This window comes from Hakea prostrata, chromosome 10, assembly GCF_041222555.1.
Source record: "Hakea prostrata isolate BN-2017 chromosome 10, UWA_Hpros_2, whole genome shotgun sequence".
In the NCBI taxonomy this organism is placed as follows: domain Eukaryota; kingdom Viridiplantae; phylum Streptophyta; class Magnoliopsida; order Proteales; family Proteaceae; genus Hakea; species Hakea prostrata.
In genome coordinates, this window is record NC_142609.1 from 23,423,807 (window position 1) to 23,567,985 (window position 144,179).

General features: G+C 38.3%; 3 protein-coding genes across 7 annotated transcripts; 1 reads left to right on the plus strand and 2 right to left on the minus strand.

Moving 5' to 3' along the window:
- The first annotated feature begins 37,244 nt into the window (after window positions 1-37,244).
- On the plus strand, window positions 37,245-83,879 carry LOC149002316 (F-box/kelch-repeat protein At3g23880-like). 5 transcript variants are annotated; one of them, XR_016170212.1, is made up of 4 exons: window positions 37,245-38,811; window positions 77,563-77,719; window positions 77,824-77,955; window positions 82,251-83,879. XR_016170212.1 is itself a non-coding variant. In XM_089136918.1 (2 exons), exon 1 carries the CDS (start codon window positions 37,527-37,529, stop codon window positions 38,766-38,768), a length of 1,242 nt encoding a protein of 413 aa, XP_088993044.1. In that variant the 5' UTR covers window positions 37,245-37,526; the 3' UTR covers window positions 38,769-38,811; window positions 58,670-58,825. The 5 variants fall into 5 exon arrangements, 1 of the variants encoding a protein (XP_088993044.1); XR_016170211.1 differs by having other exon boundaries at window positions 77,570-77,719; window positions 77,806-77,955; XR_016170210.1 differs by having other exon boundaries at window positions 77,570-77,719.
- Window positions 83,880-94,630: 10,751 nt separating this feature from the next.
- On the minus strand, window positions 94,631-97,135 carry LOC149002317 (uncharacterized). The gene is made up of 2 exons (XM_089138686.1): window positions 96,341-97,135; window positions 94,631-96,052 (listed from the first exon to the last, which is right to left on the minus strand). Exons 1-2 carry the CDS (start codon window positions 97,133-97,135, stop codon window positions 94,631-94,633), a joined length of 2,217 nt encoding a protein of 738 aa, XP_088994812.1.
- A 32,909-nt stretch (window positions 97,136-130,044) lies between these two features.
- LOC149002318 (putative inactive purple acid phosphatase 27) lies at window positions 130,045-135,612 on the minus strand. Its single transcript, XM_089138451.1, has 13 exons — window positions 135,012-135,612; window positions 134,856-134,943; window positions 134,521-134,763; window positions 134,302-134,428; window positions 131,937-132,057; window positions 131,682-131,814; window positions 131,290-131,477; window positions 131,018-131,204; window positions 130,863-130,930; window positions 130,682-130,778; window positions 130,400-130,588; window positions 130,218-130,298; window positions 130,045-130,137 (listed from the first exon to the last, which is right to left on the minus strand). The coding sequence occupies exons 1-13, from the start codon at window positions 135,335-135,337 to the stop codon at window positions 130,060-130,062; spliced, it is 1,926 nt and encodes a 641-aa protein (XP_088994577.1). The 5' UTR covers window positions 135,338-135,612; the 3' UTR covers window positions 130,045-130,059.
- Window positions 135,613-144,179: the final 8,567 nt, after the last annotated feature.

Consider the following 144,179-nt stretch of genomic DNA (forward strand, 5'->3'; position numbering starts at 1 on the left):
TGAAAAGCAAATTTTGTGTTAATCGTTGTTTGATTATAACACACGTTCTTCTTCTTTCAGGAAATTGGTCAAACTAAATCATATCTGATTGGTCCTTACTGATAGGCTCGACGTTCGGTTTTATCAAATTTCTAGGCGTTCAAAAGTTATAGTCGGTGTACATCCGATATACCTTCGTCCCTAAAAAAGTCTTCAAATTTTCCATTGACTTTCAAAGGCCTCACTCGGTTTCACCCAATGCCTTAGACCTAGTAAATTCCTTGAATTTTCTAGGTGTTTGAAAGTCCCACTTGGTGCTACCCGATGCCTTTACCTTAGAAAGTAATTGAACTTCCTAGGCTTTTAAGGTTCTGTTCGGAATTTATCCGATGCCCTTGAACTTAGAAAATTCCTTAGAATTTTCATCGAGGCTTTCGAAGGTCCCACTTGGTGTTACCTGATGCCTTAGACCAGTAAAAATTCCTTAAATTTTTTTCCTAGGCTTTCGAAGGACCCACTCGGTGCTACTCGATGCCTTTGACCTGAAAACTCCTTGGAAATTTTCTAGGCATTCGAAGGTCCCACTCAGTTTTACCCGAAGCCTTTTGATAAGGTCTCACTCATTTTACCCAAAGCCTTTTGATAAGGTCTCACTCGGTTTTACTCGAAGCCTTTTGATTCAAGATATCGTTCCTTATACGTATATGTGCTCCCCAATCAAAAGATTTGGTGAAAAAAATTAAGAATTGCATTAAATATCCATAGATCTTCCTACATCAAAATTGATCAAATTAAGAAAAATATTTCTTCAAATGCTTCATGTTCCATGATCGGTCAAGCTCTCGGCCAGTTGCTTAGTCCTTTAGTTTGTATGCTCCTAAACCCGTTTGCTTAACGATCATACATGGTCCCTCCCATGTTGGATCCAGCTTTCGTTGATGATGTGGGTTTGACGCTAGGGTGTTCCTTAAAACCAAATCACCGGCTTGGAACTGACGATGCTTTACTCGAGCATTGTAGTGAGATGCTATATTTCTATGGTATTGTTGAATCCGGACGATTGCATTTTCCCGAACCTCGTCTAGTAACTCAAGGTTATCTAACAAACCTTGCTTATTCGCTTTTTCTTCAAATTCCCTTTCTCGAAGAGTTCCTACCATTATTTCTACTGGCGCTAATGCTTCTGAGCCGTAAGTTAATTTGAATGGCGTCTCTCCAGTTGGTGTTCGAATGGTAGTGCGGTACGCCCAAAGTACATTCGGCAATCCTTCTACCCATAAGGTCTTGTTGGTCTCGAGCCTTTTCTTTATTCCTTCGAGCAGCGTTCGGTTCGTGACTTCTACTTGGCCGTTACTCTGAGGATAAGCCACCGATGACATCCGATGCTCGATCATATAAGTATTGCAGAAAAGCTCAAACTGGGGGTTGTCAAACTGTGTTCCACGATTGGTTACGAGTATTTTTGGAATCCCGAACCGGTGGATGATTGACTCCAGTATGAATTTTTCCATCTTCTTTTAGGTAATTGAGGCCAAGGGAACTGCTTCTACCCATTTGGTAAAATAATCAATCGCTATGACTAGGTATTCCCTTGCCCCCGATGCTTTAGGAAATTTGCCCACTAAATCAATTCCCCACATTGCGAATGGAATTGGGCTAAGAATCGATGTTAAAATTGTGGCAAGTAGCTTGGGCACGTTCGAATGTACCTAACATTGACTACATGATCGAACGTATCTCATAGCATCTTCTTGTATTTTGGGCCAGTATAAACTGTATCTAAGTATCTTATGTGCCAATGCCCGACCTCCCATATGTGCTCCACAGATTCCTTTGTGTACCTTTTCCAGGACACTTCAGCTCCTTCCGGTCCGATACATCTTAGTAATGATCCTGCAAAGGACCTTCGGTAAAGCCTCCCATTCTGAATGGTATATCTGGCTGCCCGAATTCTTAGAGATCAAGCTTCTTTTGAATCATTGGGAAGCTTGTTATCTCTGATGTATTCCATAACCGGATCCATCCAACACCTTCTACTTTCTATGTAGTGTACCTCGTCCGCCTGAGCACTCGGGGAGTTCAACTCCTCAATATAAACCAATGGGCCTAAGGTCTTTTCTTTAGCATTGGTCAATCTTGAGAGTTCATCTACTACCGTGTTTTCCTCTCTAGGTATTTGACATACCTTAACCTCCCGGAACTCTTTTCGAAGAGTCCGAATTAGTTCCTGATATTTTTGTAACCAAGGCTCTTTTATCCCATACTCTCCCTTTACTTGATTGACAATGAGCTGGGAATCGCTATAAATAGTCATTTATGTTACTACTAATGCTTTAGCAAGCCGAAGTCCCGTAATGAAGGCCTTGTACTATGCTTCGTTATTGCTTGCCTTGATTCCAAATCTTAGAGCATACCGAATAAGAAATCCTCCTGGACTCTTTAATAGGACGCCCGCTCCCGAACCGTATTTGTTACTAGAACCATCAACGTATATGTGCCACATACTTGGGAGAGCTAACTCGTTTTCTTCTTCGATTGGGGTTGTTGACTCAACTATGAAATCTGCCAAGGCCTGTGCTTTTATAGCAGTCCGGGGCTTGAAATCGACTTGAAACTCCCCCAACTCTACTGACCATGCTACCATCCTTTTAGATAAATCAGGTTTAAATAAAACCTTTTTTTAGAGAAAAGTTGGTTAATACCACGATCGGATGTGCTTGGAAATAGGGTCTTAGCTTTCTGGCTGCCATTAGAAGTGCTAGAGCCTGCTTTTCGATCGCCGAATACCTTTTTTCTGCATCTAGAAGTACATGAATGATGTAATATATAGGCCGTTGCTGCTTTTCTTTTTCCCGAATAAGAACCGCACTTACGGCTGATTGTGAAGTAGCTAGATACAGTTGTAAAGTCTCTCCTTTCTCTGGTCTGGAAAGCAAAGGTGGTTGCTTGAGCTTGTTTTTTAATTCCTTGAACGCCTTTTGACATTCGTTCATCCATCGAGCCTCCTTGCTTCCTCTTAAGTCCTTTAGGGCTTTGAAGAAAGGCAAACATTTTTCTCCCGACTGAGAAATGAATCGGGTCAAAGCGGCTATGTGTCCCGTTAAACATTGTACATCTCAAACTGTCTTTGGAGGCTCCATGTTGATCAAGGCTTGTATCTTAGCAGGGTTGGCCTTGATTCCTCTTTGAGAGACCATAAACCCTAGGAATTTTCCCGAAGACACTCCAAAAGTGCACTTTTCTGGATTCAGCTTCATCTGGTACTTTCTTAAAACAGAAAATACTTCTCTGAGATCTGCAATGTGCCCTGCTTGCTGGAGACTTTTTACTAGCATATCATCTACATATACTTCCATGATTTTTCCGATTAGATCACTAAAGATCTTATTTACTGCCCTTTTATAGGTAGCTCCCGCATTTTTCAATCCGAATGGCATGACTTTGTAAAAATAGCTTTCCCGATTAGTCATGAAAGCTGTGAATTTTTCATCCTCCTTATTCATCAGGATTTGATTATACCCTGAGTAAGCATCCATGAAACTTAACGTTTCATAACCTGCAGTTGCATCGATCAGAAGATCTATTCGGGGAAGCAGGTAACACTCCTTCGGCCATGCCTTGTTAAGATCTATGTAATCTATGCACATTCTCCACTTTCCATTTGACTTCTTCACCATCACGACATTGGCCAACCATATCGGGCACTCGATTGCTTCGATAAATCATGAGCTTTTCAGTTTCTTGACTTCTCCTTTGATTGCTTTGTCTTTTTCTATTGAGAAGTTTCGTCTTCTTTGAATCACTGGTTTGACGCTCGGGTTGATACAGAGTTTGTGCTCAGCTACCACTCGATCAATACCTAGCATATCATCGGCTGACCAAGCAAACACATCCACGTTTTCCCGAAGGAAAGCTTTTAATTCCTCCTTGAAAGCTTCTGGTTGTTCAGACCCAATATGAGTCGCTTTTTCTTCATTCTCTGGTCGTAACAAAATTCGCTCCAGCTTTTCAATAGGTTCGGGCCTTTGCATGATCTCGTCATCCCGATCGTCCCTTACCTCAATTGGTAAAGCCGTGGCTTTTTCAGGTCCAATTTTATCTCTGAGGTAGGCTACATAACACTGTCGGGAGAGTCTTTGATCCGAAGCCACCTAACCAATTCCCTTTTCGGTAGGGAACTTCATCTTCATGTATCTTGGAGAAACTATTGTGCCTAACTTTGTTAGGGAAGGTCTGCCAAGAATAACATTATAAGCATGAAGATCCCTAATGACTAGGAAATTCACCCGATTGTTGCTTCCTTCGGGAAATTTCCCACCGAAAGGTCTAACTAGATTGATCCTTCGGCCAGGGCTGATGACCCAGCGAAGCCGTAAAGGTGTGTTGATGACGGCTTTATCAATTTTCAGCTTTTGATAAGCTTCGTAAGACAGAAGGTCGGCTGAGGATCCCATGTCTACTAGGACCCTATGTACTTCTCACCATCCGATATCCACCTTTATTACTATGGCATCAACGTGAAGTGTGCATACGTCTTGCTCATCCTCCTCATTGAATATGATAGGATTTTCCTCCACTTTCTTGCACTTCTGGGACTCTCTCGAACCCACAAATTGGGATCTTGCCTTCAACTTTCTTAACGCTCGGGTTCAATTCCCACGAATATCATAAGAATTGGGGATCGACTAGGTCTCGCTACTTCTTCACCCTTTTCTGACCTTGGAATTTCCGCCCGACGCTCTCTCCTTTCCGAACGGTCTCTCTTCTCGGCAACCGTTCTCTACTCATTTTCTCAACCCTTGACAAAGCTAGCTAGGTGACCCTGATTTATCAGTCTTTCGATATCAGCATTCAGGTGCCTGCATTTGTTTGTATAATGCTCGTAGTCCTTATGAAAGCGGCAGTACTTTTCCATGTTCTTTTCTCTCATCTTTGTTATTATTTTTTACGACCACTTCATAATATCTTGGTTCTTGATTTGCATCAAGATTTTTGATCGTGGAGTGTTCAAAGGTGTATATTCATCTTGATCAGGAGAGCGGTGTCTCCAATCTGATCGTGATTTTCTGGCTCAATTGGGAACGGGCTGCTTCTGTCTTTGGCTTCATTCGGGAGCCTTCTGCTCCTTGCTGAGTGTTTTTGGCTCTCCTTGATGTGCGTTGAGTATTTCGGTCACCTTTGCTTGCTTTTGGCACCGTTGCACCAAATCTGAATAGGTGCTAGGCATGTCTTGAAGCAATTATTTCCAATAACTTCCTATCCGTGAGTCTAGTAAACAGAGTAGTTTTAGCTACCTGTTTGTCCAAGTTTTTGATCTCCATGGTGACTTTGTTGAACCTCTTTAGATATTCCCGAATCGATTCACTCCTCCCTAGCTTGATCGTGAATAGAGTTTCCTCCATCTTTTTAATTTGAATATTGCTTTGGAATCGACCTATAAATTTTTTGGCCATGTCTTCAAAATCAATGATTCTTCCATAAGGGAGGTTCGAGAACCACTTCTGGGCTGCCCCTGTTAGAGAGGAACCGAATACTCTACAAAGAATTTCATCAGAATTTCCCGCCACCGCCATAGTCTTTTGATAGTAACTAATGTGGGTGATGGGATCTCCCGATCCATCGAACGACGTAAAAGATGGGAGACGGAAATTATGTGGAAACTCGAAACCGACAATAGCCTCTACGAACGGGGTTTTTCTGATGATCGAATAAATGTCATCGGTTCTTCGGCCTCAGGACAGTTGTCCCAATCTTTAATTGATATTAGCCAATTCTCGATCAATACGCAGTAGTCATCCGTCGTCTAGGCGAATGGTTCCATGATCCAAACTCTAGAAGTTGGGGAATGCATTCGAACCCCTCTTGGCAATCTCATTGATCCGGTTCGGCTACCTTGCGGTTTATCGTACCGGTTGTCCCTCCTAGGTAACCCCCTGGTTCTCTGTCCTTGGCCTCGCCTTTAAGCATCTCTCTGAGCATTCTGTCCAAAATTTTGGCCTATGGCTGGTTGTCTATCCCTTTTGACAGAAAGCGCTTGAATGAGAGGTATTCGCTCATCCACTTCTTTCACACATCTCCTGGCCTCCACGTGATCAGGAGCCTGAGGAGCCACTACCTATCTGACCAATGTGCGGATCATATCCTGCATCTCTAGGAATTGGGACTACATCTGGTCTACTTGTTGCTGAAGAGGATTTGGATGGTTTTGCTGTTTGTTACCATTAGCTCCTATGTCTCCATGTATTTCTGGGGGTTGGCTTCCTTCGGGAATATTCGATGGATTATTCCCCCCAGGAAGTGGCGGGATGTTTGCTATTTGTTGAGCCGCCGCAGTTGTTGTCGATCTAGTTACCATGACTTCTTGAAGCGTTTCCCACAAACGGCGCCAAATGATGCGTCTAGAAATTTTTTAAGCCTCCAAATCTCTTGATAATGGCCTACAAAACAAGGTTAGATGTGGCCCAACCGTTCGGGTCGGGAGGCCACCTCCGAAGCTTAAGTCATTTACTGAACTAATCACAAAAGGCTCTGGTTAAATGCAAAGCATAAACTAGAATGATAATAGTTGGGAAACAATTCAGATACCTCTTACGTTAACCAATCACCTGTTTATATAAGATTTGTCCTCGATTCTCAATCGTCGGATGAATTCATGATGTTTGCGGGTTACCGTCCGATTGTAGGGTTTCTTCTTGAATAATTCGGGGCAATAGTAGTTACCGAACTTCTCACGATTCCCTTTCCGTCCTGACGATAGTTGCTTCCTACTAGGAAGCTTCATCTACCGCCAGATTCATGAGGAAGTTCATGGCCGGTAACTTCCGAATCAACGCTCTCCTGACTGCTTAGATTAGGTTAAAATGGGCCCTGATTATGGTCTAGCCAGGGTGAAAGATGTAAACCTGGTTCAGACAGGTTCGGTGCAATTTTCCTCATATCAATAATTGATGGTGGTCTCAATACATTGGGCTGATACACTGCCATTAGGTTTGAGATGGGCCAAATCGGTCCATTGTGGTAGTGGACTAGGGTTTGGGATTACTATTATAAATAGCTATGATTGTGAAACCCAACCCTAACCTTGACCCGGAAACCCTGTTGTTTGTAGGTTCGACAACCCGAAGTAAGGCAAGAAGTCAGCTTTGGGCCATTTCAGTAGAAGACTTGGTGGCTGGATTGAATCCCATGAGTGTTGATGTCAGTGTTCCATTTATGGAAACTGCATCCTGTTGAAGATCGGATCAGTTGATGGACTTGGAGTGCTCTCTGTGTTGGTTCGAAGGCATTTCTACCTACTAGGTAAGTCACTTTAGGTGTGTGCAAAACCCCATTATGTTTGGACTTGATCTGAACCTTCAAATCCACTTTTTGAACTTGCTGTCCTGATTGGTTGACTCATTGGTCGACTAAATCAGTTGACCAATCAATCGACCAATTGGTTCTGTTTTTCTAATTAGGTCATGGCTACTCTATTTAAGTCTAAATCTCGGCATTACTCCACCTCCTCTGCCTCCTAAGCCTCTGGAACGAGTTAGAACTCCATTCTAATCAATTTCCTTGCATCCTTGATTGATATCTTGCAAGAACTCAAGTAATCTCCTTCCTCCTACATCAAAGGTATGTCTACGCTCTCTTTTTCTTCTCCATCTCTGAATTTCTTTTCTTTAGTATTGTTCTTGATTGAGATCAGGAAGGAGATGCTGCATTCTTACAACCATCTATTCCATGATCTCATTCTATTCTTTGAGATCAATGATCATCATCATGATCTTAACCCTAGCCGAAGATTTTCTTGAAACCCTAACCCTTGTATGATCTTTCTGGAAACCTTTGGTAACCTCCCATGCGAGGGAAACCTCATGGGTAATATTTATGTTAATCTAAACTTAATCATTGAATGATTTTCTTGTTGTTTTTGACCAAGCAAATTATTCCCTTTCATCCTGTGATCTCAACCTTTTCATGGGAGCCATAAAGGTTGAAACCCTAGTTTCTTGGGTCAAATCAAGAACCCATGTTTTGATCATGTTAATAGCCAATCAATGTGTTTTCTTTACAAGATTTGTAACCTATCAACCTCTAGTTCTTTATCCTTGATCATACCATGTTTTCTTCATAATCCATGATTAACCTAATTAGGGTAACTCTTTGGTTCCTAATTTGTAACTTGAAAACTTGATTCGATTAGTGTTTTGATGTCCTCTATATACTAGTATGCTGCCATTGTAGTTTCCCCCTGATTTTGTACCCTTTTGAACCACCAAATTCGGTTATATTTGCCCAAAATTCGGATTCTTGATGGCCACTGTCTCAGTTGGTCGACTCATTGGTCGACTAGGGCAGTAGATCAATCCAATCGACCAATGAGTACAATAACCTCATTGTTGGTCTGTTTTGATTGTTTTGATATCTTTCCTTCTAGGTATCTTTCCTAATATGTTGTATACACTTGTTTAGGACTTTCTTCTCAGGTTTAGTCAAGGTCTTACTTGATTCCCTAAGATTCCTTGCGAGTTATATAAGGTAAGGACAGTTATTTCCTTAGTTACATAGATCACATACTCTCTGGTTTCTACTTTATGAAACTATGAGTTTGTTTACTGTTGTTGTAAATTATACTTCTGATATACTACTGTAAGTACAGTAGCACTTGTTTATGTATTCTTTTTCATTATTCATGCTTATATGAATTATTTATTATTGTTTGATCGGATTATGCTTTTACATTCTCTTTTATATGATGAATTGTTGGTTGTGTATGTCATGACTGATTTGAGAATGTGTTTGATTAATTATAGTTTGGGATTGGGAAGTGTCCTTATGACGCTTTTGTCCTTGGACATCGGAGGGAATAGTATGGGATGTTCTCCGAAGATGCCCATCGATGCTTTCCCGAATCATTGGTTATCATACCTAGGGCTGTCTAGCAGTGTTTGGCTAGGATGTCCCCATTATGTCAGACCCGAATCGGAAGGGTATTGAGACCGAACAACCCTTGGTAGCAGTGTGATTCACGAGCGCTCAAGACCAGTAACCAACCCGTGAGAGGACGGGAATCATATTGTGGGGGCCATTTATTGGAGGGTTGCATATGGCTAGACTTGGGCTCATGGGTGCTCAAGACCGGTAACCAACCCGTGAGAGGACATAAGAGCTTCCCATTTACCATATGTGGATAACCAATAGGGTTGATGAGTCCGTAGTCCGGGACTATTAGGACTCTAGTGGAAAGGATACTGGAAAGGATCGCCCGGGGCGAGGAATGGAAGTATCTAAACCTGAGTTGATGTAATTGAGTAGATGACTTGCATTGGGCTAGGCTTTTACCCAGACATGCGCCAGTAGTTAGACCAATGGTGATGTGAGAGAGCGGTGACTTAACCCCCAGCCATGGATTGTCCCGAGGGATGAAGGACCCACTGCCAACCGGAGTCGAGTGACTGACCTACCCAAAGAAGTACGGTGCTATGACTTAAAGCATGTTTGCCAATAGAGACCAGCGTACATAGAGTTTAGATGCATACATACATTATCTGTTTCATATTGCATTGCATCTTGTTATGTTCTGCCACATGTTATTTATGTTGTTACGGATTAACTACCTTACTGAGTTTCTTCGAAACTCATTCCTTTTTGTACAATCTCTTGTTAGATTATTCTACAGGTACTGACTACTATGACGGACAGTACGATGAAGTGCAAGCCAATGAACCGTACTACACGCAAGGTGTTGGCGACAATCAAGATTACTCTGATGATCCCTCAAGCGATCAAGATGCGTACTACGGTTAAAGGCAACGTGGTGTTGGAGCATCTCCATTGGATTGACGAAGTCCACTATTTTGAAGATGTCATCTATAGGATAGAAGACTCTTAAGTTTAGTTTATCTTTCTTAGTTCCTTTGATTTAGTTGTAATTCCTTTTAGACTTACATACTACGTTCCGCTGTATTTGTGGAGTGAGTTTCCGCTTCTCTCTACTTCTTTTGATATCTTTGGATATCTGGTATCATTTTCTACACTCTGATTATATTGTTTATTCATTTCTTGATTTGAATCTTTGTTTATAATATTTAAACCTTGATTATTTCCTGTTTATGATTATGTTATTGTATATGTGGGAGGATGATTTCCTCGATACTTGATCTTCGGGGCTGTGGATCACACTCCCGGGTATGCCAGTTAGGGTACCGGCTGGGGGGATGTGACAATGATGGGGTCCCTCTAATCTCTCAAGTTCTTTTGTTCTCTTCTCTCTCCACAAGAACGAGGTACGGTAGAAAAGACGAGGAGATTGGAGAAGGCTTCGTCACTTTGTAGATTTGGCATTCAAGGTTTGGATTAATCTTCTTCAACATACGTCTGGTATAAGGTTTGCCCAATACATCATAAATATCATATTGTAATCTAGTTCTAGCATGATTTTTAGTTGATTATGGTTTTAAGAAAAACCCTAGATGTTCTAACAATTGGCATCAGAGCCTTCCTGCAAAACTAAAATCGATCGTTCGTATTTGGATTGGATCCAATGGGAGGATCAATGGTTTAATTGAAACCCTAAATCATTATAGAACTAGATTATGTTGTTTTGATTTTCTATTGGGATCCAAATGGGAGGATCGTCATAATTTACGTCCGTAAATTTTTTTCTTATTTTATTATTATGTTCCTTGGTTTTTTCGTGAAGTTTTTCATATGGGATGATAATATCAGGAATTCTGTCCTCTGTGGGTGTTTTTGGGCTCGTGTTTGAAGAAAACCATTTTTTTCCCTTTGTCTAGACGGAGCACCATCTCGTACAAGATGTACGTCCATTTGGTCATAGAATACCCAACTCCGTTTGGTCAAAGTAGACCAGACAGACGTTTGTCCGATCACAGAGGACCAGACGGATTTTCTATCAGGTAAGACGGACATCCGTATGGGCACAGAGGACCAGATAGTACGTTTTAGGTCAAAAAACACATTAAATAGGGATCTGAAACAAAAAATACCACAAATACCCTTTTCTCACTTACAGGCACCAAGAAGGGTGGCTCAAGTAGGGTCACTTGGAGAGACCCCCCCCCCCCAATAGACCCTACCCCTAGAACTTAATCTATGAGAAAGTTTTGAGGGTGGGAGCCCTGTGGCTCTACTTCAACACATAGCCCACACACATGGGGGTTTTACCTAATCTTTGGGACTGTTCAAATCCGTCAACGTTCGAGTTTGACCTTCTTCCAAATTTCAGCAAAACTCTAGATTCATCATCTTCACCATCCATTTCCATTGGTTCAAGTTCCAATCCAATTGTCTCTATTTGGATGGCCCATTAGCTACCTTCTCGCATTTCGGGTTCTCGGATGTACATTACAAGTTTTCGGGTTAGGATCATGAGGGATTTCACACTTGTTGTATGACCACCAATACTTTGTTCAAATTGCTGGTTGAATCAGGAACAAGGTGTTATTAATTTGGTGAACCTCCAGATCGTGGGGGTTGTTCCACACCAAAGATGGAGAGCCACCAAGGGCCTTGTGAATCTTTTATGGTGAAAATCATGCCCATAACTACGGCAGCCCAATTGATCTGTTTATTGGCAACAATAAACTATTCATGGGATGTTTTAGGATCGACGAGGATGATGTCCAAAATTTCAGGCTCAGTCTGTGCACGTGTAAGAGCATCCTCCTTGTTGGAGACCTATATATCATATGAAAAACAAGAAGAAAATAAAGTAATCTAAAGGAGTGAGAGAATAAGCTAAAAAAGCTTGAGAGAGAGAAGAAGACATTTCTTGGGAATGTTTACTCAACATTCCATCTCTGGTCTCTAGTGGTTGGGGAAATAACCAAATGTAATAACAAAGAGAAAACATCGGGGAATACACAAAAAACAAGGGAAGGGAAGGGGGGACCCAACCCCTCACGAGGAGGCACACCTCACAAGCAAGGGCAATGATCAAATGCTCGGAGGAAAAGATATGCCAGCCCATATGAGCTGCAAAGTAGAATCCAGATCTTCTCCCCGTCGGAGACCACAAAAATCAGTGGGTCCCACTGGTGAAAAAGTTTTTTTTTTTTCAAAAATGTTTTTCACCGTGGGCCCCACTGATCTTTGTGGTCAGGAAGCGTCGGGGAGCACAAACGTCGGGGTCGCTGATCCGAACTCTGCAAAGTACTTCCTAGAGCAGTGGAGATTGAGACCTAATGGCAACGACATGGCAGTTGAGAGAAAATCCCAAATATCCAAAGGAGATAGAAGAAACCCCACGCAAGAGGAGGGGAGCCCTCACTATCACCACCCATGTGTATATATAATTTGTGGATGTGCATTTAGCCTAGTGGCCTCTGTCCCAGCCACACCTTTCCCCCTTTCGGCTTGTTGGCCCCCAATCACTCTGTTTGATAATTACAAAAAAAACATGTATATATAATTTGCTAACACAAAATTGTGTTTCAAAAACCTAGTGGAGGGAATAAATCCCTTGAATTTCTCTTATCTTTTGTTAGCATGATACACTGAGCGAACTCCCATATCCCATAGAGATCACGTTCTTAGAATTTTCTCTATTATTGGAAATATCGAGAAAATATGATTCAATCCAAAAATGCTAGAAGCTTCTAATTCAGAACCCATGAGATCAACACGTTCTAATCAATATAGGTCAAATTAGGCAAGAAAGATACATGTCAACAAATTGAGGCAAAATAGAAAGCTAATCTGGAAGAATCTAAGATTCAAAATTGGTTTACCAAAAACAGAAAGATCTAAAACTAATAGCTATGCTGTTCATGACAAGCTTCAGGCTCGATGATCTACTAATCTTTTGAAATTGAGAATTCCTCATAGCCAATCAACCCATCGCTGATTTGCTTGGCTTTAAGGGTAACAGCAGAAACAAGAGGTTGTTGAGCTTTGGTGTCAACTTCTTGTACCCGAAGTGAAGCAGCTTTGAATTTCTTGGTTTCAGCTTCCTTTGAAAGTGCAGGATCAGATTGGTGAAGTGCAGGTTGGTGGTTTCCCATGTCTCCCTTCAAAGCATAACCCAAGCGAGAGGGAGTAAGCCAGTCGGTGGGGAAGAAGATGTACTGTAGGCCAGCCATTAATGGTTCTTCTTCAGTGTTGGAATGAAGAAACAGAGTTTCTGTGAGCGAGAACTTCCACTGCGGGTTTGTTCCTTAAACTCTTTCACGTAGGCTTGGTGTAGTTTATATTGGAAAGGAATCTGAAACGGAAACGGCAAAAATATCGGAGTAAGAGTTAGAATTGGAAAAGACATCTTCTACCCATACGATTCACGTGTTCGTTAAAATTAGATTTTTAACTAAAAACAAAATTAGATACTCAAAATTGCGTATGGACTGCTTGAGTTAATGCGTAACACTTTGCTGTCTAAGATCAAGATAGAAATTTCGGTTGATCGTCTGTTTTACACAAGTGAATTTTCAACCGTCTATTATTACGAAATTGGCCAAAATTTTGCTCTGGATCGTTTACTGCATGTGATAAACATTAACCACACGGGCGGGCGGAGCCAGCATTGAACATTGGGGGGGGGCCGAATGTATGTGGACCAATGTGGGACCCACTATAGGTCTCATCTCATAATATATTATTATATTTTAAAGTAGAGTCTACATAAAAAATTAGGTAAATTAATAGAAAATTCGTGAGTATGAGAGAGAAAGGAATAATTTGAGAAAGAGAGTGAATACCTGATGTGGAGAAGATTTAGGAAATTTTCAAAATTTGCTAACTACTTTAATATTTTGTGAGACGTGTGAGAAAAAAAAAGGAGAAAAAATAGGAATAAAAGAATAGATTCATGAGAGAATAAATAGAAATGAAAATAGAAGAGAATATATAAGGAGAAATTAATGGATCGTGAGTTAGTTTTTAAGTTAGTTTTTAAGTTAGTTTTTAATTAGAATTTAACATTTTATTCCTTAAAATTAGGGATTTAATGATAACCATTAAATAAATATTATGAATGACATTTGTATCCATCATCTTTATCTTAATTTTTAATTTTTAATTTTTAATTTTTGGAGGGGGGCCAAATAGTGGTATTTCACATTTAAAGATAGAGAAATAAGGAGAGAAACAAAGATACTTACAATTTCAAAAAATCCGGTGGGGCCATGGCCCCCTCCGGTCCCAACGTGGCTCCGCCACTACACCCAAACCAAATACCCTACCAAAGCTTCATGAGATTTCACAATTTGGAAGGTCCACGCGTGTGATAATTGCACGTGCCAACCATATGTTTTACAAAAAAAAAAAAAAAAAAAACCGCGAGTAACACGTGGGATTGTGAAGGAAGAGTGAGAATATTAGTTGAATATGGTTAGCAAGGAAAACGTGATCAAGGAAAACGTGATCATGAGTGCTCCCTCACTATTTTTTTTTTTTGGTTTGCCAACCCCGGTTTATAAACTAGTGGTTCGACCCGCGTTGCACACCTGGCTGTGGTGGGTGAGTCTCCCTGTACGGGGACTTTTTGCATCCACAAGGATTCGATATTGGAACCTTGTTTAAGCGAACCAAGCTGCTTACCACTTGGACCAACCCCCATTGGTTCCCTCACTATTATAATGTAATCATGAGTACTCCCTCAGTGTCTTTTTTTTCTTCTATACGATGTCCAACCTTGGAATTTTGCGTAAATTATTGATGCTCACTTGTCATTAAACTTTATTGTAACCGATGGTCGGGGATCTTTGTATTTATGAAAAATCTTAAAATTAATTAGGAGTGAGGTTTGTGATTACTTGTTCATCTTATTAGGATCTGGCTCTTTATAATGCAAAATAACAAGAATGTAAGGACAAAAAATTAGTATTTTATAAGATTTTTTTAAATAAGTGTAATATTGTTTTTTGAATTCTTAATTCTAACAAAGAGAAAAATAGACATTACATATCTAACTTTAACAAACCTCTTAACATAGTTGAAGAGCAAGATTTGATTAGTAACTAAACTATAATACAACTGGACAATAGTAATTATTCTTATTTTAATATTATTGCTAACACAAGTGCATGGCTCCTTTGAAAATAGAAGGTGTGTGAGAGTGTGTGGGGACTTGGGAGGGTGGGTTGCACTTTAATAGAACCTTCTCAAACTTGGACGGTAGCTTGTTTCGTAACCCAACACTTTTTGGGCCTCAACTCTCAAGGTTTATTGCTTCCCAATTCTTTATATTTGGAATTGGTGCTTTATATTAGGGAGTGTGGATTATTATATACATCACAGGAAGAGTTGCACCCCTGACCTCTTCACTAAGAGATGTCGTTCATTACTGACTGACAACCTTTTAATGGTATTGCTTCCCATATTTTTGGAGAAAATGAGACTTTATATTAATAGAAATAAATAAAATACAAACAATAATACAGGATTAGGTTCTAAAGAACCTACGACCCTGTCGCTCTTCTACAACATATTGAGAGAGCTGAGCAGGCAAAGAGAGAGGATCCAACAAAATTTCTTGGTCCGACGTTGCCAATCCGACTAAAAAATCCGCGCACCTATTAGTCTCCCTAACACCATGCACCTATTGCTTCCCATATTGTTCACCTTTTGGCCCTAAAGTTGTTTGTAAGAAGGACATGTGGACATTGAACAGTATTACTTCTGATGCACCATTTGTAAAATCAATGGTTACCTAATGGTATATTGTATGGTTCCCCACAATGTATGACATTCTGACAACCCAATTTCTAGTCATGCTAAAAAGTTAATGTCGACCAACGGGAGTTGGTCCAAGTGGTAAGCAGCTTGGTCCGCTTAAGCAAGGTTCCGGTATCGAAACCTTGTGGATGCAAAAAATTCCCGCTGGGAGACTCACCCACCACAGCCAGGTGTGGGACCCAGGTTGAACACCGGATTAGTCAAGGCAATGCCTTGGAAACCAGGGTTGGCAAACCAAAAAATAAAAAGTTAATATCGCACTGCTCATATTATGGAAAGTACAATGTGTCGGGGAGACCCAACTTGTGATTGCATGATCATAGACTCTATTACATTAGATGTTGCTTCTAAAGTCTTCATTGTGTCTTTATACTCTATGATTTGGTCATCTTCAAACCGGTTATAAGGACAGATTGGGAGACAAAAGGCCTCGGGATTGGGGGTTTGGGGGGGGGGGGGAGGAGGAAAGTTGTGGAGGGATGGACATAGAGGTTCAAACCCAAGACCTCGTTGACTTAGTGCTTTTGCATAGGAGGCTACCACCATTACCATAAGTACATTCACTCGATTATACGCACTACAAAGGAATGCTCAATGCCTTTTCTTTCTTTCTTTTTTCCAGTAAAATGAATTTAATCCCTTTTTGATAATGATAGTAATAGATTGATGAGTAAAAATAATTAACAATAGACCAGCTGAGTCGAACCATGATCGGTCGATTCGTTCCAATCAGTGCCGGAGCGAGTAGCTAACCCAAAGGTTACTTGAGCATGAAGAAACCTAACCATTATGGAAGACCCAACCACTATGGTAAAAGATATGATCCCATCAAAATAGGGATAGGCAATCGTGCCGAGGAAGGAATGTGGAATAATAAGGATTAGGGAAATAAAACCCTTAGATCATACGGTCACAGACAAGACTCAATGATTAATCTGACGGTCAAGGAAGGGAGGTAAATCCAATATAAACTAAAGCCTTATGCCCAACAGAGGTAATTAAATCGTTCTTCTTCCATTCTATCTCTCAATTAAGATCTACAACTCTCCAGAACTATGTGGTGTTCCAACTACAACTTAGCCTTCGGAGGTGGCCTTCAGACCCCAGGGTCGGGCCACGTCTAATATTGTTTTGCAGATCATTCCCCAGGGATTTCAAGGCTGAGCATATTTTTGGACATCATAGATATTACTAAAATGAGAGCAGGGCTTGGATTTTATAAAGAACATATTAAATTTTTTTTAGTGAATAAAATAAGAAAATTTTCTCTCTCTTCCCTATATTTACTCTACTTACTCTTACCTCTCAAAAGTGTCTCCTTTGATTCCCCCCCCCCCCCCCCCCCCCCCAAAAAAAATAAAAAAAGAATTTTTTACGCATGGGTCCCTTTAATGGACCATAAACTAATTTTGAGTCCTCTTAATGCAATATATTACGTGTGAGTCCCAAGCATACTAACACCGTTAAGTGTAGTCAAGTTATTTAATACATAGTGTTACTAGATGGTTTTAAAAATAGATAATTAATTGTTAATTATACGGTTATATATATATATATATCCTTCATGTAGTCACAAGAGGAATATTTGATTAGTTAACCATTTTTAGTGATTTCACTAGATAAGGCCACGTGTGTCCAATCTGGGAAAATCATGCTACCATAAGACTGCAAGATCTCTACAATAAATTGAGAAGATTTGTTCTTTGTTCCTCTTCTATGCCTCATGTCATTTCTTCATCCATTATAGTTCTTTTCTTACAATGCCAAGAAAAAAAGAACTTATCAATTTCATCCATTAATTCAAGGGAAATTCATGCATAAATGGCATAAAAGATCTTTACAATATTTAAAACACTAAGATTCACTAACACAAAATTTATTGAGAATTAACACTAAAACAAAGAGAAGATACTCTTGAATCAAGCTATCTCAAGTATAAAGTTACTAGAATTAACTCTATTTCATAGAGTTATCAACCTGCAATTTGGGTTTTGGGTTAGGAATATGAGAGTTATTACACCACTCAGTTATGAAGAAACCTCAGTAGAATGGAGTTGCAAAGCGTATGAACAAAACCTTATTAGAAAAGGCATGTGCATCTTATCAGATGTAGGACTTGGCAAGGAGTTTTGAGTGAAAGCAGTAAACACAACAGCATGGTTGGTGAATAAGTCTCCCTGCACGGCTATTGAGTGCAAAACTCCATAGGAGGTAGTCTGATAAACCTTCTGATTACAATAATTTAAAATTTTTTGGATGTCTTACTTATGCACATGTGAATGATGGGAAATTGGAACCTAGGGCTAAGAAGTGTATTTTCCTTAGGTATGGATCTGGAGTTAAAGGACTTAAGTTATGATGTCCTGATCCAAATAATCCTAAATTTATTATTAGCAAATATGTAACTTTTGATGAAAATGTCATGTTGAATCCTAGAAAAGAAACACGTATTCGCAGTGATCAAATTCAGAGAAGTTCCGGGGAGAAGGTGGATGATCCATCTTCAAGAAAACACAAACAACTTCAGTTTAGCCACCACTCTTACTTAAGAAGAAGGTGCTCCAGGGAATCAAAAAAAAGAGGTATAGCATTGCCAAAAATAGGCTAAAGAGGAACATTAGGCCACCACAAAAATAAGGGCATGCTAAAATTGTTGCTTATGCATTGTTTATTGTAGATAAAATTGATAACAGTGAACTTGCAACATATTTAAAAGCTATTTTTTCAATTGATTTTTCAAAATGGTTGTTGGCCATGAATGAAGAGATTGAGTCTCTTCATAAAATCAGATATGAGAGCTTGTCAAGCCACCTAAAGAGAAGAAAATTGTTAGTGCAAATGAGTCTAAGAAGAAAGAATCCACCACAAGTAATGGGGATACTAGATACAAGGCACAATTGGTTACAAAAGACTACAGTCAGGTATAAGGTATTAACTTTTAATGATGTATTTTCACTTGTTAAGCATAGTTCCATTAATGTTTTGCTTGCTTTAGTTGTTATGCATCATTTGGAGTTAGAGCAACCTGATATGAAAACTGCATTCTTGCATGGTGAACTAGAAGAACATATTTATATGCATCAACCTAAGGGTTTTGTTGTAGAAGGAAAGCAAGACCATATTTGCTTGTTGAAAAAATTCCTATATGGTGCAATAGTATAAGAGATTTGATTCCGTCATGGCTACTTTGGATTACAATAGGTGCAAGTATGACTATTATATATATACTTTAGAAGACTTTTTGATGGTTCATTCATATATTTGCTATTATATGTTGATGATATGTTGATTGCTACTAAAGATATGGATGAGATCATTAGGTTGAAGCAACAGTCAAGCACTGAATCTAAGATGAAAGACTTGGGAGTAGTTAGAAAGATTCTTAGCATGGAAATCAAGAGGGCTAGAAAGGTAGGAAAGCTATGGCTATCTCAACAAAAATATATGGAGAAGGTGTTGGAGCATTTTGGCATAAAAGATGAAAAACCTGTTAGTACTCCAATTGCATCTCATCTAGACTTTCAACTTCTTTATCACCTCAAATAGATGAAAATATGAGTTTTATATCACGTGTTCTGTACTCTAGTGCAATTGGTTCCATCATGTATGTTATGGTGTGCACTTGACCTAACATTTCACAGGCAGTTAGTGTGATAAGTAGATACTTATCATGTCCAGATAAAACTCATTGGGAAGTAGTGAAATGGATACTTAGGTATCTGAAGGGAACCTTTAGAGTGTGTTTGGAGTTTGGGAGGAATGCTAACAAGTTGATAGGTTATGTTGACTCAGATTATGTAGGTGATCTTGACAAAAGAAAGTCACTCATAGGATATGTGTTTACTTTGGGAGATTGTTCAGTCAATTGGAAGGCTACTCTATAGGCTACAATTGCATTATCTACCACAAAAGCAAAGTATGTGGCAGTGACTAAAGCAGATCAAAAAGCTATTTAGCTTAGATGCTTGATTGGAGAACTCAGGATGGTTCAAGAGGTGATTGTTGTCCATTATGATAGTCAGAGTGCTATTCACTTGACTGGAGATCAAATGTATCATGAGAGGACGAAACACATTGATGTTGGGTATCATTATGTGAGAGAGGTAGTTCAAGTATTGAAGATTGGTACTAAAGACAATCCAACTGATGTGTTGACAAAGCCTTTATGTACTAGCAAGTTCAATTTGCTTGGACTTGACTCGAGTTGGTCGCATTAGAGCTTAGCCCATGAAGGGGCTATTGGAGAAGATGAAGATTATTCATACTTGTGGGAGAATTCAGGTCAAGATGGAAATTACTTATATTCTGACCTGAATTCTCGTAGCCAATTTGGATGATGGACCCGAACTGACATATTTGGTAGGCTACCCGAATGACCCAATTGGAGTCCATATATATATATTTATGTATCTTATGTTTGCGTACCACATTATTGAGAGATTTGGGATTTTTCAATTAGGGTTTGGGGTGAGGGTGCGAATCCCCCAAGGTCCTATCCTAACCTAGAAGTCTTTAGTGCAAGTCCAAAAACCCAGAGTGTGGGAAGAAAGCAAATGTGGCCCATCTAGGCAGATGTCATCTAGTAGAGACCATTGGATTGGAATCCGAACCAATGGAAGTAGATGGAGATGATGCTGAGTTGGGAGTTCTAACAGAGTTTGGAAGGAGATCTAACTCCAACGTTGACGGATTTTGTAGATGGATCATGAATTATGTGATGACACATGTGGAAGGCCTCCAAATCAGGTAAGACCCTTTTGTAGTACATAATAGGAACTAGGGCAGAGCATGGGCTTTTAAGGCCTTGATTCTGCTCCAAGAACAAAAGTTCTAGGGGCTATTCGATTGGCCTGGTCGCCCCAGGCGACCAGCTTGGTTCTTAGTGAAAGAGGGCAAATTTAGAAAAATGATTTTTGACGCCCTATTTAAGGTATTTTCGTCCTAAAATGTCTCATTATGATCCAAAGTAGTCAAAGTTTGTCAAAGAACTCTTCGAGAAGGTGAAGAATAGTGTGGAAGTGATCCAAAATAGTTTTCCATCGATGGTTTACTTTATTGAAGGTTAGTATTCATCTTCTTCTTTCTAATTCTCTTCTATGATTAATTTCTCTGACTTATCCGTGAATTTTTTTGGGATCAATTCGGAGAAGACCTAATATAGGGTTCGTTAGATTTTCATTCTTTTTGCTTTGTTTGATGTCAAAACTATGATAGCTCATGTTCTAATATTATTTCAAAAATTTTTAGGTAATTTTGGAGTGGTTTAGAACCCAATTGGGAAGCCTTCTAATGATTCGAGTCAATTATGTCCGTACTTGTAGGGTGGTTGAATGGCCTGATTGCCCCTGGCAACCAACCCAAGCTACCAGCCCTGCCCTAGTTGCCCTAGGCAACCATCTCAATCAACCACCCTCTGCAAAGTTGGTCTTTTGTTCTCTTATTGATATAGGACCTCTAGGGTTATTTCTAACTTTGATGGGAAATATGTCAGATGGAGGAACAGTTCCCAAAGAAATACGTCAAATGGGAAATATTTATTTACCTTTGTCTCTGATCAAACCACACCAAGAGAATAGATCATATATCTATTTTAATGGCAGATACCTTCGGAAAGAGTTACTAAATTCTAGATTCAAGTTTTAGTTTGTTTTCCTTGTTTACGATGTTTAGACTATTGTTTTGGTGATTTATGGTCGTAATCTAGGCTATCGTCCTAAAGTCTGTTTTAAGTGGGAGATCAAAAGGTTGATTTTTGGACTTGTTTGTGCTGCAAGCGGGCGGTTGCTATAGGTGGTCACTTGAAGCAACTAGCCAAGCGACCGGCTTAAGCCCTCAGCCCAAGCAACAGTTGATTTCCAGAACCTATTCGATGTCTGATTTGATTCATTTGACTCCTAAGCCTAATTTTAATTATATGAACTTAATCATAGGGCTTACTAGAATCTGCTAGTGTGTTGGATTGTGAGGAATTAAATGGTTTATTAATATTTATCCGTTAAGATAGATAAGGAAAAAATTACGTATTATGCTAGATTTTTTTATTTAATGACTTCCTTAATATTCTATGCATGTCTATAATACTTTGATATGTTGTATTTACTGTTCATACATGATCATTTATTTTATGTGAATTTTGATCAATAATCATTGTTCTTTACCTTTATACATGATATGACATAATGATTGTGTGGTTTTGAGTTAGGGAATGCTTGGATTGGTATGCCTTGTTTTTAAGATCAGAGATTGTGGTTTAGACCATTGTCTTTGATGCTTTTATTACATTCCTTAGTTGTTGTTTATGCATATTTAAGATGTCTAGATGCATGGTTAGGTTACCCATTACATACTACTATCCTTTTGACAAGGAAATTGAAGCCAAGTGACCCGTGATGACAGTAGTTGGGTCTTGTGAGTGTCCAAAAGAGGTAACCAGTCTATAAGGAGACACATTCCCAATGTTATCATGCAGTGGGAGGGTTGCATATGTTAAGGATTGGGCGTTAAACGATAGCTTGGGTGTCATAAGGAGACATGAGAGGCATCCACCCTAGCATATGTGGATGACCTTATGATTATAGAATGCTATTCAAAAAAGGTAACCAATTTGTGAGGATTAACATTCTTAGGTGAAGAACAATACTTGATCAAAAGGGCACTAGGCATGAGGGAAGGTATCTGGACCGCATATAGTGTGTTACTTTATGACTTTGCATTGGGTTTTAAAATTCCTGACATGCGTTAGTATGCATACCAACGGTTGTGGTGAGAGAGTATCCTATAACCCAACTAAGGTGATGATGTGGACCGTACCCTTTACTGGGGATTCCAAAAGAGGTAACTAGTTTTTGAGGAATTAGAGTGATGAGACCTACCCAGAGGAGGGCTAGTGTTTATCTTAATGCAAGTCTACCTAGATAGAAACCAACATGATTAGATCATCAGCTACATTCTTGGCATACCATTTCATATTCATTTTCTTATATTCATGCGATCGTGGCATATATGTGGTTGTTGTCTTACAGAGTTATTTAGAACTCATCCTTATGAATTTCTTGTTTTTCTTTAGATCACAGTGTAGGTCATAAGGGAACCTTTCTCCAGGAGAATTTGACGCCGGAGGAACCAAGCTAGATCCCTGTAGGGGAATACTTCGGAGCACACGGAGACTCCTGCTCCTGTGTTTGACTGCTCCTATGAAGTCCAGCCCTTATGAGACTCAGAAGGATATTTATGATATTACTTATGAGAGCATAGTAGCTTTGGTTAGGATAATGTATTATCTCGTTTGCCAAGTTAGAAGGGTTGGTAGACTTTTTGAATGGTTTGGTAGACATTCTCTTTGCTTTTGCTCACTTACTCTTTGGTATTCATTTTGAAATTTTAAAACTTTATTATTATTATTAAATAATGAACTATTTATTCTTGCTCTTGGTTATGGAATTATGTGCTTTATTTATTACTGATAGTGTAATCAACTCCTGTGACTATGGATCACACCCATGGGTTATCAGGGTGGATGTGAAACCCAGCCCTAACCTTGACCTGGAAAAACCCTGTTGTTTGTAGGACCGACAACTCGAAGTAAGGCAAGAAGTCAGCTTTGGGCCATCCCAGTGGAGGACTTGGTGTCTGGCTTTGAATCCATGAGTGTTGATGACAATGTTCTATTTATGGAAATTGAATCTTGATGAAGATCGGATTAGTTGATGGACTTGGAGTGTTCTCTATCATGGTTTGAAGGCATTTCTACCTATTAGGTAAGTCACTTGGTGTGTGTGCAAAACCCCTTTATGTTTGGATTTGATCTGAGCCTTCAATTCCCTGTTTTGAACTTGCTGAACTAATTGGTCGACTGGACCAGTCGACCAATCCAATCGACCAATGGGTTCTGTCTTTGGTAATTAGGTCTTGCTTGCTCTATTTAAGTCCAATCTCGAGTCTACTTCGTATTTTCTGCCTCCAAACTCTTTGGAACGAACCAAAGACCTCTGCAAGTCATCTCCCTTGCGCTCTTGGTGTTTATCTTGACGGATCTTCGTCAAAACTCGTGTTCTTATACAAAAAGGTATGTTTACACTCTCTTCTTCTTCTTCATCCTTGTTTTCTTTCCTTTTTGAGTTGAGACAGTAGAGGAGATGCTGCATTCTGTTGCAAACATCTTTGAACTTATCTCTCATGATCTTCCTAAGGATTAATGGCTAAAGCAATGTCCGTAATCATGATCATTGCAAGCTTTTGAAGGAATCATGATCTAAACCATGATCTTGTCTTCGTTTGTCTTTGATTTAAATTCTGATCTTCTTAAATCTATTTTACTGATCATATTAGTGGACAATCGCTGTGTTTTCCTTACATGATCCATGATCTATCAATCTCTAGTTGTTTCTCCTCTATCATACCATGCTTTCTTCAAGTATCATGACTGATACATCTATGGTAAGTTTTGTTTCCTTATTTAGATTCATGTTCTTAGATCTATTTCTTGAAGATCTATGTATACCTTCTATGATATCTTTATCAAAATCAATGATTCATCCTCCTATTGTTCTTGTCTATGATTTGTATTTTTAATTCTTCAAGAACCATGATTAATCTAATTATGGTAACTTTTATTTCCTAATTGGTAACTCTAAAACTTGATTCGATTAGTGTTTTGAAGTCCTCTTTATGTTAGGATACTACCAATGTAGTTTACCCCTTGTTTAGTACCCTTTTGAACCACCAAATTCGGTTCTTTATTCTTAAAACTCTGATTTTGTAGGCCATCGTCTCTCGTTGGTCGATCGATTGGTCGACTGAGACAGTAGACCAATCCAATCGACCAATGAGTACAGTAACTCCAGATTTGGTCTGTTTTGGATGTTTTGATATCTTTTCTCTTAGGGATCTTTCCTAATATGTTGTATATACTTGTCTAGGATTTTCTTCTCAAGTTTGTCAAGGTCGTACTTGAATTCTTAAGATTCCTTTGCAAGTTATAAAAGGTAAGGATGGTTACTTCCTTAACAATATAAATTGTACATCTTAGTTTCTATATTTGAATCTTGTTAGTTTATTTCCTTAATTAGATTCTTACATTGTTATACTATTGTTGTACTGTCTTGATATCAGTAGCATTACTTGTTTATACTAAATAGACTGATGTATGATTTACTTACCAGTTTTATACAAGTTGAATGTTATTGTTGATTTCTTTTCATATATGAAGTTACCATATATGTGAGGTTATGAATTGATGCTTGTGTATGCTTAAGTATGGTTTGGAAAGGGGAGGTGTTCTTTTGACACTTCTGTCCTTGGACTACTACGAGAATATTATGGGATGTTTCCGGAGATGCCCTTTGGACACCTTCCTAAACTGTTGGATGACATATTTAGGACTGTCTAGTAGTGTTTGGCTAGGATGTCCCGTTATGTCAGACCCTAATCGGAGGGGTATTGAGACCGAACGACCCGTGGTAGCAATGCGGATTCATGGGCGCTCAAGACCGGTAACCAACCCGTGAGAGGACAGGAATCACATTGTGGGGGCCATTTATAGGTAGGATTGCATATGGATAGACTTGGGCTCACGGGCGCTCAAGACCGGTAACCAACCCGTGAGGGGACGTGAGAGCTTCCCGTTTACCATATGTGGATGACCTATAGGGTTGATGAGTCTGTAGTCATGGACTATGAGGACTCTAGTGTGAAGGATACCGGAAAGGATCGTCAGGGGCGAGGAATGGACGTATCTGGATCTGACTTGATGTAACTGAGTAGGAGACTTGCATTTGGCTAGGCTTGACCCTGACATGACCCTGACATGCGCCAGTACTTAGACCAATGGTGATGTGAGAGAGCGGTGACCTAACCCCCAGCCATGGAATGTCCCGAGGGATGCCGGACCCACTACCAAAAGGCGTTGTGTGATGAGACCTTCCCAAAGAAGTATGGTGCTATGACTTAAAGCATGTCTGCCAATAAAGACCAGCATACATAGAGTTAGATTCATACATTCATTTTTTGTTTCATACCATATTGCATTTATGTTGGTTTGAAATCCTACCATTTATGTTATTACGGTTTAACTGCCTTACTGAGTTTCTTTGAAACTCATTCCTTTTGTACAATGTTTTGTTAGATTACTCTACAGGTTCTGAGTATCATGACTGCTCGTATGAAGAAGCGCAAGGAAAAGAGGCATATCTCCAGGAAGGTGATTGCGGTTACGACAATTACACTGAAGATTCCGCAGGTGGTTATGCTCCGTATGATGCTTAGTCCGACCATAGAGTGGAAGCGCCCTTGTGCCATTTTTGAGATTTATACTTATAGAGACGTTGTCTATAAGATTGAGAACAATTTAGTTACCTATTGTACCTGCTATTGGGATTAGATTTTGTCTTGTTCCTTTTCTTTTAGAACTACTATTCCGCTGGTTGTAGAGTGGGATTCCGCCTCACTTTACTCATTGATTTAGACATTCTGATTATCTTTCATACTCTGATCATATACATGGTGTATTATTTCCTTATTTGGATCTTTGGTTTATCTGATGCACATCGATTATTATTGTTCATGATTATGTTATTGTTTATGTGGGAGGTTGATTACTCGATACCTGATCTTTGGGGTTGTGGATCACACTCTCGGGTATGCCAGTTAGGGTACCGGCTGGGAGGATGTGACAGTGGATCTAATATCGTTAGGTGGGTTGTGACACCAACAGTCGTGGTGAAAGAGTGTGGCTCTAATCTCCAGCCATGATTGTTAATTGGACTGTTATCTCTATACCTTGGCTATGATGCTCAGTTCAGTCACAGCCGTTGGGGTTTCTTTGAGTTTTCCCAAAGGAGGATGGTGTTGTAGCTTAATGTGAATAGAGACTAGCATGGCCAGACTCATAGGAGCATACTTGCATTCACGTTACACCTTTACATACATATGCACTTCACAACTTCATACTTATGTTAAATGTTGTTTATATGATGTTGTTGATCTCACAAAGTTTGTTGGAACTCATCCCTTGTGAAAGTCGTTATTTCGGAGTATTCGACATCGGTGGAACTGCACGATGTACCAGGTTGTTGAGGACATGGAGACCCTTGGCGACTCATGTCCATGTATGGAACGCTCTTATGGAGTTCAACCCTTTTGAACACCATGTGACTATCTACAAAAATGTTGTGGCTTTGATTGCAATTTTATTTATTTACCTCAAAGAATTAAACAATTAGCCTAAACACACTTTAAACTCTATTCCTTTTGGTTTTGTTACTCTAAACTTTAGATTTCCGCTAACTAAAACTTGGATTATTGTAATTAATATTTCCACTTCTATTTTTTGCTCTTTGATTATGTTGTTGTGTGATTGATTTTGGATTGAACGTAGTCTTGGATCCTTGTGACCGTGGATCACATCCACAGGTATTCGAGGGAGTCTAGTACTTGCTAAGTGGGGTGTGACAATGACAATATCGGGATTAGCTGTAAAATTTTTCTTTATTCATTAGATCCAAAGTTCACCTCTATTGAGGAAATGCCATGTTAGCGTTGCCACATCAATGCCTCCTCAACCTCTATTGGTCTGATGATAACAAATGCAAGGTACTAATATGCTTTGAGTTGTGTACGCTTTAGACCAAGCTCAAGTACAATGAGATAAGCCCAACTCAAGAGGGTATATCTATGTCCAGGTAAAGAACAAAATCAAAATGGACATGGAGCCTAAGTCAAATTCAACATGGAATACAAGAAGACTCAAGTGCGAGAATGAAGATCAAAGCAAGCTCAAGATGATGGACTTCTTATATTTAGGGCCTAGGACACACTTCATGCACATTCATACTTGTTATTGCATTTAACTAATGGAATTATGTGTATTAAAATGACCTAACACATGTTGAGAGTTATGTGTGGACTTAGGGTCGGCTAGAAGGACAAAAAGCCCCCTTCAAACCCACATATTGTTCCAAATGGCTCACAATTTGCAAACAGTGCACCTTGTGTAATGGGATGCATCCAATAGGCCAAATGGGCTAACATGTTTGGGCCAATGAAGCAGTGCACCGTTGCTTATCCGCCCTATTGTTCCCGTGTTTCGGAGTGCTAGCTTCAATAAGCTTTCGTGATCCATTTGAGTAGTTGCAGCCCAACAACTATTTTTCCAGTGGCTAGTTTTTTCAAAAGGTGCACTATTTCACCAAACTACGCATTGTTTCGGTCAAAATATGACTTCTAAAAACATCCATTGAAGGCTATTATATAAGCCCAAATCATCTTCTTCTTTTTTTTTGTCAAAAGTTCAAACATTTCATTCATAATTGAAATATAACACAGACACAAACACCGAACAAAAGGAAAAAACAAAGACTAAGGGATGGGCCGAGCCCAATAAACCCTCAGAATACTGGTTGTGACAACCACAGAGCCAGAAAAACATAATGGGTATGATAAACATAACCACCATCATCGCTTGCGGAGACACACCACAAAGGCGGACACCGATGCAGACATAACCACGCCACAAGGGCTTAGATACCACACGCCTCAAAGGCGAAAACCGAGCACGCCACAAGGGCTGACAAACCATACACCCCAAGGGTTTACATACCACACGCCTCATAGGCAAAGACAAAACACGCCACAAGGGCGGGCAAAACACACGCCCCAAGGGCTTACACGCCACAAACTTGAAGACAGAACACGCCACAAAGGCGCCAACTCATTTGTTGAGGCAAAAAGCACCCATTTCTGAACTCCCATCTTGAAGCCGCAGCCCAGTATACCACCAGCAATAGAAAACGAACAGAAAATAGCAAAACAAGCTCCAAAACCGTAGAAAACTCGCCCAAAACTTGCATCAACCATCCTGTCTGTTGTGTTTCCTTTTTTTCCCGAAGCTTTGAAATAGAGGAGTGAAGAGAAATCTGCTAAGAAATGGAGAGAGCAGGGGCGATGGATAAAAACCAGAAAAAACCGGAAAACGAATACCGAGAAAATGAGAAAGAGAATGGGAAATATGGGCGATGGATAAAACCAGAAAAGGATAAAATGAAAACCAAAAAACCTGAGAAAGATGAGAAGGTAGATGAGAAGGGAGGTATTGTATGAAAACCAGTGAGAAAAATAACACGAGACCGAGAATCGAAGAGAGGGAGATGGAGAAGGCAGAAACAGGAGTCCGAAGAACAAAAAACAGGAGTCCCATTTATGAGCATCTACCTTGTACATTAAGGACACACATTGTAGTCACTCTCAACCTCTCAAAAATTTCAGACATTTTTGCATTCAAGAACTAGGTGTTGTTAATTTGATGAACCTCTAGATCGCAGGGGATGTTCCACGCTAGAGCCAAAGATCAGGCCCTATGATTCTTTTTGCGGTGAAAATATTGCCCACAACTACAACAACAAATCGATCTGCTTACTGATTCATGGGATGTTTTAGGATTGCGAGGATGATGTCTGAAGTTGCAAGCTCAGTCAATGCCTGTGTATGTGCAACCATCTTACTGGAGACCTAATAGCATACCAAAAACAAGAAGAAAATAAAATTAATTTAACGGAGGAGTGAGAAAATAAACTAAAGCTACTCCATATTACAAAAGCCGAATGCTGATTAAACATCTCTCATCGTTGAAGAAATAACTAAAGTAATAATGAAGAGAATACATCCTGGAATAGGTGAAAAACAGGGGAAGGGAGGGGGGAAGGGGCACACCTCACAAGCATAGGCGGTGATCAAATGCTTGGAGCAAAAGACAAGGCAGTCCATATGGCCATAGAGTGTTTCACCAGAGCAATGGAGGATGGGAACTATTGGCGCAAAAAACCCTGCGCCAAGAAGAGGGGAGCCTTGACTATCACCACCCAAGTTTATACATAATTTGGAAAAAGAAAATCCGCTATGTACACTTTTATCCCAAACAGAAGGCTATGATCAAGGGTATTTTGAATTAAAAGAAAAATTCAATATTATTTAAAATTTAAAATTATTTTCAGCTACTTTTTTTTTTTTTTTTTTGGGTAAATTCAGCTACTTGTTTTATTTGCGGCCTTTTCGATTATTTTCTTGATAAATTTTCTTTTCTTTTTTTTTGTGTTTGGTTTATTTTTTCTTGTTTTTTTTTTTTTTTTTTTTTTTGTAATCGGCGGTTCGGATACCTCTAACGGATGCGGATGCGGATGCGAATTCGGGAGCGGATTTCGATTATCCATTTACACCCCTACATATAAGTGCAGTGCGCAGTGGATAATATTTTTTCACATAATTTGCTATAAGAGAAATTTGTTTTCAAAGAATTAAATATTATTATAACCTTGTAGAAGGAATAAATCCCTTGACTTTTCTCACCTTTTATTAGCGTGATAGACTGATCGAACTCCTACAGATACCACGTTCTGAGAATTTTCCCTATTGGAAATATTGCGCACGTGAATATGATCCAGTCCATAAATTCTGGAAGCTTCTAATTCAGAATCCATGAGATCAACACGGTCTAGTCAATTAACATAGATCAAATTAAGTGTCAACAAATTACGCGTCAACAAATTAGGCCAGAAAGAAAGATAATGGAAGAATCCAATAGATTAAAAATTGGTTTACCAAAAAAGAAAGATCTAAACCACTAGCTATGCTGTTTAATGACAAGCTTCCGGACTAGATGAACTACTAATTTCAGATCCAAAGAATTCCAGAAACGATCAAGAAGAACGGAGTTGTGATTCCTCTTAACGAATGAACCCATCTCTGATTTGCTTGGCTTTAAGACTAACAGCAGCAACAAGGGGTTGTTGAGCTTTGGTGTCAACTTGCTGTATTCTTAGCGAAGCAGCTTTGAATTTCAATGTTTCAGCTTCCTCTGAAGTTGTAGAATCAGATTGGTGAAGTGCAGGTTGAAGGTTTCTCATGTCTCCCTTCAAAGCATAACCCAATTGAGAGGGATTAAGCAAGTCAGTGGGGAAGAAGTTGTATTGCAGGCCAGCCATTATTGATTCTTCCTCAGCGTTGGAATGTAGAAACAGAGTTGCAGAAACAGAGTTCAGTGAGCGAGAACTTCCACTGTTTCTTGCTTCTGGGTTGGTTTCTCAACTCGTTTATGTATGGTGTGGTTTTATATTGGAAGGGAATCTGAAACCGCAAATATATAGGAGCACGTGTTTATTGGAAAAGGCATCAACCCATTCGATTCACGTGTTCGTTAAAATTAGATATTCAAAATTGGGTATCGCCTACCACAATCACATGGGATTTCAGAACTTGGAAGGTCACACGCGTGCCAACCATAAAAAGCGCGAGTAGCACGAGGGATGGGGAAGGAAGAGTTAGAATATTGCTTGAATAGGGTTAGCAAGAAAAACGTTACTTTAATATAATATTATAATTCTTAAGAAAAATATTATAAGTGATAATTAGGGCACCCTCACTATCTTTATCTTATATGCTTTTTAAAATTACATGTCTAATCTTAGATTTTGATTGAAATTACTTTCATTACCCTTCATTGCCTTTTTATTTATTTATTTTGGCTCTAAATTAAGCTTCATTGTTAATTGATGACCTAGCAGGATCTTTGTATTTTTGAGAAATCCTAAAATAACCTGAAGTGGGGCTTGTTATTACCTTATTCTTTGAAATCCTAAATGGCAAAGGCATTCTATACAGTTTATGTGAATAAAGATAATATGTCTTTTGAATTCTTAATTCCAACAAAAGGCAAAATAGACATTGATCTTCCAACTTTAACAACCTTTTAAGTTTTAACACAATTAAAATTGAGAGGAATAATAATAATTTCATAAAAAGCAAGATTTGATTAGTGGTTGGACCCTGCTGAGGCATATTAATATCCCCATCCCCCACTTAATAAAGCTCCTTTGTACCAAAAAAAAATTAAACTATAATACAACAAAATAATAGTAATTATCCCTATTGTAATATTATTGCTAAGATGATTACCAAAAAAAAAAAAAAGTAATATTATTGCTAAGATAAGTGCACGACTCCTTTGAAAGTGGAAGCTGTTTGAGGGTGTGTGGGGACCTGGGAGGGTGGGTTGGGCTTTGAATGGGCTTGGTCCATAATAAAATCTTTCTCAAACTTGGATGGTAGTTTGTTTCCAAGCCCAACATTTTTTGAGCCTCAATTCTGAAGGCTAATTGCTTCCTAATTCTTCTTCTTAACTTTTTTTCTTCTTCTTCTAAAATTGGTAGTTTTATATTAGAGAGTTGAAACTATAACATATACCACAAAGGAGAGACCAACCATTGACCTCTTTATCAAGAGGTGCCGACCATTACCAGCTAACAACCTTTCGATGGTATTGCTTCCCAAATTTGTTCACCTTTTGGCCCCTTGGAAATTATCATCAAACCTAAGTTAATTTTTAAAATTTACAAAAAAAACTCCTTATGGTCATGGATTCCCCTCTCCATTAAACTCTCTCTCTCTCTCTCAAAAAAAATCCCTAAACCGTGAAACCATGAGATTTGCCCCATTCAAGCATTAGTTCTTCTTCAATTTGTTTTCTTTGATGATTCTCTTGGATTTCTCCATTTGGGTTTGGGTTGTTTTTCGGCATGAATCTTTCTGGTAGTCTCACCAAACAGTTGTTCTTGCTAGTTTCATGATCAAGTTGAAAAAGGTCTGTATCATCGTGGGTAAAGATTCAAACGAAGGATTGGGAACATTACGATGGGCAATTAGAAACTAGTCTGGACAATCCATTAGTTTTGTCATTGTTCTTGTCGATAGAACTTCCAGAGAGTTTGTTAATACACCATGTAAGTCTCATCACCTAATAAGAATTTGAGTTTAAATCTCAAAACCTTTTCTCAACTGAAATGGATGGTTATTTTTTCCGTTCTTCTTCTTCTTCAATTTCATGAAATTCAGTTGGAAAACTCCCAGCAAGTTTGGTTAGCGAAGAGAAGCTGGAGATTATTAGGTTTGTAGGGCAGGAGAAGATTGGCAAATTGTTGTCGAAGATCAAAGCTTCCTGTGGCAAGGTATTGTTCATATACTCTTCCGTGAATTTAACAAAGAGTGAATTCATGCCCACAGGGAGTTTTTAGTAAATGGAAAAATTAAATGAAGTTTTGTGAAATAAAAAAACAAAATGATAATTTTAAAGTCAAAATTGATTTTTAAAAAAATAACAACTAAGATTGAATTTTTTTGTAATATTCCAAGTTAGTGGGCAAATAAGATTTGGGACCCAACTTAAGTGGGCAAATTAAAAACAACTATTAATAATATTGATTAAAGAGATAAAATCAACGAATAATTTGGTAATTTTAAAATATCCAGGGGCAAAAAGAAGTAAAAGTATACTTTTTTTGAGAATAAGAGGTGAATCTTTTGAGAGAGAAGTAAAGGTCAATTAAGAATAATTACAAGTGAGAGATTAAAAAAAATTTCTGATAAAATATTGAAATTATAGAATCAAATTGTGATAATGAAATTAGGGTCGAAATAGGGGTTAGGCTTGGATTGGGATTCCCATTCCAAATCCTAATCGAATCTTGGTAACCTTTGATTAAGCCTATGTCCATCCTAGCCCTGACTCAGGGTAGAAACATTTCAATTTAGGCCTGAACCAGTCGATTTCAATTCACTCCATGGCCGTTCGCAATTGATTTGTTTAACCTTGATTAGTATTGGTCCTAATAGAACTTCAGTTAACCAGTCTAGCCTTGATTTTTATGCGTTAGAAAAATAAATAAAAATGAAGCCTGAATTGGTGAATGGAGAGAATTCCTGTTAGAACTAGAAGACCAGAGGCACAGTACAAACAGGACTAATTACAGAATTAAGGAGAAACAAATATATAATGTATTCTTTATGTCAGAATCACTTACTTGAATGTAGTAGAATGAGCAAAAGGAAAACTAGCACGAACTTTCACAGAGTGAGTTGAGGTGTATAAACCGTACTTTTCCTTAAGGTATTTGAACGCCTCCTTTATGTTGCTGGGTTTGACCTTGACGTTCTTACCTCCAAGATACAACAACTCCTAGATCCGAAGGCAGCACTCCAACAGAGTCTACTTGCAAAGGAGATCCAAATCTAATAAACAACACAGAATGAAGAAAACAAAAATGGAATTTTCTAACACTAGATTTTTTGAATTTCTATTTTTCACCAAAAACGGAATGGATTCTTGTTCAGAGCTTAACATCTATTTACTGACTCGTATGAACACCTTCAGAGGGCTGCATATGTACGTAAGGTCACCTGTAGAGAATTGTGACTGTTTGATCAGTCACTTCCCTACTTCAAAACCCAAGACTGGGTTTTCTAGATCCATGACCCACGACCCACGACCCACGACCCACGTCCCAAATTTCTGTTTTTCACAAAAACGGAATGGATTCTTGTTCAGAGCTTAACCTCTATTCACTGACTCGTATGAACACCTTTAGAGGGCTGCATATGTACGTAAGGTCACCTGCAGAGAGTTGTGACTGTATGATCAGTCACCTCCCTACTGCAAAACCCAAAATTGGGTTTTCTAGATCCATGACCCACGACCCACGACCCACGTCCCAAATTTTTGTTTTTCACCAAAACGGAATGGATTCTTGTTCAGAGCTTAACCTCTATTTACTGACTCGTATGAACACTTTCAGAGGGCTACATATGTACGTAAGGTCACCTGCAGAGAATTGTGACTGTATGATCAGTCACCTCTGCAAAACCCAAAACTGGATTTTCTAGATCCATGACCCACGACCCACGTCCCAAGTCCCATCATAAACAACTTAATATTATTTATATAATATTACAGTGCCTCATGGCTTGGTTAAATAAGGGTCTATGGACCACTACCGCAACCACGCCCAACTTGGTCCAGCTCGTTGCATGCGCGTGATCCACACATAGCTCTCTACCAGCATACACCCCACTTAGGAGCTATATATGATTATATAATCATATAATCATTAGCTCCATCCGATGTAAGACTAAACACATATGGTAATCTAAATCACCTAATATACATCCAGAAAGAGTCCTATAGAAACAAGAGTCCTAAAACAAAACTAGGGAAATAGAGTTTTAATGATTTTGAAACTTATTTAAATAGTATATTATATTATATTATCTATTTTTAAAACAAAATCCAACAATTCCTCGAACAACTAGATGGTTAAAATGCCAACGCAGAGCTGTTCTAGTGGTTGAAACCAACACCTCTTCACTCTCGCTGAGGCACATTAATATCCCCATCCCCCAGCTTAATAAAGCCCCTTTGTACAAAAAAAAAAAAAAAAAAAAAACTAGAGGGCTAAAACGAAAATCACTCTAAGATGTAGTCATTGAGGAGTTAAAATCAAGATCGGGTGGGTCCCTCAACTCTAACCCAGCCCAACCTGACCCAAGATTTGCATTTGTCAATAGGAAAATTTTGTTTTTTTCAAGAATTTTTCCATCATTTTTTCCCTTCCTACCTTTATTCCAGCAAATAAACTCAGCCTTAGGGTTGGAAAAGCTAGCTTACGGCTCAAGATTGGCCAGCATAGGTTCAGATCATCAAGGCCAAATTTTAGTGCACCGTATTGGATTATTTGTGGACTGAGTTTTATAATGGCAAGGGTGAGTCTGTAACGGCTAAGTTTATTAGGAGTCACTTCATCAATGTGGACTTGTGTGAGGCAATGAGTATCAGACATGGGCTTTTGGAGGCGTTGGGAATGGCCTTGACTATATTGAAGTCGAGTCTGATTGTTTAGCCGTTGCCAATGTTTTTTTTTGGTAAACAACAATCTTATTCAAAGCGGGCAAGGGGGGTTGGGGAACATAGCTCCACCAACCACTCAGTGGAGTGGCCATCTTCGGGCGCCGGGGCCTCGGCTAAGGACATCATGACTCCTGGGTAAGGTAGGGTACAATGTGTAAAGTTATTAGCCGATCCCCATCCCCAATTTGACTAGCAAATGTAGTCTCAGATATCTAGTTTATGGCTGAGAGGCTACTCTCAAGGAGGCTATCCCCTCACCAATCTCTTTGTCCCCTCTTGGACAAATGAGTTTTGTAAACCCCCAACCCTTAAAAAAAAAATAAATAAATAAAACCCCAAAAAAGAGAGAAAGAAAACACATTATTAAAGAGCCGATTGGAATAGATACACTTTAACCTGTAAATGCATACCGCATCTGAATTCACATTTGTATTCTTTTAGGGCCTGTTTAGTTACATAAATCTAGAGATTTGAAATCTCTAGATTTATGAATGCAAGATTTATACATGTTTGATTGGGAAAATCTCTAGATTCATGAAATCTAGAGATTTATCTTTTTACACTAAAAACGTGAATCTGTAGATTTATGGGTATGGGGTGAAATCCAGAGATTTCAGCCTTACTATAAAAACGTTAAACATTTGTACATTCATAAAAATCACAGATGAATCCACAAATATCATTCCACATATTCGATTAACCCAACAGTTAATTTTATAAATTATGACTCCATAGATTTGAAATCTCTAGATATTTGAAATCTCTAGATATTTGAAATCTTCAGACTCATGTAACCAAACAGGCCCTTAAGGTTGTTCATATCCGAAATTTTCCGTCCGTTAAGCAAATGGATTCGGATTTGGATAATTGCTTATTGGATCTCGGATAGAGTTAATATTTAACATTTTTTTCTTCTGAAAAGGAATGATAATTGGATTCGAATACCTGTAATCAGTAACCAGATAATTGGAAATTGAAAATTAGAAATTATCCAGTTGAAAGTAAAATATTAAACACCTTTCTCTAAAAACTGGGCCCAATAATCGGATTTGGAAACCGGTATTCGGTAATTGGAAATTGGAAGTCCGAAAAAAAATAAAAAAAATAACAATCACCGATCAATAGTCGGATAATTTATCGGATTGAGCTTGACTCTGGTAGTGCGGGGGGCCCTTGGCTGGTGAGGGCTGAGTGATGGCTTGGGGAAGATGCACGAGCCACTCTTTCTCAATTATACGCTATTTGAAGATAGTGATTTGAATGCCTATCCCCTGCCTTTGCGCTTATCTTTACTAGGATTATTATTGGATTCGAATTTGAATGCCTTTAAATTTCTACCCAATTTGGATTCGGATTCGAATTTGAATAGCAATTTTGCTAATCGGATTCAGATTCGAATTCTGATGTATCCAACCCGAATCCCATTCGTTTACAAGTCTAGATACAACATTGTTGGAAAAACCATCTTACTGTTTTAACCCGTATACTTTCTCTTCATCGGTACAGGCACAATCGCACAAATGATGAGTGCAAATCACTTTGCTTTTTTTTTTTTTTTTTTTTTTTTTTGTGTAATTTATCACTTTGCTTTTTCACCACAAAATCGGATAATTTGCATATCAAGAATCAAACCACCAGTGGGTCCCACGCGGAGCCCGCCCCTATTTTGCGGCGAAAGAAGCGCCGGGTAGAACAGAGGTGGTCCGGACTCCGGACTCCAAAAACTGCAAAACCGGTGCGTTTCATCCATGTCGCATGCCATCTGTATCGGTTAAATCGTACCCGATACGCATATATCACGTGAAACAGTAGTTATAGACTTACAGTACCCCTGTACGTCATATATCACATGAAATAGCGCGAAACGGTTGCGGTAATCGTCGTGAATTAAAAGAAGACCGCGGAGAAACTGCGAATTGAGACATTTCTCAAGCAGTGAGGTGACGGTTACATAGCGGAGAAATTAAGGCATTTCTTCAATGTCCAACTTTCCAATTCGCGCTTCTCGTTCAAACCTACAGAGACCTGCGCATTGGGGTTTGGATATCCTTCTCATCTCATCTGGGTTTCTCCTTTCTCCTGCTCTCTTCCGTCTTCTGGGCTTTCTCCTGTTTCTGCAATTGAAGAAAGTTAACGACTGAGAAAAATGGATAAGCGAAGAATATTGAAGAAAGAGAGAGCGAATAAGCGGAATAGGAAGATAGACTGGTCCATTTTACCAAGCGAAGTCGAAGAGAATATCCTTTCAAGGTTACCCGTCAAGTCTCTGATGCGATTCAAGTGTGTATGCAAGCCTTGGTGCAAACTGGTTGCCGAACCACATTTCATTAGGATGCATTTCAAACGATCAACCCAAATCAAAGAAGTCCCTAAACTCGTGTTTCCTCATGGTGGTATCGTCTACTCTGCTGATGTTGGGTCATTTGAAAAGCATTACATCAAAACTGGAAGATTTCAGAAGACTCTTATGCAGAGATCAGTTGATTTACCGTTTAATGATGGGTTCTGTGACATGTTCTTGAAGATTATAGGTTCTTGTAATGGATTACTCTGTTTATCTACTTTTGATAGCTTGTTTTTGGTGAACCCAGCTACTAAGGAAAACAAGAAGCTGGCTTACCCAAAAATCCTTCCGAGGAGTTCGTCATCTTCTTCTACCATCTTAACTGTTTTTGGGTTCGGTTACAGTCCTAGAACTGATGAATACAAAGTGGTGATGATTTTATACCATATGATAGGTATGGACATACCTGTTCATTCTTCTGTCTTTGTGTATACTCTTGGTAGTAAACCTTATTGGAGATTAATTGAGGGCACCTCACACAAGATTAATTACCCATATCATCATGCACTGGTCAATGGAGCTCTTCATTGGATGACAACTAGGATACCAGGTTCCTATTGGATGCCAAATTCCTCAAAGGTACCCATTTCGTTTGATTTTGGGGATGAGATGTTCAGGGAGTTGTCTCTGCCTAAAAGTTTCAGCGAAGATGATACTGATCACCCCATGGGACTGGTGGAATTGAATGGTTTTCTTTCTCTGTATCATTGCAAGGCTAATGAGAATTTTGACATTTGGATCATGAAGAATTATGGCGATGAACAGTCATGGACTAAAGTAATTTCAGTTGCACAGCCAATATTGTCTGGGATCCAAGGATTTTTTAAACCTTTATGCATTCTGAAGAATGATGAAGCTGTATTATGTGAAACTGATATCGGCATTTTCATAGTTGATGTAGTAAAGAAACAGCGTCGCCAACTTAATCTCATGTATCCACCATATGCTTTTGGTACAGAAATGTTTTCGGAGAGCCTTGTTTCAGTTGGGAATGATGGTGGAGTTAATGTCAGCAACAACTGGAAGAAGGAACATTGGCAGTGAAAACAAAGATTGTTTAACTTGTGAAAGGAAACAGAAACAAGAGGTATAACCTTCAAACAAAAAATTTTCTTTTTCTTTATAAATTGAGTTCAGATTTCCATATTGGTGATTACAGCCAGTATAGAAGAAAAGCTATAGATGTTTAATTTATGAATACTGCTTTTGTAGGATATAGCTGTGCTGTATATTTTACAATGAAGATCTTTTATTTTTAACTGCAACTTTTCTAGTCATCTGTGGATGGTTAAACTTACACTACAGTCGTCACCTGTTCTGAAAAAAACTGAGTGGCAAGTGAGCATCACAATTTCCTACACTTTGCTTCTCTGCTCTGTTGGGTGTGAATCCATGCATTCTTGAAATTATGAGCCCTTGCATTTATGAAGTTCCTAGTTGTCTAAGAGTGTGAAATAAAAAATTAGACAATTTTCACTCAAAGAGAGAGCTTGGGCAAAATCAGAGTGCCTTGGCTGAGTCAGATTGGGAGGAAGGATGCTCTAGTTACCATTCAATATTTGTTTAGACCCTGCCTAACTCGCATGCCACACACAGCACAGATACAGCACACTTAATAGAAGAGTTGGAGTTCAAACTAGGAAATATACCTGTTGGATTCAATTTCGATAGCCCTCCACTGAATTGCAGCAGCAGTTGACCTCTGTTATTCTCTTCTTTTTTCTATCCCAAAGCTAAGCTCTCACTTTCTTTACAAACTGATTCCTTGCCTTCTTTCCTCCCCCTCCATTCCTCATTTCAATTGAAAACCTAGCTCTAACTTTATACGTAAGCCTAGTTGACTCAGCCCTCTCCAAGTTCATGTTCAGTTTGGGGATGATCCCCTGTGGTCCCTCTGTTTAGTATGTGTATACAACTAGGACCCAGGGGCTTATCAGCACTTTTCCCCATCAGTTTCCCCTTGTCCTCAAGGTGAAATTCGGGAAACTGACGATGCAATTCAGCAAAGTTCTCCAAGTGTGTTTGCGGGGTGGTAAATCTTCCATTTGATCAGCACCTCCAAATTTCCAGCTGTGATTATCGAATGACAAGAAGCTCCTCCGGATGAAGCTGCAGCTACCAATCTTGAGCCAAGCAAGGAGGGAGTGGTTGAGGAATTATATTGGAGCCAACGACCCTCTTAAGCTGAGAGGTATGGAAGATGGGATGCACTCTGGAGTCAGCTGGCAGTTTGAGTTTGTATGCCAAAGTCCAATTTGAGCTTCAATCGGTAAGGTCCATAATTGTGGTGGCTTAACTTTTTGTTAGGTCAGTTGGCTAGCTGTTTGAAGTGATAAGGCTGAAGCTTAAGGAAGACTTCATTGCCTACTTTATAAGTCACATCCCGCCGGTGCTGGTTTGCTGAAGTGCGCTTCTGATCTTGGGTTACCCTTAAGTTGGACTTGAATTCATCCAAGATGTGATAACGTTCTTGTAGGAACATATCAACCTCCTCAACCTTGGTATGGTCTGCTTTCCAATGTAACAGTGCTGCAGGTTCCAATTCATATAAAACCTAAATCAGTGTCATCTTCGTGGCTGAAAGGTAGGTGGTGTTACACCAGTATTCTGCCCAAGCTAACCATGCTGTCCAATCCTAGGGTTGCCTTGCACAAAAGCACTGAAGATAGATATCTAAGCTGCGATTCACCACTTCCATTTGCCCATCTGTTTGTGGATGATAAGCACTGTTGAGCTTAAGATTGGTACTGGCAATTTTGAAAAGCTCCATCCAAAAATTACTAGTGAACACCCTACCTTGGTCAGAAACAATCAATTTAAGGAACCCGTGGAGCCGCACCACCTCTTTGTGAAAAACCATCGCTATGTCCTTTGCTGAATATGGGTGAGTTATGACAATGAAGTGTGCAAATTTGGAAGGCCTGTCTACTTCAACCAATGTAGAATTGCTTCCCTGCATTTTGGGTAATCCTCCCACAAAGTCCATTGTTGCATCCTCCCAGACACGGTCTGGAGTAGAAGACCAGCTGGCTTTAGTGATTGGTGCTTCTTTTGTTAACATGTGTTGCAACCAGGAACAAATGCACGGACTGCTGTCTTCATTCCTAACCAATAAGCAAACCCGGCAAGCTGTTTTTAAGTGCGTAGGAACCCTGACTGACCAGCAGAAGGAGTAGAATGGAATTCATCCAGCAGCTTTGGAATCATCTGGGAATTTTCAAGAATTACCAATCTGTCCTTATAAAACAGTACCCCATTCTTCAACTGATAATGAGGGAACTCTTGAGAACCGTGAAGAAGAGCTTGAACCACAGCTCTCTTCGCATTCTTGTGACACTGCTGCTGACATGAAGGAAAGAATAACACCCCCTTTTCCTTGGCAAAAAGGGGCATCTGCTGCCTTATTCTTGCTGCCTGGTCGGTACACTATCTCATAATTATAACCCAATAACTTCAGGACCCAGTTACGTTGATCTTCAGCCAAAATATTCTGATCCACAAGGTATTTTAAGCTTTGTCACTCCGTCCTTACCTTGAAATGCCTTCCTTGCAAGTAAAGTCGCCACTTTTGGATTGCAAGGACAATTGCCATCAGTTCCTTCTCATACACCGACTTGGTTTTGGGCACAGGGAGATAGACCTTGACTCCAAAAAGCAATCGGATGACCTTACTGCATCCAGACAGCCCCCAACCCTACTCCGCATGCATCGCTTTCAACCATGAAGTCCTTGGAAAATCAGTCATGGCAGACTGGTACTGTTGTTATAGCTGTTTTTAGTGTGCCTGTAGCTCTAGTGGCTGCTTCATCCCAATGAAAAGTGTCCTTTAGAAAACTTGTAAGTGGGGCTGCAATCTTACCATAGTCCTTCACAAACCTCCTATAGCATCCTGTGAGCCCCAATAAACCCCTCAATGCCTTGATATTCTTGTGCTGAGGCTAGTCAATCATACACCTGATCTTTTGCGAGTCGGCTGCCACCCCCATCTCCTGAAATCACATGACCCAAATACTCCACTTTGGTTACCTGAAAGAGACTTTTTTTGGTTCAGTAACAAACAATGCCGGGACAGCAAGATGAAAGTAGTTCGGAGAGGACTCAAATGCTCTTCTAAGGACCTGTTGAACTCCAAAATGTCATAAAAAAACACTAATATGAATTTGTGCATTAGAGCAAATAGTCCTGAAAAACGTCATTCAAAAGGGACTGGGACGTAGCTGGAACATTAGAGAGTCCAAACAGCATCCCCAAGAATTGTTAATGCCCGTTGTGAATACAGAAAACAGTCTTTCTACATCTTCTGCAACGACCCTGATCTGATGATATCCTAATTTTAAATCTAACCTGCTAAACACCTTGGCTCCCCCCAACTCATCTAGTAACTCATCGATTTCTAGTATGGGAAATTTGTTAGGTATCGTCAATAGGTTGAGTGCTCGGTAATCCACTCAAAATTGCCAACCACCATCTTTCTTCTTGACTAGCAACACTGGGCTTGAGTAAGGGCTTATACTCAGTCTTACCGAACCCACAGCCAACATTTTCCCACCAAATGCTCCACCTCATTTTTCTGAAAATGGGGGTAATGGTATGGTTTGATATTGGGTGGATGGCTTAATGTGAACCAAACTGTCACACCTAGGGCTGGTCAGACCCTCCAACAGGGGTATTTTGGTCAATTTCGGCCTAGTTATTGTTGGAGTTTAATATCAGAATTTTATTCTTAATTTTCAAAGTCTTGTTTTTTTTTTTTAAAGTCTTGGTTTGATTTGTTAATTGAGTTCTTGAGTCCTTAGGAGTCTTTCTTAAAGTAGGACTCTTATAGATAAGTTAGTCTTCTATTTCAAGAAGAGTTCCTAGTTGATTGGTATCCTAAGTTATAAGGGAAACCCTAGTTTAGTTGGTTTCTAAGTCTTTGTTGAGTCTGGATAGAGTCTCCCAGTTTAGGTTAAAATCCTTCTTTAAATGTTAGGCTATAGATAAGCCAGTTTATGGCTGTAAACTTTAGTCTGCATTGAATAAAGATTGAATATTGATTGTGGGAAAATAGGTTGTGGTTCTCTTTGGGAGGCCATGGCAGATTTAAGAAGTCTTGATTCAATTTGCAGCAACTTTTTTCAACACACCAGCAGCCATCTTCAACTTCAGCACCTTCTCCAAGTACAGCAGCCCAGAACGCCTCCCCAGCCCCTCTCTTCCATTGCTGCCTACCCCAACCCCTCCCCTTACTACCGCAGCCCCTTTCCATCCCCCCTTCTTCTCTTTGTGGCAGCCCATCCCTCCCTCTTTTTCTGTTTTCTTTGAGTTTTTTTTATCTTGCCTCAGCTTTGAAATTTCAGGTTTGGGTTTCCTTATAACAACCCACTTCTCTTTCTTCTAATTCCAAATTGTTTATAGTGTTTTCCCTTTTCCTAAACCCTTCCCATACCCAATCGGCAGGCTTCCCATCCCTTTTCCCAATTAAACCCAACCCATCTAGGTTTTGTAATTTAGCTTTCCCATATTAATTTTGGGCATCTTAAGACTATCCCATAAGGATATGTTAAAACCCTAACCTTTCCCACTCCATCCTGTTTAGTTTTGTTAAATCAAATCTTACCCAAAACCCTACCCTTTTAGATCCCAAGACTTATCTTCTTTCCCATATCTACAACCCATAACAATCAAACCTATATCTAACAATTTTATCCATCCCATCCTTACGCTATGCATATCCTTTCTCACCACTTCTTTTAAGGTTATTCTAGGTCTGCGTTTAGCTCTTCTAATTCCTTCAATTTGGATTAAATCATAGGGGCATTTGCAGCCTTCATTGAACATGGCCATGTGTTAGGACCCTAGGGATGAGGCCATGTGGAATAAGGGTTAGTTAGGGTTACCCTAGGGATGATTCCATGTGGAATGAGGGTTAGTTACGGTTATTTGAGATAATAAATAGAGGGAAAGAGGGAAGAGAGAGGAATGGAATATTTTGGAGAGTCTTGTGGGCAGCCTTAGGCTGAGGGAACACCGTGAGGTGGGGGGGTGACTGGCACCATAGAAACCAAAGTCTATCTTGTTATTTCTTCCATTCATGTATGGATTTTGGGAAGTATTAGTAGGGTTTCATCAATTGGCATCAGAGCAATTCGATTCCAGGGAAAGAAGCGATGGTATTGCCCATGTTTTCAGGCAAAGAGGATGTGCAGAGTTGGCTATTGCTGATCTTCTTGTTTTGTTGGGAACACCACATCGATGATGACCAACGATTGGGCATAGCTCTCCGGCATCTCGGAAGGAGTTGCATTGGATTGGGTATACGCAATGTCTTGGCAGAAGTTGGATTGGGTAAGTTTCAGAGAAGCCTTGTAGATTGAGTTCGGTGATGGCAACCAAGGAGAACCGAGGGATGACCGAGCAGAACTGATGGAAAGAATGCCGAGTGAAATCACCGGCAAAGTTAGGTTGACGACTATGGCAGTTCCATGCCAGGTTGGGAGAAGAGAGAAGAAAAGAAAGATAGTTATGGGTGTCGGAACTTACCGGATTGAGGTTTCAAATGTGAGAAAACAAGTTGCAAGTTCAACGATATGCAAGCAAACGAAGAACCGAAGAAGATCAGAGGTGATCGATGCAAAGTTGCAGGCGACGGCGACGAAAAATTTTGTTTGTAGGAAAGGAAGAAGAAGATGATGGAGAGTTAGGGTTGTTCGAATTGGTTCGGTTCACATCAAACATGTTTGTGGGTTTGATCCAAACCAAATGGTCCAAAAATCGTATTTCTTGGGCCACATTCAGCTATGCTTTGACTCACACATTGGGCCCAAACAAACCCAATACAATGATTGGGCCACTAGACCCCCAAAGAAACCTCCTTGGGCCCAACCTATTTCTTTAAACCCCAGCCCATTTTATTCCATTAGCCCAATAGCCAGCCCATATTCCTTAATCCACTTAGGCCTAACCCATTTAAATGACCCACCTTGGGCCCAACCTATCTCTTTAACCCCAAGCCCATCACATTTTATTAACCCATATTTCTTAATCCATTTCATTTTCAAGACCCAAAGCCCAATGCAGCCCATCAAACCAATGTCCCACCCATTTATCATAAGCCATAGTTTGTATTTGGACCCCACCCATTTAACACATCTATCATGGGCCTGACCCGTTTCGTTACCCCAATGTCCACTTCTTCTGATTTTTAATTTGGTCCCAATTAACTGAAACAGACCAAGGCTCAACCCAAGGCTCAGTTCAAACCAACGATTCACCAAACCAGCGGTCCGACCGAGCCAAGAAGAGGAAAATCCATCGTCTTCAACCTTTGGACTGCAAAATGGAAAGGGAGCCCGCAACGATGGGGCTGCAACGACCGAAGGGGAGATGCAATGCTCCATTACGGCGGAAAAAAAAATTCCTGACCAAATGCTTCGCCCATCATTATGCGGCACCATCATACGACTAAACTTCAACAATTCCATCACCTTGGGAACAAGGTGATTTTCGAGGGGTCGGTAGTGTTAGGACCCTAAGGATGAGGCCATGTGGAATGAGGATTAGTTAGGGTTACCCTAGGGATGATTCCATGTGGAATGAGAGTTAGTTAGGGTTATTTGAGATAATAAATAGAGGGAAAGAGGGAAGAGAGAGGAATGGAATATTTTGGAGAGTCTTGTGTGCAGTAGTAGGCTGAGGGAACACCGTGAGGTGTGGGGGGTGACTGGCACCATAGAAACCAGAGTCTATCTTGTTATTTCTTCCATTGTTGTATTGATTTTGGGAAGTATTAGTAGGGTTTCATCACCATGCCACCTTAAATGACTTACTCGTAGCTTATCACTTATTAGAACTACTCCTAGGCCAGCTCTAATATGATCATTCCGTATCTTATACCTTTTAGTTTTGCTACTCATCCATCTTAGCATTCTCATTTATACTACAATGAGTTTATATACATGTTGCTTTCTAACAACCTAACATTTTCCGCCATACATAATAGCTGGTTAAACTATGGTCCTATAGAATTTCACTTTGAACTTTTAAAGAAATGCGTCGATCACACAAGACCCATGATGCACCTCTCCACTTCATCCACTTTCCACCCTATTTTAATTCTTTGAGAAACATGATCCTCTATATTGCTTTTTCTTTATTTATGATTGAACCAATGTACCTTAAACAATCGCTTTAAGGAATCTCTTTCTTATCAAGTTTCACAACCTCATCGTCTACCTGACCATGACCGAAGTTACAAACTAGATATTCTATCTTTGTTCTACTTAGTTTAAAGCCTTTTGATTCCAAAGTTGCTTTCTTGATTTTAACTTGGTATTAGTCTCTACTTGTGTCTCATCTATCATCACAATATCATCAACAAAAAACATTCACTAAGGACCTCGTCTTGAATGTCTTTGGTTAATTCATTCATTATAAGTGTGAATAATATGGTCTTAAAACTGATCTTTGATGTAGCCCAATTGTAATTGGAAATTCTCTACCTTGTCCCACCACTGTACTTACACTTGTCATTGAACCATTATACACATCCTTAACTATTATATTCATATATGTACTTTCAACATTTTTTTCTGTATTACTTGCCTAATTAATGCTTTAGGGGTTCTATTATAAGCTTTTTCCATGTCAATAAAGACCATATGAAGATCTTTCCTACAATCTTTATACCTCCCATAAGTCTTTTAATTTTACGGAAACCTTTAAAGAAACCTTAATCGTAAAACTGGGTTTCACATCAAGGCTCCCTTCTACCGAGCAAGTCTTGTGGTGATGAGCTCTCAAAGGTGGTAGCCCTGTTGGTTCAGCAAATAAGCTCTCAAACTCAGCTAGCAGTCCTTGCACTTCCCTATTATCCCTCTCAATGTTCTCTCTAGGTGCACCCTCTGCTTCCATCAATTTTAGACAGTACCCTTCGCCCTCTGCTTCCATCATTTTCAGATAGTACCCTTCGCCCTCAGCTTGCATTTTGTTCCATAACCCTCTTAAGGAAGTCTGGAGCCTGAGTAGATTAGGTCCCTAGAAAATGTCATTAGCTTCCCTTCCCACTAAAACTTTATAGGTTGGAGCCACCAGTTCTATTAATATCCAACCAGCGTTGACAACAACTCTACCCCCAAAATGTTGTTCATGTTGCCGAGATTGAAGGGAAGTAAGTTCAATACAAAAGTGATCTCGCCTATGGTGACTAGTATATTTTGACAAATTCCTACCCTCCCACACTTCTACTGTTGCCCAAGATTACTTGAAAAGCTTTCCCAGCGTAGCCCTAGGCTTCTACCAACTCCTATGATATGAAGTTATGGGTAGATTCAATATCCACCAAAATCACCGTAGACACTTCCGCAATGTTGCCACTCAGTTTCATCGTTCAAGGGTAATGTAATACTGTATTTGATTGATCGAAACAGTAGCCAAATAGACCTTTAACAGGGAATCAATTTCAGATTTGATGGACTTAAGATGAAATAGAATCCAGATGTGAAGGAGGGCTGAAACTAGTGTGGTATTATAAGGAAAATAGCATAACAAGACGGGCTGAATAGATCTTCAAAACAGGGGTAGAGATATGATGAAGAAATTGAAAGGACAATATGAGGAAATTGAGAATAACAATATAACACCTGGGCTTCATACCGCAAGATGGATCGATTGGATCAAACACCAACCTACCTTGATCAAACACAAGGATTCTCCATAAGGAAGGAATGCTAACAAAGCAATTTGATTTCAATTGACGAGTTGTGTCTCACCTCTTACATAAGTCTCTTTATATAGTATTCTGAAGAGATATAAACATTAATGGTAACATCCAATCATTAGTTAACATCACCTACCTATTAATAACTCAACTACTACCTAACTCTTGACAAAAGAAAACTCCTTTGACAATGAGTTCTTTTATTTTCAAAGCACAACTCCTTTTATTGACTTTTCAAGAACTAGACTTGGGTTTAGGTCTAGACCATAGAGATCAAAATATGTGGGCTAACTTTAACCCACTAAAACACTTCTAGCCCATGAAAGTCATGGGCTGATCTGGGTGAAGCTTTAGGCCTTTGATGGGCCTGGCCCAATGGGTTTCTTCTTTCTTAAATATGTCTTCAATTTTGCATCAAAGGGGAGTCCACTGTCCATACCTACTGAAGAGCTTTGCAAGAGTTCCACTTCTTCTGGTGATTATGTTTCGACCAATGTATGGTCAATCCCTCCTATTTCCGGCACTTGTTTATCATCTTCGTCCTCATGTAACAGCAACACCCTCAGTTGCTTAAATGGACACTGATGGGATTAGGAATAGGGTGCATTGCAGCAGAAGCAAGGGCCCTTGTCCATCTTCTTTTTGATCTTATTGGGAGTCAACCATTTGGAGCATTGGTTTCTGCCATTGGAGGTGGCTGTCGTCTGAGACGACTTTGGAATTGATACCATTTTCGGATGTGCTTTTGTTTGGTTCAACGATTTGGTTCTGTAGGGTTTGCAACCATTGAATTGAGGGTTAAATAACATTGGGGCCCACCTGTATTTACCACCATAGGCTTTGGTATAATGGCCCGATGCCAACTCCCTAAGGCCAATTTCTTTGCTTCTATGGATTGGGCCAAATCCATTACCTGGGTGTTGTAAACCAAGGAAGATGGGATGCATGAAATTCCAGAAGTTTCCTGTTTTGGGCAGATCTAGGTTTTGTAATTTTGGTAGGTCACGGGAACATCTAAAGGGATGAAATTTTGTTGAATCTATGGGATCCAGGAAGTTGTGGGAAGGGGTTGAGATTTTTCCAAAGCTCTCTCCTTTCTTGATTTTTTTCTTTTGTATCCTTTTCTCATGTTTCTTCTTTTCATTCTTTCTTTTCTCTTTTTTTCCCCCCCAGAAACAAAGCACCCAAGAGAGAGGGGGAGAGGGAGCTTTGAGGGGCTGGGGAGGTGGGGGATTAATTCCGGGGGACTTGTAGGACAGTGGGGGAGGGTTTCCAGGCCTGAATGAGGTGGGAAGGGGTCCTAACTCCTAAGTTGGCTGTGATGGTCAGGTGGTGGGTTTTCTGTGTTTCACAGAAATAGTGGGAGAAAGGGAGGGGTTGTGATTGGGCAAAGAGGGCTGGAAATACCTGGAAACTTCTGGTCTGAATTTGTGCAGGGTGTAGATGCTGTTCCTTGTTGTAGTCGATGCCTGAAAGCTTGGACAGAGAGCTGAATTTGCAGGAGCTAATGAAGAAGATCAGAAAGCAGTAAAATAGACAACTGCAGGGTCCCCCTGAAAGGAACCCTGCCAAACCTCTTTGGCTATAAACTCATGATTATCTTTATTCATTCAAGCTGAAAAGTTTTGTGCAACGCTTTATAGCTTTTCAAACTTTAAAACAAAATCAAACTCTACTCCCAACTGACTTCAACTTAGGTTCCTTATCCAACTAGATAACTGGAGTAAGGTACTAACTCTACCCAGATAAGAAACTCATCCAACTACTAACTCTATCAAGACAAGACACTTTAATTGGGACTCTTAAATCAGTTTAGAATCCCAATCCAGGACAAAGCCAAATAAAGGAAAACCCTAAAAGGACAAAATTACCCATAGAGGGGGTGCACATAGACCAGGGAGTAATAAGCCCCCTTGTGGCTTTTGGTGGGCCTCCTCTTCGGGTTCACATCAGTTCTCCCCGGCTTAGAAACATTCATCTCGATGAATGGGTGAGGCCATATATCTCTCGTGTAGATTTGGGTGAAGTTGTTTGCATGAATCCATGTGCTTTCATTGATGGGTTTGCCCTTCCACATGACTAGGAATGTGTGATGTGTAGGTCCCTTCCATGTTGTCTTGAGCATATCATCTAGTACCTGTTTGATAGCTTCTTGTTCTGGAGGGGCAGGTTGGGGATGTCGCAGCATATGCTCAGTATCTCCTTCATTGGAATGGTGCCCTATGTAGAGGTATAGGTCCGCCCAATATTAAAGATATTACTGATGTCCATGTACATGAATATCTTAAAGGGTCCCATCTTCCTTAGGTGGAGCTTGGTGTTTGCTCCTGCTGGATACCTCTCTGGATGGATGCGAATCATTACCATATCTCATGGTTTGAATTCTACTAAGCTTCTATGTTGGTTTCCTTGGGTCTTATAGATCTTTGTATAAAGGGTTGTCTTTCTTCTGACATCTGTATGTACTTCAATGATGTACCGTAGGAACTCATTTGCTTCTATGCTTACCCTGGTTTTGGCTGGCAAGGGAGTTAGTTCAATGGGCCTCTGAAGTTGGATACCTAGTAGGGCTTCAAAAGGTGTCCTTCTTGTGGTACAATTGACTAATCTATTGTAGGCAAACTCTGCAATGTCTAGGATTGTGGGCTAGGTCTTCTCATAATCCCAAACAAGGCTTTGAAGCCAATCTCTAGGAGTCCTGTTCACCACTTTTGTTTGGCCATCCGTTTGGGGGTGGAAAGTTGTTGAGAATAATAGTTTGGTGTTGGTCATCACCATAGAGTCTTCCAAAATTAACTCATGAATTTGACGTCTCGATTTGACACAATAGTGTTGGGTAGCCCATGGATCCACACTACATCCCTGAATAACAACTTGGCTATGTGTTTGGCATCGTAAATCCGTTGGCATGGGATGAAGTGAGCCATCTTGGTGAATCGATCTACCACCACAAATATCGAATAGAACTTTCCTTGGGCAATGGGTAAGCCTAGGACAAAATCCATGCTGAGATCTTTTCTAGGGCTTATGGGGTATGGGCAAAGGGAATAAAGACTTATATTCTGCAATTCTTCCTTGGCAAGTGGGCATACATGACACTTGCTGTTGACCATGGCAACATCTCTGCATATGTGGGGCTAGTAGTACCTGTCTGCTACCTAAGCAATAGTTTTGGCAATTTCAAAATATCCACCAAGTCCTCTATGTGACTCCCTAAAGAGATGCTGTCATACAGAACTATTTGGGATGCATATTTGTGTTCCATGGAACAAAAAGCCTTCATGGAACGAATAGTGAGGATGTTGCCCTCTTTAAGATATCTCCACGTAGATGGCACTGAAGTCTCTATCTCCAGGGTATTCTTGAATAATTTGTTTAATTCCAGAGGCTACAGGGGTCATCACTGTCATTGACAATACTTTCCTACTAAGGGCATCTGCAACTTTATTCTCCTCTCTGCCTTATGTTGTAGGGTAAAGGTGAATCCCTGTAGATAACCTACCCACTTAGCATGCTGATTGTTGATGGCCTTTTTTGTATGGAGATGCTTAAGGGCTTTATGGTTAAGAGTAAATCACGATTCTCTCCTTACTAAATAGTGCCTCTGATGTTTCAGGATCTGTACAACTGTGTATAATTCTAAATCATAGGTTGAATACCTAGACTTAGCTTCATTTTGCTTCTCATTGTGGAATGCTATAGGGTGGCTTTGCTGCATCAGAACTCCTGCAACCCAATGTGAGGGTTATCAATGGCAACCTCAAGCACCTAGCTGAAATCTGGTAGCTTCAAAATTGGGGCTTTAGTCATCTTCTTTTTGATAGTGTTGAAGGCTTTGGTGGCTGCTGGAGAGTCCATTTGAACTTTCCATTGGTGGTTTTTGTGCAGTCTGTGAGGGGAGCCATGATAATACTGAAATCTCTAATGAACCTCCTCTAGAATGAGGCAAGGCCATTGAAACTCGGGACCTCTGTGATGTTTATGAGAAGGGGCCACTCTGCTATGCATCAGACCTTCTCTGGATCTGCTTCAACTCTTTTGCCAAAAATTATGAATCCAGCAAAGATTACCTTGGGCATCATAAAAATGCACTTCTTTAGATTTAGGTGCACCTTTTCTTTCCTCAGGATCTCCAGGACCACTTGTATGCTCATCAGGTTCTTGACTATACACCAAGATGTCATCAAAATAAACAACCAAAAACTTTCCTAGAAAAGTTTTGAGTACCTGGGTTATGACTAGCATGAAGGAGCCGAGGGCATTAGTGAGCCCAAAAGGCATCGCCTTCAGATTGAATAGTCCTCCACGTGTCTTAGAAATAACATCTGCACTGCACCCATTGTTGATGATGGCTCCGACTACTGGCTTGCCAGCCCTTAATCATGTGTGGAAAAGGCTGCTTCTCCTCCAGTCATCATCTTCAATTTCTGAAACAAGAATCCTGGCTAGAAAATTCATGGTTCCTCTATAGTTGCAGACATCTTTGTTAGGGATGATGTGGTTCTCCCTATCCGTAGCTTTGATACCAAATGATGTAAATCAAAGAGGATGGGATGCATGAAATTCCAGAATTTCTCTGTTTTGGGCAGATCCAAGGTTTTGGGTTTGGGTTGGGTAATTTTGGTAGGTCATGGGAATATCCAATGGGGTGAAATTTTGTTGATCTATGGGATCCAGGAAGGAGTGGGAAGGTTTCAAAGCTCCAATGGGATGAGAAGGAAATAATTGCAGTGTTGGATCAACTTCTAGGGGTTGAGATTTCTCCAAAACTCTCTCCTTTCTTTTTTTTTCTTTCCCATCTTTTCTTTTGTTTCTTCTTTTCATTCTCTCTTTTTTCTTTTACTTCTTTGTTCTGTTTTTTGTTTTTTGGCCAGAAAGGGAGCACCCAAGAGAGAGGGGAAGGGGTTTAGGGGACATAAAGGGGCTGGGGAGGTGGGGGAGGGTTTCCAGGCCTGAACAAGGAGGGAAGGGGTCCTAAGTGGGCTGCGATGGTCAGGGGTGGGTTCTCAGTGTTGCGCATAAAAGGGCTGGAAATACCAGGAAACTTGTGGGTTAAATTTCTGCAGAGTGTAGATGCTGTTCCTTGTTGTAATCGATGCCTGAAAGCTTGGACAGAGAACTGAATTTGCAGAAGCTAGTGAAGAAGATCACAAATCATTAAAATAGACAACTGCAGGGTTCCCCTGAAAGGAACCTGCCAAACCTCCTTGGCTGTAAACTCTCAATTATCTTTGTTCATTCCAAACTGAAAAATTCTGTGTGAGGCTTGAGAATTTATAGCCTTTAGAACTTTAAAACAAAATCAAACTCAACTCCTAACTGACTATAACGTAGGTTCCTTATGCAACTAGATAACTAAAGTAAGGAACTGACTATCAAGACAAGAAACTTATCCAACTACTAACTCTATCATGATAAGACACTTTAATTGGGACTCTTAAATCAAATTAGAATCCCAATCTGGAACAAAGATCCAAATAAGATTGGGGGGGGGGGGGGGGGGGGGAGAACCTCAAAGGAAAAATTACCCCTAGAGGGGGTGCACATAGACCAGGAAATACTAAGCCCCCATTGTGACTTTTGGTGTGCCTCCTCTTCGTTTTGACATCATTGGACTAACCTCTCTGGTGCAAAAAGCCTCACCTCAGTCTGAATTTCCTCTGTTAACCCTGAAAAAAAAGCCCCTTGAAGCCATGCTTCGTCTCGAGCGCCGGCTGCTGCACCCAGGGTTTCAAATTGCTCTCTGAAGGCTGCAACAGTGCCGGTTATTTGCAAGCTAATCAATGCCATCTGGGGACTCTTTGATTGTGGAGATCCAAATCTCCACAATCAAAGAGTTGTGGAATCTCAACCATCCAAGTGCTGCTCCGTCGAAGCATAGGTTGCCACCCTGATAACCTTGTTGCCTTCAAGTCCGTAGAGCTGGAAATATCTCTTGGCCTTATCAATCTATTCCAATGGACCCTCTCTGTAAATATCAGCATTTCTAGATGGCTTGGCAAGAACTCTGGCTGCATCTCCAGATCTCCATCTTGCCAGAAATCCTCTTGGCGATCCAGTGGCCCTCTCCTAAGAACTTAGGGATCAATGCTTCCTGGCATTCTGCCCACTGAAATCTCTGGCGATGGGAATCTACTTCGATGACTTTTCCATGTTGCAGGTATGTTCATAACTCATTGCAAAATTCTAGATTAGCTAGCCCTTCTTTCTCCGTGTTTTGACTTTTGAGTTATGGCACTCACCTGCCCCTGCAATTCCTTTACCATAGTCTCCAGATTACCAACTCTACCTTCCATGCTGCTCCTGACCATTCCCTGGGATTGATTAGAGCTCTGATACCACCTTGTTAAGACCCAACTTAACTCACACACCACACAGCACAATTAATAGAAGACTGAAGATCAAACTAGGAGAATATACCTGTTGCATTCAATTTCAGTACCCTCCACTGAATTGCAGCAGCAGTAGACCTCTGTTCTTCTCTTCTTTCTTTTATCTCAGAGCTAAGCTCTTCCTTCTTTACTAACTTATTCCTTGCCTCCTTTCGTTCTTCCCCTCCATTCCTTATTCCAATAGAAAACCTAACTCTTAACTTTACACATAAGCAATACAATAGTTCCTTTCCATGTAGGCCTAGGTGACTCAGCCCTCTCCAAGTTCATGTTCAGTTTGGGGATGATTCCCTGTGGTCCCTCTGTTTAGGATGTGTATACCCTTTGGGCACCAGGGGCTTATCAATATTCAAGACAGTTACAAGTTAACTCTTTGAAGGAAAATATGAAGTGTATACCATTTCATTTTGTTCTAGTATTCTGGTGGGTTTTAATTCATTTGAAGTTACAAGGAAGAAAATAAATTTGTACTTTATACTGTACTTATTTATAAGGGTAAACCCATAAACAAGAAGTAATTCTTCTCTTAGTTGTCCAAATGACACTTATACCCCCTCTTAGTTGGACAATGACTCTCTCACCTGGCAAAAAGTGACAATCCCTCTGCACTGTCTACTTTCTCAGTTAGGTGGTACCTTTCCTGTTAAGTATTTTTTTTAAAGATCTCCAGAATACACTTAACACTTAAATAGGATGATATGTTAGTGTAAACCCAAAACTACCCTCAATTATCCTAGTAGTTAAAACCCTAAACTACTCTTCGTTAATTTAATTGCTAAAACCCTAAAGTACCCCAATAGTGTGTGTCTGTCATGAACCCTAGACTGAGGTCTTCTTGAAACTCATTTGTTCTTTTAGTTCCTTAACTGCAAGTGATGAAATGACAACATTGAACCAAAATTTCTTGAGATTGAACAGCTTCCATTTGCTTGAGATTGAGCAGCTTCAATGTTGCCTAAGAGACTACAGTAAACTCAAGTGTCCAAAACAACCTTAATGGACCCTGTATTGAAACTTCAGTGAACTCAGGAAGTTTCAAGCACTTGAGACTGTATTAAAACTTCAAGCGCCACAGTTTGGAACCTGTATTAGTGTGTATCCTTCCACCAGATTTAATAGTTACCATAGTTCTCCAGTGTTGGTCTATAACCAGTTTTCTCATATCTATGCTGTATATTAACAATAAAAACCTTTTCTTTTTAAATGCAATCTTTCTAATCATCTGTGAATGGTTAAACTTACGCTACTTTTCATCTGTTATGAAAAAACTGAGTGGCCAATAAGTGTTGCTGTTTCTTACACTTTGCTTCTCTGCTGCATTGAGTGTGTGTTCATGCATTCATGAACTTATGAGCCCTTGCATTCATGAAATTCCTAGTTGTCTAAGAAAATGAAATGAAAAACGAGACATACATCAATCATAGAGAGAGCTTGGGAAACTGGATCTGGCTGAGTAAGTTTGGAAGTAATGATACTCTGGTTACCATTTAATATTCAAGATAGTTACAATTTAACTCTTTGAAGGAAAATATGAAGTGTATACCATTTCATTTCATTCTAGTCTTTTTGGTGGGTTTTAATTCATAAGTTACATGGAAGAAAATAAATTTGTATTTATACAGTTAATTCCTCTCTTAGTTGACAAGATGACAACTTAGACCTCCTCTTAGCTAGACAATTAGAGTTACAACCCCCCTTTCCAACCTGGCATAGGTGACAAATCCCTCCCTACTGTTTTAACTTTCTCAGTTAGGTGGTACCTTTCATACCTTTCTTGTTAAATGCTTTTTATTTATCTAGGATGATAGTTTAGCATAACCCCAAACAATCCTCAATTACCCTGGTAGTTAAAATCCTAAACTACCCTCAGTTCATTTAATTTCTAAAACCCCAAAATACCTCTCTAATGCATGTCCATTGTGAACCTTAGCCTGAGGTCTTGTTGATCCTCATTTTTTCTTTTACTTCCTTAACTGCAAGTGACAAGACAACAACAAAACTTCGTGAGAGACCAAAATTTCTTGAGATCGAACAGCTTCCATTTTCTTGAGATTGAACAGCTTTGATGTTGCCTGAGAGACCACGGTGAACTCTTAAGTGTCCAAAACTTTTTGTGTTGACCCTGTATTGAAACTTTGGTGAACCCAGGAAGTTTCATGACCTTGAGATTGTATTGAAACTTCAAGCACCATGGAATAGACCCTGTATTAGCAGGTGTCCTTCCACCAGATTTAATAGCTACCATAGTTCTCCAATGTTGGTCTGTAACCAATTCTGTTATATCTTCAGCCGACCATCCCTTTGGGACCACCCTGTGTCTCTAGCTCTCTGTTCCATTGCAGGAAATATCTTCTCTACCCCCTCTGGGATAACTCTGTGACAAACACACCTTAGAGGGACGGGTGAGGACCTTGGAAGCAATGACTCAATACATCTGCCTGTGATGCCAAGATCTTCTGACCACAAAGAGAAGGATTTGGTCCTGGAGCCTATCCATTCCTGGAGAATGCATAAACTGCAGAAAACTTCTAGCTTATATATGAGATTCCTCTTCTCTGTATCCTCTGTCACTGAAGATATTCGACATCAAAGCTTACTGTAACAATGTTGAAGGTACTTACGGTGATGGTGATTTTGGTGTTGGGAGGAATCTGGTGATCCAGAGCAAGCTGCTGTAAGTTCAAGCATTTGGAAAGCAGAGAAAACTATTTCACAAGAACTGTAGTGAATCACACTAGCACAATAAGAACAACACCAGTTGAATAATAGGTCTGGAACTATTGGATATGGCAATCAGAATCTGAAAATAGGAAGTTTCAATACAGAGTCTATTGCTTGGTGCTTGAGAGACCACAGTCAACTCAGGAGGTTTTTGTACAGCGTCTAGTATCTGAAACTCCCCTGGTGCTTGAAGGAGCTTCGGTTGAAACTTCTTAGTCTTTGCAAGTTACAGTTGGAGAGACGATTTGGGATGGGTTGAATCTTCTATGAGTAACTTTGGGTCTTTTGGGATAGTTTTAAGTGAAGGGTTATTTTGTTATTATTATTTCTTTTTTTGGGTTAGTCTCAAGTACAATTGCATTATAGTATTTTAACAATCTCGGGGGTAAAAGTGACATTTCATACCATTTAACTAAGAAAGTCAATGGTAGAGAGCATTTTGTGACCTTTGCTAGGTAAGAGATGTTGTAACTCTCATCATTCCAATTAAGACGGGGTCTAAGCATCATTTGGTTAACTAAGATTGGGTTTAAGGGGTCTTTTGGGGCAGGAAATTGCTGCCATACCTATTTTAAGACTCCTAAATACATTGGTGGCCTCAGATTGCTGAAAAACAATTGTAAATGCGAGTTCCACTTTTACCCTAAGTTTGAAATTGTTGAGCTAAAAGTGAAGATGCAGAATTATTCATAAAGTGCACATGATTTACTTAATATAATATATATATATATATACACACACACTCACAGGTTCAAACTCAAACAACTACTGTTAACTATAGATCACACATATTCACATGTAAAGATCTGCGTAGTTTTAAGTTATACCACAATGTGTACAACTCTAAAACCCCTTAGGCACTAAGCAGCTCCTCCAATTTGTGCTCCTCCACAAACTTGGGGTGAAATCTACTTTTCTTGACATTTTGGTTGAAAACCTCTTCAATCTATGCTTTAGACGTTGTTCGAGTGTTGTTGATGAAGTCTAGTAGGCGTTTTGGCCAAAACTTTGGCAACCCCAGGTTTTCCAGCAAGGTAGCAAGGAGGAGGACAAGAGCATCAAGATTTTGCTGAGATCGAGTCGAGACTCAATTGAATTGGGTATTTTTATAACTATGATTGGACTGAGGTTTCAATCAAATCAAGATCTACAATTGAGATCTTGGCTAGACTGAGATCTTAGTCAAAATTTACAATTCCTCGGTTCTCATAGTGTATCTCGTCTTGGTTTTTCAAAAAATCGAGATATCTCGTGAGATCTCACAAGTTCTCAAAGTGTAGATAAAGGGCAAGCTATAGGGCCGTAGAGAGACTTGGTGGTGGGATGAAGAGGTCTAAGCAGCCAAACAAAGAAAGAGAGGTTTAAGACATGGCAATAGACTAATGTAATAGAAGATAAGAAGAGGTATAATGAGGTTAGAAACGAGGCTTAGAAGATGGTAGGCCTGGCTAGAGTGTGGAAATATGGGGAGCTCTATGGTAATCTAAACATAAAGGAAGGGGAGAAACTGATGTAAATTGTTTCCAGGGGTTCTACAGTGCTTAGGATTGCTTGCCCAAACTCTATGACCCCTATTTTGAACCAGGGGTATTTTGGTAATTTTACCATTTTTGTGGTGTCTTACGTTTGGGTCCCATTAAGTCCAGTTTGTTGTCTAGACCCTAGATCTATTTTTGTTTTTTCATTTGGATTAGTCTTTTGTGAGTTATTGCAGAGTCGTTGTCTATGTGTGGTTCCTAGTTGTGTTGGGATCTCCTAGTTCGAGTCTACCTTTTATTAGGAGTCCATATCTACTCTTAGAATCCTAACTAGTAAAGTTCCATGTGCAAATGCATGTGAGAGTTTGTTGGTTTTTTTTCTTCTTTTCTTGAGAATATAATAATAGAAAGCATTTCTATTGAGAAAAATTGTGATGTAAGTAACAAATAACAATTTTAAGAAATATAAGGGTTAACAAAAATAATAATTAGTTATTGTTGTGGTTTGTTTTTAGTTTTCTATCTACTTTTTCCCCTTTGTTACTCCAATCCAATGTGATTAAGTGCTTTTTGTGTTTTTCCATTTTTTATTTATATGTATTTTTATAATTTTTTTTATATGCACGTGGACTTTTCGATTTTGTTATGATTAAACAGACTGCGGAGGATGACAGATGGAGTTGCGAAGAGAGGAAAAGAGGGGTATTTGGGATCTTCTTTGCATTGATTTGCAATGATAGACATGTTGAACTTTTGGCAAATACACAATATATTCAGTCCAACTGTATCAAAACAGTCACATACATACAATCTTAGAATAATCATCTGACTTTGAATTTTGGGAATGATGGCTTTTGACTTACAGCATCTTAGTTTTGGCTGCCTTTTCTTATCTCTTTTCCCCTTATAAAGGGAATATAAAAGATAGGATGAAAGAAGTAAATAAGAAATCGATAGCAAGAGAGATCAATGAGCTATGACATTATTCACACTGTAGTTAAATAATTATCTGATATTATTGATATGGTACAACCTCTGGATCCAGTCCCTCTCAAGCTCATCTTTCAAGAGCTTAACACGTTTCTTATCATTAGCATTTGAACGCTTGTCTGAGTCTACAACAATGCAAGTGTTTCACTTTTGACCTTCTACTGGTACCCTTCCTTCAACTACAGATTGAATTCTAAAGCCATCGCTGGGAGTACATAGAAGGTTGTTTAGAAACCTGAAATTCCTTCATCAGTTTTCCATTTAGAATGTTCACTTCTGTCAACTTTTCAGTGAAAGCTTTGTAAAACTCAGTTTCCTTGTTGCACATGAGAAGTTTAAATGGGGAAATGAGTAGCATGCTTGGTAAAAGTAGAGTAGAAAGTGGTGAGAGTGTCTGGATAATGTCTTTGTACTAGGCATCCTGATGGAGATGGGGTTGATGTTCCGCTGAGGTGAAGTAGGTATATACTTAACCACATACAGAGTTAGGGTGTAAATGTTACTGTGAGAGTTTAAAAAAAAACACTGAACTGAGAGGGACAAAGTCTGAACATGGGGTGTTTCAAGTAAGAGATAAACAAGAGGGATTGAGAGAGTCTAGAGAAAGCATTTATGGTAGAGAGGGGTTCATTTGGTGGAGAGACTGTTGAGGGGAATGCTGTTTAGAGGAGTTTGAAGGAGACAACTCTTGAGGAGAGAGATGAGAAAAAATAGAGTTAATTAGTGAGTCTCGAACATCAACCCACATGGAGAGAAATTTTCCAATCCAAATAGTTAGATTCATGATATATGTCCAATCAAAAAACAAAGTCCTTTTTTGAATGAGGGTGATAAAAGATATGGATTCCTACATTTTCGGGATTTTCCTATAAAGGAGGATTTTCTTTTTTGATTAGACACTTATCATGAATCTAATCTTATAGATTGGAAAATTTCCTCTTCATGTCTTGTAGTTTAGTGGAGAATTGTGATTCTAGAAAGAACCAAATTAAGGGTTGTACTTTTAACTCTAGTTTAATATAGTAAATGAACAAATTTATTATAAGAGACTCCTACGGCGTCTATTTAGAAGAAAAACTTCTCCATAGGATTTTTGGTGTGAAAATTGCACGAAATTAGGTTTTATTTATTAATTTTTCCTTCTTTTTCTTTTTTTTTTCCAGATACATTTGATTTTGAATTTGTATATTTTTCCTTATAAACAAGATTAATTTTTTTAGATGAATAAAAAATTCATTAACCAAAAAGAGAGGAAGAAGGGGAGGGGGGTTGGACAAAAGACAGTTGCAAGAAAGCAAAGGTCATGACCCAATTGAAGCCATCAAGACCCTAAATAGTAACAGAACAAAGAAAGAAGAACAAGGCACTAAAGTCGAGATCAGAGAACCAATGCAAACTCAAGGAATGAAGCCAATCTTTTCTATTTTTGTTCTTCTTCCTAGAAGACTTAAGCTCAGCATTGAAGTCATCATTGAGGTAGTGGCATCCTTTAGTGGAATCGTTGCTTCTCCTCTGCTATCTCAAAGTGAAAGGGAAGGGGTGTTAGAGTTGGAAGACTCTCCATTGCCACCTACATTATGGTTGGGAAGGGGAGGATTAGGGTTGGTATTTGATGGATTTTTTATACTTTTAGATGCTTGGAGCCGTGGAACCTTTTTTCTTCTAGAGTTTGTAATTTCTGATAAGTGAAAAATGAAAAAAAAAATTTAATAAATATATATATATATATATACACACACACACACACACACACACACACACATATACATATATTTTTTAATATTTTAATATTTTTGAACTTTCTGTGGATAAGGTGTGATAGTCAAAGAAGAACATGCTTCTTATACATTTAGCGAGAAAATACCAATGAGTTACAAAGTCTTTTAGATATATTTGAATTTGAAATTTAATTAGTATGTCCCTATATGGTTTTGTTGTTGTTGGTTTTTTTCCCTTTTAAATCTTAAAACAAAATATGAAACTTGAGATTGGATTTTTAGTGGAGAAAATATCATGAATTATGTTTTTTCTCTTGAATTTCTTTCTAAGTAAGTTGAGGTTTTCTAGGGTCTAATGGAAGTTATGAAGCAACATGGAAGGAGTGGTTAATATGGACATTTAGTCAGTAAAGGATAATTTGAAGTGGTATTTTGATCTCATAAGTGATAAGCTTCGAGAAAGTCGTTTGAGGTGGCTCGACCACGTTCAATGGAGACCTATAAATGCCCCTTTACGGAGAAGTGATATAATCCAGATTGAAGGAACTAGAAGAGCTAGGGGTATACCTAAGATAACCTTAAGAGAAGTGGTGAGAAATGATATGCATAGCTTAGGTCTGGTATCTAGCATGGCCTCGAACATAACTGATTAAAGGCAAGAATCCATGTAGCCGATCCCATTTAGTTGGGACAAGGCTTATTGTTGTTGTTGTTGTTGTATTTTGGTCTAATAAAAAATAAAATAAAAAACCAAAATGAAACTCAGTTTGTACTTCTATATGATAGCTTGTAAACTTTCTATGTGTATGCATGTGGGTTTTGTTGTTTTTTTCTTTTAAAAAATATTTTAATATTTAAACCTTTTTTGTATTGAAGGAGAAAATGTTTTTGAAGAATATTATGAATTTTCTAGTTTGATTCAATCAGTTTTCATAATTGCTCTCATTGTTAATTATATATTATTGGAAAGTGGTTTATTTAGCAAGAGAGAGATGGAACAATCTGAGTTTAACTTAAATGAGTTTGTTTTTTAAGGATAGACATTAAATTTGGTTTTTTTTTTAAATATGTAGAGAAGGGAATCAGGTTTTTGTTTTTAACGCTTAAAATTTGGTTTCTTAATATTGGCTATTACTCTTCAACACCCCCCGCCCAAAAAAAAAAAAAAAAGAAAAAAAAAAGAAAGCAAGCTGTCTATTACTTCTTTGTTTGAGATAATTACTAATGCGTTCTTGTACTATAGTTTAATTACATATTGATCCTTGCACCTTTTGAAATTACTGTTACTCTCCTCACTTCAAATGGTGTTAATTTTATGTCTTATTCATATTTTTGTTTTTAACTATGGTTCTAAGAGATGGGTAGGAAATACTCACTTCACACGTCTTCTATAATTAAACCCCTTCTTTTCAGGAGTCCACAACCCCACAATAGAACACGGATATTTAGGGGAAAACTCCTTGTGTTCCTTCCAAATGGAAGTGTGAGATTTTGCTACAATGAGTACAATCTAAATGGGAGGAAGCGAAAAATGGAGTTGCTGTCTTTTTAGGGATCTGGGCGTATTGGTTTCGTGATCAGAAATAGAGCATAAATCCATACTTGTTAGACTTCACACACATGAACACTTCAAATCAGACTGCAGCCTGTTCGAACAGCCAAACCTGAATTGATAGCATAAGTATAATTTTCAGTCTCAGAAATATGAAGCTAAATTACCATAGAGGGCAACATAAAAAAGGTTGCTGATGAATATTTATGAGAACATCATCTTTTGTCAAGTTGGGAAAGGGCATTACAACTTATTCCATACATTCATGTCCATCAGATTGTGCACTACATTCAAATGGTTAATGAGGCATCCTCTGTAGCAGTTGTTGTTTGTAGCAGAGAGAAGCGTTGCCATTACCATTCTTCCGTTCATCATCCTCAGATTCTCTCTAATTACATTCTTACCGTGACTCTACACCTTGAAATTCTACTTGAATGGTAAAACTTCTTGACTATTATCATTGTGAAACTAACATCCGCAACGTTATGTACAATGTAATACGAATCCATAATTATTAAAATGAAGTTTTAAAAAGAAAAGGGAAAAGAAGTCGTCGAAAACACCTATATGTGAAGTAACCCCAACCAAAGGAAATCTTGGGCGAAAAGACTCACCAATAAATAGCCCAGAAGACCTATGACCAACAAAACACGATCTACCAAGAGCCTGATTTCCGGTCTGGGAAACCAGGTAATTTTTTTTCTGGTAAGACAGCAATCCAGGTAAATAAACTTGAACTCTGGCAATTGAAGCATAAGAGATGACAATAAATCACTGTAGAAAGAACCCATGAGGATATCAATAAGCCTACCAATTAGAAACAGAGGCAAATGCACACAAGCAACGTTGAAGATGTCCCTGTAAACACTCCCGAGATATGTAACAAGTACTAGGTAGAAAGATTGAGGGAGAAGAAGAGAGAATAATTGGAGAACAGGGCTGTGCAATAGAGTCTGTGTGTTCTACCATACCAGCAAGCACATGTTTATCATAAGTGAAATAAAATTACAAAAGCAATTATGACTCAGATATAAATCTTAACTCTTACCTAATTAAACCTAATGCTTAGTAGGAAACTCACTTAGATTAGGACACCAATAATCATAACCTAAACCAATAAAGAAAAGACGAAGGGGCTGGATTCACCTTATCATTTTACTTCATATTGTCTCTCATTGTCTTTGACAGTCTCTAACTTGGAAACCATTAAATGATGAAAGAGATTATATTTTGTGTAGAAGCAGAAATGGTAACATGAGACCAATCACAAATCAGGTAATTTAGGTAGGCTGTCACTCAGATTAGGGATTAATAAACTGATAAGCCCACTTACGGATTGCATGCGAACAGCCATTAAATCCAGCCAATGAAGCAATCGAAATAATTGAAAGGACAGAATATTTTAATATTTATTTGGAGAGTTGCCCCTCTTGAGGAGTAGTGTCAAGGATTGCATTTCTTGGGAGGAAAATTAGGAAACTGTTGAGAATAAGTAGGGACATTTCAATGTATGTTTTTCTTTTTTTGGAGATTGGAGAGGTGTAACTCTTGAGAAAGAGTACTATTAAGGGATGTATTTGTTGAAGGTTTTTTTAAAAGATGTAACTTTTAATAGGGGTATTTTAGTCCAGTGAAAGAGTATACTGAAACCTGAGTTTGTACTTTTCTATAGTAGTATGATATGATATGATATGATACGATATGATTGGATCTCTCTAAAGGATGTTACGATAGAGCCCTTGTTTATTTGAGAAGTTTTTAGTCAAGTCAGATTAAATTAGAAAGTCAGGTTTGGAGTTAATTAGGTTTCATAGTTGGAGTCTTATTTTGTCTCTTATTGTGATGCTAAAATAAAGCCTCCAACCTTTGTCATGGAAAGTTGAATTGATTAATAAAATTTCTGAGTTTGGAGGAAAAGTCGTTGGCTTCCTTTGGAGGGCCACAATGGCATTAGAGTGAGTAAACAACCATTGTCTTCAAGTTCTAGCAACTTTCAGCAATCATTCAACCATTTGAGCAACAATTCAAAAATGCCAGCAGTCTTCTTCCATCTATAAGTACTGCATTCCCAGCCCCATCCTTAGCCTTCCCTCTTCTTCCCCCATCCATTGTTCCCTTCTTTTTCATTTCCTTGAATTTTTTGACTTTTCTAGTGACCCAAATTTCAAGGTTAGATCTACTCCAGTCTAACTGTTAGATCTGTCCCAAACTTTAGGAACCTCATCCTTCCATTCTCAGTGACCTTAGATCCCAATTTGACCCCATTTTGACTGTTCAATTTGAGGATACAATTATTTTTCTGAATTTTTGTACTTCCCAATACCCTAAAAATAATATCTTTCAATTAAGCCATCCAAACTCCACCAAACTTAGGGAATCGTATCCCTATATTATCACCTACATCCCCTTTAGGTTTCAACCCATTTTGACACCTATAGACCCAAGTTTCCATCTCAAGGAATTTATCCCATATCTCCATGGGATGGGTTTCATATCTTTGACACATTTGATCATAAAACATTAATCTAACCTTTTCCCCTAGGAAATCATCCTTTCACAACCCATATCATAAAGGAATCCCATATTCCCTGAATTTCCAATACGCTAGAAACTCTAACCCTAAAATTTCAAAACCATTTTAGGTAATTTCCAAACCTTAATTGACTGTTGATTCTATTAAAGAGGATCCTAGAGTGAGCCTAAATCTAGGGCAACATCCCTCTAAGATAAACCCTAGAATTTGGTTCACATAAAAAAGCTACTTAAAAAATAGCTAAAATGGAAGAAGGGAAGAATACAGATTTAAACAAGGTGAGGTTTTTAAAAGGAGAGGATGGAAGAGTGTTGGTGAGAGATGAAGATTTTATTAGGAGATGGGTTATCATGAAACCACACAGCGTGGATATATTTGGAAGGTTAGTGTTGAAGAGTGATGTAGTACAGCTAGATATCCTTCATAGTACAGTAATGTGAATAGAAACTTAGGAGATTATTCTTCCTATTTGGTGGGTTCTGAGTTCAGCTTTTAAGGAGACAAAATATAAGAAGTCGTTTTGCATTTTAGGTTTTATAGAAAATAGGATTTTATTAGTTATTTGTTGGGATAGTTATATAATAATCTAGATTATTAATGTGGTAGAATATTTAGGATTAGTTTTAGCTAGTTTTAAATTGCTAAGAGTCTTAGTAGGATCAGTTTTACTTAGTGTCAAATTGTCAAGGGTCCTACTATTGTTGTTTTCTTATTAAAGTATGTCTCTTTTATTTTAAATACTTGTAATAAGCTTAGTTAGGATGGAATGGAAAAGATGAATTCAAGCTTGAGCTTTTTACATTTGCACCCCTCTTCTCTCTATTTCTCTCCTCTTATTCTCTTCTTCTTATGAGTGTTCTTCCCTCTTTCCCCACATCTTCCTCATCCTTCCCTCTTCTCTTTCTTATCCCCCATTAATTTGTATCATAGCCCAAATATGGGTAAATCTCTTCTCTCTCTCGTGCAAACTCTTCAACCTTCTTGTCTCTCTTCCTTGCTTTCTTCTCCTCCCTGAGATTTTTCTATCTATTGTATCCCCTTTGCCTTCCTTTTTATTTCCCCTAATTTCCTTTCTCATTGATTATGAGTGAACAATGTTGCAGCAACCCATCAAATCGTACTGTTGTGGTACCGATCAAGTGAGGCAAATTTGATAACTTAAGAGATTATTGATGCAACACAGCCAGTTACTATTCACACTACAATAACGTGAGGAATAACCTAGGAGATTACTCTTCCTATTTGGTGGGCCCATACAACTTGCAAGGAGATAAAGTTGGAGATGCTATTCCACATAGGAGTTTTATAGATAATATAGGAATTTATTGTTTATTTATTGGGATTATTTTGTAGTTAGATTTTTAATTTGGGTTTGATATTTAGGATTAGTTTTAGACTTTTAGTTAGTTGTGAATTGCCAAGAGTCTTACTTGTTGCTTTCTTATTGAAGTATTTCTCTTTGATTATTTAATCATCTTGTTATAAGCTTATTGAGGTGGAATTGAAGAGATGAATTAAAACTTGAGCTTTGTATGTTTGCAGCCCCCATCTCTCTCTCTCTCTCTCCTCTTCTCTTCTTCTTCTTATGAGTGTTCTTCCTCTATTTTCCTTACCCTTCCTTCTTCTCTATCCTATTCTCTTGAAGAGGTTAAAGAATTCCAAATAAAAATGAAAGTAGTCAGTTGCAAGGCTCAAATATCATCCCAAGAGAAGTGTGGAAGGCCCTAGGAATTGGTGTCTATTGGTTAACCAAGTTCCTTAACAAGCTTGTGATCGCAAGGAAAGTGCCAAGTGAGTAGAGAAGAAGCATTGTCATTTCAGTCTACAAAAACAAAGGTGATGTTGAAAGATGCTATAGCTATAGATTTGGTCCAGAAAAACCCAAGCTTCAACCAGGTTTCAGCTGAAACTCAATATCAGCCAGGGATGAGTCAGCCTCAAAACAAAAGCCTCGATCCTTGGATCCACAGAGTATTCTATTGAGAAACCAAGACTGGTTCAGAAGTAGAAATGCACAATCCAAACTCCATTCATAGACCATACCTTTACTATTCACTAGTGGAGGCAGTGAGATGTAGGGATGGATTGTATCAACCTCCAGTCTCTACTCTGTTTTGTTTTAGGTGTTTGCTGGTAGATGAGGTGTTCCTAGTTTAAATTTTTCCTTGTACTCAAATTTGAAGAAGTAGATAAGGAAGTGGGGAGGTGGGTGATGTAGAACCATTGTAATGCCGTACCAGCTTCAATGTCGACTGCTATTGCTCCTGAACTGCTGCTACTGAGAATTGAGACCATCAAGCTGAAGTGATGTCACTCTCAAGCTGCTGCTACAGGTCTGCTACTGCTCCTGTCAATTTAAGTAGGGAACCAATCAGTTGGCTGGTTTGCTTTACAGCACAAAAGTTTCTATTTTGGTGATTTGTGCCATATCTCCTGATCCAACCGTTGGTGTCAAGAGAAACTAGCAGCAGGTGTTCATTACCATACAAGCTTCATTTGGATAAATGCTAATCGTAGTTTTGGAGGCTGGTTTGATTGGAACTTAAGTTACTGATTTCTGTCCTCATCTCTAATTTACTGATCAGTGGGTTAATTTGGCTAACTGTTCCTAACCTTAGCTTTACATTAAGGGGCTAGTGAGCAGGGTTTGGGGCGTGCAGAGAGTGAGGTGGTGGCAGGAAAGCAGGCATTGGGCGTGGAGAGAGTTCTGCAAGCAGGGTTGGGCCAGTTTTAGCACGTAGCAACAAGGAGCAGGAGAGAGGGCAGTGTTTGGTGAGCATGGATCAAGATTTAGTTTTGATTTTTTGTTTCAATCAGCTAGAAACCGAAATATGGCCGAGATGTGTTGAAACCATATCAAAACCAGGGATTTTTGGGGGTAAAACCCAACATATGATGGGCTGGTTCAAACCACCAAAATATGTTGAAAGTCGAAACCTGTTGAAACTGGTTTAAAAAATGTTGACGTTGCCAAAATTGTTGGTTGAAATTGGTCATAACTTGGGATTTATGGGTCAAAACTACAGAAATTTCTAAAAGATTTGTTGAAACTACTAAAATGTTGTCGAAACCTGGGATGTTTAAAAGTAAAACTAATTGTCAATAGAAATCGAGATTTAATTGAAATTTAAGCTCATCTCAGTCAAAATTCAAAGTATGATAGGAGGGGATTTTGTGAGGTGGGGCAAGGTTACAAGATAGTAGGATGTGGGAGTCCCCCCCCCCCCCCCCCGGGGTGGTTGTTATAGGATGGTTCTATGGGGCATGGGTTGGTGAGTAGGGTTTGGGGTGTTTATATAGTGAATTGGGGGTAGGTGAGTGGGTAGTGGGAGCAGGGGGAGTTTCACAAGCAGGGGTGGGCTAGTTTTTGCAGGTAGTAAGGTGGAACAAGAAACTCTCAGTGCGTCAGTGCTTTGCTGCTGGTCCCAAGCCCGGGTAAAGGAGGGTTGGTGTGTCAAGTCAGCAGCTGGCATCGAAAAAAAATCTAGCCAAACCCTTTTTCATGGATTCGGCCTTATATGATAAATGCTATGCTAGGACGTTTCTTGACAAAAGAAGGAACGCGTTACACTATGGCTCGGGTGTAGTGATAAGTGGGCAAGGGTTAGCTAGGGCGTCCCTTGTAAGTGACGTGTCCCATCGGCGCTCAGATGCGGTGATAAGTAGGCAAAGATTCCTGCACTGTGGACAAGTGCGGTAAAGAAGCTAGTCCCAAAATGTAGGATTAGATTGGCATCTTGGAACATAGGATCTTTAACAGGTAAGAGCTTAGAATTGATAGATGTTATGAGGAAAAGATGGATTAATAGAGTTTGCATTCAAAAGACTGGATGGAAGGGTAAAAAAGCTAAAGAGTTGGATGACTTTAAACTTTGGTATACTGGGGATAAAACTAATAAAAATGGGGTAGGTATAATAGTGGATAAAGATTTTAAGAATGATGTGGTGGATGTTAGAAGAGTGGGTGATAGGATTATTGCTATCAAGCTTGTAATGGAGAAAAAGATTGTAAATATAATTTGTGCATATGCACCTCAAATAGGATTGGATGAAAATCTAAAGTTAGAATTTTGGGAAAATATGGATGGATTAATGCAAGGAATTCGTCAATGAGAAAAGATTATCATAGGAGGTGATCTAAATTAGAAAAGATCAAAGAGGCTATCAAAGTATACATGGACGATATGGTTTTGGAGAGAGGAATGAGGAAGGAATTTCAATTTTAGATTTTGCTGTTGCTTTTTGATCTATCTATTGTAAATACTTACTTCAAAAAGAGAGATGAACATTTAATTACCTTCAAAAGTGGACATAATAGAAGCCAAATAGATTTCTTCCTAATTAGAAGGACTGTAGATTGTTGTGCAAGGATTACAAGGTGATACTAGGGGAAAGCTTAACTGCACAACATAGACTTGTGGTCTTGGATATGTGCCTAACCCCAAAAACTCATAAAAGGTGCAAGGTTAACTATCCCAGGATAAGATTGTGGAACTTAAAAGGAGAGTGCTTGAAATCCTTCGTTAATGAAGTAGTCAAACAAGGAAAGTGGGATTTTGAGGGGGACACTAATGTGATGTGGAATGAGATGACTATGTGTATTAAAAAGGTGGATAAAGATGTCCTAGGTGAATCAAAAGGAAAATTCCATTCTTATAATGAGACTTGGTGGTAGGATAGTGAGGTTCAAGCTGCCATTAGGACTAAGAAAGCTAGTTTTATGACATCGCAAATAAGTAAAGATGTTGGGAATCTTTAAAGGTATAGGTTGGCTAGAAATGAAGCTAAGAAAATTACGGGAAAAGCAATGGAGAAGAAGTATGAAGAGTCATACAATAAGTTCGGCATGAAGGAAGGGGGAAAATCTATTTATAAGATGGCTAAAATAAAGGATAGGAAGAGTAGAGATCTTGACCATGTTAGATGTATTAAAAATGGAGATGGTAAAGCACTAGAATGTGATGAGGATATTAAGAAAAGATGGAAAATCTATTTCTCTAGTCTACTAAATGAGCATGTTTCAAGCACCTCTGATTTGGACAATTACGCCTTTCACCAAGGCACCAATTTTCAAACATATATGCGGAGAAATTCGATGTCAAAAGTAAAAGAAGCACTAAGGAGGATGAAATTAGGCAAGATAGAAGGTCCTGATGAAATCCCAATAAAAGCATAGAAGAGCTTAAGAACTTGTGCTAGGGTTGACTAAGTTGTTTAATAAGATTTGGAGCACAGGGAAAATGCCAGATGAATAAAGTAAAAGCATTGTGGTTCCAATTTATAAAAATAAAGGAGATATTCAAAGTTGTAATAACTATAAGGGCATTAAACTGATGAGCCATGCTATGAAATTGTGGGAGAGAGTAATTGAAACGTGTGAGATACTTAACCTCAATTACGGAGAATTAGTTTGAGTTTATATCGGGAAGATCTACAATGGAGGCTATTTACCTAATTAGGAGACTTATGGAAAGGTATAGAGAGTGTAGGAAAGACCTTCATATGGTATTTATAAACCTAGAAAAAGCTTATGATAGAGTTCCTAGAGCGTTAATTTGGCAAGTACTAGAGAAAAGAAGTGTGTAAGAAATATGTAGACATAGTTAAGGATATATATATATATATATATATATATATATATATATATATATATGATGGTTCAGTGACAAGTGTAAGAACAGGGTGACAAAGTAATGAATTCCCAATTACAGTTGGGCTACATCAATGATCAACTTTAAGCCCATATTTATTTGCACTTGTAATGGATGAATTAACCAAAAACATTGAAGACGATGTCCCTTGGTGTATGCTTTTGCTGATGATATTGTGTTGATAGATGAGACTCAAGTGGGGATTAATACCAAGTTAGAATCATGGAGAGAAGCTTTGGAATCAAGAGGCTTTAAACTAAGTAGAACGAAGACAGAATATCTAGTTTGTAACTTTAGTCATGATCGGGCAAACGATGAGGTGGTGAAACTTGACAATAAGGAGATTCCTGAAAGTGATTCTTCTAGGTACCTAGGTTCAATCATATATAAAAGAGGTAAAATAGAGGATGATGTTTCCCAAAGAATTAAAATAGGGTGGATGAAGTTGAGAGGTGCATTTGGGGTCTTGTGTGATTGACGTATTCCATTAAAGCTTAAAGGAAAATTTTATAGGACCGTTGTTTGACCGGCTATGATGTATGGTGCAGAGTGTTGGGTTATTAAAAAGAATCATATAGATAAATTCAGTGTAGCAGAAGTGAGGATGCTAAGATAGATGAGTGGAAAAACTAGGAAGGATAAGATAAGGAATGATCATTTTATAGTTGGTTTGGGAGTGGCTCCCATAAGTGATAAGCTTCGGGAAAGTCGTTTAAGGTGGCATGACAATGTTCAACGGAGACCTATAAATGCCCCTGTATGGAGAAGTGATATAATCTAGATTAAAGGAACTAGAAGAGCTAGGGGTAGACCTAAGATAACCCAAAGAGAAATGGTGAGAAAGGATATGCATAGTTTGGCTTTATATCTAGCATGGCCTTAAACATAACTGATTGGAAGGCAAGAATCCATGTAGGCAACCCGATTTAGTTAGGAAAAGGCTTATTGTTGTTGCTGTTGTTGAAGGTGGAATAAGAGAGAGGCAGAGTGTGGGGAGGGGTTTTCCTAAGCCGCAGTGGACAGGGTTGCAATTAGGGCTGTAACAGGGATGGGTTAGGTTGAGCTGGGCCAGGCTTTTCCAATCATAATCCTAGCCTTATATGTTCTTAGTTAAGCTTATTCCCACCCTAACCCTAATTCAGGGCCTAGAATTCTTGTCCTTGCCTAGGCCCTGCATGCCAAGCGATGTCCTCCCACCCTAATTGTCCCTGATTGGGTAGAGTTAGGATGGGTTGGCCCAGTCCTTTTCCCTGATGGCCTTGGCCCTTACGTTGATCGGCCCTGTCTTTATCCATGGCCCTAATTGGCCCAATCACTTTCCTTGATGGCCTCGACCCTATCCATATTCTTGGTTGGCCTTAACCTTATCCCTATCCTTGATGGCCCTGACCTTGGTCCTTGTCCTTGATTGGCCTTGCCCCTTTCGGCCTGTCCCTAATCAAATTTGAATCATATGTAATCATATATGTAATTAAGAAAATGCATAATCTAACCTGTTGTTAATTTTGAATATAACATGTTATTCAATTTGAACCATCTAACATATAAAAATATTGGTCTAATATAAATGTATTATATATTAAGTGGCTAACAAACACAATTTGATGTTAATATTTAAAACTTTTTATTTTTCATTATTCTAATTTTAATATATGCTTGATCAATCTATAAGACATTAAAAAAACTTCTTTAAAGGGGAAGAAAAAGGAGTTTTCTATATAATTTAAAAACAATATAAACAAATTATTTGTGGTACTTCCAACCCCTAGTAGTCCCTACCAACAAAACACATTTTGAAAAATGAAAACCTATCCAATGACGTAAAATATCTATTATACCCTTTCAATTAAAACCCAATTGTTTTTACCTAGAAGAAAGTGAAAATGTAAAGACCATTTACCTTACATAGAGGCTAACATGATTATATTGTACCAAATCAATTTTTTTTTCAAATAATACCAATACTTTTGGCCATTCCGAATTCAAAAATAAGATTCTTGTAGCAAAAAACTTTGAATTACATTCGAGCAATGATTCATTTGTTAATCTCTTTGCAAGTTGATTTCATGTTCATGTGATTGATTCATTCATCAGAAAGATGTACATCATTGGAGGCTGAGGCATTATCTTTTATCAACAACTAGTATGATTAAAAATATTCCTTAAATACATTATGTCATATGAAAGAAAGTTAATTTTTAGATCATGTCATTCAAATTTTTCCTGAGAAAGTTCTTTTTTGAAAATTTACTTAGATGTTCCAATTTAGGATTGGCGACTTATAAAAATTAAGTTTAGATGCAAGAATGACTTGAATTGGTTTTCAATTAATTTTTTTAGTATGAGGCTGGTACACATATTTACATTTGTACTAAGTTTTGTGCTTTGATCATTGAAAGGCACCTATAATAGCTCAATTAGATCTTTGATCTTAGAATGCTCTAGCTTAAGAGTAACAGTTTGTCACCTTAAACTTGTGACCTTTAAAAGATACCCCAATTTAATTAGAATTTTGATTTTAAAATATCCGAATTAGAATTTAGATTCTAAGTCAATCATTATTTACATAGATATTTATTAACATATTTTTATAGTAACATATTAGAAACAAAAAAACAATGAATCATTTATTTTTACTAAATGACAACAACAAAAGAAATAAAAAATTAACATACAATGAAGTTGATTCATTAGATCATAATGACTTAAAAGTCAAAATCTAGGCTTGGACCAAGTATAATATGAAGGTTAATATTAGGATGAAATCCATAGTTAAAGTCAAGCTCAGGATTAAGTTAAAAATTAGGGTTAAGATCAGGGATAAAATCAGGTTTAGGACTAGGGCTAGAATTAGGGTCAGGATCACGGTCAGAGTCAAAATTCAAGGTCGGGTTAGGCTAGGCCAGGCAGGACAAACAATAATCCTTGGCCCACCGTTGGCCCTAATCTGCCCTCAAGGCCAAATTCTTGAGCCCTAGCCCTGTTCAAGGTTCAAGGCGGTCAGGGCCACCAGTGCCAAACTTGCTTCCCTAGCTGCAAGTAGTTGTATGTGGGACTTTGGGAGGTGGGTAGGAGGTTGTACACACCAAGGGTTAAAGGGCTCTTGCTCTTTTGGATTCAACTTCTATTATTTTCCATTTTGCATAAATAGTGTGCTAAGATCATGTCAAACACTCCCAAATATTAAATCTAGCCTAGAGATTCAAGTTGAAATTCAATCAAAGAGAGCGTAAGATACATTACATTTTGCAAACTCAGAGAAAAAGATTAGATTCACTAGAATAAACTCATTTAATAAAGTAAAGCTAAAATTCAGGTCAAATTTAGCTCCAAAATACCCACAAACAAATTTTAAACACTGCAGAAATTAGAATGTTGCTACTAGAACCGCCTTAGAACGACAAACTTGAGAGGTTTTCAATTCCAATTGCGGAAGGGGCGGAGGGAAAGAGGGAAATGGTGTGAGGGAGAAGATGGAATCCAGAGAAAGGCTAGGAGGCCTTACTCATCATATAAACCTCCTCTAGCCAATATCTTTATTTATAGGCGAGTCCCACAATTACAGAACAGAAAAGGTAACTTGGATCCTCAACTTAGAGTAGTTGAAAAACTCCTTGGTCGATTTTTCCAACATTACCTTTTGAACACTCCCCCTAGAAAACTCATTGCAGCAAGTTGCTCATGCTGGTTTTGCATCTTAGTAACATTAGAAGTGATGGGAAGTGTAGAAATCAAATCGTCATACATCCTCTTAAAACTTGCAAAATACTAGGTCAAAGGCCGACCCTTCCTATCAATTCAGTAGAAATCCTAGGATAGCTCTTATATACAGGAAAGGTTATTCTTAACAGAGTACAAAACATTCAGATATTTTCTTAGTTCTTTGACATTATCAATATGAGTAACAAGGTCCACAATATGTTTCTCCATTGAATTCAACATTTGTCCTAAAATATGGGCATCCACCGTCTCCAGTTTTTGGGTCAAGTGGTCCTATTGTCCTCTCCCAAGAATCACTGCTCTAATAATTTTCCTCCACTGATGGAAATTACAAACTCCTTCAACTTTATGTTTAGTAAGCCGATAGGAGGAAAAGTATAAAACCTCGGTCATGGTATTTTTATTTTCAGTCTTAGCTTTAGCCATCACATAATTTTGAACTCTAAATAGGTTAATAACCAAATCCAATAAAATCTGTCCAGAAATTGAACCAGAAATTAAACCACTTAATACAATCCCAAATAGCCGAACCAAATCAGAAATTAGAACTAGGAATTAGCATGAATGAGAACTGCACCAGAAGTTCAAACCAACTTCACAGTAACAGAAGTGAACCAATTAGTTGCACCAAATAGGGACCAAATCACAGCAACATAACAGAAATCGATTTTAGAAATAGGTTATGCAAGACAGCTTCACCTTTGATCATGCAAGGAGATTCAAACTCCTTTCAATTGTGCACAGCTTCAGGTCAAGGATTTAGCAGGTTGGTCACACTAAGAGCAATCAAGCAACATTCCAACAACCATCAATGGGTCAATTGATGCCTCCAAGAAACATCATTCAAATCCTTCAAGAAAACTATTGCAACCAGCAGAAATCTAGAGCTTGCCTCTCAAAACCAGGACCTGATGTTGTGCAGCCATTCCTCCATCAACAATTGAAGCTTTAGGTGCTTCCTACTCCATTTCTTCATAGAGCAGAGAGTTGCAGCTTCAGGTGCTGCTGCCTCTGTAATTGAGACCTAGAAGACCCTCAACCTGCAGCGATGGGTCTCCAAGGGCTGCAAGTATGTTAGTAACTTTAATGGCTTCAAAACGAAGGAAACCTAGAGCACCTTCAGCTTTGATACCATGTAGATTAGAGAGAAATAAGAGGGAAACAAAATCGTGAGAGGGAGAAGATGAAAGGCAGAGAAAGGCTTGGAGGCCTTACTCATTGTGTAAGTCTCCTCTAACCAATATCTTTAAGATGAAAGGCAGAGAAAGGCTTGGAGGCCTTACTCATTGTGTAAGTCTCCTCTAACCAATATCTTTATCTATAGGCAAGTTCAACGATTGCATCCAGCATAGGAAATGAAACAAGAAAGGAAATAACAGAAAAGGAAACTTGGACCTCAAATCAGAGTACTTGAAATCCTTCAAGAGGTATAGCTTCAAAATAGTATGGCAGTTTGGGTCCAAATTGGGACTGAGTGGAGGCTGGTTGATTTCAAATTGATTTTGCAAGGTTGGTTGAATTCTAACAGTTGGAATCAAAGTCATGAAGGCATACTGAAATTAGAAAGTGTGAGATTATGGAAAGAATATTGATGGATGGGGTGAATGGATGGATTGAATGAAGAGGGCAATGGAAGTCCTAAAACTCAGCAGGCAATAGAAGACCTGTTCGAGTGGGTGGTTCAGCAGCAATAACAGCACTGCAAGTTGATGATATGGTATGATCAACAGTAGTCCTTGATGATCTTCTTCCAACAGCAGAAGCAGCAGAACCTAAGCACCAGCAGAAGAAAGTGAGACGACATAAGAGAATAGAAGGCAAAAGGAGAACGGTGTTTTGGCACTGTCAACCAGGTTCCTCAAGCCTTCACGTCTCACCAGACGAGAAAACAATTACACTCAAGTCAAACATATCATTCTCCAACAATTAAAATCATGCGGGGGAGGTTTCTCAGCCTTTACAAATGAATGGGAGCCTATATTTACCCTCCACCTACATAAAATTTGGAAACTCACTAATTCTAAAAATTAGAAACTACTTTGTTGGGAAATGGAGCTGAAGTTCTCAACATCCTTTGCCCCCCTCTACTGTAGCTTAATTACTACTTTATCCCCTGTACTTTTCGAAATTACTAATCCAACCTTGGGCTTTGCTTATAATTACTGATGCCCTTTTCCATTTAGTTCTGTTAGTTATAAGTGATGATATGGAATCTTTGATTTATACAAAAACCCTAAATTAACCCTGAAATTTATATTTCTTGTTTACACTTTATATTAATCTACATACTACCCTTAGTAATTAGGGAAAAATTAACCCTAAACCTAAATTGCTAAACTGTTTTGTTCTCTTATCACACCCCCCCCCCCACCACCAAAAAAAATCCCCCTCTTCTTCTCATACCTGCTAGGGACAAAAAAAAAAGTTTGGGTTTCACCTCTCATGATGTCCATGGCTGTTCAGCTTGTACAATCTTCGGACCTTGACTCATGAATCCCGGTTAAATATCAACAATCTCAATGCTCCGTTTCCTCTTCATTCTTGCTACAGGAACAAGAATCATTGACAGCTTTGTATTTCCAGTGTATTTTCACAAATCCTCTCCCTTTGTTTTTTATTCTCGCTTCTAGTATAATTGTAATACAGAGGCTTATTGTGTAAGGCTACTGAAACAGCTTTATCGTTATTCTCCAATTTGCCTTGATCCGTAGCTCTCTGGGATCTCAGAAGCAGACAAGGAAGCCCTACTCTTAATTAAGGAGGTTAGCTGCTCCTTATCCGCTGCCATCTCTGACAGAGAAAATGTGACTGATTGCATTAGCACTTGTTGAATTGGTCTTCTGTGAGTGCAAGGAATTCAATAGTAGTGAAAATTTAAGTAATAAACTGATCCCACTTATCTCAAGGGTCAACCCAGTCTTTTCTTTTGAACTAATTCATCCTGATCGATGGTGTGTGCTTAAGGAATGACAGATCAAGGTGTTTTTAGATGTGCAACTATAGTGGACGAGATTTTCCATTTACAGGTGTGGAACAGCAATCCAGAATTACGTGATTGGTTAAAGGAGGGTAGTGATAAATCTGACTTGGATATGCTGAAATGTAAGTATTATTTGATAAATGAGACCCCCTGGTAAGTGTTTGTAATATTTGTTGACATTTCTTCAGAATAAAGTGATAGAAATGCTTTGCATATTCTGAATATTTTTTTACATGAATAATAACATTGGATTCTTTGGATGGATGATTTTGGTATCCCGCAAAAAGGAACATGAAAGATAATTTTGATCATGAAGTTTCTGTTCTCCAAGTCTTTTTCTTTGTCCTCATAAAAAAGCTCACCTGATTTCTTCCTCTCTTGTTTTTTTGCAATCTAAAATGACAAGAATACAGGGTTCCTTTAGGTATAGTAGAGGAGGACAGGAATAGCACCATAATGAAAATGGAGAGCTGAACAAAATAGAGCTTGGCCGTGGATGTTGCCTTCTTCATCTTCTTCATGCTGAAACCATCATACAGCTTGGCTGTGGATGTTGCCTTCAGGTGAACCACATAAAATCTTCTCTTATGCATGTTTGTATTCTCCATTTTCTTTGTTTCTCTTGAGTTGCTTCACTAACATCCAGCAGGGGTGTTGATGTTCGTAGTTAACCATGATGAATGTGCAATAATCAAGGAGACAAGCTTTTAGGAGAGGCTAGGAAACTTCTTGATCCTGGAGCTTGCATGGACGCATCATACAGATTCTACTCAAGGCCAAACATATGGAGCTGACTTGGGTGAGATATTTTTTTGTCATCAAACATGATAGTTGGAAACTTTCAAAATCCTACAATGACTTGCCAGGGAAAATGTGTTTCCTTCTTTATAAGCTCTTGTATAACTGTTGACCATTGTATGGCTTTTGCTTTGAGTATGTCGTAGTGCAATTTTCTTATTTTAATGTGTTACTTGTACTTTGTCAACTGTTTTCGGAGGTTCAGGTATTTTATTTGATAGGGAGAGCTATCTGAGCAAGTGGCATCTCAAAGTTTAGCAACAAGGTGCGAGAAATGGTATCATACATAGGAGGGTAGCCAGGTCATTTTAGGTGTAGAGGAAAGGACCAAAGCAGAGATGCTATCATACCTTGCCAGCCAGCTCAAAGAATACCAGAACACTGCGATGGTACTGTTTGTATGATGAGTAGGCCAGACTAGAAGTGCAACCATATAGTCATCTGACCAAGCCAGGAATAGCACCATAATGAAAATGGAGAGCTGAACAAAATGGGTTAGTCAAATGTTTTTTGAAGGCCATTGATGCACCTGCTAGTTCAATGAAGCAAAATGGGAGCTGTAGATGGGGATGGTGGATACGACTGATTGAGATGGTATAAAAAGTCGGAAGAGCTTTTTACAGAGATGGCTTGACTTTGGGAGGAAGGATGCTACAACTAATTCAATATACCCGATTCCAGTGGATGGACTATTGATGATACTAGTGATGACCAAGGACGTGTTTATGAATACTTTTTTTGATGAATACAAAATCATTAATCAAAAGAAGAGAAGGGCAGGAGGGGGGGGGGGAGTACAAGAAGCAAAGGGCAGGGCCCAACCTAAGCCAATAAGGCTCAAAGCAAGGAAAAGGAATTGAGCACTGAAGGCCCAGACTAAAGAGACAAGACAGGGCTCATGGGCCAAAACTAATTTTTCCCAAAACTAATTTAATCTATTGTTATCAATTGGGGATTTAGATTTATTATTGAAGAGGGGAAAGCTTGTAAATTTTTTTGATTGTTATCAAATGGACATTTAAATCCAATATCTAAAATGGAAAAGCTTGTTGTGCAGTTAAGAAGGGCTGCATGTGCAGTAGGTCTAAATCTGTTATTTATGTAGAATTATGTGTATAATAATGTCATATTGATAAGAACTGCCTGTGAGGCATCCTGACCTTCCTTTCCAAAATTATGAGAGAATTTCTAGTCTTCACGTCTTCTTTTTAGCTGTGAACTTTATGTGTGAACACTGAAGCATGGATTCTTGATCCTTGAATGAAATAAAGAGATGGAAGAGCGAAAAAACTAGCAGAAGGAAAGTGTTTAGTTATGTCGTGGGATGCTCTTCCTACAGTGAAGTACATTCAGGTCAGAATTAAAATTGACATACTAGTTTTTAGGCCAGTTGAAGTCATTTGTCTCGATTGCTTTTATGAGAATGACTGTAGTTGGCCATACTTTTTCCTTCTCTCTGTATTAAGACACCATGCAATTAAGCCTCCCCAACCCCTAAAAAAAAACCATGCCTCCGCAAGAAAAAAAAAAAGAATAAAAAGGAAAAATGGCCATGTCTGAGGAAGGTGATGCAGATTCGAAGACTTCAAAACTCCGTGAAGAAGCTGCTTAAGTAGGTACTACAAACAGTACTGCTAGTATCTGTACTATAATAGGTCCTATGCTAAGTTTATTTTCACCCTTTTATGTTATTTTCTAAGTTTATTTTCACCCTTTTACGCTATTTTCACTCTTTTATGTCTTCTTTATGAACCATGGTTCAATTGGTTCACTACAACAACAACAACAACAAGCCTTGTCCCAACTAATGGGGTCAGCTACATGTATCCTTGCCTCCCAGTTAGCTGTATTTGAGGGCATACTAGATACAGGCCTAAAGCTATGCATATCCTTTCTCACCACTTCTCCGAAGGTTATCTTAGGTCTGCCCCTAGTTCTCCTAGTTCCTTCAATTTGGACTAAATCACTTCTCTATACAGGGGCACTCAAAGGCCTCCATCAAACATTGTCGTGGCACCCTAATTGGCTTTCTTGTAGCTTATCTGTCATCTATCAAAGATACTTAGAGCAACTCTAATATAATCATTCCTTACCTTGTCCTTCCTAGTTTTGTCACTCATCCATCTTAGCATCCTCATTTATGCTATACTGAGTTTATCTATATGATCCTTGTTGACAGCCCAACACTCAAACCATGGTTCAATTGGTTCATTTGTTTTAATTTTTGTTTAATTGTAGTCTTGACTTAGTCATGACTGATGAGTCATTGGTTTTATAATGGGGTCAGCTTGTTGCCTCCATGCATGTGGGAGGATTTTCTTGTTTTGAGTTAGTCAATAGCTGAAATTAGCTAATGAGTTTCATTTTGTTAATAGGATCAGCTTATTCCAAGTGTGAATAGGGTTTTATTTTGTAGGCTGATTTGCCCTATTTAACCCCTCTTGAAAGGAAGAATTGAATGTTCCAAATTTTCAAAATTGTTTATGAGTTTTTGCTTTGCCGCTGCCTTCTTCTTTATGGAAGAGCGTTTTCTTTGGTCTAGATGTTTGGAACCCCGATTCCTGTTTTTCATTGTGGGAGTCTTCTAATGAGGTCTACTGCACAAGCTGCTGCCTTTGGAAGTCTGCCAATTGGTAAGGAGATCTGACACCCACATTACCTCTTCTATCCCCCTAATTTGTTTTGTTTGGAACCCCATTAGATCTCATTGATAAACACTAATCCTAACCTATCGTAACATAACTTCCAGTCCTTCCCTTCATCACAGTCATCTCATATTTGGAGGATATCGCCACCATGGCACCCTGTTCCTTTGTTCCAAGTTTCAGCCAATATGTCCATTAAAATCCCATTGACTTGCAATTCCTAGTTCTTCTCAAATGCCCTTAAGTTTTAAGAATCCTTGTTCAGCCATCAGAGTGCTTCCATATTTTTGGAGGATGTCACCCCACAACTAACCCTTCATTCTATCCAAATTACTGCCTAGTCAGCTCAATTCATAGTTGAGCCATATTTCTATCCTAAAGCCCTAATACCTGCAACTCTTTATCCTTCCATTCCCACTATCTTGATTCATATTCTATGAATTCAACACCAATACATACTTGATCACAGCTTTTGTTCCCAAAAGCCAACTGTTTAACTTTACTTCTCTAATTTCCTTAAGTTTGAAACCTAACCTTAAAACAGATCCTTTTTTCTGGTTGGCATCTTATGGTATCACAAATATGTATCGATGAGTGTAACATTGCATGAAAATGGTCAAAATACACATGAGAATAGTTAAATTTAAACAATGAATAGTCACACTAACAGGTATGAAGACCCGAATGAAGAATACTTTATATTTAAGACAAGTGCATTAAGGTAAAGTTGTTATAAGTTACCAGATATGAGGTTTCAGGTACGTATCGCTGTGTGTAACACAGGAGTGCTTCTTTTTTTTTCTTGGGGGGGGGGGGGGGTTAGGTTCAAAGCATAATGGATCCTTGTCTATGTTCCTATATTCCATTTGCTCCTTGTAAGCGGCTGTTGGTTAGATTTATGAAAGCAATGACCCCTAAGGATGAATTTGACTTTTAATGTATCTGCCTTTCATTATTCATGTAATTAATAGAAAGCAAGATAAGCTTTTCTAGCTGCAACTTAAGTATGATTGATGACAACTTCAGTTCTTTCTTTTCTAGCTGCATCTTAAGTATGATTAATGACAACTTCAGTTTATGTTTGATCTGAAGGGATAGTGCGTCTATTTGAAACCTAAAACTTATTATAGTATCCACTAATCAAATGGTTTACATGTTTGATTAGTTTCCCCCATCCATAATTTATGACTTTAGTGCTCTAGGATGGATTGATTTGATTAGAGTACCTCATATGGATACAACCTTATCTATGTCATTTTGTAAAATATTAGTCCAAAGTAACAAAATAAATGATAAATGTAAAGTCCCAACAAATTTTTAAGAGAAATAAGCGAAATGTCTGAAAAATCAATTTTTTGGCACCAAAGGGAAGCTGGTTTTCTGTCTTTGTTAAGTTCTATGAGAAACAGAACCAAAACACAGAGACTAAGTTATGGTCGATATATGCTGATGCATGTCAATTCATGTCTATATGAGTCAATACATATCTTTCAGTTTTTTCTTGTTATGGAATCTTTAAATTTTTCCTGAAATTGTTTGATAGGATGTGATATAATACTGTTTAATTTTTTCCTTAAATAGTTTTTACTAAAAACGCCTGTATCACAATGTAACAACTACATCGTCTGTATTGTATCTGTGACAAAACCAGGATCTCTATTGGAATGCAGGGGTAGACTGAGAAAAGAGAACATGAGAAGAGAAGAGGAAGAGAAGAAGAAGAGATGGGAGAGAGGTGACTCTTGGAGAAGGAGTCAATCACCTCTCTAGTTCTCACTGTTGCAATATATAAATACATGCCTAAGATAATTCCCATACCTGATGGGATCATTTCTACTAATTTAGAATATTCTACTTTATTTTTATGGGATTTATTGATGGGGTTGCTGATTATGTACTCAAAATTAGTAAAGGAAACATAGAAAAGGAAACAAATATAACCCTAAAAAGGGAGGTTGCTTCCCTGTCCAAATCTCCCAGCTAGACTCCACAACTTCCCTTAATCACCAAGCAATGTTCGAAATTTTGCTAATTTTGGACTGAGATGACCAAATACTTAAATTTTGGAATCTGAACTTGGGATTTTGACCTCAAGTTTCGGTCGGTTTTTGGATCTTCGTTGGTTTTCGGTGTCCAGCTTAATTTGAGTCCAATAACCAAACTAGGAGTATTATTTTTGCTTAATACCTAACCCAAAGTGGTGTTCTTGATCAGCACATGCCCAACCGTTTGCGGGTGAAACTAGAAGTCTAGAACATGAATTTTAACCAATGTAAATATGCAAATGATGCAAGGGAACACAAAATCTTCATTAAAAATACAAGAAAAAAGACATCAATTAAAATTCAATTACAAGTATACAACAATACAAGAAAGTTAAGTACAAAAGTATAACTATACAAGTGTCGAATAAGAATAACCTAAGCTATGTTGCTGCCTGCTATGTTATGGTGGCTCCATCATCTCAATACCAAGATGAGTGCCTTGATGGATCCATCCCCTAACTCGAGTGGAAGTGTTCTCTAACAACTGGACAAAGGGATCCTATGACATATTCCCCTTATGGTTGGCAATGTAGTCGACTACTGCAATTCTATAGCTGTTGTCATCCATATGCCTAAGATGTCCTATCTAAGTGAATGTGCAGTAGGATATGGAAGAGGAGATGGCTTTGGTGGTGGTGGTGTGGTGGTTACCAGCCGAAGATGGACTCCACAACTCTTTGCCCCTGACCAGTAATCATTGTAACCAGGAGGGGTACCATAACATCCATAACTAGGAGGGACACCATAAGGTCCATAATTGTAAGTCCAATAAGTAGATGCATTGCCCTCCATTCCACTATCATGGGACTAGGAATTTGAGGGTCTCCACTCTCCAGTATCTAGTCCTCTAGTTGTGGAGCCTTTGTACTCATCCAAGCTCATGGATCCCATTAAGCTTGCCAAGTTGGCCCACATCCATAGGATGGTAACACCCTATGATGAGGTGTCATCCTCATATCCATATTGATGCTTCTTCCCCTTTCCCTACTGGCTGTAGGTCGTAGGACGACCCTCAAGATGATTCCCCACCATGATCTACATCCTATGTGGCATGGGTGAAGTGACTCTCCCCCTAGGGGAGAAACTGTCTCTTTGGTAGTGGAATTGGTGTACGCTCTCAATGTCCTCCACCACCATGATCATCATCATCATTTTCCCCATCATCTACAGACTCATCATCGTCCCCACCATCCCCATTGTCACTGCCATCATTATAAGTTGAACTAGGAGTGAGTGTGTCATCTAGATCCAATCATCCAGTCTATCCACGATACCAACTACCTCCTATGCATGTGCTTACCCCCTCCGTAGATGCCATAAATGTGTCGACTTCAACCCCTGCATGATGAGCAATCTCTAGGTTAGGCCTCCCTCTCGGTTGGTGATGTATCTAGTCCCCAGGCAGCCCCAAAAGAGCATAGAAGGGGCTCAAGACCATCGGAAATAGGGCCCAAACATGGCGGGGGGGGGGGGGGTGAAACTGACCAAGGGGCAAAATGGTCATTTTCACCCCTTAGATCAACTATGGTTAGTTCGGAATTAATTCTGATTTTTAATTTTGGTTTTATTTTCTAAATTGGAGTCTTAGTGATTAAGTAAGTGTTGTTTCCTTTTTGGTCTAAAGTTTCTATTTATTATGAGTCTTTGAGTTGTTAAATAAAAAGAGTTATTTCCTAATAAGGAATCCTATTTTTTAGATGTTAATGTAGTAAATTTGAGTTGCTTAGCATCAAGTTCTCTTATTTGAGACCATGTCAGTTGCAGAGGCTATAAATAGCCTAGTTCAATGTTGTAAATTTCAGTTTTGGATGAATGAGTTGATTGATTGTGTAAATTTCGACTTGGGAAGTCGTGGGTATCCCTTTAGGATCCTGCAGCTGGGTAGAAAGCTTGTCTTCTACAATTTGATAATTCTCTTTGCCTTCTTCGTGAATCAGCAGTGTAGAAGCATGAACAAAGACTGCAGATAGTCAAGCATTCGATTTGAGAGCCTTCAAGTAAGTTGCAGCCATTCCCCACCCCAAACCTAAGCCTACAAGCCATCTCCCATCCTCTTCTTCTTCCCCACGTTTACAGTTCATCCCCAATTGACCCCTTTTCCTTCCCTTTTGGTCTCCGTTAAGCCTAGAACACATTCCTAATCTTATTTCCCCCAATTCAGCCTTATTTCTGAAGTTTAACAAAAAAAACCTGCTATTCATCTTCTTCCTTGAATTTTCAGAATTTCCTGAAATTCTTAAGTCCTAATCATGAGATCTGGTTCTGGTTGAAGAACATCTATAGGAAACAGTTCTGAATATTATATCCATTAACCCTACTCCCTTCCCCCTCCCAACCAAAACCCGTTCCCAAAACCCTAACCCTAATTGAGCCATAGTTGGCTAAGGACTAGAATTTCCAATTCTGAATTCCTATTAAATTTCAGACTTGAAATCACAATCCCAGCAGCCTCATAACCCTAAATCCCTTGGCCAGAGCCTCTATAAACCCTAGGTGAGGTTGGTTCTATTCTAGAAGGTCCTAGAAGATTAATCCTAAACCTAGGTTTATATCCATGGTACAGAATGGTAAGTTACCAACATTCTCGGAGTCTATAATCATCATAGATGAAGCAATAACATGGAAGACTTGACAACAGATTACTATCAGTCCCATCATCGTTTTTATAGAGGGATACGGAAACCACAGAGACCTTCGGAGATGTATGAATTAGAGACATATGATGGTGTCAAAGACCTACAGGTGTTCTATGAATGGCTATATGATCTAGACAAATACTTTGAGAGGTACTATCATTCAGAGCATGATAAGATGAAGCTTGAATAGAGATACTTGGTAGGATATGCCCGTGAAAGATGGAGTCACAAGATGAAGCAATTCTTGGATGAAAGCACTGAACTAAGAACTTGGGCAGAGATGTCAGGGATGATGACTCAATTATTTTTTCCCCAAGAACATCAAGTCAGACAACACCAACCATGCCCCTACTCCAGGAGGCTCACCAAAGTTGATAGAAGAGATCAAAAGGACTGGTACAGAAGAGCAAGACACAGGGATGACCACATCAGATATAGTAGCCAGGTTACTGATTATTAGAGGGGGCCAGAAATAAGTAAACAGCTGGAGCAGATCTTCACACAACTCATTGAGATGCACAACAGAGTTACAAGACTTGAACAAGCCAGTAGGTACATTCAAAGAAGGGAAGTTGTTGACTTTAACGAGGGTCCACTAGTTCTTGAAGAAGAGATTGACACAAACAAAGTCCAACAAGAGGAGGACCTAGCCCATGGAATGCCAAGATCCTAGTAACCAAAGAAGAAGTCAAGGCACCCACTCCACCAAAGGTAACAGACAACAAGACCATACCAGCCCCACTCCCAAGTGGAATGGGACCTCCCTTGAGTCTTTCACTTCTTAGAGAAGATGATGTCAGCATTCTCAGGGCAATAGCGAAAGTCAAAATAAAGGAACTAACAGAGAGACTTCCAAAAGCTTCACTAGACCCTTCTTCATCACCTCCTGGTTCGTTAAAGAAATGCACTCCTAGACTTGAAGACCACATCACCCAAGTCATTATCCTTCCAGAGTTCTGTCTAGGAGCAGTACTAATTCCTCCTCACTGCAAGATGAGAGGTCAAGTCCATTTGAAAGCCCTCCAAAGAATTGACCCAGAAACACGTGACAAGCACATTCATCGGGCGACGAATGTTTGAAAGAAGGGGAGAGCTGATGTATCCAGCTCCTACGAAACCCCAAAAGAGCCCAAGCCAAGCCCATCCGAAATATGGCCCAAAGAAAGGGGTGCCGGAATTGACCAAAGGGGCAAAATTGTCATTTTCACCCCTTAGATCGAGTAGGCTTATTTCAGAATTAATTTTGATTTTTAATTTTGGTTTTATTTTCTAAATTGGAGTATTAGTGGTTAAGTAAGTGTTGTTTCCTTTTTGGTTTAAAGTTTCTATTTATTAAGAGTCTTTGAGTTGTTAAATTAGGAAAGAGTTATTTCCTAATAAGGTGTCCTATTTTTTAGGTGTTAGTCTAGTAAGTTTGGGTTGCTTAGCTACCAAGTTTCCTTATTTGGGTCCAAGTTAGTTGTAGAGGCTTTTAAATAGCCTAGTTCAATATTTTAAATTCAGTTTTGGATTAATGAATTGATTGATTGAGTGAATTTCAATTTGGGAAGTCATGGGTATCCCTTTAGGACCCTATGGCTGGGTAGAAAGCTTGTCTTCTACAATTTGATAATTCTTTTTTCCTTCTTCATCAATCCAGCAGTTTAGCAGCATCCACAAAGCCTACAGACAGTCAAGCATTCAATTTCAAAGCACTCAAAGTAAGTTGCAGCCGTTCCCCACCCCAAACCCTAAGCCCTACAAGCCATCTCCCATCTTCTTCTTCTTCCCCACGTTAACAGTCCTAACCCTAATAGAAAATCCATATTCCCATCCCCAACTGACCCCTTCTTCCTTCCCTTTTGGTCGCCCTTAAGCCTAGAATGCAGTTCTAATCTGATTTCCCCTAATTCAGCCTTATTGTTGAAGTTTAACAAAAATCCTATGTTGGTAATTGCCATGTCAACATTACAACATCAGCCTCCATTTGTTTTGATGATAACAAACACAAAATTACTAATGTTCATATCAAGTTGTGATTGTCCAGTTATTAAGAAAGCAAGTGGAGCAAACCCAAGTCATTGGACCAAATTCACTGGATGTCTCAAGTCAAGGCCAAGACCAAGCCAAGATGGACATGAAGTCTAAGTCAAGATTAGCATGAAGAATGGAGTACAAGAAGACTCAAGAACATCAATGATCAAGACTTAAATGAATTTAAGACTTAGGACACCTTCATATGCACTCACATGTAATTGTATTAAATTATGGGCATATCATGTCACTAGACTTACCTAGGATATATTAGGAGAGTGTATGAGGCTTAGGGTTGGTTAAAAATACAAAAAACCCAATCGAGTCCCTGTTTGCACCTAGCTGTGCAAATTGTGCTTCAGACGGACGTTCGTCTGATCCAGACGATCATTTGTCTTGTCACAGAAGCTTAGACGGAATTTCCGTCTGTTCAGACGGAGCTTCTTCTAAGACGGACTGCCGTCTAATCAAACGGCACTCCATCTGAGACGGACTGCCTTCTGGTCAGACGACGCTTCTTCTGGTTAAAAATCTACAATGGCTAAATTTTTAATGGCTACTTTTTAAATGAGATGAATGTCCGTCTGAGTCGACACGGGAGTCCATCTGGGCTAAAATTTTCCCATTTTCTATCCATTGGGGGTTGAGCTAAGGCACTTGAAGGCCATCTATTTAAGCCAAATTCACCCCATTTAAGAGCCTAAACCTCACATTTGATCAACTACTCCCCAAGTAATCTCAAGCTCATAAATTACAAGAAAACACTTGTTTTCCTCTCACCCTTACTCCACCCTTGAAGAACATACCAAGGTGTTTAAGCAAGCTCAATGGAGCAAAGCTTGAGGTGATTGAAGGCTTTTTATTGGAAGGTTATTGGGGGTGCAAATCATATCATTTGGGCATTCATTCCTCATTGAATCACACTCACACAAGGGGTAAAGTGTCGTAAGGGCTTGTTAGGTTATCTCTAACCATCTATTGTATTTACTTGTCTTCAATTCTAGTCTAGGTAGATAATAATTGATTTTGGTGCTCTTGTCCTTGAACAAAGATTGGGTGGGTGCTCTTGCCCGTAGACAAAGATTGAAGAGAGATAAACAAAGATCGTAAAGGGTACTCTTGCCCCGTAACAAATATTATAAAGGGTTTGATCTCTACCTATTATTGAAAGAGAATCACTAGTGAAAATCTCTCTTCAGGTCAAGAGAGGAGTGGATGTAGACTTGTAAAATCGAATTACTATAAATTATTGTGTTGTGGTTGTTTGCTATTGTTTAAATTCATTTGAATTTTCAATTATCTTAAAATTGCAATCAAACCGAAAATTTGGGACAATACACTAATTGCAATCGATCACCCCCCCCCGCTCTAAGTTGCACCAACATCCTACAATTCATCTTCTTCCTTGAACTTGCAGAATTTTCAAAATTTCCAGAAATCAGAATCTGAAATTTCTTGAGTCCTAATCATGAGATCTGGTTCTGGTTGAAGAACATCTATAGGAAACAGTTCTCAATATTATAACCATTAACTCTATCCCCTTTTCCCTCCCAACTGAAACCCATTCCCAAAACCCTAACCCTAATTGAGCCATAGTTGGCTAAGGACTAGAATTTCCAAATCTGAATTCCTATTAAATTGAAGACTTGAAATCACAATCCCAGCAGCCTCATCTCCATAAATCCCTTAGCCAAAGCCTCCACGAACCCTAGTTGAGTGCTGGTTCTATTCTAGAAGATCCTTGAAGATTAGCCTTAAACCCGAGTTTACATTAGTTGGTCCAACACTGGCTCACCCTTGTCCCCCAACCAATCAGTGAGCGATCCTCATCATCGGTGATGCGGATCAATTATGCTTCTGGATCCGACTGAGCCTCCTCTCGTATCCGGACGATGAGTCCTGCAAGAAATGGTTAGATGCGGGCCGGCTTGTGTGCCGGGCAGCCGCCTCCGATGGCAAAGTTAGATGATGAACCGAATGAGGTCTCGTGCAAAAGCTACACAAGATTATGCTCAAAGTGTATTGGTTTTCTTACCAAGGGGATGCGTCCCCTGTCTTATAATGATTAACTTACCTTATACGTATTTGGTAAGTTAGCCCGACAAGAGCCGTTGCCTATCCGGAGATTTCGCCTTTCTGTTATTGGTTCCAGCATAGTCGGTAGCAAAGTTGACTTTCTCGATAGAGAGTGACTGCCTTATTTGTGTAGCGTGATGTATGCATTAACCAACAAGGTCGGTCATATCCCGATTGGATGTGGAGCCCCATTCGGGTGTAGCCTGATGATACAAGAACTGGTGAAATGACCAATTCAGGTCAATTCATAAGACCGGGTAAAACCCGATCAATCTGATATTACACAAATTTTGGGTTATACCCGTTTGGTGCTCATCTTGCCGTATCATAAGCCCCCTATCCCGATCGTTGCTTGCGTTGTTCGGGATAGCTAGGAGGTTGGAGTAAATTGTGCCTGATCCCGAGCACCACTCGACATAACCCGGGAAAATGTAGTTCTTAATTGATACTCGTTGCTTATCCCGGTTTATGGGAAGATCCTTCTTAAGCTCTGTTTGGTTTCCTCGGGAGATTCCAGGAGTATCCTTTAACGGATGCATTAAATGTCTGCAATAAAGTGACCAGCCGTTTTCCGTAACGGTTGTCCTCGAGGACCTCGCCCAACCTAGGTGCGACACGTCAGACGGCTAGGCGTAGGCTCATAATGAGAGCTTCGGGGGAGGCGAACCGTCTCCACTTTGTAACCGTTGATCATCAAGGGTCGTAACCGTCTGATTGAAGAGTGTAACGCCTCTTCCGACAATATAAATAGGGACCTTCCCTTTCATTTTCTTTCTACTGTTTTCTTTGCTCTCGATTAAGAAACGCTCCCGACTGACTTCCGAAGTTTCTCAAGCTTTCCTCGTCCTTAAGCAGTAAGTTTCTTCTTTTCTTATGGCTCCAAGGAAATATAAGGCCCCGAAGAGGCCAAAAGTGAGCTTGAGAGGGTTTAGGTATCAGAATAAAGTTCATGTTCCCATCTTTCGTGAAAGACGTCGTCGGGCTGAAGGTTATACTAGTGAAGGTGATAGCGATCAGACCAAAAAGTATAACCTGACCGGGGATCGTCTGAAAGAATTCCACGAACAATCTTCTGACGAGGAGAAATCTAAGTCCTGCAGCAGTTCCACTCAGGACGATGATCCTCGGCTCTTTATTGAAATCCAGGAGATGCTCCGTAAGGATAAGGAAAAAAGGGAGATTCAGGTCCCGACTGCACACCCCGTGCACGATGAAGTAGAAAACGAGGTAGAGGCCGAAGTAGAGGCCGAAGTAGAAGCTATTCCCAGTGTTGAATCTCGGGAAGGTCCTCCTCATAGTTCAAATTCGAATCCTGCCCCTGCTTCTGATTCCGCTACTCCTTCCGCCCGGGCGCCTTGAGACCTGAGTCTACCGCCACTTCCCGGGATCCCCCCGCTTCATCTTCCCAAGCTTTCCTTCGGACAGATGTCCCGTCTACATCCCGGGTGTCTAGATCAAAAGCTCCACCCCGTCCACCTTTTCAACGTCCTAGCGGTTTCCGGGGGGCCATTCCCCGTAAGCCCGATCGCAAAAAGCTTGATTCTACCGCCTTGGAGTTGCTCCAGTCAGAACCCCTAAGTCCCTGGCATATTGACTTTATCTAGAATTCCTCGAGACCAGAATTTTACCTCTGCTCCCTGTTTCCCAGAGATCTGGATAGATTTTTGTTTAGTTTCGGTATACTTGAGGGATATCAGGTTATTATCCCGACCGATAGCCAAAGGGTGAACAACCCTCCCGAGGGATTTTATCCCTTGTATTATGACGCCTTCATCGGGGGGCTCCGTCTCCCGTTACATTATATTTTTGTTGATTTTTTGGATCATTACGGGCTCAGCCCATCTAACTTGAGCCCGAATAGTTGGCGAATCATGATTGGGTTTGTCATCTTCTGCCATAACGTGGGAGTTTTCCGGACCTTTTCCATGTTTCATCAATTCTACTCTCTGCATCCGCACTCCCAGCGTGGCTGGTTTTTTCTTTCAAAAAGGATTTCTTCGTCTTTCCAAGGAAGCTTTATCCTGAAAGACTCTCTCCCGTCCACTACTAAAAAGTGGAGGGAGTTCTTCCTTTTCTTTAAACCTCCAGTTCCCGAACTTTTCATAACTCAATTTCAAGAAGTGTCTAAGGAAGACATTGAGATGTTAAATACTCCAGTCGATCTGGATCCCGACGAAGAAAGATGGGTCGGGATCATTAACCAGGTGGACGATGACGAGTTTGCAGTTCATGGTTATTCCATGGAATATGAACCTGTACTTCAGAGATGGGGATTTTCCCCGGGTAAGCATTTATTTTTATTGCTTTTCCCGAGTTCATTCTGTGTTGACCTGATTATATATTCCTTGTTTTGCAGTGAGTCATAACATCTCTGAGGATGATTTGATGGCAATGGTCCTCGGGAAGATGGACGAGGCCAAGAGAAGGAAGCCTGTATCTACCACCAAGCCTTCATCCTCGGGAGTTTTGAAAACAAAAACTCCCGCAAAATCCTCCTCAGCCCTTGCGTCAACAAAGGTTGCTGCCTCGAAGGGCGAAACTTCTGCAACAGTCGTAACTGTCGGGGCTGAGAAGAGTCCCAGAAAGAAAATTCCTTCCTCGGGATCTGAGAAACTAAAAGTTGACGGGACTCTTCCTCCTCCTAAGAGAGTTCGTATCGACGAATCAGCCCGGGAGGTGGCGCCTTCTTCAACTGGCGATCCCAATTTTAACACGGTCTTCAGTGACTCGGGATATGCCGAGAAATGGCTGAACGAGGCCACAAATGATGCTGATCAGATGTATCTGCAGAACCTCCCGAACAGGGAGTTTTTCAAAGAAGGATTTAGGTTTTTTTTCTCCTCTTTTATTTCCGACTCAATATTTCAATTCATATCTAACTAGGGGATATCCCCTCCTTTTTTTTAGATATGTTGCTGGAGTAGTACACATATTTTCCAAGTCTCTTCGGAGAGCCCGGGATCAAGCCAAGCAATTGGCGCTGGCCGAACAGCTCCACGGGGAGTCAAACGTTCGGGCCCGGACTGCCATTACGGAGAAGGAAGAGACAGAAAAGAAACTAAAAGAGGCCGAAGACAAAGCGGCCAAGTTGAAAAAGGAGAGGGACGTTCTTTCCAAAAGCAAAAATAAATATAAAGGGAAAGTGAATGACCTCGAGGAGAAGGTCGGGAAGGTTACTGAAGACTTGAGGGCGTCTGAGGCCCTCTTGGTGGCAGAGAAGAACTAAAACGCCCAACTGAGGGATAAGTTGAAGGAGCTTGAGTCCTCGGGAGCTGAAACCTCTAGACGAGGTGTGCTGGAGGATTACTTTCAGACTCAAGAATTTAAAAATCTCTCTTTGGCCATTGCTACTCCCGCCTTCAAAAGAGGCATGCGCATTGCTTTCAAAAAGGCTCTGGAGCGGACATGATCTTCCTCGTCCTTTAGAGTTAGAGAAGCTGCTGGACCTTCATATTTATGATGAGCTCAATCGTTCCCGACCTGAAGGTCTTCCCGAGCTTGAATTCTTCCCTTTTCCCGATGCAATGGATTATATTGAACCTCTTCCCCAACCTTCTCCCGAGGAAGAAATAGGAGAGGAAGAAGTTGATGAAGATGAGGAAGCAAATGCTCGGGGAGAGGCTAGCAATTTGCAAGATGATAATTCGGAGAGAACTCTTGTGGAAGGAGAGGGTCATGGTTCCCCAGCTGTCACTGCAAGCATGCCGGAGTCTCTTGAAGGGGTGGTCGAGGCAACCACTGGAGAGGATCTTCCCGGCATTCCATCTGTAAAGATTTACTAATGATTTTCTAGACTTGCTATCTTTTGATTTTGTCTCTTTTTCTCCCGATCTCAAATTTTGTAATCTTTTTATGTGAATCAAATATTCTGCCTTCATTTTCCATTGCATCCTCCTTAAAGTCGAGAATAAATGAAGGGACACACGGGAGTGACCCGAATGAATGGTATCTTTAAGAAAAGATGTAAGTCCTTAAAAAAGGAGTAATTGATCAAACGAGAGTGACCCGAATGACTTGTATCTTTAAGAAAGATGAAGCCAAGGAGAATTGATCAAAGGGAGGACCAATGCGACTTAGAAAGTGGCCAAATGTATGCACGGGGCCGCGGCTGAAGGGCCTAAGGGGGCACGGGAGGCCATGCTGCTTTGAAGTGAGCCTAAGGAGTATGTCACGGGGACCCGAGCTTGTTCTTGAAGTGGTCCTAAAGGGATGACCGGGGTGCCGAGTGACTTGATCTTTAGAGATGGTCCTTAAGGGTAATTGTCACGGGAGTGCCCGTGACTGTTCTTGAGTGTGTCCTTAAAAAGGAGTAATTGATCAAACGGGAGTGACCCGAATGACTTGTATCTTTAAGAAAAGATGTAAGACCTTTAAAAAGGGGAAATGTAAATGGGATGGACCCGATTTTATTGTATCTTTTCTTAAAAAGATATGGCCTTGTAAAAGACGTAGGCATAAATGGGACAGACCCGATGCCTATAATGGTTATTGGTAGAACTTTCTTAAATTGGTGGAATTCCATGAACGATCGATTGGTTTTCCACTCTCCACATCTTTCAGTCGGTATGATCCCGGCCTTGTTTCTTTTTCTACTAGGTAAGGTCCTTCCCACGTTGGAGTTAGCTTTCCTTGATTTCTCGGATCTGAAGCCCCAGTACGTCTCAAAACCAGATCTCCCGATCGGTATCTTCGGTTCTTAACCCGAGAATTGTAGTGCTGTGCTGCTCTCCTTTGATACAACAGATTCTTCTGTTGTGCTCTTGTTCGGACTTCTTGCAAAAGATCTAAATTCTCCCTTAGTCCCTGATCATTCTGTCCCTCATCAAATACATCATACCGCAACGATCCAGCCAATACTTCCACGGGAGCCAAGGCTTTAGTTCCATAGGCTAAACAAAAAGGAGTTTCTCCAGTCGGGGTTCGCACCGTAGTTCTGTATGACTAGAGGACGCTTGGGAGTTCCTCGACCCACATTGCCCGATTATCCTCCAACCTTTTCTTGATCCCATCGAGAAGCGTCCTGTTGGTGACCTCCACTTGCCCATTGCTCTGGGGGTAGGCAACCGAGGCGAATCGATGTTCTATATGGTATCTCATACATAAGGATTTGAACCTTGCGCCTTCAAATTGTTTACCATTGTCCGTCACCAAGATCCGGGGTATCCCGAATCTATATATTATCTTTTCTTCAAAAAAATTTTCCATTTGTTTCTCTGTGATGGAAGATAACGGTTCAGCCTCGACCCATTTTGTGAAGTAATCTATTGCAACCACCATATACTCCCGATTTTTGGGAGCTTTTGGTAGTTTCCCGACAAGGTCCATTCCCCACATCGCAAATGGTGTCGGGTTGAGACAGATATCATGGGGACTGCTGGTAACTTCGGGACATTAGCGTGTTTCTGGCATCGTTCGCATTTGCGGACATACTCAATCACGTCCTTTTGTATTGTAGGCCAGAATATACCCGACTTTAATACCTTTTGTGCCAACGCCTTCCCGCCCATATGTGCACCACATATCCCCTCGTGGATCTCAGCTAGGGCATAACTTGCCCGGGATGGCCCAACACATCTCAAGAGAGGATTCGTGAACGACCTCCTATACAGCTGGTCCCCGACCATGGTGAATCGAGCGGCCTGATTCCGGACTCTTTTTGCTTCCTTTGGATCAGTCGGGAGAAGGTCGTCCCGAATATACGTAATCAGAGGTGTAGTCCGGTCCGGTTCCTTATTGATCTCAAAGGTCCCTACCTCCTGGATGCTCGGGCTGCTTAGTTCTTCAATGTAAACCGCCGAGTCCAGGTTTTTGTAGTTTGCCATTGACAATCGGGAGAGTTCGTCCGCGTTTTCATTTTCTTTTCTGGGTATTTGTCGGTATGTTACCCGCTCAAAGAAAGCTTGAAACTGTCCAACCTTGACTAAATACTTAGCCATTCTTTCATCCTTTGCTTCATATTCCCCCTTGATTTGATTGACAATCAGTTGAGAATCATTTCTTACTTCTAACTCCCGAACTCTGAGGGCTCGGGCCACTCGTAAGCCTGCTATGACAGCTTCGTATTCTGCTTCATTGTTTGAGGCTGGGAATTTAAACCTTATAGCATAGCTAATGGTGAAGTTCTCGGGACTACAGAGGGTCAAGCTTGCTCCCGATCTTGAAACATTGCTCGAACCATCAACGTGCAGAATCCATAAGTCGGATACTCCAGCCGTTGACATTTGGTCGTTCCTCTGCGACAGAGTGCTTTCGACAACAAAGTCGGCCAGTACCTGAGCTTTTATGGCCGTCCTAGGTCTGAACTCGATCTGGTACTCGCTAAGCTCCACCGACCACCCGACCATCCTTCCTGCCACATCATGCCTTTGAAGTATTTTCTTTAGTGGAAAATTAGTCGGGACTATTATCGGATGTGATTGGAAGTAGGGCCTCAGTTTTCGTGATGCCACCAGAAGCGCCAACGCCTGCTTATCCACGTCCGGGTACCGCGTCTCAGCATCTATTAGCACATGGCTCACATAATAGACCGGGTTCTGAATGGTGTCTCCTCTGACCAGCACTGCACTGACCGCCGTTGGCGAAATTGCAAGATAAACCGTAAGAGTTTCCCCGGTTAGGGGTCGGGCCAAGACAGGTGTTGTCCCGAGATATGTTATAAGATGATCAAAAGCCCGTTGGCATTCCTGTGTCCAAGTGATTGTTCCCAAGCTTGATGTAGTTTTCAAAGCTTTGAAGAACGTGTTGCACTTTTCTCCTGCTCGGGATATGAAACGGTTTAAAGCGGCTACCCTCCCGGTCAAACACTGGATTTCTTTTATAGTAACGGGTGGTGCCATCTCGATCAGTGCTTTGATCTTTTCTGGGTTAGCCTCGATTCCTCTTTGGGAAACCATGAACCCGATGAACTTTCCCGAGGAAACCCCAAAAGCGCATTTTTCAGGGTTCAGGCGCATTTGGTACATTCTAAGTACATCAAACGTCTCTTCCAGGTCAGTCAAATGCCTTGCCAGAGCCAAACTCTTTACGAGCATGTCGTCTACGTAAACCTCCATGTTCCGCCCGATCTGCCGTTGAAAAATTTTATTGACAGCTCTCTGATAAGTTGCCCCTGCATTTTTCAACCCAAACGGCATCACTCGGTAATAATAACTTTCCCGATCTGTCATAAAGGAAGTGTGTTTTTCATCCTCCCGACTCATCAGAATCTGGTTATATCCCGAGTACGCATCCATGAAACTGAGGACTTCGTGGCCAGCAGTGGCATCGATCAGAAGATCAATCCTCGGGAGGGGATAACAATCTTTAGGGCAGGCTTTGTTCAAATCCATGTAGTCGGTACACATTCTCCATTTCCCGTTCACCTTCTTAACCATAACTACATTGGCCAGCCAGGTTGGGCATTCAATTGGTTCCATGAAACCCGACCTTTCCAATTTTTCCACCTCGACCCTGATTGCCTCATGTTTTTCTATCGCGAAATTCCTTCGTCTTTGGATGACCGGGGTAGCTTCCTTTTGTATCCAGAGTTTGTGCTCTACTACCCGCCTATCTATCCCGGGCATGTCATTTGCCGACCATGCAAAGATATATGCATGATCACACAAGAACCGAGTAAGCTCTTTCTTGAAATCTTCTGGTTGCTCCGAGCCAATAAACGTCCCCCGGTCGGGGAGAGATTGACTGAGCTGGATCCTTTCCAACTTTTCTACGGGCTCTGCTCGTTGCATGTTTTCCTCGTCGCGATCGTCTCGAACCTCGACGTTCATGGTTGTTCCCGACTCTCGCCGTCCTTCGATTGATCATTGCGCCGGTGACCACCTCCCCGCTCCGGGGGATTTTACTTCATTGCCTGGATCGCCTTCGCGCCCTGTCGGCGTCCCATGCTTGTTGCCGCGCTCCTTTTGACCTGATTTACCCGAACCAAGGTATCTCGGGGTGACTTCCCGATTTTGAGATCCAAGTGGATCGTTCCTTCTGCCACTGCGGAAGACCCTCCGAAACCATACAATGGTGTTGACGAAGGGTCAACAAATCATCGGCCAATTTCAACCTTTTGAAAGCGTCATACGAGATTAGGTCAACAGATGACCCTGTATCCACCAAAACTCGGTGAACCTCCCGATTGGCTATTTTGACTTTTATGATGATCGCATCATCATGTGGCGATATAACACCATCTAGGTCCGCATCCGTAAAAGTTATTGGTTCGGGGCATGTTGGATTCTGTCTTTTTTTAGGCAGGTGTACCGCCCCTACGAACCGAGCCCTCTGTTTCGCCTTCCTGATTGATTCTACCGTCGGACCTCCCATGATTACGTACACTGGCGTTTCTTCCCGATCCACCTTTTCCTTCGTCTTTTCTGCCCTTTTGACAGCTTCTTTCGGACTAGAGGATCGACCTCTCTTTTTTGACGCGGGTGAGTGTGCTCGGTTCTTTCCCGATTGCTTTACATACTGACCCAGCTTTCCTTGTTGAATCAGTATTCTCTATTTCAAACTTCAGATTCCGACAGCCATCCGTGTGGTGGCCGTAATCTTAGTGGAATCGACAGTATTTTGTCATATCCCGATCCTTTGGAGGTGCACGTATCTTTCCGGGCCACTTCAACGAGTTTTTATCCCGAATGTTCATCAAGATTTCTGACGGCTTTGTGTTTAGAGGAGTATAGCTCATTCTCTCTTGGTCACGCTTCCATCTACTTTTTGATCTCTGATTCTTGTCACCCGGGAAAGGTTTGTCTACGTCCCGATCTGACCTTCTATCCCGATCTGCTTTGACTCGGGCGTTTATCACTTCATAGACACTGGCTTGCTTCTGACACCTGCGCAACAGCATCCCGTACGTTCTTGGCTTGTCCGTTAACAGGACTTTCAGAAGTCTTTGGTGCGTGATGCCGCTCCAAAGCGCACTGTACGCAACTTGATCATCAAGCTCCTCGATCTCGATGGCAACCTCGTCGAATCTTTTCAGATAATCCCGAATAGACTCATTCCGTCCTTGTCGTATGCCAAAGAGACTATCAAATGTCTTTTTACTCCCAATCGCGCTGCGGAATCGGGCTATGAATTTCTGGGCCAATTCCTGGAAATTATTTATTGATGCCGGTCGTAGACTGCTGAACCATTTAATGGCTGGGCCCTTGAGTGACGCCGGAAACGTTCTGCAGAGCAATTCATCCTCTCGACCTAGTACGGTCATTACTGATTTGAAGTAACTGATATGCTCCTTTGGATTTGTTTTCCCATCAAAAGGGGTGAAGGTTGGCATGATAAAATTTCTAGGGAGAGGCATGTTCATGATCTCGTCCGAGAACGGCTCCCGGTCTACCACATCAAGATCCTCGTCACGATCCCGATCCTCCAACTTTCGTTCGACCTTTGCTACTCGCCTTCGTAGCCGGTTCTGCCTTGCACCGTCCTCATCAGACTCGACATGTTCCCCCCTCGAATGGGTTGTAGCCTCCTTCCTTTGGGATGGTGCCCGAGATGTCGAAATTCTCGACTTTGAAGGTCGGGGTTGGCTTTCCCCTTCTTCTTCTTTATCCACGATCTCCTCGACCTCCTCCCGACGACTCCTAGGGGGCAAGGATCCTGTTTTAGGCGGCAACGAGATGCGCTCTAAAGCACTGATCCTCGTCCCATTGGGCGTGGTTTGGCGCTTGCTACGATCGGGATGTATTTCCTTTTGTTCCCATGTATTTTTTACTCTTGGGATACGCCTTGGATGTCGGGCTCCTCGTACTGTCTGAAGGCTCTCATTAGCCTTCCCGACTGTGTATTACGCCTGGGTCCTTGTTCGACCCCAATTTGATGCACCAAACCGCGTAATACCCCCTGCATTTCGAGCATGCCTTTTCGTATTTCGTCCATGTCTGCCATAATGGCCTGGTCCCGAGGACCTCGCGATGTTCCTTCTTCATTGGGATCTTCCAGAACTAGATTCTCTTGAAGTCCCTCTTGTTCTTCGTGGGTTGACGGGTCAACCATTTCTTCGGGAATCACTCGATCATCCCCGGTGCTTTCTTGTCGGGAACGTCCGTTGGCTCGTCGCACCATGGCTTCCAAGCTTTGTCGTTCCCACAGACGGCGCCAAACTGATGCGGATCAATTATGCTTCTGGATCCGACTGAGCCTCCTCTCGTATCCGGGACGATGAGTCCTGCAAGAAAGGTTAGATGCGGGCCGGCTTGTGTGCCGGGCAGCCGCCTCCGATGGCAAAGTTAGATGATGAACCGAATGAGGTCTCGTGCAAAAGCTACACAAGATTATGCTCAAAGTGTATTGGTTTTCTTACCAGGGGGATGCGTCCCCTGTCTTATAATGATTAACTTACCTTATACGTATTTGGTAAGTTAGCCCGACAAGAGCCGTTGCCTATCCGGAGATTTCGCCTTTCTATTATTGGTTCCAGCATAGTCGGTAGCAGAGTTGACTTTCTCGATAGAGAGTGACTGCCTTATTTGTGTAGCGTGATGTATGCATTAACCAATAGGGTCGGTCATATCCCGATTGGATGTGGAGCCCCATTCGGGTGTAGCCTGATGATACAAGAACTGGTGAAATGACCAGTTCAGGTCAATTCATAAGACCGAGTAAAACCCGATCAATCTGATATTACACAGATTTCGGGTTATACCCGTTTGATGCTCATCTTTCCGTATCAATCGGTTTCCACCTCAAAGATATTGGCGAGGTTGATGAAATCCTGCTGCCCCTTACCCTCTGCTTGTCCCTGATGTGCTGCATCTTCAACCTAAGGTTATAGTGGATGAAGACTATTTCATTAAGATGTTGGCTTCCCAATCTATTCCTCCTCTTTGAGTGGATCAAGTTTAATGCCCTCCAATTCCTTTCGCACCCCGAGGCAGAGCATGTTTGGTAGAGTACCCTAATCGCCCACTTTCCTAATGTTTGATGTACTTGAATCATAGAGAACCCGCCACTCACCTACATTATGAAAAAAACATTAATTCCATAACTTAATACTTAACAAATAATCTATTAAGCTATAAAATGTAATAATAATCATGCATATAACCTAGATCACTATTAGCCAGACCCTTTGCAGCAGCATCTGAACCATAGGACCCTAGTGCATCCCTAAAATTCTTTATCTATAATCATGTGCAATAATGCTCAGCTGAAGTCTTTCAATATTCAAATAAAACTCCTACTTCTTAAGTCCCTACTCCATACTGTCTTACCTCAATGTTACCTAGGGACTAGAGCATCAAGTTAGGCTCCAACTTTGTAACCATCTCCACAGCCTCAAGAAGGTCGGTGTCCAACCCCTAACGGTGACTGTGCTGATATATGGGGTTAAGATAATATGCTGCACAATTTACAGACTCACTATTAGATTTAAGATTTCCACTAACATAAGAGTGAATGAACACCAACAAAGCAGCAACCCAAGATATTTACTTACCAGTCTTATGCAGTGGATGCAAAAGATGTGTGGTTCATTGTTTATCAATGATGTCTAGGAAATCCTTGCAGCCTTTTTGGATTTGCTTTCTGTATGACAATCTTCATGAGCTGAATGGATGCATATAGGTGGGGCATAATGGGCCCCTTTATGGAGGAGTCCACCATATGTAAGGCCTTTAGAATGGGCTCCATCCTCTGCAAAACTTTCCCCACTTGTCTTTACAAATCATCCGATGATATGATGGTTTGTGTAGACCACCTATGGGGGTCCTAGAGTATGATAAAAACATTAAGCCAATACTTCATAGATAGTGTAATAATTTGTAAAATGAAATATTTGTATAAAATTTATTCATCTAACTAGGATCCACTACAATCAAACCACTCCTAGGATTAAACTTCGGTCGCAGCCCGTCCTCTTCTCCATTATGTTGTTCGGGGGATGTAATTTATTGCAAACCCCATGAGACTGAGTCACCGCCACATGCTCATTTCATCATATCAAGAGCATAGGTATGATTATATATGAAATTTGTCACCAAATGAGCCCTGTCCATTACACTCACTATAATTTGGATCTTTCTAATATCTTCAGCATGAGGTTAATACAATGGGCCTCACAAGGTGTCCGAAATAGATGATACTTTGCTAACATCATCATCGTCTCACAGGCTTCCTTAAAGTTGGAGCCGTTATCAGTGACAATCTGCATAACACTCTCCCACCCCACCTTCTCTGCTGGCTCTTGTAAGAGTTGAAAGATATATAAAGTAAATATTAGATGTGATCAAATAATGGAAAAATTAGAATATTTAGAAAAGATAATTAAACAAATAGGATATTAAGCTATTAAGTATGGAAGACAACCTTATATATCAACAAATTTTACAACAAGCCAAAGAATATCACCCAGAAACGGAAGGTTTATCAAAATATGATCCAGGACAACCCACTGATAAAATTCTCCTTAAACAAAATAATGTAATAATACTATTACATTTAAAACTCCTAAATAACATTGAACAATTACACACAGATTTACTTTTATTACAAGATTCAATACCAAAGAAAACAACATTAAATGATATATTATCTCAAATGGAAAATCTAAATATTAACAAGACAACATGAATAGATAGACTCAAACAACCAAAACCCTTAGCTAAATTTTACGTACAAAAATCATAAGTAAAATGATAAGACAATTCTCTAATAATAAAATGATAGGACAATCATCAAGAACAACTGAAAGTCCACAAGATAATAAAATAACAGAGATCGTTGATATAAATGAAAACATAGAAATTTTTAGGAACAATGCCTTAAACCTATTAAATCCTAAATCTTAATATAATACAGCTAAATTCCCTAGAAATACCGTTTTTATAAAACATAAAAATGAAGAAATAATTAGTTGCCTAGAAGGACAAACAGTAAGATTACCTATGGTAAATAGAGAACTTAAACTACTACTAAAACCTAAAGATATTAAATTAATATACACTAGAATATTTGTAGTTTGAATAAAATCCCTTACTCGAAAACATTTAGGCACTAAAGCCCTGGTAACAATATATGATTCTAGATGGAAAAACACAAATTCAATAATACAATTAATGGAAATAGATATGAACAATAATGTAGGATTAATATTCTTTACCCCTGATATGTTAATTGATAAAAAAACTCTTATAAATAATATACAGATAGGAATAGAAACTAAAGGATATGAAGGATTTACAGGAAACAATCTTATAATTTGTACAGGATTTTTAGGAGCCAAAATACAAAATTCAACCACTAATTATAAAATAAATATAAAAGATATAGTAGAAAGTATGGCTAGTAAAGGAATAAAAAGCCATAACACCTCATAAAATAGACTCTTTTGAATATGCAGGATTACCATGGAACATTTCTCAAATAGTGTAAAACGATACACAAATGATAATAACTCCATCTGATCACTCAATGTATCAAACAACTAAAGAAGATATATTAATAAAATTCACAAATTATAAAACTCTAGCTCAACCTAAGACAGACACTGATACTGAATCAATTAGTGATTAAACAAAACAAATTGAATATCAAAAATATTTTAAAAATAATGCACCAATCAATAGATAAATTAACAAATAATATAGAAATAATTACCAAATTAGTAGAAGAACAATGTAAAAAAGATAAGTTAGAACAAGAAAACAAATTAAAGGCTATAGAAAAACAGAAAGAACTTGTCATAACACCCGATACAAATACTACCTATGAATCTGACATAGAATTCGAATCAGAAATATCAAATATTATTAATACGGAATATGTTATAGATCCAGAACGTGAGTATATACAAGAAATTATAGATAATATAAATAATGAATATATTGAACCACAAGAATCTAGAGCTAGTGCTTCAAATCCACCTCAAAATACTCACATGCGAGATACAACAATGAGTACTGAAGATGGATCATCAGGAATAAATATACTTAGACCATCTGCACAACATAGAGATATATTTTGGTTACCGGGAAATACCAACAATTTTAATCATAATACACAATGGAAATCTAAAGGACAAAGATACCCTACAGATGAACCGATAATACTCCAGAATCATGAATAAGGAGCTATATTAAATAAAACACATCATGATCCACAAAAATGGAATACTGTTATATCTATTTGGAAACAAAGAGTTACTAATGATATTTATAAAAATTTTAATGTAGAAAATTTAACAACAGAAGAATTATTTGCTAGATTAAAAATATATTTAGGTGACTCAGTTAAAGTGACATGGGAAAAATTTAAACAAGAATATCAACCCACATATCAATATTTAATAAATCTAGGAAATAATCCATTCAATTTTTTAAATTATGTAGAACAATCAGTCACTGGAAAAGACCCAAATTTAGGAAACACTACAGAACATGCTAATGCCCTAAAAACATTAGAACAAATGTCTTTAACAGATTATCGATATATTAAACAATTTTGTAATGATTACATGTATTATGGAATAAAATCTGGATTATATTTTAATAAAGAAATAAGTGACAAACTATTTTTAAAATTACCCGGAATATTAGGACAACAAATACTCGAAGCTTGGAATAATTTTTTAAAAGACAAGGCCGAGCTTATAAATAAGAAATGCCCGGCCCCCGTATAAAAGTACAATTTATAATGGAAACACCCAAAGCTAAATGGCACCAATTAGCACAAACAATTCGGGTGCAGCTAGCGTATAAGGTAGCCCACAACAATACAACGAAATATACCCTCAGTAGACAAGCTAAACAAAATAGAAATTATCAAAATCGAAATCAATACAAATTCCATTAAAGGCCAAAATAGTATACTAGTAAATCTCGAAAAACAAATTCAAATTACTCTATCCGAAAATCTACTGCTAGAAAACCATGTTTATCTCAAGAAAAACATGTTAAAAGATATGATCCTAGAAGGACATATAAACAACAATTAAAATGTTATACATGCGGCAATACAGGACATTTTAGTAATAATTGCCCAAATTTACAAAATACATATACTCAGAATGCTTATTTAGTACAAAATACAAATCAAGCATTATTAGAAATTGACAAAGATGTTTCAGATACAGAAAGCATTTATAGTATAATTACTATACATGATAGGGAAGATATAGAACAAGAAGATTTTGAACAAAAACCAATAGAAGAATTATTCCACAACATCAATTTAAACCATATTTATTAAATGACAAATTGTTCTCATAATTGGATAAACAACAAAGGCAACCTACAAATAGGATGTCTCTACTGTGGCTTTTGGCCATCTTTACAAAACAGGTATCAATGTAACAAATGTTATAAAGAAGCCTGTAAATCTTGCCTTACTGGCAAAACCTCTCCATTTTTACGAACACCTGAATATCCAAATATAACTCTTATCTCACCTACCTCAACCCAAAACACACCTGTTATACAAACTACAACTCCACCTTCTGATCTTAGATTAACACAAATTGAATCAAATTCTCGCCAACATAATGCACAACTTCAAACTTGCGTTTCAGCCCTCGAATCTGATATAGTCACTATTAAATCTGATATTCAAACTATGCACACAACCCTAAATACCTTAACATCACAGGTCCAATATATTACTGAATTATTACAATTAAAATAACAGTCTCAATCACCGCCTAACGAGCTATATAACACTGAATTTTCCACAAACTCTGACCCCACTCCATTTCCTACTTTCCAATGTTCACATCAACCAACTTTAAATACTCTTTTGGTAAAAGTCAAACTAACAATTCTTTCCACTAACAAAGAGATATTTCTTATCGCCCATGTTGACACAGGATGTACAAAAAACCTCATTTCTTCCCATTTTATCTCTGAACATGATACTCAGCCCATATCTAACCCACAAACCACGATCAGTTATGGTATATATATATATATATATATTCATCAACTCCAACCTTCCACAATTGCTTTTCGCAACCATTGTAAACAATACTCTCTTTCCTACCCCCTTGACGCCGTTTATTTCAAAACCTACATGCCCCCTTCTATCGATATGCTTTTAGGATTAAATTTCCTTTTAAACCACAATGCGGGTCTTCTTATCACCAAAGAGGCCTTTCTTCTCTTCGATGGTTCTACCCTTACACCCACGGTTTCTACCAATGAATATAAAGCGTCACGCCGTCGCATCACCCAATCAGAGTCGGCAACTTCGCGTGGTGGCATCATTAAGATGACTTCAAAAACTTCCAAAACTCAAAAAACAAAACCTATTAACATTTCTTCAAACACATGCGCATGTACACGAAACAATGAAAATCTTTATACTATAGTCTTGACTCAAACAATGAAATCCAACAGATAATTAGAAATTTAGAAAAACTAGAAATCATAGCAAATGATAATCCACTCAAACATTGGAATGTTACAAAACCAATTTGTAAATTAGAAATAATTAATCTTGAAATGCAAATAGATACAGGACAAGCGAAATATACACCTAAAGATAATGAAGAATTTCTATTACACATGAAAGAATTATTAGAATATAAATTAATACAAAAATCAAATTCTAGACATTCTAGTGCAGCCTTCGTTGTAAATAATCATGCTAAACAAATTAGAGGAAAAACTAGAATGGTAATAAATTATAAAAGATTAAATGATAATACACAAGAAGATTCTTACAAAATACCTGAACGAGATTATTTGCTATGTTATATACAAGATTGTACAATATTTAGCAAATTTGATTGTAAATTAGGTTTTCACCAAATAAAAATGCATAAAGACTCGATAGAATGGACAACCTTTTCTACAACCTTAGGACATTTCGAGTGGTTAGTAATGCCCTTTGGATTAAAAAACGCTCCATTTGTCTTTCAAAGACGAATGGATGATATATTTTTAAAACACAAGAAATTTGCTATAGTCTATATAGATGATATTTTAGTCTATAGTAAAACACCTCAAGAACATATAAGTCATTTGAAAATAATATTTGCCGAATTTATGAATAATGGTATAATTATTTCTAAAAAGAAAATGGAAATTGGTAAACAATACATTAAATTATTAGAAATGGAATTAGGCAATGGTACTATTAAGTTACAACCCCATATTGCCACAAAAATAAAAGACTTTCCTGATAAATTAACATCAATAACACAAATTCGATCATTTTTAGGCCTAGCTAATCTAGCTAGACCTTTTATACAAAACATAGGAAAATATTTAGGACCTTTATACCATAAAACTTCACCGAATGGAGAACATAGATGGAATAATCAAGATATTCTTCTTGTACAAAATATTAAAAATCTTTTCTTAAATATTCCCTCATTAAGATTACCTACAAATAAGGATTATCGAATAATAGAAACTGACGGTTGTGAAGATGGGAGAGTCATTTTAAAAATTAAACCATCAGAACAACACCCTAAATCAATTGAAGAAATCAGTAGGTATAACTCAGGAAAATTTAGTACAAAAACATTGACCTCTGTTGAATACGAAATTGAGGCCTTATTAAAAGGACTTGATTATATGGAAATATTCCTAACAAATCGACCATTTACAATTGAACTGATTGTGAAGCCATAGTCAAAGCATATAATAATTTAAATGAAAGGAAAATACAACATAGGAGATGGGTTCTTTTAAGAAACCATTTTTATAATAGAGGATATAAAATTACAATTGAACACATAAAAGGATCTGATAACAAAACGGCCGACTTATTATCTAGAATACATCAGATTCTACAAGATCCAGGCTAAACTATCTTTTGTTTACAGGAGGATGATATGCTTCGTGATATCATACAAAGAAGCCATCTGAGACCACGAACAATCTTCCACTGCTTCTCCCCTTATTACTCCATCACAAATATTGAACAATACACCTTCTCTAGTAACAAGCCGTTTACCTGCCAGTATAATGGGAACTTTCGATAATTCAAATACCAGTACAAACAATACGTTCCCTTCTCTTTCTTCACAGAGAGCCCCCTCTCCCCCTGAAACAATAAAGTTCGGACATCATATTCTTTTCAAGCATTGTTACATGAAATTTGAAAATTTCAATAATTATATGATAAGTGGTGAAGAACAAATTTGTCTCGACAACATCTGGTACAATGCCTTCAAAAGTGTCTTAGCACAAAAGATAATTCCTGGAATGGCCAATGCGATACATGCAGCAGCCTTCCTGTATAGACAATTGAGAACAAAGAAGGGTAAGGCCAAATTCTACGTGGTCTACCAAGGAAACAATACTGGAATCTTCCTTGACTGGGAAGATGTCATTGAAGCTACAAAGGGACATCCTAGCCCCCTGTTTAAGGGCTATGAAACCCTCGAACAAGCACAAATCTTCGCCAAATCAATGATCGGCGCAACATATTACATGGATCCAAAGCTGAGAAATGCTCCTCCTCAACAACCTTCTTTCTCCAACATGGCTCAGCGAAACACAACATGCTTACAATGTGCACTCTTCAAGAACAAAAATAAAGAATTACAGGATCAAATTGCTAATTGCTCAATGAGAATTAGCAAGCTTCTATCAGAGGGCGCAACGAAAGAAAGGATAATTCAGCGACTGGAAGCAACAAACAAAAGTCTCCAGGCTGAGTTACAACTATACAAAACCCAAGGAACCCCTTCCACTGACAGTACCCAACAAATTGCACAAAATTCTACTCTAGCATCCAGTTCTGGCCCTTCCATGGCGGCCTTCAAAGCAGAAATAATGGGCGACTTAGATACACTTCTACAGCAACGATTGGCACAATTTGGTAGTGGAAGCTATCGTGGGCCCATAAACCCACATGACTTACAAGAAGGAACAATATCTCCTCTTGGTCAGACCGAGGAAGCTGACCCAGATTTTGAAATAGTACAAAGGCGACACAGAGGAAAATCTCCCTCATCCTCATCATAATGTAGATTGAACAAATGGGTGATTCCCTAACCATCCGTCTCACACCCAAACGACGTTAAACTTAGGGATGGTTTTTGTGGACCTTAACAAAACCACAAGGATTTTGGCCCAATCCATAAATGACCACATGGTTCATAGGACAACCATGTAAAACTACATAATTGTCCTTAACCTTCGATCCGAGCTACAACAGGATCCATGCTAGTATCAAGCATGAAAAACATTGGGTAAACTAGACCAGGCTAGTATAAAACCGGCTAACCCTGAACACGGGTTACAAAACATGGTGTTTATCACACTTGAGCATGCTAAGATAAAAGTATGCCAGGTAAGAACCCTGTCTGTAAAATATGGATTACCCACCTGAACCAAACCAATGTGGAAAACAGTAGTTTTATACTACATGGAATGCCACGGGGTGGTTCTTTAAGAAATCCCAAATTTAAGGTCCCAGTTAGATTACACATTGCATGCGTGCGAGAGGGTGTTGCATGGAATCATTCCTTTAATCATTAAAGTGACACCTCAGTGGACAAAGTTGTAAATAGTTAAAAGGACTAAGGGTATTCTAGTACCCTGAAAAATGTACCTTAGATTTTTTTCTTCCATCTTTGTTATAACTTGACAAGTGTAATAGTACATTGTATCTTAGTTTGTAATGGTGACATGTGTACTTATGAATAGTACTCTCCCTTTGTCTATAAATAGAAGTATCTAGTGTGAAATGAAGGAAAGAGAGAAGTGTGAAGTTTCTTTCTCTTCTTGGCTCTCCAAGTGTAATGGTGCTCACTCTTGTAACAAGTTCTTACTTTGTAACATTCTCTTGACGAAATAAAGACAAGCTTTCGTAATGGTATGTTTTGATCTTTTCTCTACTTAGTATTTAGTTAACACTTCAGGGATCCCGAAAGGGAACCCTAAGTGGTTAAGATGTAACTTATCTTGAGCCTCTGTTTGTATATATTCTTTTCTATTAATTTCTTAGAGGAAGGATTTGAGGATGAAATGAAAGCCTACAGTCGTGCTTCTATCATCTCTCCTAGACCCCTCTAAATTTTGACATCATGCATCATCTTAGAGCCTCTGTTTGTATATATTCTTTTCTATTAATTTCTTAGATGAAGGGTTTGAGGATGAAAGCCTACAGTCGTGCTTCTATCATCTCTCCTAGGCCCCTCTAAATTTTGACATCATGCATCATCTGCACTTCATATGTATATTCACTTCTTAATTTTTATTTCCTATTTTATCACAAATTTCAAAGGAAGTTTTATCTTTGTTACCGGGATGAATATGACATAAATTCCCTATAAGACCTGTGTACTAATTAACTTGAACACTACATGATCTGATGTGCCAGTCCTAAAGTCCTGCAAGTAAGTCCCGCCTGCTATGTGCATTAGGGCAACGTAGGTAGTGGCTGGGCATCTTGATTGTGTAAGATCAGTTAATATGGAAAATGCATGTGGTGCACCGAAGGATTCGGAGTAACAATGATTTAATCAAAATCTGAGATTTGAGAAAAATTTTATTGCCACCACAACAGTCCTGGTCACTTGACCCTCACGTCTTTCAGGCAGAACCCAGTTCTGTTAATCACCGAAAGACAAGTGCATGGCACTCACACACACACTGTGGTAAAAAAAAAATCATGTGATCAACGGTGAGGAGATTAAACGATTCGTTTGCTCCCGCCCGTGTGTGGCTCTCGCATACGCGCTATGTCACCCACGCACTTTGAAATTTGTGATAAAATAGGGAATAAAAATTAAGAAGTGAATATACATATGAAGTGCAGATGATGCATGATGTCAAAATTTAGAGGGGCCTAGGAGAGATGATAGAAGCACGACTGTAGGCTTTCATCCTCAAATCCTTCCTCTAAGAAATTAATAGAAAAGAATATATACAAACAGAGGCTCAAGATAAGCTACATCTTAACCACTTAGGGTTCCCTTTCGGGATTCCCGAAGTGTTAACTAAATACTAAGTAGAGAAAAGATCAAAACATACCACTAAGAAAGCTTGTCTTTATTTCGTCAAGAGAATGTTACAAAGTAAGAACTTGTTACAAGAGTGAGCACCATTACACTTGGAGAGCCAAGAAGAGAAAGAAACTTCACACTTCTCTCTTTCCTTCATTTCACACTAAATACTTCTATTTATAGACAAAGGGAGAGTACTATTCATAAGTACACATGTCACCATTACAAACTAAGATACAATGTACTATTACACTTGTCAAGTTATAACAAAGATGGAAGAAAAAAGTCTAAGGTACATTTTTCAGGGTACTAGAATACCCTTAGTCCTTTTAACTATTTACAACTTTGTCCACTGAGGTGTCATTTTAATGATTAAAGGAATGATTCCATGCAACACCCTTTACGCATGCAGCTGTGTAATCTGCTGGGGACCGTAAATTTGGGATTTCTTAAAGAACCACCCCGTGGCATTCCATGTAGTATAAAACTACTGTTTTCCACATTGGTTTGGTTCAGGTAGGTAACCCATATTTTACAGACAGGGTTCTTGCCTGGCATACTTTTATCTTAGCATGCTCAAGTGTGATAAACACCATGTTTTGTAACCCGTGTTCATGGTTAGCCGGTTTTATACTAGCCTGGTCTAGTTTACCCAATGTTTTTCATGCTTGGTACTAACATGGATCCTGCTGTAGCTCGGATCGAAGGTTAAGGACAATTATGTAGTTTTACATGGTTGTCCTATGAACCATGTGGTCCTTTATGGATTGAGCCAAAATCCTTGTGGTTTTGTTAAGGTCCACAAAAACCATCCCTAAGTTTAATGTCGTTTGGGTGTGAGACGGATGGTTAGGGAATCACCCCTTTGTTCAATCTACATTATGATGAGGATGAGGGAGATTTTCCTCTGTGTCGCCTTTGTACTATTTCAAAATCTGGGTCAGCTTCCTCGGTCTGACCAAGAGGAGATATTGTTCCTTCTTGTAAGTCATGTGGGTTTATGTGCCCACGATAGCTTCCGCTACCAAATTGTGCCAATCGTTGCTGTAGAAGTGTATCTAAGTCGCCCATTATTTCTGCTTTGAAGGCCGCCATGGAAGGGCCAGAACTGGATGCTAGAGTAGAATTTTGTGCAATTTGTTGGGTACTGTCAGTGGAAGGGGTTCCTTGGGTTTTGTATAGTTGTAACTCAGCCTGGAGACTTTTGTTTGTTGCTTCCAGTCGCTGAATTATCCTTTCTTTCGTTGCGCCCTCTAATAGAAGCTTGCTAATTCTCATTAAGCAATTAGCAATTTGATCTTGTAATTCTTTATTTTTGTTCTTGAAGAGTGCACATTGTAAGTATGTTGTGTTTCGCTGAGCCATGTTGGAGAAGAAGGTTGTTGAGGAGGAGCATTTCTCAGCTTTGGATCCATGTAATATGTTGAGCCGATCAATGATTTGGCGAAGATTTGTGCTTGTTCGAGGGTTTCATAGCCCTTAAACATGGGGCTAGGATGTCCCTTTGTAGCTTCAATGACATCTTCCCAGTCAAGGAAGATTCCAGTATTGTTTCCTTGGTAGACCACGTAGAATTTGGTCTTACCCTTCTTTGTTCTCAATTGTCCATACGGAAGGGCCTGTGCATGTATCGCATTGGCCATTCCAGGAATTATCTTTTGTGTTAAGACACTTCTGTTGACATTGTACCAGATGTTGTCGAGGCAAATTTGTTCTTCATCACTTATCATATAATTATTGAAATTTTCAAATTTCATGTGGCAATGCTTGAAAAGAATATAATGTCCGAACTTTATTGTTTCAGGGGGAGAGGGGCTCTTTGTGAAGAAAGAGAAGGGAACGTACTGCTTGTACTGGTATTTGAATTATCGAAAGTTCCCATTATACTGGCAGGTAAACGGCTTGTTACTAGAGAAGGTGTATTGTTCAATATTTGTGATGGAGTAACAAGAGGAGAAGCAGTGGAAGATTGTTCAGGGTCTGTATGGCTTCTTTGTATGATATCACGAAGCATATCATCCTCCTGTAAACAAAAGATAGTTTAGCCTGGATCTTGTAGAATCTGATGTATTCTAGATAATAAGTCGGCCGTTTTGTTATCAGATCCTTTTATGTGTTCAATTGTAATTTTATATCCTCTATTATAAAAATGGTTTCTTAAAAGAACCCATCTCCTATGTTGTATTTTCCTTTCATTTAAATTATTATATGCTTTGACTATGGCTTCACAGTCAGTTCGAATTGTAAATGGTCGATTTGTTAGGAATATTTCCATACAATCAAGTCCTTTTAATAAGGCCTCAATTTCGTATTCAACAGAGGTCAATGTTTTTATACTAAATTTTCCTGAGTTACACCTACTGATTTTTCAGTTGATTTAGGGTGTTGTTCTGATGGTTTAATTTTTAAAATGGCTCCCCAGCCATCTTCACAACCGTCAGTTTCTATTATTCGATAATCCTTATCTGTAGGTAATCTTAATGAGGGAATATTTAAGAAAAGATTTTTAATTTTTTGTACAAGAAGAATATCTTGATTATTCCATCTATGTTCTCCATTCGGTGAAGTTTTATGGTATAAAGGTCCTAAATATTTTCTTAAGTTTTGTATAAAAATTCTAGCTTGATTAGTTAGGCCTAAAAATGATCGAATTTGTGTTATTGATGTTAATTTATCAGGAAAGTCTTTTATTTTTGTGGCAATATGGGGTTGTAACTTAATAGTACCATTGCCTAATTCCATTCCTAAGAATTTAATGTATTGTTTACCAATTTCCATTTTCTTTTTAGAAATAATTATACCATTATTCATAAATTCGGCAAATATTATTTTTAGATGACTTATATGTTCTTGAGGTGTTTTACTATAGACTAAAATATCATCTATATAAACTATAGCAAATTTCTTGTGTTTTAAAAATATATCATCCATTCGTCTTTGAAAGACAGATGGAGTGTTTTTTAATCCAAAGGGCATTACTAACCACTCGAAATGTCCTAAGGTTGTAGAAAAGGCTGTCCATTCTATCGAGTCTTTATGCATTTTTATTTGGTGAAAACCTAATTTACAATCAAATTTGCTAAATATTGTACAATCTTGTATATAACTTAGCAAATAATCTCGTTCAGGTATTTTGTAAGAATCTTCTTGTGTATTATCATTTAATCTTTTATAATTTATTATCATTCTAGTTTTTCCTCTAATTTGTTTAGCATGATTATTTACAACGAAGGCTGCACTAGAATGTCTAGAATTTGATTTTTGTATTAATTTATATTCTAATAATTCTTTCATGTGTAATAGAAATTCTTCATTATCTTTAGGTGTATATTTCGCTTGTCCTGTATCTATTTGCATTTCAAGATTAATTATTTCTAATTTACAAATTGGTTTTGTAACATTCCAATGTTTGAGTGGATTATCATTTGCTATGATTTCTAGTTTTTCTAAATTTCTAATTATCTGTTGGGTTTCATTGTTTGAGTCAAGACTATAGTATAAAGATTTTCCTGTAATCAGATGTTCAAAATGTTCAGGTTCTATTATGCAGATGTCATTCATTATTCCTTTTTCAGAAGTTTTTGCAATATGTTCATTATATTGTAATTGAAGTGGAGGAATCCACATTGATTTCGTGTACATGCGCATGTGTTTGAAGAAATGTTAATAGGTTTTGTTTTTTGAGTTTTGGAAGTTTTTGAAGTCATCTTAATGATGCCACCACGCGAAGTTGCCGACTCTGATTGGGTGATGCGACGGCGTGACGCTTTATATTCATTGGTAGAAACCGTGGGTGTAAGGGTAAAACCATCGAAGATAAGAAGGGCCTCTTTGGTGATAAGAAGACCCGCATTGTGATTTAAAAGGAAATTTAATCCTAAAAGCATATCGATAGAAGGGGGCATGTCGGTTTTGATATAAACAGTGTCAAGGGGGTAGGAAAGAGAGTATTGTTTACAATGGTTGCAAAAAGCAATTGTGGAAGGTTGGAGTTGATGAGTATATATATATGTGGAATATTATCAATACCATAATTGATCGTGGTTTGTGGGTGAGATATGGGCTGAATATCATGTTCAGAGATAAAATGGGAAGAAAGAACGTTTTTTGTACATCCTGTGTCAACATGGGCGATAAGAAATATCTCTTTGTTAGTGGAAAGAATTGTTAGTTTGACTTTTACCAAAAGAGTATTTAAAGTTGGTTGAGGTGAACATTGGAAAGTAGGAAATGGAGTGGGGTCAGAGTTTTGGAAAATTCAGTGTTATATAGTTCGTTAGGCGGTGATTGAGACTGTTGTTTTAATTGTAATAATTCAGTAATATATTGAACCTGTGATGTTAAGGTATTTAGGGTTGTGTGCATAGTTTGAATATCATAATTAATAATGACTATATCAGATTCGAGGGCTGAAATGCAAGTTTGAAGTTGTGCATTATGTTGGCGAGAACTTGATTCAATTTGTGTTAATCTAAGATCAGAATGTGCAGTTGTAGTTTGTATAACATGTGTGTTTTTGGTTGAGGTAGGTGAGATAAGAGTTATATTTGAATATTCAGGTGTTCGTAAAAATGGAGAGGTTTTGCCAAGAAGGCAAGATTTACAGGCTTCTTTATAACATTTGTTACATTGATACTGTTTTGTAAAGATGACCAAAAGCCACGGTAGAGACATCCTATTTGTAGGTTGCCTTTGTTGTTTATCCAATTATGAGAACAACTTGTCATTTAATAAATATGGTTTAAATTGATGTTGTGGAATAATTCTTCTATTGGTTTTTGTTCAAAATCTTCTTGTTTTATATCTTCCCTATCATGTATAGTAATTATACTATAAATGCTTTCTGTATCTGAAACATCTTTGTCAATTTCTAATAATGCTTGATTTGTATTTTGTACTAAATAAGCATTATGGGTATATGTATTTTGTAAATTTGGACAATTATTACTAAAATGTCCTGTATTGCCGCATGTATAACATTTTAATTGTTGTTTATATGTCATTCTAAGATCATATCTTCTAACATGTTTTTCTTGAGATAAACATGGTTTTCTAGCAGTAGATTTTCGGATAGAGTAATTTGAATTTGTTTTTCGAGATTTACTAGTATAGCTATTTTGGCCTTTAGTGGAATTTGTATTGTATTTCTAATTCTGATAATTTCTATTTTGTTTAGCTTGTTTTCTATAGAAGGGTATATTTCTATTGTATTGTTGTGGGACATACATTATATCGCAATAGCTATTGTCACCTTTTAATTGTTTTTGTGCTAATTGGTCTGCACATTTAGCTTTGAGTGTTTTTATTATAAATTGTACTTTTATACTGAGGCCGTGCATATCTGCTTTATTTATAAGCTCAGCCTTGTCTTTTAAAAAATTATTCCAAGCTTCGAGTATTTGTTGTCCTAATATTCCGGGTAATTTTAAAAATAGTTTGTCACTTATTTCTTTATTAAAATATAATCCAGATTTTATTCCATAATACATGTAATCATTACAAAATTGTTTAATATATCGATAATCTGTTAAAGACATTTGTTCTAATGTTTTTAGGGCATCAGCCTGTTCTGTAGTGTTTCCTAAATTTGGGTCTTTTTGAGTGACTAATTGTCCCACATAATTTAAAAAATTGAATGGATTATTTCCTAGATTTATTAAATATTGATATATGGGTTAATATTCTTGTTTAAATTTTTCCCATATCACTTTAACTGAGTCACCTAAATATGTTTCTAATCTAGCAAATAATTATTCTGTTGTTAAATTTTCTATATTAAAATTTTTATAAATATCATTAGTAACTCTTTGTTTCCAAATAGATATAACAGTATTCCATTTTTGTGGATCATGATGTGTTTTATTTAATATAGCTCATTGTTCATGATTCTTGAGTATTATCGGTTCATCTGTAGGGTATCTTTGTCCTCTAGATTTCCATTGTGTATTATGATTAAAATCGTTGGTATTTCCCGGTAATCAAAATATATCTCATGTTGTGCAGATGGTCTAGGTATATTCATTCCTGATGATCCATCTTCAGTACTCATTGTTGTATCTCGCATGTGAGTATTTTGAGGTGGATCTGAAGCACTAGCTCTAGATTCTTGTGGTTCCATATATTCATTATTTATATTATCTATAGTTTCTTGTATATACTCACGTTCTGGATCTATAATATATTCCGTATTAATAATATTTGATATTTCTGATTCGAATTCTATGTCAAATTCATAGGTAGTATTTGTATTGGGTGTTATAACAAGTTCTATCTATTTTTCTATAGCCTTTAATTTGTTTTCTTGTTCTAACTTATCTTTTTTACATTGTTCTTCTACTAATTTGGTAATTATTGTTATATTATTTGTTAATTTATCTATTGATTGGTGCATTTCTTTTAAAGTATTTTTGATATCCATTTTGTTTTGTTTAATCACTAATTGATTCAGTATCAGTGTCTGTCTTAGGTTGAGCTAGGGTTTTATAATTTGTGAATTTTATTAATGTATCTTCTTTAGTTGTTTGATACATTGAGTGATCAGATGGAGTTATTATCATTTGTGTATCGTTTTGCACTATTTGAGAAATGTTCAATGGTAATCATGCATATTCAAAAGAGTTTATTTTATGAGGTGTTATGGCTTTTACTCCTTTACTAGTCATACTTTCTACTATATCTTTTATATTTATTTTATAATTAGTGGTTGAATTTTGTATTCCGGCTCTTAAAAATCTTGTACAAATTATAAGATTGTTTCCTGTAAATCCTTCATATCCTTTAATTTGTATTCTTATCTGTATATTATTTATAAAAGCTTTTTTATCAATTAACATATCAGGGGTAAAGAATACTAATCCTACATTATTGTTCATATCTATTTCCATTAATTGTATTATTGAATTTGTGTTTTTCAATCTAGAATCATATATTGTTACCAGGGCTTTAGTGCCTAAATGTTTTCGAGTAAGGGATTTTATTCCAACTACAAATGTTCTAGTGTGAATTAATTTAATATCTTTAGGTTTTAGTAGTAATTTAAGTTCTCTATCTACCATAGGTAATTTTACTGTTTGTCCTTCTAGGCAACTAATTATTTCTTCATTTTTATGTTTTATAAAAACTGTATTTCTAAGGAATTTAACTGTATTATATAAAGATTTAGGATTTAATAGGTTTAAGGCATTGTTCCTAAAAATTTCTATGTTTTCATTTATATCAACGATCTCTGTTATTTTATTATCTTGTGGACTTTCAGTTGTTCTTGATGATTGTCCTATCATTTTATTATTAGAGAATTGTCTTATCATTTTACTTATGATTTTTGTACGTAAAATTTAGCTAAGGGTTTTGGTTGTTTGAATCTATCTATTCATGTTGTCTTGTTAATATTTAGATTTTCCATTTGAGATAATGTATCATTTACTGTTGTTTTCTTTGGTATTGAATCTTATAATAAAAGTAAATCTTTGTGTAATTGTTCTATGTTATTTAGGAGTTTTAAATGTAATAGTATTATTATATTATTTTGTTTAAGGAGAATTTTATCAGTGGGTTGTCCTGGATCATATTTTGATAAACCTTCCGTTTCTGGGTGATATTCTTTGGCTTGTTGTAAAATTTGTTGATATATAAGGTTGTCTTCCATACTTAATAGCTTAATATCCTATTTGTTTAATTATCTTTTTTAAATATTCTAATTTTTCTATTATTTGATCACATCTAATATTTCCTTTATCACATCTTTCGTTTAATAAATTAAATATTTCTTTATAATTTATGTCTATTTTGCTCTTGTTCAAAGAAAAAGATTAGTTTATGTATATTTTCACTTGTTGGTAATTGTTGTAATTTTAATTGGTTTGTTACAAACATAATTTGTTTTAATTCACTTTTTATGTAATCTTGATTTTGTCTAAGTATTATTAGTTCATTTTTATAATTTTTATTTTCTTGGTCCATTTAGTAATATTTTTCTGAATTATGACAATCTTCAAATAAGCTGTCATTTTTTCATTTACTCTAATTATTTGTTCAAATTGTTTTAATAATATTTCAAATTTTCAAATAATTCATTATTTTGTTTTCTAAATTCTTTTAGAAGTTCTTTTTTTTCTAGGGTAGGGCCTTGTGGGCCTAAATATCTTGGAGCAGTTAATCTATGTATACTATCATAATTATTTCTGATTTGTTGTTTCAATATTACTATCTCATCACTTATATCTTTTCGTTTTTGGATTTCTATTTTTATGTCTTGAGTTTTTATATTTATTGTTTCGATTAAAGTTAAACTTCTATCAAATGGTTCATATCCGTAAGATATAACTAATTTCATTTTCATATTTTCTATATTTTTATACCAAGTGAGTTCTTCGTCAGGTTGATCGAAATAACTCGAAAACCTATGTATACAATATTTTTGTCTTTTTGATCTTGCGTCTTCTTTTAATTGTGTAAATTGTGATAATAATTTTGAATTTGTGGATTCTATGGATGACGCTAATTTATCAAATATGAGTTCCCTTATTTCACTGGGTAAAGTTATTCTTTGAATAATAGTTTCTTCAAGGAGTTCAATAATATTTATTGCATGTTTAAAATATTCTAATAAGCTATAAAAAGCTATTTTCTTTCCGTTATTTGTATGGCTATTTTGTAAAGCAGCTATATATACTGTGTATGTTTCTACTAGTTTTTGCATAATTATTCTAATTCGTAATTATCACTATCTTCATTATAAATTGCTGTATTTAATTCATTTTGTTTAGGCTCCATATATTGTTGAATATTTCTATAAATTTTTATTAAATCCTTAATTTATTCAAATAATTTATGATTATTTCTTTCAATTTTATTCATATGTTTTCTATCTTTTTTACCTATTAATACATGATTTTTATTCATAATATTATGGATTCTGTTATAATTTTTTTGAATTTTTGTTCTTAGATAAACAAGTTCATCACCAATATTTCTTTGGTGTAAAATTTCTATTTTAAGTTCATGTTTTTTTATTTCTAATGTTTCAGACATGAGTAATTCATATGTATAAGGATCAAATCCCATTGATGTGGGACTTTTATATTTTATTCCTTTTATAAGATCATACTAAGGTAATTCTGTTTCTTTTGTCAAAATGTTTTACTGCTAAATATATCACATGTATTTGTCTTTGATTTTTAAACTTATTTATTAATTGTTCTTTTTGTACTATAGTATTGGTTGGTTTAATTGAAGATGCTAACTTATCAAAGATAAGTTCGCGGATTTCTATTGGAAGAGTTAATCCCTGTTCAACATATGGTCGTGGAAGTTCTATAATATTCACAATTGTTTTGTAATATTCAAGTAAACTGCAAAGTACATCTTTTATTTGTGAAAAAGTATTATAATTATGCAAAAGATGAATATAAACAGTAAATTTATCTACTACTTCCTTCATTATATAAAATTTATAAAAATAGTAAAGAAAATTAACTAGAATTTAGAAATGCAAACTTACTAGTGGCAGGTGAATAGTAAAATGAATAGTACTTGTGAATAGTGAACAGTGAATAGTGAAATGCGAAAGAACGATGATTGTGTATTCCTACTCAGTACTACCTATGTGGATAAGATTCGCTAATCTTGGCCTGATGCAAATTTATACTAAATGAATGCAAAGATATCGAAGGGTTTACGTTTTCCGTGGTCATTGCTGGCTTTTTCAGTCAACTTGTCGAACATCCAAAGGCGCAAAACACCAAGCCTATAGGGCTCCTTCTATTCATTAGACCGAGACTTATAGCCAAGCTCGCTCATCAAAGTCTTAATGATAGAATTTCCTTTTGGGCAAGGGAATGCAATCCTAAGGAAACTGTCAAGAGACTCCCAGAGTTTGATTTTAAGGGAATAGATGACCTTCATAATATCTTAATGAAATGCGATGAAATGATTGATTAAAACCACGCTCTGATACCATTCATAAGTGCGTGGGTGACATAGCGCGTATGCGAGAGCCACATACGGGCGGGAGCGAACGAATCGTTTAATCTCCTCACCGTTGATCACGTGATTTTTTTTTTTTTACCACAGTGTGTGTGAGTGCCATGCACTTGTCTTTCGGTGATTAACAGAACTGGGTTCTGCCTGAAAGACGCTAGGGTCAAGTGACCAGGACTGTTGTGGTGACAATAAAAATTTTCTCAAATCTCAGATTTGATTAAATCATTGTTACTCCGAATCCTTCGGTGCACCACATGCATTTTCCATATTAACTGATCTTACACAATCAAGATGCCCAGTCACTACCTACGTTACCCTAATGCACATAGCAGGCAGGACTTACTTGCAGGACTTTAGGACTGGCACATCAGATCATGTAGTGCTCAAGTTAATTAGTACACAGGTCTTATAGGGAATTTATGTCATATTCATCCCGGTAACAAAGATAAAATTTCCTTTGAAATTTGTGATAAAATAGGAAATAAAAATTAAGAAGTGAATATAAATATGAAGTGCAGATGATGCATAGGAGAGATGATAAAAGCACGATCGTAGGCTTTCATCCTCAAATCCTTCATATATATATATATATATATATATATATATATATATATATATATATATATATATATATATATATATATATATATATATATATATATATATATATATATATATATATATATATTTATGTATTTATGTATGTATATGTGGTCTTTCACCTTACTAGTAGCATCCACAGATCTCAAGGAGACATATCTCCTATTATAGTACACTATGAAGTTGATGATGATTTTTTTTTGTCAGACAAGTCCATCCATCAGACATAATGGTACATCCACACGTCTCCTAGAAGGGCCTTATATCTCAATTGTATGCCTCCAACTCCTCCTACTACTGTGTCAAGTAGGTGGTCATGACCTTATGAGGGGTGGGGCATATCCAAGACATGCTTTTGCAATGGAGTCTATCATGTTCTTATAATAAAGTCCTTGTGATATGTTGGTTGGAACGGTGTGGTGTAACATCCACTTCACCACTGCTTCTTTAACCTTCCCCTTCATATTCTTCCATGCACTTATGATCCTGGGTTGCTTTGCCCTCCTCTCCTAAAAACATCGGGATCCTGCTCTAGTATCAGGTTTTGACGTTGTGGATAAGCTGTTGATGGAGGAGCCATGGTTTGAGATCTCGCGAGATCTCACGAGATATCTCGCTTTTTTAAGAAGGCAAGATGAGATTAAGGGTGAGATGAGATAAAGGGCGAGATTCTCACATCTTGCTCGTGATTTCACCTATCTCCCCATATCTCACCATATCTCGTTGGAACTCTCAATTTTTGTTTGCAATTACTCTTAGTACATCTATAATACTAAAGGAAGATCTACCATTCTATACTTGTCTTATAAGCTATGACTTATATGTAACTTCTAATGGCTATGTAATTTTATTATTCTATTCTCGAGAGTCGAGGTTGCGATACTCTTACTTTTCATTTAGAAGCCTCAAAGGTTCTATATTATATGTTGTATAAGTTTGCATTTCTCAATCCTACAACATTTTGGATTCACACTTAGGGTCGACTTAGAACTTATACTTAGGGTTGTTCTCTCACAAATTCAAGGCCACTAGTGTGTTTAGAGACTAAATTAGGCTAACTACCAAGTTTGCGCCTAACCTGGACCCAAAAACCCACCGACATAGGCTATCAAGTTGGCCCCAAAAATAGACCATATCTCAACCGAGATATCGCTAACTCGGTCAAGATCTCAGTTTTTGGACGGGGTGAGATATCGTTCGAGAGTGAGATCTTGAACCATGGGAGGAGCGACCCTCTAACTCTGTGACCGCTAGAATATGCCAAACATGCTACCCTTGACCCAAATGCTTTATTCCATGTAGCTCTAGAGGTACTAGCTTTTGTAGCTCTAGCTCTAGCCCTCTCCTACTCTTGCTTATGTATGCCCTCCTCTCTTCCATCGCACGCCTCATCTCCCTAGCCTCCTCCCCTCTTTGCACATCAACGGGGTCAACATCCTGTGTATTTGAATCAACTCTATATGTTGAAGACCCCTCATTGCCTCATCAAGTGCTCTGTCCACTTTCTTCTTATATGTTTTCTTCTGCCCTTTCCCTTTCTTTAATGCCCTCCTTGCCTTCACTACCTCAGCTAAAGCTTCTGTGCATGCGATGACATCCTTTGAACTCCCGATGATGTGTGCCTTAAACCTACTGATGCCACCTCCCGAAAACCTCTTACTACAGAAATTACATTGTGTACTAGTCTTGTTTCTGTCTACCACCATGCAGGGTCAACCCTCCCTCCTACTCTTTGTGGTTGTGGTTGTGCCTGCTGCACACCCTCTCCTTGCATCTATAGTTGCTCCGCACCCTCCACCTGCCTCTATTGTGCTTGTGAACCACGCATCCCGTATGATCCATCTCACCTTGACTCCCAGTTCCAACTATGATCACTGTTGCATACAAAATGATTGCATAAGTCACTGAAAAACATCAAAATAATTTTCTCCAGACAAAGAAAAAGTATTAATCTTTCCCTTGCCCATGTTTTTATTTATTTATTAAATATAAAATGAATTTTAATTTTTTTTAAAAAGAAAATAGGCTGCCCATACCAAAATTGGCGATGGAACCATATAGACAACACTTCAAAAACATATAGAGAGTCATTACATATTTTTCTACAATTTTCAAAACATTTTTCCTATTTTTCATAATTATTTAATTTTTTTTTTTTTAAAAAATAACTTTTGAAAAATAAAATAATTATGGGTAGTTTTCATTTGTACCTTGAGGTTTGACTTAGGTCACTTTTATTATAACCTACAAAAGATGATGTTTTGCATCCTATGGTATCTAAAAAAACCGTTTTTAGGACATTTCAATTTTTTATGATTATAATACCCTTATATATTCGAAGTTTTATTTATGTATCATACAGATGGCTGTTAGATTAGTATCACACATATAAACTTTGATCCAACGACCCTAATAAAAAAAATTGAGTTATGCTTGCAATTATATTATTTTCTTTTTACTATGAAGGGTTTCTTATATTCTAAATTTACAAATCAAACCCTTGGCTGAAATTAGATGGAAGCCCAAGAGTTGTCACTTAAACCCGTCAGTCTGCAAAGATGAAGACAAAATCGTAGTTTAGATTTTAGGCTTTTTTTTAAGTATTCTAAGGGAATCCTCTGTTCGTTTTGTCACTTTTGTTCAAGAATTCTTCAAGTTGACGTACTCTATGGTTTTTTTTTTCTTTCTATTACCATTTTGTGTCGAAATCAAAAGATTGACCTAATTGCTTAGATTTGCTAATTGGTTGTTTGCAGATGGATCATTCATTAGGTGGAGCTTTTGTGTTTCGGGTTTAAGTTTCATAACTCTACAGAGATCACGGAATTGTATTGTAGGCCATTCCTATGGCTTTTTGAAAAAAATAAATAAATAAATAAAGGATTGGTTGAGCATCCATCAACAAGATGATCTGCTCAGCCAAGCATTCACCAAGAGACCTTAGTGTTCCAGATCTCTTAAGGCTCCGCCCTAAAGCATCTTGTTTGCTCCCTTCTCCATTAGTGCGAAAAGTTTTCGACTTTAGCCTTTGTGCTTGGAAACCCCTTCATATCTCATCTGTTGAAGCTTTTGGATCTTCAAAGGTTTTAAGACTTCGATCATTATGTTGGATTTTGCTGATGTTGCATCCAAAACTTACAAAACTTACATGGAATTCTCGAAAACTCTCTTTCTGGCAAGGAGTCGTCACCCATCATAGAAGCAGCCAAGGGCTTTATGTAGATTTATAATCTAAGAATTGTAAAATGACAATAAAAAGAAAAAAATAATAATTGCAAGCATACCATAATTTTTCTATAGGGCCTTCCCATCGAAATTATGTGCATGATGGTAAGTAATTTAACGGCCAGCTGTACGATTGTAAAAATAAAAATTTGATTGTATAAGGGTATTTTAGTCATAAAAATTGATGTATTCTTAAATTAGCTTTCTTGGATACTAAATGGGAGGCAGATTCAAAATATCATCTTTTTTGGGTTAAAAGTTAACTAAGTCAAACTTCAAGGGGTCCAAATAAAAATTACCCTATAATTATTTGTTGGGTGGAAAAATATTTCAATTCATGAGATTGTAGATCAGCCCATGATGTTTTATATATATTAAATCCATACCTATATACGGTATATATCATGTATATCTTTTGCATTTTTAATGTAGGAAAATTTTTAGGCCCAAAAATAGATAAATAAATCACTTTCCAAAAATAAAAAATAAAAAATTCCAACAACCATGAGTTTATGAATCAGCCTATAGTGTTCAACACATTAAATCCATACGCAATACTTTCTATCATGCATTTTATAAAAATAAAGTTTGGAGAAGAAATGTTACCTTCGAGATGAAAATCTCCAAGATTTGAGTGAAATGCTGCTTGATCGATGTGATGCATGCATTTTTTTTTTTGGCAAGAATCACATAAGAACTAGTGCTAGATGTCAAAGATTGATTAAAAAAATGTAGGAACTAAGAATGAATATGAGAAAGAATGTCCGAAAGTAAAGCTCGAAATTCTGCCCAAATGAGCGAAATTTCGAGTGGCATTTGCTTTTACAAACAAAATCTCAAGATATTTCAGTGGTAAATGAAACTTTTCCGTTTTGTTTAGCTTTTCGTTTTGCTAGCTACCGAAACAGCAAAGTTTTGAACCTTGTCACTAAGGCATATACTCCAAAGACTGTTCTGCCCCTACACACTAATGAAACATCAACACCTCCTCCCAAGCTATAGAGTATCGATCACCAAGCCCCAACTTATGACATCCTTCCATAGAGGCTGAACAAGGTAAGTAGGGGTGCAAGTTTGGCCCTGGAGGCCCTGACCCACCCTGAGCCCGAATAGGGCTTGGGCTAAAGATTTTGGCCCTAAGGGCGGGTTAGGGCCAAAATATTCTGGCCCTGAACTAGGGCCAAGGGCGGGCCCGGGGATTACTCTCCGGCCCGCCCAGCCCATCCCGGCCCGTCCCTGATTTTTAGCCCTGACCCAAGCCCTGATCTTAGCCCTGATTTTGGCCCTAATCTTAGCCTTGATTTTGGTCTTGATCTTGACCCTGACCCAGGCCCTGATTTTGGCCCCGACCTGTGGCCCCGATTTTGGCCCCGATCTTGACCCCGACCTAGGCCCCGATTTTGGCCCCGACCCAAGCCTTGATTTTGGCCCCGACCCGTGCCCCGATCCTAGCCCTAATTTTGGCCCTGATCCTAGCCCTGATTATGGCCCTGATCCTGGCCCTGATCTTGGCCCTGATATTAGCCCTGACCCTGATCCTGGCCTTGATTTGAGTCTAAAGACTCTGGACCCTCCACCCACATTGAGAGGAATTAATTGTAATACATATAGGAGGATACTTGACACGTGTCAAATTTTAAAAACATGATCATGTTTTGTAGAAAATTAATAAAAATAAACTATAACCTCCTCATTACCAATGTAATAAGCATCTATTTGATTTTGGCTCTGATCCTGACCCTAATTTTGGCTCTAATCTTAATATTAATTTGACGATGATCATGTACTACAGTACTAGATTTTTACCCTGATCTTCATACTAACATTGATATGAGTCTTGATTTTGATATTTAGTCACTTTGATCATATTAGACTATAAATTCACTTTTTATATTATTTTTAAGGTAATTTTTATTTTTCCAACAAAGTCATTTTTAGTTCAATAAAATATGGATTTTGTTTTTTGACTAAGGCGAGATAATATATTATAAATAATAAAAACTATTACATAAAGAATTAATATCTAACAATTCTATACCCTAACTTCTCATCATGAATATCTAACAAATCTACTGTGATATTTCAAAAAAAATTATTAAAAACATATAGCAATGTTTGTAACTAAAACATCATTTTCTTTAACTATGAAAAAAATACTTTTTTTTTTGTTGAATACTAAATTATTGTCGATTTACTTGTTAACAAGGTTTTGAATATGATTTTTTTTGTATTGAATAAAGATATCAATTTATTGAAAAGTTGTGAATGAAACATACCTACCTATGGCTTAAATTCTTGACTTTGAAGATAAAATTTTCATTTATCAGATTCCTTTTGAATTATGAATCTCTGATGTTTCTAAGTTTACAAAAAGAGTTTGTGTGACATTCTCTATAATTGACTTGACTTTCAAATATGCCTAAATTTAATTACAATTCTTCTCTCTACTTATTCTATTTCATGAATAATTTTAACTCTTTGCTGCTGGAGAAAAACCAAAGGAAAAAACAGAATAAGAGCAAATTAAAAAACCCTAGAAATTTGGATTTCTCTATTTCTCTAAAATCTAAATGGGTATAAATAGTTAAATACATATTGAATCTAAGTCTTGGATTATTTGTTGACATCTTTAATATTTTATTTTCCAGAATTGAGTTTGGATTTTAAGTATTTAATTATTTTAATATGTATTTTAATTACTACCTGTCTTACATTTGATATTTACGACCAAAGATATGGCCAATTAAAGCTAGGGACAAGGCCAATCAAGGCCAGGGACAAGACCAATCAGGGTCAAGGCCAATCAGGGCCAGGGACAGGGCCAATTAGGGCCAAGGATAGGGCCAATCAGGGCCAGGGATAGGGCCAATCAGGGCCAGGGACAGGGCCAATTAGGGCCAAGGATAGGGCCAATCAGGGCCAGGGATAGGGCCAATCAGGGCCAGGGACAGGGCCAATTAGGGCCAAGGATAGGGCCAATCAGGGCCAGGGCCAGGGACAGGGACATGGCCAATCAGGGCCAATCAGGGCCAACCCATCCCGACCCGGCCCAATTAGGGCCAATTAGGGCGGGAATGGGCTTGGCTTGGCCCTGTAGGGCTTAGGGCCAGGGACAATAATTATTGGCCCTAAACTAGGGCCAGGGCGGGAATGAGCTCAAATTATACCATATAGGGCTGGGCTTGGGATTGCAAAAGCCCGGCCCAGCCCGGCCCAGTTGCAGCCCTAAAGGTAAGGACTTAGTTTAGATATCTCTAAGTTGTTCACCAGAAGTAAGTAGAAATGGCTCCTCTCATAACTAACATCACATACAAAGTGCAAGTCCACCTCCACATGTTTGGTCCTCTCGTGAAACACTGGAATACTGGCAATATAAATTGCGGCTTGGTTATCAAAAAACATCTCAATAGGCTCTTCATCCTTAAACATGATTTTCTTTCAAGAAAGATTTGATCTAAAATATCTCTGAAATTGTATGAGCCATAGCACGATACTCTACCTCAGCACTGGATTGAGCTACTATATCCTACTTCTTATTCCTCCAAATAACCAAATTCCCACCAAGGAACGTACATTGACCAGAAGTAGATCTCCAATCATCTAGTGACCTTACCTAATCCGCGTTTGAATAACACATTTTAGATGTGCATTTCTTTTGTACACCAATCCTTTCCTTGGAGCCTTCTTTAAACACTACAGGATATGGATCACAGCATCCTAGTGCGGCTTCGTAGGAAAATGCATAAATTGGCTAACAACCCCTACAACATATATAAGTTTACCTACTAACCACCTATATCTTTGAGGATTGGAAAATTCTTGTCCTCCATCCTTGGTGAGCTTAAAATGAGGATCCATGTATGTATCAACAGGCTTGCATCCAAGCATGGTGATTTCTTTTAATAAGTCCATCACATACTTTCACTGAGAAAGACTAATACCTTGACTACTTCATAGAATCTTAATTCCAAAAATATGGCAAATGCCCGAAGTCTTTTATCTAAAACCGATTAATAAGAAACGTCTTCACTTTCCTAAATACATGCACTCACTCTCACTTCCAAAAACAATTATACCATCCACATAAACAATTAACAACACAATTCCAATGCCTGCCTTTCATAAAAAGACAGAATATAATGATTCAAATAGAATTAAGAAAATCCCACTTCGGATAACACTGAACTAAACTTTTCAAACCGCATCCTTGGGGATTGTTTTAATCCATAAATTGACTTGTAAAGTAGACATACTTTGGTAGAATTTCCCCCAAGCAACAAACCCAGGAGGTTGATATATACTTCCTTGGGCATTTTTGACATCTAACTAATGGAGAGGCCATCCCAAGATAGCCACCAATGACAACAAAATACGCACGGTATTTAAACGGATTACAAGAGAGAAAGTTTCAAAGCAATCTACTCCATAAGTTTGGGTATGCCCCTTCACAATCAACCATTCTTTGAGGTGCCTCATCAAAACCATCAAAATTATATTTAATCGCAAATAACCACAGACATCTTACTAGATCCTTACTTGAAGACAGATCCACAAGAGCCCAAGTGTTCCTAGAATGCAAGGCCTAAATTTTCAATTTCGTCACAGCTTTCCAACTTGGATCAGAGAGAGAGCCTTAGAGTATATAGATGGAATAATAATAGAGGACATAGATGTGGTAAGGCTACGATAATGATTAGACAACTGAGAAGTAGTAACATAATGAGAAATAGGATACACAACAAAACCTTCCCTCAAAGCAATGGGAAGGTCATCAAGATTATTATATGCTGGAGGAGGATTTGTAGAAGAAGTGATATCGATGGTTGTACCATTTGACTGTGTTTGTCTTTTCGTCTATGATAGACCTACATTGGTGTAAATTGGGCTAATGTCTTATCGAAACCTGGGAAGACAAAAGATTCATCTAGCTCGCTAAAGGGAACTCAAAATTGTCGAATTCTTCCTTAGGCAACTCAATCAATTCAAGTGTCTTTGTGGCACCCACCATAACCCCAGTAAATTTGGGTCAAATTTATCATCATCTAACTATGACAAATTGACGCTCAGTGACAAGCTCAAAAACTTTGTATCCCTTTAGAAATATACATTTATGAGCCTTAGCTAAAAACTCATCTTTTGGTTGAGGCAAAACATGTGCATGACATGCAACCAAAAACTTTAGGTGAGATGGACATGGATTTTCCCACTTGTATGTCGTTCTGATGCAATTTTAGTATTCAAGCAATTCTATTATCATACAGCCAATGTCTTTAATTCCAAGATTCAAGTTTTTCAATCTGATGGTGCCAAGGAATATGAATATTTTGATCATTTTTTTAAAGATAATGGTATATCTCATCAGTATTCATGTCCACACACTTTTGAACAGAATGGAAGAGCGGAATGGAAGCATAGACATATAGTAGAAATAGTTCTCGCTTTTATGGCTCGTGCTTTAGTCCCCCTTATTTTCTAGCCAGCCGTCTTTGAAACGGCCATCTTCTTAGTTAACAGAATGCCTACACCAGTACTTGGGAATAAATCTCCATTTCAGGTGTTATATCACAAAGATCCAGATCTTTTATTTATTAGAATCTTCGGATGTGCATGTTTTCCTTGGTTACGGCCTTATAACAAAAACAAGCTGCGATATTGCTCCAGGCAGTGTATCTTTCTTGGATATAGCAACTCACACAAGGGGTATGTATGTTATGATCCAACTCTTGGCCGATCCTACATCTCTAGACATGTAGTTTTTGAGGAAACCAAGTTTCCCTTTACAACTCAACCTCTTAACCATCCTTCCCACTCTCACTCCACTCCCACCATAGTTACAGCTGATAATCTCTTTTCAAATTCAAATTCAAATTTTGTATATGAACTTTAGAAATATTACAATCCTGTACTTCAACTACTCTTTAGAAAATTTGCTGTTGTATCTGTTATTATATTATTTCTCTACTTAGAAGCATCTACCCGAAGAACTGCTATCTCTGACTACTTTCTCATATATGGCTCCTTACGTTTTATGATTTGAAAAGCATCGTCAACCTTCATTGTATTTGCATTCACAAACTGCATATCACAAATTGAAAATGAGAATCAGAAAATGTTAGAAAGACAGAGGGGGTGGCTTTTAATTTCAATTTACCAACCTTTACACTCATCTTTTTCCTTGTCACATGAAATCTAGCGTATCCAAATTCAGAAATCCTCACCAAACTCCAGTTTCCAACCTGTCCATGATTCCAAACACTCAACATTATTGTTACTCTTTTATTTTTACGTAACAATTTTATTCTGTTACTAGTTGAAAGATGAGATGAACTTTACTTACAGTATCATTGAATCCATCCAATGAAAATCCTGCCATTCCAATGATTGCATGAACTGGAGCCTTATAGTTGTTGTGGTCATATGTTTCAACCCCTCTTCTATCTCTGTAAGGCATGGCTTTGCAAACACCCTCCTGAAGGGAACAAGTTCTTTCATAGTTATGGACATGGCCAAAGAGAACAAGATCAACCTGGTTCATCATCATCAAGTGTTAGTATTACTATCTATCTTCCAGTTCTTCAAGTTTAGGCTACTAATCAGTTGAAGAACATCACTTGTTTACCTTGTTGTGTACTAGTAAAGGCTCCAAGCTAGCAGTAAAGTTTGGGTCAACATTTGGGATAAAGAATGGAGAAGCAGATGAATACATGGGTCTATGCCTGCAACCGAACAAAGGAGTTCCCATGAGCCTCTTATTGAAATAACTAATTCAAATAGAAGAGATGGGGTGTGATCATACTTACCCTGTAAAAATTACCCAAGGAGTTCTTGATTGATTGATCGAAAACAAGTCCTTTTTGATCCATTCATACTGTTGAAGTTTTGATGTTTTTGTTATATGATAGAAAAGATTCGAGGTTTGAAAGGATAAGTGATCAATCAGCAAGATAATTCTTACTTGTTCAGAACCAGAGCTGAAGTTATGCTCAGTTGAAACTACAGTTATATGAACAGGTCCTTGCTCTATGGAATACCATGGCTTGTCCTTTCTGGTTGTGGGCATTGGAAAGTAAGTCTCATATGGAACTCCACATTCTCCACCTGAGTCCCAGAGACCATAAATTGATCCAGAACCTGGGTAATCTCTGCAAAATTCCATGCAAAAGGCCTTGCTTTCAAACATTATGAAATGAATAATGTGACATTGTAGATCATGAGAAATGGAAGTACCTCTCATGGTTTCCAATTGCAGTCATGTAAGGAACATGAGATGCAACAGGGGAGATATGCTGAAGAAAATAATCCCATTCCACTAAGAAGCCAGTGGCATAGCTAATGTCTCCGATGTGAAAGATCGAGTCGATTTTTCCTGCTGCTACTTCCTTCGATATAGCTGCCATAACTACTGTTGAACCTGGCTATACATTTCATTGATCATCCAATTTCAGTTTAATATCCCTTCCTTCCACTAATTATGTTTCTTGTATACATGGATGCATGACTTAAATCTTTTACTATCAAATTCTATAGATTGATATAAGCCCTTTTCTCTAAATAATCTTTCATGTACATGAAAACCTAAGTTTTCCACCATCCAAGAACATCTGTTTTGAGGTTATCACCTGAATGTAGTGCTCAGCTGATGGATCAAGGGGTGCCTTTCCCATGTCGCCATATGCAATAAATTCAAGTTTATTTGATCCTCCAGTAGGGGGAGTTCGGAATGTGGTTATGTTACTCCAACCAGTTGACCAACTGCATACAATGAGTTAGAGATATATGAGACAATCGAGCATTAATAGCTCAAGTACCTTATATTAGTAAAGAAACTCTCTATTGTGGAAACGTATATTTGTTCCAAGGTTGGAAACGTTTACCCTCCATAGCTATAGTAATAAGTGGTTGAAGGCTTTAGACCAACCATCACAGCAGAGTGAATGAAGCCAGGGTCATGCCAACCAACATCTGAGGCTGAGCAAATGGATCCAGCAGTATTACCTGCCAAGTTTCAAAGAACAAGCATATTAATGAGTGAAAAAGTTAAATGTCTAACCTCTCTAGCTATTAGCAAAGCAATGCAAAATTACACATAAGACCATGGTTCACTCGAAGGCTACGTCTATGGCCGACTAGTTTCTGCTATGAAGAACATATATAACCCCATTTGTTTTTCCATCCTTCTCATATCAATGCATTGGTTTTCACATAGTAAAAATTGGTCTTCACCACAAGGGTATCTAACAATTCTATCTTTTTGTTAAGATCTTTAATTGGGACAAGGAAGTAAAAGGCCACTAAGAAAACCCATGAAACAAAAATAATAGAAAAGGCCCTTTAAATTAGAAAAGTAACATTTTATAATAACAATATTTAATAGATTTAACAATCACATGGTTTTTCACTTGATAATAATCAATACTTCTTAGTAAAAAGATCATTGGTTTGATTCTTTCTGATTTTATATGTATTATTCCATTTTTCTCTATATAAAAAGCTCTACTTCCCACCCACCCCCCACACCTCACACCTCACACCCCAAAAAAAAAAATAATAATAATAATAAAATAAAATGTTTGGTGGATTTCCTGAAAATTTTGTGTACTCTAATTTAACTTTACAATATGCTTCCGGAGACAAAAAAGTTTACATAAAATAATGGGATCCTCTGATTACTTCATTTGGGATTATATATATCTATAAACAAACTTTTATGTCAATTCATGTCAACGTGTTCCGCTTTGTGGGAAAGAGATCAGAAGCTTGAAGTTCATTTTTCATGTTTGTGGCAAAATGAACTCTAATGGTCGTTGTCACATAGACCCCACCTTCGTTTTCCTTATGATAACCTGACGATGAAGTGTCACCTACCTTCGTGAATTGGGATGCTCTTTTATGGGAATAATGTTTTTTTCATATTGTTCCACTACATGCTTGAGTGAGAATTCATCTTGTCTGTACTTTCTGTGCATTCTTCTTTAATGTGGTGAAAGGATACCAGAAGAACTTTCATGATGACCCACACAAGAACCCTCAAAATTATTAAAAAATAACAAAATTTAAAAAAGGGGTTTTCCAAATAAGCATAAAAGAGTAAAGGATAATGAGGTAACTTCCTGTAAAAGAGTACATCAATAATGTGTTGGTTGGTGTACTCTTGGGTTTTATTCCACAACCGATTAGTTGGTTGTGGATTTAATATGCATTTATATTACATTAGTTAAAAGTAAAGGTGTCAATAATTTGTGGAACACAAGGGTTTGGGGAATAGAGTTTAGAATATGACATTTTATTGGCCTTAGTATTTTTATATAGGAGACTGTTACTATTGTGCATCCACCCTATATAGTTGATTAGGAAACCATTCTAGAAATGATATGTCCAAATTGTGAACCCTACGGGGCATGAAGAGAGGAATGGAGGCTTGAAATTGATACCTTCTTAGTTTTATTATTTCTATATAGGAGATTATAGAGACAGCTACCACTGTACTAAAAGCATATCCACTACACTCCGAATAGATGATTTTTTTTTATTGGTAAAAAAAAGAGTGGATGCAATAGCGGCGATCTAGCGCTCCCCCGCTATGCAATGTTCAAACTTTTTATCGAGTGCAACCTATGCAAGAATTAGCCTTGTGCACTACCAGCGCAAGCACTGGCCCTGTCAACGGAGCCCCACTGGAGGCCTAGTATAGTCTACAAAAGCCGGCGGCACTCATGCCCAGGTCAAAGAGCACACAACTGTCCAATGCAATAAACAAAGGAGTGATTCAAACTGGGACATGAGGTTTACCAAACCATTTAGGAGTGAGCTTGGGACCACTAGACAATCACCCCCGGTGGTACCCCGAATAGCTTAATAAAGAAGCTTTCTAGGCCAACGCAAAGCTGTTCTAGTGGTGAAATCAACACCTCTGAGTGGAGAAGTCGTGGGTTCGACTCTTGCTAAGGCATATTAATATCCCCATTCCCAGCTTAATAAGCCCCATTGGTATCAAAAAGAAACATTCTAGATGTGATATGTCTACATTGGGGAACCTACCACGCATGAGAAGGGGAATTGCTTTAGTCCTGTGCATCAACTGTCAAGCCGGATTTCGAAATTTCGGTCGAGATTTAGATATGGCGGCTGAAATTGTTTGGCTTGACATTTAATGCGTTGGACTGAAGGAAGTGAGGAGACCCCATCCAGCACCAACGAGAGAAATAGAGAAACACTTGAGAGAAAGAGAGTACAACTCACCATTACACAAATCATTTGGGGTGAAGGTGGTAACTCGCGAGGTTGGAATTAATGACATGAGGGATTTCCCATCTCCATAATGAACTTGTTGAGGTGTTTTATCTCCACTAACCCACGTTAATCTCATCTGCCAACCACAATAAAAACTCATCATCACCATTTGATTTTCAACGGGAAAAGGATTAAAATTTCTTTAAAGAAACAGAGTAACCCAGTTACCGATCTTCCAGTTGAATCTACACTTGAAAGATGACCAAACAATGGAGCTTTTGGATTTGCAAATTTAATAGCTCCAGAACGTTTAATCATACAGGGGTTCTCAAATCCTCCACCAAATAACACAAATTCTATATCAGTTCTAATGTTGACCACATGGAAAGTTAACGTTCCACTGCAACTACTTCTGTTCCTTTCTTCCTTCTTGCATTTCAGATAGTTAGGATCTTGGTTCATGTATTGTCCCTGTAACCCAAATACAGAACAACAGATTTCAGCTTTTCTTGTTTCAAAATTTTTATTTGAATTTTTAGTGTCTGATTAATAAGATAACAGACCTTCACAGGATAATAGCACAGAAGAGGAAGATCACTTGTATCTCCAGTTAAGATATAGTTAATTCTAATATCCTGACAAGCTTTCACACTGCCCAAATGATATTAAATCCATCAGATATGAGATAGTAAAGAAAAGAAAGAGAAAAGAAGACTTACTCATTATCAGCATGAATAGGGGTGATCATGGCAATCCAATCACTTTCTGAAGGCTTTGAAATTCCAGTTACTGTAACTTTGACATATTCTTCATTCATTAGTAGCCCAGATGGAGATTTCGAGTTTACAGTGATTTGAATGTTTTGATTCTGATCTGAACATTCGACCAGTGTTCTTCTGTTCAATACCCTGAAATCTGATTGGTAGCCATGAAGTTTGGTTTTGGAGTTGATAGCTTGAAGAACAGCGGAAGAAGCTGATGGCGATATCCAATCACAGAAGAAGATAAATAGAAAGAAAAGAAAATTTGTTTTGAGGAATTTCATGATTCCAAAAACCAACTGATTGAATTTCTTTTTGAGTTACAAAGATTCAGACAATAAGAGAACATATAGGATACATAGAAAAAGATTGCTCAATCTCAAACACTGGAAAGATTAAATAAATGAAACAGAAGTCACTGGGGGCTTTTCCAAGAAGATCACCACCAAATAAAGATCAATTCATCAATCAACTAATTCAGCTTCGTTTCATGTCAAATGATTAAAATGAAAAATAAGAAGTATAGTGCTTTTACACAAGAAGTTTTGTTAACCATCGATTCTCCTCCGCCCCTTATTTACTGATTTTTATTGTTAGATTTGTTAGATTTAAGTTATAATAGAGGTTTTTCCTTTCAATAAAATTTTTTATTTTAAAATAAAAATTAAAAAAAATATAAAAATAAGAAGAATATTTTTTAGCAAAAATATCTTAAGCGAACATGATATGTGGACCTTGGAACGTGCAAGTGAAAAGCTGAGCCACATGTCACTTGTGTTCCGAAGCAAGTGTGATGTTGGGCTTTTCATGGGCCAGCCAAAGTGAATCCGGAGGCTGTAGGTGGGTTTACGTGGATGTATGTCGCAGGTATCAATGTGTCGGCAGCCAAAATTGTTGTTTCATATTCATTACTTCTCGACAAGGTTTAAAGTATCGGTATCGAATATCATATAAGTCGTGTGATTTTAAGAGACGTACCATCCCGTATTGAGTACTTTTGTATCGTATTTTATAATGTATTTTAGTGCAATTCAACAGAGAACTGTAACAAGATGTATCATATTGGTTGTGTCCAATATGGATACGTATTAGCTAGCATCGTGGGATACTTTAAGCCTTTCTTCCCAATCGTGTATTTCTTAAAGTTGTGGTTCTGCATCTCCCTAATCTATGATCATGCTTGGCATTGCATAAGTCTCAGATTCAACTTGTGCTTTTTCAAAACTTATTACATATCTGGTCATTTAAGGTGTACTCCTACTTCTTTTAGCTCCTTCAATTGAAATCTAGTCGCTTCTCTATATGGGAGGTGTCCTTAAACTTTTCTCCTATATGGTCGAACCACTCTAAATGACACTCTAGGAACTTGTCGTTGATTCAGCATGTAGAGCCCCTTAATCTAGGTAGACATGGGTGCTCACACTGACATGCCACGATGTGACAACAAATAGCAAATCCATCTCCAAGTATGTAACAGAGAAAAGTTCTCTTGCGGTTGATTTGGCCCTTATCTATAATTGATAGTTTAATGCAGATAGCTACTAGAACTTATAATACTACTTTTGATGAATTCTCATCCCCACAGCTTCATCGATGGATTACTAACCTAGTGATAAGTGCTACGGTAGGAGATGTAGACTCCAATGAGCTGTGTTATTATAGATGTCAAAGTCTCTTTATTCTTTAAGGGCTTGTTTGGTTACATTAGTCTGGAGATTTCAAGTATTTAGAGATTTTAAATCTATCTATAGAGTCATAATTCATAAAATTAACTGTTTGGTTGTGGAATAAAATTTGTAGATTCATCATAAAAAAACATTTGGTCGACGTGATTTTTGTGAATGCACAAATGTATAGTGTTTTTATAGTGGAAATGAAATCTTTGGATTTCACCCCATACCCATAAATCTACAGATTCACGTTTTTAGTGTAAAAAGATGAATATCTAGATTTCATGAATCCAGAGATTTTCACAACCAAGCGGGTATAAATCTCAAATTCATGAATCCAGAGATTTGAAATCTCTGGATTCATGTAACCAAACAAGCCCATAAGTACATCATTTAACTGAATAAGTTAGGTCATTGTCTAAACTATTATTTACATTTTAAAATGAGGTTATCATAACTATCATGAGCGTAGGGTCTACTCTTAACACTAGGCATCATAACCCTAGGGAGGACCGATACAATTGTGAGCGATGGAGGTCCATCCACTTTCCAAGAATTTTGACCTTAGAGGGGACTACTTTCATCCGTATAAGGGATGGTCTGCTCATATTCTTAGCATTATAACCCTGAAGAGACTTCGTCTTTTTTTTTTCTTCTTTAGAGATACTATGTCTATCACACTATCTAAGATCTATTCCTAATTCCAAACATTGTAACCCACAAAATGATCAGTAGTACTATAGTCTCTATACGCCTCATCCTGTTCCTAACTCCCTACTAGAAAGGGTTATGGTCACCTAAGTTCTTTATCATTTCATGCCCATCAAGCTCAAAATCTTAAAAGTTTCATCATACATATTATTGTAAAACATTCTAAGATATCATACTACTATTATAAAAGTATGTACTCCTCTTTTTTCGCAAATCTTTCACTTGACTATTGTATCATTTGTTTTTATTTAAATGTCATATTTTTTCTATTATTTTTTTAGTCATTTTATTTTTACTCATAAACTATTGGTACTCTTTTTATATATATTTTTTATTTAAATGCTTAAAATTAAATCGTAAAGAATTTTTTTCTGAAAAAAATATAAAAGATATATATTTTTTTCAATCTCAAATAATCTTCCTTATAAATCACTAATAAAATCCTCTAATGAAATAGAGAAGAGAATTTTTTTTTCCTGAAAAGATAAAGTATATATATTTATGAATTTCTTTTTAATCTCAAATAATTTTCCTTTTAATCGACTATTAGAAACTTTTTTTTTTCTTTTTCTAAATTATAAAATCCAACAATATCTAAAATTAAGAAAGAGATTTTTCATAAAAATAAGAGTAAAACATGGTATTTTTTTCTTTCTTTGTTTTTTATTTTTTTTGGAAAGTCGCATTTTTTTTCAATCTCTAACTACCTTTCTTATGAACCACTAATAAAAGCATCCAATGAATTAGGAAAGAGGTATTTTTTAAAAGGAAAGTAAATGATTTTTTTTTTTAATATCAAACATTTTCTTCATATACAACAACTTGAACCCCCTTCTTTTTTTTTTTTTTTTTTTTTTTGTTTTTTTTTGTTTTTTTGTTTTTTTTTTTTTTTCAAACGTATAAAACCAAAGATCATCTCAAATTAAGAAAGAGATTTTTCAAATGTCAAATCGAAGCTCAGAAAGCAGGGATGGAGCTCAATGAACCAGCAATGGTGCTCGATGATGACGGTCTGCTCTTCTAAAGCAAAATCGAAGGTCAGAAAACAAGAATGGATCTCAACGAACCAGCAATGGTGCACTGGGTCGACGATCTGATCTTCTGAAGCCAAATCTAAGGTCAGAAAACAACAATGGAGCTTAACAAACCAGAAATGGTGCTCGACAACCTTAGAAAACAACGATCAGCATCAACGAACGATTGCTATGCTCGTTCCCAAGCTGAACGGAAGACTTGCTCTACGGAGAAGATGAACCCTACCAAAAAATTTCACGCTTTACGGAGAAGATGAGCCCTAGAGAAAACGAAGAAGAAGAGCGTAGAGGAAATTTCACGCTCTATTTTTGAGAAGATGAGTAGAGAAAAATTTTCACGATAATTGTGATTCTATGAGAATCATCCATATTTATATTTAGGGTTGAATTAGGTGAGTCGGTTTGGAAACCACCTCAGTGGATTCAGTTTTTTAGTGTAAATTGTGGATTCTTGGTGATTTTTGAAGAATCTGGATTTTGACTCAACGACCGAACCAAACGATTTACATTATTGGAGTCATGATTCCCTGGAATCTGATTCCAGGGAATTGCGGAACCAAACGCCCCCTTATGTTTTGGTTCGGATCCGAGTGGGAGAATCCTTGTGAATTTACCTTATGAATTTTTGCATGAATTGATAATCCATGAGAATTATTTTTGTTCAATTTTTATTGCTGGATTTTTTTCATGTGTTTTTGGATGATTTTTTGGGAGAAAAAAAAATTCTTTCGAAGGGAAATGACGTCCGTCTGGGCAGACGGACGCCTAGACGGTGAGCCATCTCGAAATCCATCTCAGAGTCCGTCTGATTACAGTGGACCAGACGAATTGGTCCGTCTAGTGAGACGGCAATCCGTTTGGGAAGACGAACTCCCAGACGGTGAGCTGTCTCAGAATCCATCTCAGAGTCCGAAGAGAGGCACGACTGTAGGCATCTTTGATCAAGGATCCAGGGGAAGGGAGAACAATAAATAAATGCTGAAAGTAAATCCTAAATTAAGAATATGGAGGGGTAGATAGAAGCGGGAATGGAGGGAGGAAAGAAGATTAATAAAGAATGTTACTTACTTGCGAATTGAACAAACGATTCGAATCTCAACCAACCCTAACAACTAGATCTAGATCTAGAATGATCTAAATCTGCAATTGCTAGACCCAGAGAAAAATGAATCTAACAACTTGAAACTTGAACTTGAATTGCATTACATAAAAAAAATTAAACCTAAACATTCAATCTAGAAATTAAAATCTCACAAATGCAAGCAAAGAAAACTAAAGAAAGCCTAAATAAACCATAGAGAAAAGAAAATGTGCTTCTCCTAAGCTCTAGAACACCTTCTCCCTTGATGGAGTATGCTCTCCTTTTATAGAGTTTACATGGGATATGAGGCACGACTGAATTTGAATAAAACTCAAAGTTCTTATCTGACTCAACCAATTAGGGTTTTGGCGTACCAATCAGACCGACTTAGAGATATCAAATACATAATTCACCATTGGATTTTAGGGTTAAGAAGTCGTAAAGCTCTCCTCCAAAAATCAGCTCGATCGGACACCGAATGACTGTTCGATGAAGGGCTTGATCGAACTGGACAGAGACATTCAAAAACATGATTTTTCCTCTTTTTCTTTCTGAATATAATTCTTTTTCCTCTTTTTCTTTCTTTGACCAAGTCCCAAATAGGAAATAAGATATTGAGGTGTGCAAGGACTCTTTTTCTCCATTAGGACTCTCTCAATAATATATATGTAGATTTAATTAATAATTTCTTATCTCAGCTGTAGATCAAAATTTGCTTCTTTATCTCTAAAATACTTTGGAGTTGGCCCATAATCACATCTTTGGCTCATCATGCTCCAGGTCAGGCCCATTTTCGCATTTGAGAATTTGAATGGACCTTTTGATGTGTAAAATTGCATGTTTAATACTCAAAACTCCAAATATTCGCTCAAGGCCTGAAAATAATAAAATCTACAAAAACAACATAAAACCCAAGGTAGCTCCACTCAAAGTGTATAAAATACATGCTTTATGCCCTAAGATTTCACACATAATTGTGTTCATCACTCGACAATCTATGTGATGTGTGGGCATTGAGGGCCCAATGAGGCCTTGTGGGAGCTAATGAGGTAGAAGTGTTCTATGTGAACCACCTCATAGCATTAACATGATTGCATGTTTTATTTTATTAAAATTGTTTTTAATTATGGGTCTATTAATCGTGTTTCTTGCACATAATGAAACTAGTATATAAGTCTATATGGGTTTGCAAGAGAATTTGATTGAATGTTTGTTAGCATCTCTTTTGGTTTAAATGCTTCTCTCATAGGTTGCCTATGCTAATGTGAATTGATGTTGCTTGTGTTGTGTTTTATACTAGAATAGTTGAACTCACTCTTGCATATAATGTCTCTAAAATAAATGGCTGCTACAAACCTCACTAAAGGAGATAAGCTAAATGAGAGGAATTATGACCTCTGGCACCGAAAGGTGCAATATCTCCTGAAAGAGCAGGATATGCTGGAAACCATAACATAGACCATGTCCCCACCTGAGGAAGGTACCACTGCACAGCATTGCAGGGACCTTGAGTCATACAATGCCTGGAAGAGGAAAGATCGGGTACTAGGATTACAATCCTGAGCTCCATGAGGGATGACCTGATGCTTCGATTTGAGAAGCATAGGACTGCAAAGTCTTTGTGGGTGGCTATGAAGTTCTAGTACGGAGGGACTTCCACCACAAGAGGCCACCAGCTCGGACTCACCTTTGACGGTTATAAAATGCGCCAGGTTCACACCATGAGACAGCATATAACCATCATGTCTAACATGATTAGTGAGTTGAGTGCATGTGGGTGCCAAAAGACTGATGAGGAGCAAGTCTCTGCAGTCATCAGGTCACTGCCGAAGACTTGAGAGCATATGAAGATCTTCTTGACTTATGCTAATGATGTCAAGACTTTTGATCAAGCTACCAAGCACCTTGAGCTAGAGGAGGATCGGATGTTGGCCGATGCCCCTCACACTGAAGTACTTGCCGCTGAAGCTAGCACTAGTAAGGGTGCAAGCTTTAAGCGCAAGAGGGAGAAAGCTCAACCTCAGCGATCCAGGCAAAGTAACTAGGGTGGGAACAGAAACAAGAGTGGCCCCAAGCGTTTAAGGGGGACTAGAGCTGGCAAGAAGAAATCACCTTTGATTTGCTTCATGTGCCAAAAGCCTGGTCATTTTGCTAATGATTGCACTGAGCAGGAGGTATGTACTGTGTGTTATACCTCATCTTGTTATGTAACAAGTTCTACTATGCTTGTTGAACTAAATCCATTGTGGATTGTTGATTCAGGTGCGATAGAACACATAACAAGGGAGCGCTCGAGCTTCGTGGAATATCGTCGTATTCCTAGAGGAAGCAGGAGAATAACGATGGGGAACAACTCAAGTGTGGAGGTTCATGGCATAGGCACATGCAGATTAGTTTTGCAAGGTGGCCAGACGCTGTTACTCCATGATGTGCTGTATGCTCCAGAAATTCGGTAGAATCTTGTTTCTGTTATTTATCTTTTGAGACATGGTTTTAGGGTTGTATTTGAAAACAATTCTTTGGTTTTGTATCTAGGTGATACAGTTTATGGTTATGGTTTTCTTCATAATGGTTTTATTATATTGAATACAATTGATAATTTATCTAATCCTAGTAATGCTTTTGTTTGCCAAAATACTGTGTATTGATTACAATTTGTGGCATGCTAGACTAGGACATATTGGCTTAGATAAGATGAACAGATTGACAAGAGAAGGTCTCTTAGGCCAAGGTTCACTATCTAATTTGCCAACCTCTAAGTCATGTCTAGCAGGAAAAGCAACTAGAAAACCATTTAAAAAGGTTTTGAGAGCCTCTCTTCCTTTAGAACTTATCCATTCATATGTATGTGGACCCATGAATGTGCATAATAGAAAATGACAGGCTGATTTCATCACATTCATAGATGACTATACACAGTATGGTCACATTTATCTAATTTCTCATAAGTCAGAAGCTCTATAATGTTTTAAGAAATTCATGAACTTAGTTGAGAATTAGTTAGATAAAAAGATTAAAACTCTTAGAATGGATAGAGGTAGAGAGTATCTCTCCGATATGTTCAAAGGGTTGCGTGATGAAAAGGGGATATCTAGACAACTTACTATTCCAGGGACTCCACAGCAAAATGGGGTTGCTGAGAGGAGGAATAGAACCTTGCTAGACATGGTGAGATCCATGATGGCGCAGGCAAATCTACCCATGTCTTATTGAGGAGATGCTTTGCTGATTGCGGCCTATATCCTCAACAGAGTTCCAAACAAATAGGTTCCTTCCACACCATATGAGTTGTGGACCGGAAGGAAGCCAAATTTGAGTTACTTGCGCGCATGGGGATGTGCAGCATATGTTCACTCTACTTCTCACCAATATGGAAAGCTTGGACCCAGAGGAAGAAAGTGTATCTTTGTGAGATATTCTGAACCCTTAAATGGCCATGTCTTCATTGGACTAGATGAGAGTGACAAGAGAACGGAACTTGAGTCTAGGGATGCAACATTCTAGGATAATGATTTTCATATCTCTTTTAGGAGTTAACAAAGAATCATCGAAATTCTTTGAGATACAAGATAGTGGTCTTGTCACTCCAGGGATTCAAATTCTGGATAATGAACCTAAGGTTCATCCAGAAGATCCTAGTGGGAGTGGGAGTGCAGATGTGATAGCTACCTCAGAGGGTGAGCAATCTGACATGCACTTGCGCTGTAGTGGACGCGGGCTAGTTCCTCGTCGACTTTTCGACATAGAGGATGAAGCCTACATGGTAACTCTTGAAGAGATCGACTGTGAGATGACTTCAGTCGATGAGCATGAACCGAAGAGCATGTAGGAAGCTCTTGCGGGGTCAAGCTCAAAGGAATGGCTGAAAGCAATAGAGGAAGAGTTGGATTCGATGAAAGTTAATCATGTCTGGGACTTGGTTGACTTGCCGCTTGGCCAAAAAGCAATTGGGAACAAGTGGGTTCTCAAGATCAAGAGAAAGGCGGATGGATCTATTGAGAGATTCAAGGCTCGTTTAGTGGCTAATGACTACACCCAATGAGAGGGCGTTGATTATGAGGAAACTTTTTCCCCTGTGGTTAGGTTTGCCTCAATCCGCCTCATACTAGCCATTGTTGCTCAGTTGGACTTGGAGCTTTATCAGATGGATGTAAAAACTGATTTTCTCAATGGAGAACTTGAGGAAGAGATCTATATGGATCAACCTCAAGGCTTTGAAGCTAATGGACTTGAAGCGCAAAGTGTGCAAGCTTAAGAAGTCCATATATGTCTTAAAGCAAGCATCTAGACAGTGGAATGTGTGCTTCCACCAAGCTATGATGGAAAATGGTTTTTCCATGCTTGAGGAAGACCACTGTGTTTACACCAAGAGATCTGATGGTAATTATGTCACTCTGACATTGTACGTAGATGACATACTTATGGCTAGCAATAGCAAGGAGCTATTGGAAACCATTAAGAAATGGTTGTCCTCCGTATTTGATATGAAGGACATGGGTGAAGCAAGCTATGTGCTTGGTATCAAGATTGTCAGAAATAGGCAAAAGAGATTAATGGGTTTATCTCAGGAGACCTATATTGACAATATCTTGACGAGATACTAGATGCACAACTACAAACCAATTGATAC

What these genes read in the sequence shown, in the direction of transcription:
- LOC149002317 (XM_089138686.1), bottom strand. Translation starts at nt 97,135, where the DNA reads ATGAACGTCGAGGTTCGAGACGATCGCGACGAGGAAAACATGCAACGA. An exon ending in ACCTGGAAGAGACGTTTGAT is followed by an intron (nt 96,053 to 96,340) that starts GTACTTAGAATG and finishes ACTTGGACACAG; the next exon opens with GAATGCCAACGGGCTTTTGA.
- LOC149002316 (XM_089136918.1), top strand. Translation starts at nt 37,527, where the DNA reads ATGGATAAGCGAAGAATATTGAAGAAAGAGAGAGCGAATAAGCGGAAT.
- LOC149002318 (XM_089138451.1), bottom strand. Translation starts at nt 135,337, where the DNA reads ATGAAATTCCTCAAAACAAATTTTCTTTTCTTTCTATTTATCTTCTTC. An exon ending in CAGCTGAGCACTACATTCAG is followed by an intron (nt 131,478 to 131,681) that starts GTGATAACCTCA and finishes TGAAATGTATAG; the next exon opens with CCAGGTTCAACAGTAGTTAT. An exon ending in CTTTACTAGTACACAACAAG is followed by an intron (nt 130,589 to 130,681) that starts GTAAACAAGTGA and finishes ATGATGAACCAG; the next exon opens with GTTGATCTTGTTCTCTTTGG.